This window comes from Cottoperca gobio, chromosome 1, assembly GCF_900634415.1.
Source record: "Cottoperca gobio chromosome 1, fCotGob3.1, whole genome shotgun sequence".
In the NCBI taxonomy this organism is placed as follows: Eukaryota; Metazoa; Chordata; class Actinopteri; order Perciformes; family Bovichtidae; genus Cottoperca; species Cottoperca gobio.
Genome location: NC_041355.1, coordinates 16658455 through 16800582, shown reverse-complemented (window position 1 = coordinate 16800582; position 142128 = coordinate 16658455). Strand labels below are relative to the sequence as shown.

Sequence of the window (142128 nt, the reverse complement as noted above, 5' to 3'; positions counted from 1 at the left end):
TTGCAAAAAATGGCTTGTCACTCAAATAAGAATAGCTGGTCCACCTTAAAGCTACTCAGTATGTGGCAAGTCTTGAGGAGATGTATCATTTATTCACTGACAAACAAACTGTACACACACACTGCACTGCTACGTTCACAGCTATAACGTTACTGCTCACTTCATACAGGCAACACATGCTCACTCGCTCTTGATACAAACACAACCTACAAACAATTATTCCATAAAGGAGTTTGTTACTTGTATGACACACTTTCGTTTAAAACATTTTTATTTTTTTAAATCGACGATGCTTTCCGGGATTGTAATACACTGGCGGAAACCCTGCACTGAAAAGAAGTACCAGAGTCTGAGCAGGACTCTCAACTTAAGCTGTCAGAGTTAAAAACAATCCACAAAGAAGAACAGACTGGATGCTTTCACTGATTTTCTTGACCAAAATAAACCAAGTGGTAATATCTGAGGGTGTCCTTGTCTTAATTATTTCCTAACCTAATTGATCTTAAACATTCACTATGAGAGAGGGTTGAGAGAGATGGGAGGGATGTTTTAGAGCGCCTCACATGGTTTAAGTTTTAGATTTAGAGAGGTAGCTGGCTCAACATAGGAAGTGCAACAATAAAAAGGAACCTGACAAATGCAGAGTTGTCATTCATTTGAAGAAAATTACGAAGAAGTGAAATCAGGGTGAGATAAGAAAAGCAAAGGAAAGAAACAGACACGTATGTTTCTTTCAAGCAGCTTGAAGATGATTTTTCTAATGTTGGTCTTTCTTGTGGGAGGTAAGTTTAAGGAGATTCATTCTTTTGTCGCTCTGTCTCTCTTCCTCCGTCTGAATGTTCAGCGTCTTTGGGTTTGTGATTGTTCTCAGGTTAGTGTTTTGTTTAGTTTTTTTAATTCATCTTCCTGTTTTTGTTAGAGGACTTTGCACTTTATCCTGTCTCCCAGTATTTCCTTACTGTTGAGCCTACACTGTTAATTTTATTGACATTTACAACAATCTTTTGACATTTGTCGGTGCTGCTGAACGCTGTCAAAAAATTGGAATTAGCACTGTTAGAGCAGCCTTTACTAACCCCAAGGGACTCGTAAAATGAATGGCAGAATAAAATAAATAAATACAAAATGTACTAAAAATCTCTAATATATGTTTTTTAAATGTATTATACTGCATAGTTTTACCTGTTTAGGTCTCTAAAAAATGTTCAAATGAAACAATCATAATGGAATTAACTGCTTACAACTCATTGACAAATGCTACCTGTGTCAGAAACCTTAAAAGTTATTCATATACAGTGAAACTAGTTAGAACAGCTGCTTGCAAACCAAATGAAGAACTGACCTTTGTTGCTGTTGTGTGTTTTTTGCAGGGTTACGGAAGACTGAAGCTATATCAATAACAGGAGAATTGGGAAAGGATGTCACAATACAATGCTCTCACTCCAACGCATTCTACAAAGTCAAATATTTCTGCAACGAAGCGTGTAACGATGAAGGTATCTTAGTAAGTAGCGTGAAAGTAGATTCAAATAAGAAATACAGTATCAAAAATGAAGGAAACACATTCCACGTGACCATCTCTCATCTGACGGGGGAGGACTCAGGAACTTACTGGTGTGGAATAGAAAGAATTGGTTTCGACACATACAGCAAAGTAGTCCTCACAGTCACAGTCATAGACGGTAAGTTGATTCAGCACTGTATATGAATAACTGTTATGATACCATTATTATTCATCACTTAAAAGATAAAGGAAGAGTTTTGGCCCATTTCCTTTTCATTACAATATTTCACACTTCCTGTCTCAAACTGATCTTCTATTTTCTCTCTTCTCTTTTTCTCACCATAAGTACAGAAAATAAATGAGTTACTGGTAACTAACACAGTCAAGAGAATGTGTCACAGAGACAAGGAACACAATTAAATTAATTATTTGGTATTTCTTCCAGAAAAAACAAAGACCCCCAAAGACGATTTTTCAGAGATGTTGTTGTACATCGGAGTAGGACTCGGGGGGGTTGTGCTGAGTCTGACGACGGCCCTTCTACTATTCTTCAGACTTCGAAACAGAGACATCCACGCATCTTCTGGTATAAAACTTAACAGACTCATATAACAACATTTTGAAATTGTCTGTCTGTCCTGGGAGAGGTCTCCCACCTCGATTGCTCTTCCTGGGGTTTCTTCCAGAAATGGGCCTCAATTTACTGTATTTTTTAATAATTTTCCATAATGCTGCATTTATTGCAGCACAAGGACTGATTGCTTTTCGGTAGGTCAAAGTATAAAATGTGTTTTTCACGTGGATCTAAAACTTTGTTAATGTATCATCACTTCCCGTACAGGTGAGGACCATAACACGGTTTATGCAACACATTCCAGTCAGAAACAAGATCGAAACCCTGTCACTACTTCCTCTTCAACAGCCAATGAGGATCAAGAAACAAAGTCCAACGTCAGCACTTCATCCGAGTCTCAGAAACAACCAGACGGCCTCTTCTACTCCACTGTTAGCTTCAGCAAACACCCAGACTGCAGCACTACTCATCACAGAGCAACAGATGAATCAACAGTAATTTACAATGTCTGAACTCAGCGCTGAGCATCTTCACTGTTAAGTGCTACAACAGTTACAGTACCCACCATTCACACATTTCTGTAGGTCCACAGGTTGTTGTGAAATAATTATTACCATTCATGCAGGACAGATACTATTATAGGAAATATGTAGACAAGTCTTCTAAAATAATGTATTAAAAGTATATATAATATTTCAGTAGATTTAAGATTTAAAGCTAATAAAAATTACATTGTAAAATCAATAAAAACAATTAATTCTCCAAGTCATTTTGTATTTTCTGTAATTGTGTCAGTTTGTGGTTGACAAAAGATAAGTTTAACATGCACCACCCACAATGAGTACACACACACACACGCACACGCACAAGCACACACACACGCACACGCGCACACGCACACGCACACGCACACACGCGCACACACACACACACACACACACACACATACTGAAACTGCAAAGATGATGTGAGAAGAGGCTATGGTGGACTCCCCCCACACCTACAGCTCTAACTTAACATACCCACGCTTTATAATAAACTGCAATACTTCCTGGTTCATTGTATGGCTCCAGTAGTGTTTTTTGAAAAGAATGAAGGCCATAGATCAAATGTAGACTTAAGGAAGTGGTCTAAGAGTTGTTGAGGGGCAGAGAAACCAGTAGACGCTAAGGATTGCAATGAGGAAAATACTTCTTCTCAGCGTCGGGCTGCTCTTTGGTGAGTATAACCAAAGAAAATCCAGGTGCAGGTTTAAAAGGATCTCCCTAAGTGTTGATATGTTTTATGATTTTGCTTAGAACATGTTTTTAGATATAATTATTGGTTGAATGTCAATGAAGATGTTAAAGCGTGACGTCATTTGAAAGACAAAGCAACACCTTTCGGCACATTTGCCTGACAATGTTTGCCTCATAACAAATGATTTGTCTCCTGTGTTTATTTCTCTTTTGAAGCAATCAGATGCCAACATTCAAAGATACGTCAATCAGCCCAGGAGGCAGGACTGGTTAACATCTTCTGCCGATATGACCGCGGGAATAAAGAATTTCCTTAACACTTGTCTAAGGGCGATTATGGTAAAAGGACGACTGTCAGTAAAGGTTCTGATAAAATGTGCAAAAGGAGGACACCAAAAGTGAAATATTATCTCTGTGATGATACCAAAAATAGGATTCTGCAAGTCACCACCCTGACCCTGAATGATGCCGGGACATATTGGTGTGAAATAGATACGTACTTATTTGATCCTAAAACAGAAATCAAGCTCAAAATCTATAAAGGTATGTAAAAGTCAGCTACTGTCTTTCTATCTCTAGCTATTTTCTATTATTCTATCTTATTACAGCACTCCCTGAACGTCTGTCGTCTTTCTTTGACAGCTCCTCCACCTCTCAAACCTCCACTGGTCACATCAAATCCTTCTATTTCAACCAAACGTCAAGCCCTCACCAGGAACCAGCAACAATCAGAAAGAACTAGTTTTTTAAATCTGTGTGTAAAACATTGTGTTCAGGAATGTCCCTCTTTTAGAGAATGCTTTATATACTCTATTTAGGTAAACAAATATATTCTGTCTGTTTTCTTGTGGCTTCTTTTACTCAGTGACAGCTAGGGCCAGTAGTACAACACGGTGGTTCACACCACCTGCAGGTGAGCATACAGTATTTGTTTTGAGCATGTGATGTGTTAAATGTGGTATTTCCCTTTGCTTCAGTGTTACCACCAGCACAGTACTTGGTTGTTGCTGCGCTGTCGCTGAGTCTGTTGTGTTTCTGTACTTTAGAATGAGAAAACAAAGACAACATACAGCAGGAGGTAAGTGACCTCGATTGAACAGGAAAATCTCTGCTACATTATTATTTACCCAATAATTCTCTGACTGTAAATCAAGGGAATTGGACGCAAATGATCTGATGATGAAATCTATCAGGAGAACGTCTGCAGCTTCAGCAGCCCCTCCACCGAGGCTGGGTACCAACACAACAGTGAGGACGTCCATATTCTCTACTCCACAGTCTGCTTAAACACAGAGGCAGCCACCCAGCCCAGGACACAGATCAGATCAGCTGCTGGACCCTCTGAGGCGTACGCCACCGTCAGACACCCACACACATAGTTCCTGCTGGTGTGATTGTTGTTTTACATCCTTGTGTTTGTTTAATATCTTGTCAGTCATTCTATCTATGCATTTTGATGGTGGGCTTGGAAAATATGTTCACAGTGTGTTCTTTTATTCATTCACTGTATTATTGTATCACTTGTTTTCATGTGTGGGATTAAAAAATATATTTAAATGCTTGAAGCATTTAGAATTGTTCCTCCATGTGCCACACTCTTCAACCTTTACCAAGCTTTACGCCCTGTTTAAAAAGTCTTATAAAAAGTCTTATTCATCCTCTAGCTTGTGTCCAGTCATAATAAATAATTATATCTATTTTATTGACCCTCCGTCCATATGAAATGAGTCGAATCAAAATATTTAGGCAAAATATACTCAATATATCTTTTTCACGTCTACTATGATGGATCTTTCAACTGTGTGAAATATGTCACTTTTGCTGAGCAGCGGCCACTGTGGCTACAAGTGGCATAGGATGATGGTAAATGATATATTTCACAGTGATATCTATCTAAAGTTTGAAACATTAACAACCATATAACCTAATGGTCAGACCAGACAAAGTAGGGCTGTAGCAGCTGAACCTGAGAGAGTACGGAATTGAACAAATGTATTGCTACCTTTTTTATTGCTTGCTAATTTTACTTATTTGTATGAAGAATAACTTGTTTAAAAAAATGTATAAGCATACACAATATTTTATCTGTTTTATGTTATCAGATTGAGCCTCATTATAAAAACAGCATTGCAACAGTATAAGTTGAAACAATATTTATTAAACATTAAAATAATTGCAAAAGTGTGAGATACGTCTTTTTGAGAGACAAATGCAGAATATGGGTGTATGTAATTAACAAGCCTAATCATTTAATGGAAATATTAACCTATTTTCATTCATCTAATATTCACATAGAATATTAATTAGGCTACTATATGATTAGAGGTGGTAGGCTACTAAAAATTGTGTGATCATGTTTGCTAGCATGTTGAGGCGGCCAGCATGCTAATGGTGAATGAAAAGATATAAAATAATTTACCTTCTGGTCAATATAAAGATCATCTGTTGCATCTGGTTCATCCAGCAAACTCATCAAAACCTCCTCTGCTGTAAAATATATATATTTTGATGTTTAACCATACTTTCCTCCCAGCCATTTTGACTCAAGTGTTGTTAGCATGCTCTACCCATGATGCTCTGTTCAGGGCTAAAAGCGTGTAAGCTCAAAACCCCACTTTCAGTTTTCATTAAATTACAACCTATGGGTCAACATTGTGTCCCTTTGGCACTGAAAATGTCTCACTGAGAGCTTTCATTTAATATAATATTTAATATAGGACTCATATTCGGCCACTCACTAAATAATGAATAAATAAACAAATAATAAATATAAATATATCCGCTAATCCGCTTATAAATCACAGAAAAAAAGACGCTCCTTACAGGTCCAGAACTTGCCTGAGAATCAGCACATTTGAACGTTTTCTTTAGTATCAAAGTAATCCAGTGATAGTTATTTTACATTATACATCGCAAACAGGAACCGATTATAGCTTATTAGGCATACATTTAATGGTGCCAAATTGACAAAATGTAAACAATTATAGGCAAAAGAACGGAGCTCATGTGATATTTGATTTAATGGTCAACTTGATATCAACTACTATCATAAAACTTTACATGTTTTATGATTTTATTGACTTTACTAAAGTTATTAACCATCAGTTTAATGTTATCATGTGCCTTTTTATACGCATTGATTTCCACTGTGGTGGACGTTAAAACATCCCGTGTGTTCCACAATGAAGAACTCTGAAATGTACTTTTGATATAATGAACGTAGTATGTGCCACTGTTATACCGTATTAATCAATATTTAGACGGTGACAGAGTTTCTTCCTTCACTTCTTGTTTTGTCCGACTGTCTTGTTGCTCCGTCATATATAACTCTGTCACCTAGCAACTATTATGTCATAACTTGACATATGAGAACAAAGTCAATATTTAAAACAGTGCATGTTAAAGACTCTTAAATATGTGACGTCCATTACAATGGTGCCTGATTAAATACGTTTTTACAATAATATACTGTATCGCCAATTGCATTACTGAAAATGAAGCTAAAAGCAAACAGTCAGCATAAAGACGGGAGGCTCACTATAGAAAAACACTATTTGGAAATAGGATGCTATTTCAAGAAATATCAAAGTGAATTTGTGTGTTTTGATTCTTCCTAATTGTTCTGCCCTTACAGCGCATATCCCTATGCGTAGCTAGACAGTTAGCTAACATTCAAAAGTCCTCCAATAAAGATGCAAGGTTTGCAATCTCACCAGTAGGTAGAGCACTAGAATACCTGTAGTCTGGATATAAATAGCTGGTATTATAATTATGTTTTGATCCAAAGATTAAAGGGACATTGTGCACATTGTTCTGTGAACAACCCTATTTGTTTTTACGTCTGAACAGATGAAGAGATCGTGAGATGCAGCAGTTATTACTGTAAATATGAGTCAGCACTCTCCATCTCCATCTATCTACCTTTCTCTCTCTGTTCCATTCAATCTGCATATACAAAATACATCCTCATTTTAAAATGCAAATGTTTCAATTATGTGCTAGAAAGGAGAAGCTGACTCCGTCATTTGCATAGAGACTGTAGTGAACTGATGTCATGACAAACGACAGGAAGTAAATGTACTCAATGTAGCTTTAATATTTGATGAAGTCGGTTTTAAACTATAGTAAGCTGGAAAAGCAGGACTGAGATAATGAGAATATCACTGACAGTCATCGTTTACTTCATGTCAGGCATTATATACTTCTCTTTGTGTTTTTCTTTGATGAGTGTGAAACATGTTTGTTAAAATCTTGTTGACTGTGTTATGATGAAATAACTTTTTCTTCTTGCAATTTTTACAGGAACTGAAGGAGGACCTTTCAACATAAAGGGTACAATGTTGATGATTATGTTGAGTAAAGCCAATGAATGAATTATTATGAATTATAATGAATCTACAAAACATATGATCAGCTTTTAAAATATGACGCATAATTATATAGCAAACTATCCAGCTGTATTGTAGTTAAATACTTTTACTACGTGTGAGGGGGTGCTACACTATATGTTTGCACTATTTTATTCAAAAGTTAAAACAGTTTTTTACATAAAAGATTTCTGTGTTAATATAATCAAAAAATAGAAAATTATTTTCATATATGTTTTCAGAATTTGATGACATTGACGACAATATACCACTGGAAATATGTGCCAGTGTTGGAGAGACTGTCAACTTCGAGTGTAACTATTCAGACATCACTCAGAGAACTGATAAGAAAATCCTGTGCAAAGAGCAGGATTATCCCACCTGTAAAGATCTGATACGTTCAAACGAGGAGAAGGAAGTGGCTGAAGGCAGGTTTCATATAAAAGATAAAGAAGAAGAGAAGATCATCGATGTGACAATCGACAAGCTGACCACTGACGACTTTGAAAAGTATTTCTGTGTCAATCAAAAACGTGGTGAACCTTTCAATACCGTCTGCTGTGTATGTGAGTACCCTGAGCACTTTTATCTTTTACTTTAATACAAGTATAACTTATGCACTCTGTACCTGAGAGCCAAATGCAGTATAATAATTTTATCAAAACATGTATGTGCTGCTGTCGATGAAAAGATGTAGAGAAACTTTGCATTACAATTCACCTATAGAAGAAAAGTCTGTTCATAGTTGTTGTGTCTCACACTGCTGCATAACTGAGCTGAAAAAAAGAGAAAGTGAGCAAGAGAGAGCAATCCATGGCTGCAATTAGAAAGAAATATACATATTTCCAACGATGTACTATAACTAAGTACATTTACTCAAGTTCTACACTTAAGTACAATTTTGAGATACTTGCATTTTATTAGATTAGATAGATAGAATAGATACAGTTAACTTTCAAATTAAGATTTAGTTTCATGAAAATCTTAAAGATTGTGACTTTAAACTGCTGCTTACATGTTAATGCATCAGTAATAAATATAAAATAATGTCATTTTTTAATGATTAACATTGTTTTGCTTCCAATACTTTGATTGTGTGTATGTGTTTGGTCAAAACCAAACATTCCGACTGTCTTCTTCCGATGGCACAAAAATCACCTACAACCAAAGATTTGAACAACAAGATTTGTCCCACCATGAACCGAGGTGATCGTTTGCTACTGATAACAAACAAACATTTCCTTTATACACAAATCGTGAGCACAGTAAATATCTGCTGACAGCATGTTTTCTTTAACAACTTCTACTGTTGTCTTTTAGTCATATTTCCCATTGTGGTAGTGAGTCTGGCATTACTGGCACTTGGGATTGTACTTGTACTGTGCAGACACAAACTCCCCAGGACACAAGGTGAGGGACGGACATTTTGCTAAAAATGTGTAGTTTTAGAAACATTCTTCTTGTCTTAAATTCTCTTTTTATTCGCCAAAGGATTGTTGGTAGTCTATTAAAATAATGTTAATATATTTGCTTATAAAAACAGATTGTGTGATTTTACTGTTGAATGACTGAATTAAAGAGGCAAACATAAATCAAAAGCTTAACGTGAATATGATTTTGACTGGGATGAGTATTTGAATGCAAACAAATACAAATATCTTGTTATCTCCATCTATTAAAATCTTTTATCAGCGTGTTGTGCTGCAGAGGGATCGTCAGAGCAGAGGACAAATGCCGAGCATAAAACAGAGGTGTGTGTGTGTTTTTGTGTTTAGGAGTTTGCATATGAGTGTGACAGCTGCATCTATCACCCCTTGTCTTTATGCATCCATGCACTGTTCCCATTCTTCCTCTGCAGGGAAATCAGGGAGATCACCACTATGAGGAGATAGAGATGCGGAACCAGCAGGCAAGCTCAGGAGACACACTGCCAACCGTCGATGCCACCGTCAACCCTCCTGCAAACCAGCTCGACTATGCCACCGTCAACCCTCCTGCAAACCAGCTCGACTATGCCACCGTCAATTTCCAGACAGATTCTGTCATTGTCTCTACAGACGGGAATCGTGACACAAACAAAAACGACTCCTCAAACTGTGACTACTCCTCTATAAGTAGAGCTCAGGGTGTCACCGATCCTCCTCCAGAAGCAGAGCAGAATATCTACTCCAAAGTCAAAAAGCAGACAGTTGATGTTAAAGAAATAGTTCACCCCAAAATCTAAAAATACCTCTTACCTGAAGTGCTTTTTCTCTCCATCTAGATTGTTTATCTATCGATGACTGCCTTCTCTCCAATATAATGGAACTAGATGGCACTCGGCTTGTGGTGCTCAAAGCGCCCAAAAGATACATTTGAAAAAATCTACAGCAACGTCTCTTTTCAGAAATCATGACCTGGTTACCAAAGATAACAGAGTTTAATGTAGGAACTATTTTCTTTCTACCGAACTACACCCTGCAAGCGTGTCACCGCGCAGAAGGAAGCATTCATCCACTCATGGGTGAGAGCTCTGCTGAGCTCACCTGAGCTAGCTAACATTACAACTTAGCCGAGGAAAACGCCATTAATGTTTACATCTCGCTCTGTCACAAGCACAAGCCTCTCGTCAATAAGTGGATGCACGCTTCCTTCTGCGGTAGAAAGAAAATGGTTCCTTTTATGAAACTGCTCCCAAAAAGGTCTGTGGATTATCTTGAGTAACCGGGTCATGATTTCTGGAAATAGACATTGTTGTTGAATTTTTCAAATGTCTTTTTTTGACACTTTGATCACCAAAAGCCGAGTGACATCTAATTGCATTATATTCAAGGGAAGGCAGACATCTCTACGGCCGATATCTACAACACGTGGCAACTCACCAGAAACAAAATCTAGATCGATAAAGAGCACTACAGGTAAGAGGGAACATTTTTGGGGCTTTGGGGGTGAACAGTCCCTTTAACTGTGCTGTTAAACTGCCTTCACATGATGGGAAATGTTCTCGTCGCTCACTAGATTGGAAAAGCGCTATATAAATGCAGTGTATTTACCATTTACCATTACTGCGAGGTCCTAGAAACGTAATGTTGGCAGCATTTTTGACTGGTGGACGGTATAACTTGGCACAATGTTGAGTTCAGCAGTTAGCTAATTAGCATCTATTATGGATGTGTAGTCATTTATGTGACATATACAGGTGAATATTTATGTTAATGTACTCTGAATATGATGATTAAAATCTTGTTTGAGAATACTGCTGTCTGGCTTGGTCAGTCATTCTCAATAAATCTTACATTTCGCTCAATTATATTTAAATGCTGTTATTTTAAAACCAATTATTGTGGTTGCTACTGTTTTCAACTTTACTATAATAATAATAATAATAATAATAATAATAATAATAATAATAATAATAATAATAATAATAATAATAATAATAATAATAATAATAATAATAATAATAATATAATAATAATAAAGTCTAGCAAAATGCTTTGTTAAAAAGATGCGTTTTTAGGCCTGTTTTAAAATCATCCACAGTCTGTGGCGTCCTCAGATGTTCAGGGAGAGCATTCCACAGTCTGGGAGCAGCGGAGCAGAAGGCGCGATCTCCCATGGTTTTGAGCTTAGTCCTGGGGGGAAGGAGGAGGTTAGCCTTTACAGAACGGGGGTTTCTTGTGGAGGTTTGTGGGGTGAGCAGTTCTCTGAGGTAGGAGGGAGCATTTCCGTGAATGCACTGATGGGTGTAAAGGGAGATTTTATAATCAATCCTGAGTGAGATCGGGAGCCAGTGCAGTGATTTGAGGATGGGTGTGATATGTTTGTACTTTCACACTCTCATCAGGATCCTAGCAGCGCTGTTCTGGATGTATTGCAGCTTCTGGATGTTTTTGCTAGGAATCACGATGAGAAGTGCATTGCAGTAGTCAAGTCTGGAGGATACAAAGGTGTGTGGAAGGAGTTTGGCAATATTTTTCAGGTGGTAGAAGGAGTTCTTGCATGTTTGCTTGATGTGGGCCTCAAAGGTCAGGTGAAGATCCATTTTAACACCCAGATTGGTGACTGTTGATGAGAGTGGAATGTTCTGACTGGAGAAGGTGATGCAGGTTATGGATGACTGGACCTGATGTGGGGTGCCAATTAGAAGGGCTTCAGTTTTAAATCAAATCAAATCAAATTTATTTGTATAGCCCAATATCACAAATTATACATTTGTCTCAGTGTGCTTTACAGACTGTACAGGTTACGACACCCTCTGTCCTTAGACCCTCGCATCGCACAAGGAAACACTTCCTAAAAGAAACCCCACAATTAAAGGGGAAAAAAGGAAGAAACCTCAGGGAGAGCAACTGAGGAGGCATCCCTCTCCCAGGACGGACAGATGTGCAATAGATGTCGTGTGTACAGGATAAACAACATAGTACAAATACAACATTTGACAGAAATTATGTTGTGTTGAAAAAAGAGAAAGTATGGATGAATACAGGTCAAAAAGGCTTCCCGGTGTCCAGCAGGACCAGGGCAGCAGGCGCAGCCACGATTCATGATCCTGATGTAAACTTTATCAGAGGCAACCTGCCACATGGGAGACACAGAAACTCCGGGGATGATGCCCCGGATGATGAGTTAGTAACCTACATTGACATAAATGCATACAGATAGAGAGGGAGAAGAAGAGAGGGAGGGGAGGAGAGAGGAAGAGAAGGAGGAGAGCAGGGAGGTGTCCCCCGGCAGTCTAACCCTATAGCAGCATAACTAGGGGCTGATCCAAGGCAAACCTGAGCCAGCCCTAACTATAAGCTTTATCAAAAAGGAAAGTCTTTAGCCTGCTCTTAAATGGGAAGAGGGTGTCTGCCTCCCGAACACAAACTGGAAGCTGGTTCCACTGGAGAGGAGCTTGATAGCTGAAGGCTCTGGCTCCCATTGTACTCTTAGAGACTCTAGGAACTACAAGTAACCCTGCATTCTGGGAGCGCAATGCTCTAATTGGTTTATAAGGTACTATGAGATCTTTAAGATATGCTGGAGCCTGACCATTTATTGCTTTGTAAGTCAGGAGAAGGATTTTGAATTCTATTCTGTATTTTACCGGGAGCCAGTGCAGAGCAGCTAATACAGGAGTAATATGATCCCGTTTCCTTTTCCTTTTTAGTGCTGTTTAATTGGAGGAGGTTATGCTTCATACACACCTTTATCTCCTCCAGGCAGGAGGTTCATGTGGATGATGGCAGAGGTGCAGAGGGGGTTGGGTTAGTTCTGATGTAGAGTAGTGTGTCATCAGCATACCAATGGAAAGATATTCCATGCCGGTACTATGAACAATCTTAATTAAGTGTACTTATCTTGCAATGCTCACTTTCACTCATTGCACCACTTTCAGTACATCCTAATGTTTTCTATTCAAACTAATGAGCGATGAACAGTGAGTATACAGGACATTTGTATAAAACTAGTGCAGTGGCCATGCAGGGGTCGAATGCTCGGCACATTCAACCCTGAACATCACACCTACAATAACATACTTGTGTCACACACCTAAGTCACAGCTATTTGCGTTCGGAAACACTGGTGAAATACACTTAATGGAGGTATTCATTTCCAAATAGTTGTATTAACCGCTTGCTTTGCAAAACTGGGGTTATAAAGTAAAGCATGGATTTAATTAATGGAGGTATTTTCCTGGCGGTAACGTTATAAGTGATATAAGTTATACAGGGAACTCCAGAGAAGTGAAGAAAAGTTTGGTTGTAACGTTAGTAAATCCAGCACACATATAATGTAAGTAAATCCCACATCCAGCATCATCATAACTGTCAACATTGGAATTTCAAAATAAGGGAAATGTTTTGCCGGACTCCGCCCATACTTTAACAGCTCTCAGCCACCAATGTAAACATAAACACATAAGGGACGGGTATATACATTCAGGAAATACATGTTTATTTAAAGTATGTATTACTTGTACAGACATGTTTATAAGATTTATGTATTTTATTTATCAGTTATTATCATCAATTTATTTGATGATGGATGAGTTGTGTGGCTTTTGTTTCCCCCACGAATACTTCCTTGCGATGTTAGTCTGGAAACATGTCCGCTACACTGCGACTGAAATCAACGCAGAAGTTGAAGGCTACATTATTTTTGGCGCAAAGCATCGACATCTTTCCCTCAGCTTTGGTCACTTGGTTTGCCTCCGAAACAGTTCTTGTCACAAATGAAGTCATTGACAGTGTATGTGTTTGTGCCTCGTGCTTGTGCTTGGACGATTCTTGCTGGCGAACATCGCTTATTCCGCCGTGTGCAAAGCTAACATCTGAATGGCACACTTTACAAAAAGCACGAGTTTGCCCGACTCTGCTTTTAATAAATAATGGAAGGTCTCCTCTCATTGGTACTTACTTAAAGTTTTAACTTGTTTGGCAGGTACAACTGTGACTCCATCTATCTCCTGTTCACTGTGACTCTCATCAGATGTTTTCTTCTTCTGTGTTATTGTTCCTGTTTTCTTCTGTGTTTACTCGCGGATAACGTTTTTCAGCTAAAGTTAAACATAATACAGCCACCTGCTCTACCGGAGGTCACTTTACACTTTTTTTAATTAGGCCTAAAACGGGAGGGTTGACAGGTATGAGCAGCATAAAGGTCTGAACTGCAGACGACACCCTCGACTCAGTCTGCAGAGCCCTGAAGCCCCCCCCTTCTGCTGCACCCAGTGTCGTGGAGAAATACACTTTTTTGGGGTCTTTCAAGAAGACAGGTACATTAACAGAATGTAAACTGCCCATGTCAGGGGTACATATACAAAGTAAAAAAAAAAAGAAGAAAAATAAAAACATTTAAAAAAGAGTGATGCAAATTCAAAATAATGTATTATTGGTCCATAAGAAATTTGTCCAAACTATTTAAATTGCCTTCTTATTCTTAAGGCTTCTTATCGTGACGCCATATTGGTGATGCAAAATGTTGGTTTGGAGTCTCCTCTTGGGAATGTGGAATCTTCCTCAAAATACATTTACTGTACAAGAAAGAAAACACGTTTTTCTTCTCATTACCTTCAAAACATGTAAAAATGTTCTTATCCCAAAATGTAATTGTTTGCCCAATTTTTTTTATCTTAAATTGCCTAATGTTGAACATCCGTCCAACATATTGTGGTATATATACAGTGATACAACAAATCATAGATCGTTTCTTCTTCTAGTTCAAAGAAAGTACAAGAATATTTAATATCAACACTTTCTTGGGTCCCCAGTTACACCAAGTGACATGCACACACACTCCCGCAGACAGACAGACAGACAGACAGACAGATTCCTTGCTTTCTAGTTTGATACAGTACATCTATGAGAACATTGTCTTCTTTGCCTGGTTTTGTTTAGCAGCGTCCTCTTTTGGACGAGCAGGTGATCAGCAGGTGGCTTGTGTGACGACTCTCCAGCCACCGCGCTCACAAATGTGTTCAACCTCCATCTGATACAGAGAAAAACACTGTTTGTCTTTTTATACGCTGTTTGTGAGGCTAATACTATTATACTACTTGTATAACGGAGACTTAAGCTTCATACTAAATTCTAAATACATTGTTACACAAAACGAGGCCTGTTGCTTGTGTCCCCCATTACTTACTTTGAAAGTGAATTTGAAAGTAATGTTTTAAATGTATTTTTGATGATGCACATTTAAGTGAGTTCATCAAAACCAGAAAGGCTAAAATAAATAAACCAACACAACACTAAACCAATCATTTGCAATATATATATATATATATATATATATATATATATATATATATATATATATATATATATATTGCAAATGAACCATTCAAGTATTTTATTATTTGTATTATGACTACAAACAGACTTTTCATTCCTCCTGTTTCAAAGTGCAAGTCAAAAAAACTGTATTGTTAAATACATTATGACATATTTCTTTACATTGACGGACGTCCTAGCTGACCAATGACAGAGGAGAGTGAGGCTGGAGGCGGAGCCACAATCTCCGGCGGAGGCTGGGTGTCGCCTGACCGGATGATGACAGAAGTTTTCGGTTTAATGTGTCTACTTTTATCATGCAATCATCCAGCTAATAACCTTCCCAGTGCTCTGTCCGCAGTCGGGACTATTGACTCGAACCTGCCTTGTGTTTTAATGAAATAAACTCACAGAGACTTTGACAGACTGCGGTGTCATCTGGGAACTTTTGGTTTGCTGGAAGAGCGACCCTTTGGATCTTATTTGACCGGGGAGCAGAGCAGGATAGAGCCCACTGGGCTGACCGAAGTGCCGCCATGGGAAACCGGGGGATGGAAGACCTAATTCCCCTCATCAACAAGCTCCAGGACGCCTTCAGCTCCATCGGCCAGACCTGCAACTTGGATCTGCCGCAGATAGCGGTCGTCGGCGGCCAGAGCGCAGGGAAGAGCTCCGTGTTGGAGAATTTTGTCGGAAGGTTGTACTATTTATATGTAGTCTTTGATTAATCTGACATTGTGAATGTGATTTTTAACTTTTAGTTTTTATAGTTTGTGACTGCTGCTGTTATTTTACGCCGAGCTTTTGCATAAAAGTCGCCAACTAAGCACTTGGTTACGCGCTCTGTTGGTGCCTCCCAGTTTTTCCGAACGGATTCTTTCCATTTTGGTGCTGAGCTATTCACAGTCCATAATTACGCATTTTACGCAAAATAAAACAGCTGTTGGAGACAAAAACCGAGGGGAAATTACTTTAAAGGGGGGTTTTAAAAGTGATTTCAGTTAAGAGCTCCACATCCTAAATCTATAAAAATGTAACTTCCTCAGCAGGAATATTAGCCCTGATCTGCTGCTTCATATCAGGCCTATTCTGTCAAACATTTACAAATGTTATTTTTCCTTGAGACTGCTTGCTTGGGTTGGAAATACATCTTTATTATAGGCCTCACATTACATAGGTCAGGTAAATGTTTTACTTTCAAGGCACAAAAGGATTGTTGGCTGGTTACATTGGTCTATTGTATTGAATAAGACAGTGCAAATATACAGACAGTGTAAATAAAAATGTCTCACAGCATGCACTGCTTAATTTCTTTGTGAGGTTGATGAAAAAGTACAAAGGTATTTGAATGAGCAGTTGTGAACCCCCTTTGATGACAATTAGCAGCAAACCAAATGTTCCATTAATGCCATATGTTAAAATCATTGCTCAGTTTTTAACCATGTAGAAAACAATCACTTTGCCAGTTTGTTTTGTAGTTAAAAATACATAAAACAAGCCTTGGGAGAAAATCTATTCATCAGGAAAGGGAAGGGGAAGAAGACATGTTGCTGCCGTAGAGGCCTAATCTACTGAAGATATCCGTAGCAGCTTTGTGTTTTTATCTCCAAGTGAAGGTGCCCAGACGAGGGAATACTTTACTGTTCTACAAGTCAGAATGATTTCACTTGTTGTCCAAGAGATAGGGAATGTTGATTAGGCAGCCACATCTCCTTTTTTTCCTGTTGCCTTTTGTCTCTGAGTCCCAAGCAATGGCTTGGGGAGACAGTAGGGGCATTGATGTGCCTGTGTTGGGGTCATCAGTGATGTCACCAGCTGCACTGTCATATGTATATGACACACTGGGTACCAGATACCCACAGAAGGCTACTTAGCTGTTTTCGTGTTTGTTAATTAGCTATACTGACATGCAGTAGTGTAACATTGGCTCGTGAGATCAGTTTTATTTATTCATTTTTAGTTAGTTGGAGTTGGCCTCAGTCATTCAGAGCTACTCCTAAAGGTTATTTTGATGATTATCAATTATTATTTCCACTTGAACGTATAAAGCAGTGGTTCCCAAACTGGAGTAGGAACCCTTCCAATGGGTCACAAGATGATTCACGAGAAAAACCTTAGGCATCATTCACCAATAACTTCTATAACTAAGTTTGATCTCCAATTTGTTCTTGAGGAAGCTGCAAAGTAAAATGTACGTCGGATTCATGACGTGTTCTTAAACCGCAGAATTGTTCGTACCCGTGTTCTTATAATGATGATTGTCCTCGTATATTGAACTTGTGCCAGTTGATCCTAATTAGCATAAGCAAGGACCCTGCCAATCGCCATAAAAGGGCATGAGACTGCATGGCCGTGTGCACACACAGAAATTGAAAAGAATAGTTGAGAGAATTAAGTCAAGAAACGAACGTCTGAAGAGGGTGGAGCACCGGGCTCTAAATTAAAAAAGCTAAAACTTCAATAGTTCTGAAGTGGACGCCAAACAAGCTTCTGTTAAACTTAGTAGCACCAGTAGTGGATTTAAAATAACACAAAGGAAGATGCGTGGGATGCTATTACTCGTTCAGTGTTGAAGTGATCGTGTAGTGTTTATTTATAAAAATAAAATCTTAAAGCCCTGTAGAATACTGAAAACAATTAATAAAAAAATCTAATATTATGAATGATAAAAATACTATTGCAATATAAATCTTATCATTTAAAAAAAAAAACAATTATGCACAAACATAAGTGTGCTCTTGAGTGTGTGTAGATTCTATTCTTACCTAAGAACTAATCCCAAATAAGAAAACATTGGTGAATTTCACAATCTTCGTGAAAATTGCAAAAGTCATATCCTTAACATATCCAAAACAGTTGGTGAATGAGGCCCATTGTTTTTTTTTTGTTTTTTTTTGTCAATTATTGGATGTTTTTACCTTCAGGCCTCTAACAATTATTCAAGCACAACAATCTGAGTTGTTTCGAGGGGGAAATCATTCTTTAGTGCTCATGTGTAAGCTGTGACAAAGGCCAGAAGCCAGAGAAGTTTGTAAAAGGGTTGCAACTGAGGATTATTTTCATTATTTATTAACCCATCATTTTATGTATGTATTATCTTTTTATATATTGACTTAATTCAAATGTCTTCACCTTCGCTTCAAATGTCTTGTTTTGTCCAACCAAAGGTCGAAAATGTCCCACAGTCCGGTGTGCAAGGAAAGAAAACAGGAACGTACCAAATTGTCACAGACAAGAAGCTGGAATCAGAAAATATTTCGCTTTTTAGAGTTTTAGAAGAAGTGATCAATACTCAGAGTTGTTGCAGATGAATTTTCTGTCAATCGATTAATCTACCAATTGTTTCAGCTGCAGTTGGGAACCACTGATTAATACCAATAACAAGAAGAGTCCAAATCCTCACATCTAAGGAGCAAACAGCAGCAAATGTTTGGTTGGGAAGTTTTCTGGATAAATGTCTTTTTTTTTGTTGATTAACTGTGTTGGTGGTCATCGTATTATTCATGTCGTACTGTCGTAAGTGACAGGAAGAGATGAGGAAAGAGGATGGGAATCACTGTTGTGTAACATCCTGACTGCTCTGTCAGCAGTGGACAACAGGCACACTGTGTGTGTGTGTGTGTGTGTGTGTGTGTGTGTGTGTGTGTGTGTGTGTGTGTGTGTGTGTGTGTGTGTGTGTTACCTTCCGCTTAAATTCAACTCAGTCTTGCTGCTGACCTGGCAGACAGAAGGACAGACAGACACGTTGTCATGGCCTGGAGAGATGTGTAGTCAGTGACCTGGAAATGATCACAATTCTATTGAACAGGAGTTTCCATTCGGATGAGCGTGAATGCAATGAGAAGTGGAAACAGAGAGACATGCTTCTTTCTTCTCACTATTTATAATGAATGGGGTTGTAACTCAATCTTTGCCTTGCATCAATAATGCACACATGTACATGCGTAGACACTGGGGATACATTTTAGAGCTTGTACGCTATTTATTTTAGTAGAAGCTGACACATATTCAGTACTTAGATATGAGAATGTTTGAAGACATAATGCTTGTGGGCTTTTTCACCCCTAGTTGGTATTTACTTACTGAGGAAAAAGCATCATTGTGGAATAATGAGTGCACTCGATTCCTCTTGTTCTTATTTCAACATTTTGATTTGACATGTTGTTGTGACACATGTCCGACAGCCAAGCAGAAATTAACCAGTCAATGTCCTCGTCCCTAAGTGTGTATTATACTTTATGATAGGAAATATTCTCTGCGCTCACCGAGAGGTCGGGTGCAGAGCCTTACGATGAAGGCAGCTAGTCAGTTTTGTTTCTATGGTTACTTCCCCTGCTTCATACAACTGTCATCTCATTGGTTGAGCTTTGAAAGGTCAGCGGCAATCAAGGTCAAAGTTGAAATAATTTCAACTTTTGAGAGCAGCACCGCCGATCAAGTGACAGCAACTTATCTCTCTCTCTCTCTCTCTCTCTCTCTCTCTCTCTCTCTCTCTCTCTCTCTCTCGCTCTCTCTCAGGGACTTCTTGCCCAGAGGATCTGGCATCGTCACCCGTCGTCCTCTCATCCTCCAGCTGGTTAACTGTAAAGCAGGCAAGTGCATGAGTCTAACAGTCGGGAAATGGTTTGCTCTCTTAAATCCAGGCTTCCCAAGACATAGTCTGATGTGTGTAGCCAAAATTAGGCATCAATTTATTCCATGTGCAAAAGGTAATAAAATGTGGGAAAATGGAAGTGAATCGTCAGCACAATTTACACACAAATGTAGTTGTATAACCATCCAAATGTACACATGAGCTATTTGTGCAACTGGTTCACACAAGCGTTCTTAAAAGATTTACAATAAAATCAATATCATCAACAACTTATTAACATGTTTTCTGAAACTAATTAGATTTCAGTCCCTCAAAGTTCCTGCACCATCTTTGTGCCTTCTCTCTCTGTCGCCCATCTTATCGTATTTGTTTTTATATTCTATCATCTCCTATCAACCCATGTCTCCTGTCTAAATCTTTCATTTCCTCTGTGTAGAGTATGCAGAGTTCCTGCACTGTAAGGGTCGTAAGTTTGTGGACTTTGAAGAGGTCCGTCTGGAGATTGAAGCAGAGACTGACAGGATCACCGGATCCAACAAAGGAATCTCCACCATCCCCATCAACCTCCGTGTCTACTCCCCTAACGGTAACACACACACACACACACACACACACACACACACACACAAATACAAATGCAGCCTTCTAGGTGCACGCTTCCAACATCTGTCTGATTCCTTCAACATCAACATCTCTCAGTGCTGAACCTGACCCTAATTGACCTGCCGGGGATGACCAAAGTTGCCGTGGGAGACCAGCCTCACGACATCGAGCACCAGATCATGGAAATGCTGATGCAGTTCATCACCAAGGAGAGCTGTCTGATCCTGGCCGTTACTCCGGCCAACACTGACCTGGCCAACTCTGACGCGCTCAAGATTTCCAAGGAAGTGGACCCTCAGGGTAAGGGGTCCTTGAGGAGAGTGCGTGTTCGTGTGTACGATCATATTAATCTGTATGTCTTTTGGTACCTTTTCTCTGGATATTTCTTGTCTCTAATTTGGTACAAAGCTAATTGCTTTTTGCTATATCTTGCAGCCATAATCACTCTTCTTCTTTCTATTAATCTTTGCCTCAGTGCAGGAGCCGGCTCGTCAGAATAATTAACAGTTACATTATTAAAAGACTTCCTGAAAGCATAGATGTATTACATGAGATTAGTGCAAATATAATTAAAATGAATCATCCCCACCTTTGGTCTTCTTTTATTCAATCCAGAAGCTGTTATTAAAGGTAAAGGCTTGTAATTGTAGAATGAATAATAATTACAGTTTCCCCTTAACTTTTCATCTAATGCCATCATCAGATAAAATAATAATAATATTGCTAAGCAAATGTTAGCATGTTAACACGCTGGAATAAGATGTTGAACAAGATGGTAAACTTCTCCCTTGCTAAACATCGACATGTTAGCATTGTCATTGTGAGCAGTTAGCTCTGTTATGCTAAAGTACAGCTTCACAGAGAGGCTAGCACTGCTGTAGACATTCATAACTTTGAGGCACTGTGTGCTGTAAGTACTAAGTTTGTATTAGACTGCAAATTACTGTTAACACACTGTTCCACTGCGGGTTACTAGAATATAACGGCCTTAATAATTGTATTTAATTATCTGTGTAAATCCTAAAATCACTGTTTCTATGTGACGATGAGAACATCATTCACTATAAGCGACGACGTCTTTGTCTTTAGGTCTACGGACCATTGGTGTGATCACCAAGCTGGACCTGATGGATGAAGGGACGGACGCAAGAGACATCCTGGAAAACAAACTACTGCCGCTCCGCAGGGGTGAGACCACGCACACGCACATTTTAAATGCTTTTATTTTAATCCACCAAACACATTACAAATTCTTTGTCACTTATGAGTACGAATTGTACGAATTACAGGGACCTGCCAATCACAGCCCACTAACCCTAACCCTATGAACATGGCAAATGTCACGACCTCTAACCCAAAGTTATATTCTAACACACTGATCATTACTAACCGGTACAATCACTTTATCAGACCCACACATACAGTACAGTACAGAGCAGTCAGTGACTTTTGTAATGTATTTTTCTGTAATTCTACACATTGGCTTTGAAATTAAATTGATCAGCTTTAATTTGATTGTGTTTACACCCACATCAGATGAACAGCTCTTCTCATACCCAGCTCTACAATTTTAGAAGTCGTTATAATTTAATATTTCTTTGAAAATCCTGTGCAATCAATGTTGGTTTACAACCCACGGAGAACAGCAGACACTTGTTCTTTCTTTAGGTTACATTGGGGTGGTGAACCGCAGTCAAAAGGACATTGATGGAAAGAAAGACATCCGTGCTGCTTTGGCTGCTGAGAGGAAGTTCTTCCTGTCCCACCCCGGGTACAGACACATTGCAGAACGCATGGGCACACCACACCTGCAGAAGACCCTCAATCAGGTGAGACACACACTTCCGCATACATACACACACATACAGACATGCACTGTACGTCCTTTTGAGTTTTGTAAGTGACATCTTACCCAAAAAAGCACACATGGTAAGACATAAACACACAGATCTCCTCAACACTAAACATCTTCCTTAAGTCATAATACAAATAGCTACAGTGACTTATTGTATAATAAAATGTATTCTTTTTGTCTCTACAGCAACTTACCAACCACATCCGTGACACGTTGCCAGGGTTACGCAGTAAGCTGCAAAGCCAGCTGTTGTCACTGGAGAAAGAGGTGGAGGAGTACAAGAACTTCCGCCCTGACGACCCCACGCGCAAGACCAAGGCCTTGCTCCAGTCAGTACATGCACGGACACACAAACACATTATTCCAAGAAGTTGAGACATTTCATGTATACGACGTACAATCTGTAGGATGGTGCAGCAGTTTGGCGTGGACTTTGAGAAGTGCATCGAGGGATCTGGGGATCAGGTGGACACCTCCAACTTGTCCGGTGGAGCAAAGATTAACCGCATCTTCCACGAGCGCTTTCCCTTCGAGCTGGTGAAGGTAACCGGTGATGTGGATTTTCATCATGATTATTATCATTGTGTTTTATAGCTCTTTATAGATTCATTAGTCTGTTTTTGCTTTTATGCTTTTTGATTGTATGACAGTTGTTCTTTTGATTGTCAGCAGATTTTATATTTGTGATTTCATTTAGCAAGGGATTGCTCTCTTTTATTGCCCCGTTAATAGAAAAACAACTGTCGTAAGGATGTTTAGTTTCTAAGGGTGGCTCAAGCAGTCATTGATGTGGTCTCTGACTGTTTTGTATTTACACTACTGATGTGGCAATCTTTATAAATGCTGGTCTCATACTGTAGCTATGTTGCCTAAGCTCTCTTGTAAATCCAACGCTAAGAAACGGCACACAAACCCACAGACTGCCCCTCGTGTCTGGCTTCATGTGTATCTGTTTGTCTTAGATGGAGTTTGATGAGAAGGAGCTGCGGAAAGAGATCAGTTACGCCATCAAGAATATCCACGGAGTCAGGCAAGCCGGCAAACAGCACAATCATGTCTCACACATTTGCCTTCTTTATGTCTGCTCACATGTCTGCCAGCTTTCTCCTTCCTTGTTTGTGTCCATTAGCTTTATAAAGACGTACTTCTTTCTGTCTAAAGGTTTCTTGATTTTTATGTCTCCATTAAGTGGGCAGTTTCTTCTGTCTGTCTTTGTTTTCTTATTTCTGTGAACCTTTTTATTTAGTCTCCCTGGCTTCTCGCCTTATAGCCGTCTTTCACTTCACTTGATTTCTTCCACTACTCCTCGTTTGGTCCTCCTCAGTGTCTGTCTACTCGTGTCTTCCTCCATCTCAGTGCCTGTCTCACACTCTTCCTGTGTGTCTATCCACCCCCCTCTCCTGCTCCACGTCTCCATGTCCGTCTTGTCTGTATGTCCTTCAGGACAGGCCTGTTCACCCCAGACCTGGCGTTTGAGGCCATAGTGAAAAAGCAGATCATTAAGCTGAAAGAGCCCTGTCTGAAATGCATCGACCTGGTCATCCAGGAGCTCATCAACACAGTCAGACAGTGCACTAATAAGGTATCACTGCATGGTCTCCTGCCTGGCTGCCACACCCGTATATACGCCCCACAGAGAGACCAGCCAACTTCAGAACTGTCAGCTGCTATTTTGATGCCAAACTGATTAAAAAAGCAGCTGTTTTATTTAATTGTTTTAACTCTGTGCTTTTGGACATAATTTTGGCATCTTGGAATAAAAGATAAAGTGGAAGAACTCAAAGAAAGGGTTCAGCTTTTACAGTCCTGCTTTGAAGTTCACTTGCATGAACATCAGTAGGTATATTTGAATGTCCTGGCTGTACTTCAGTGCACTGGAGTGGTGTCTCTAAAAGGCTGTGTGGTTACAGACGGGCTGTTACATGTTCCTGAAAAGGTTCATTACAAAACAAGCTGCAGGCTTGGTTTCAGGCTACAGCTGAAAGATGTAAGACTCTGCAGCCATGCTAGTGGCTCTGTGAGGCTGTACTCAGGGACAGTGGTGCTTTGAGCTAAATGCTAACGTCAACATGCTAATCTTAGTTTAGCATGTTAGCATGCTAATATTACTAATAATAAAGTAATGTGTTTTGGCCAGATAGAAAAGAAAAAGGGAAACATGAACATCTGTACAAAATATCTTGGCAATTCATCTAATAATTGTTGAGATATTTTGGACCAACTGACATTGCCATCCATAGAGCCATGCTACTAGCATGGCTAAAAAGCTGTAGCCTAGGCTGACTCTTAACATACACATGAATGGGAAGCTGGAATTCCCATTAACATTTTTGAGAACCTGCAGCTTGTTTCTGTTCTGCCCGTGAAGTAGAACTAACTAAAATACCTGTGTTTTCCTCATATTCCTCAATCTTCAAAATTCCTTTCCTTTCTTTGAAACTCTTTCTTTCTTCCTCAAACTATTCCATCCAACTTTGGATTCCATTTTTATTCTGCCACTGTTCCCTTTTTCCTCATCATGGCCCATGCTACACTGCCTCCTCCCCTCACCTGACATTAAACTTCCAACTCCCATGATGCCTCACCACCACAGGACAGGCCTGTTCACCCCAGACTTGGCGTTTGAGGCCATAGTGAAAAAGCAGGTCATTAAGCTGAAAGACCCCTGTCTGAAATGTGTCGACCTCGTCGTCACCGAGCTTGCCGCCCTGATCAGGAAGTGCACGGAAAAGGTAAACAGGAGCAGTGGAGAGACAGATTTAAAAGAGATGAATACAGAGAGAGAGAGAGAGAGAGCAATCAAAGAGAGAGAGAGAGAGAGCAATCAAAGAGAGAGAGAGAGAGAGAGAGAGAGAGAGAGAGAGAGAGAGAGAGAGAGAGAGAGAGAGAGAGAGAGAGAGAGAGAGAGAGAGAGAGAGAGAGAGAGAGAGAGAGAGAGAGAGAGAGGGCAAACACTGATAGAGAGCAATCAAAGAAAGGAATCAAAAATGTAATCAACTAACTTGTCACTGTCTATTATTGTTGATCGTTCCCCCTCACCGCTGCTTGAAGGCTTCACCTCCCACCCGCATACCTTGTGGTTTCCTCTTTAATGACGAATCTAAAAGAGCCCTTTCCCGTACTGATCATGGCCCCCTACCAGCCCTCTTACCCCATCACCACTGTGATTGGTGATTTACATAACAACCCCTCACCCTGCTTCACCTATCAAATTAGATCCCCGCTCTCACACTAAGAAATTGTGGCTGCTTGGAATTGGTGGCTGTTTCTACCCTGTCTTGTCGGGAGATTGTAATGTATTTCTCCTGTGAAACCCCCTTTTCCTGCACCATTGACACCAATAATGTATCCCCCAGACTCCACCATACCCTACCCAATCTTCATCTCTTTCTGGACTTTAACCTTTTCCTACTTCCTCCCTGATTTGTTGAGACTCGCTATCATCTTGAGATTATATTATGCTAATAAGGGGCGAATAATAGTTTCATTTAAGAATCGAGATTCTGAATCTATTCACAAACATCTATTCTGATGGACAGTAACCCTACTCACCAAGTCAAAGTTGTGTCATACATTATACAAACTTTACTTTGCTTTCATGCCATAATTCGCCACACCTCCTTTATTAGCGCACAGCAGACTGGAGTAGATCCTGAAATTAGCAGCACTATTGAATCGAGAATCAAATGTGAGATACCGAAAGATTTGCATCCCTATTGCTAATGCTTACGGTTTTCTTACACTTGTAAAAGCTTAATTGCTGTCGTAACATCTAAAGCTGACAACAAATCTCAAGCTGATGCGGAGCTCTTTAGTGCATGCCTGCTCAGTCTTTGTGTCAAATGCCCTGCCTCATACTGTATATTTACCGTCAGTGGTTATTGGGTGTAGCTGCTTATGGGGTTACATAGTGTCGCCGTGTTGTGTAAGCCTGCACAGGTGTGTGTCCTGTAATCACGGTGCCTGCAGCAGTGCGTGTGTTTTCTGTGTGTGGGTCTACAGCTGGGATCGTACCCTCGACTGAGAGAAGAGACAGAGAGAATCGTCACCACCTATGTCAGAGAGAGAGACAGCAAGACCAAAGACCAGGTGTGTGTGTGCGTGTGTGTGTGTGCGTGTGTGTGAGAGAAAAAAAGATGCAGCTCATTTGTACAGTTTCTCTTCTCTGTGTACATAACACGTGTAATGTTTTGCCTCCCAGGTGCTGCTGTTGATTGACATTGAGCTCTCCTACATCAACACTAATCATGAGGACTTCATTGGATTTGCCAAGTAAGATACTCTAAATACTTATTAATGAGTTTCATTAGGACCAGACATGAAGGTCTCTAGGTCTGAAACCATAAGTTGATTAATCGATTGATCGGTGATCGACAGAAAATGAATCTGTAGCTTTTCTGTTAAACTTTAAATTCTCTATCTTTTTAAGCAAAGACGTGATGCTCTTCTTTGCCATACTGTATATGATACTAAATATTTGGACTGTTGGCTGAATAAAACAAGAAATTTCAATATGTCAACTTGGGCACTGGGACATAATAATGGATATTTTTCAATATTTTCAAATATTTTGTAGACAAACCTATTAATCGAAAAAGTAACCAGCAGATTAATTGATAAATCAATCAATTAGGAAAATAATCATTAGGAGCTACCTTATTCTCTTTTAAATCCAGCCAGTCAATGCGTAGGGATTGTTCAATCAAATGTGAAGACCATTATGCTTTCCATCTGAAATGTTCAAATGATTTGTAGTGTTGAGAAGAAATTAAGTATTTATAGAGAGGAAAAAAAGACCAATGCTAGATGTTCTATGTTAATACTAATTGAGAGTTAAACATACATATCTTCATATATCAGAAATATTTTATATGCTTTTGTTATTGAATCTTTCTCCTGCAGTGCCCAGCAAAGAACTGCTGCAAACATCACCAAGAAGAGAGTCATGCCCAATCAGGTAACTCCGCTGTATAAACAGAAGCACCACACAAAGCCCTCACTGCAGCATCACAGCAGCTGCTTTCTCCTGCTGTTCTTTTATTTCTTGTGCTCTCTGTCGTTGTCTCAGCCCGTCTGCCCTGTCATTGTTGCCCTCTGTTGATTCACATTTACACACTCCTGTCTGTGCCCCTGTTGTCTTTTCTCTTTATTTCCCTTTCCTCTTTGTCCTCTTCTGTTCCTCCTCTTCATGGCACAGGGAGAGATTCTTGTAAGTACCGTACCCTCTGGCTGCACCTCCACTTGTCACTTCCTCTTTGGGTGGGTGGGGGAGTCGAGCAACCAGATTTATGCTCCTCGATGAAGAAGAGGGAAGTGAAAGAGTTACACTCATAGATGTATCATCATAAGAACCGGACACCATGTTAACAAGTTGGCGGCTGGTCTTTCCATTTGTTTCCAAGGTTCTCACCCAGTGAACGAGCCAAAAGATGTTTCTTCTCATCTTGTTTGGATTCAGTGTTGTTTTGATCATATGTGGGATGTGATGGAACATAAGTAGCATGTTTTGTTTATTCCACAGCTAGTGTGAACAAATAAACTGTAAGTAAGTGCAATTATTATTTATATGAAATGCGTGCTTAGGCATTAGAGGGACCTACTTAAAATTAGGGGTGTAACGATATAGATCGATGTATCTAGGACAGTGGTTCCCAAACTTTCTGTGGCCAAGGCACACCAAAGACCGAGCCAAAATCTCAAGGCACAACTGAGTTCATATCGTGGCAAAACTTGTGATTTACACCACTTCTTAAAAGTAGATTGTCTGATATAAATGTAAAACAAATCTCCGTCCTCTTTGGCCCTGAGCTCCTCTCTGCCTAAACGGCTCTGATTATAATGGTGGTCTATGGAGAAAATTATTTTTTAGGCCGCAGATAAACTTTCAATTGCAGCACCACAGCTTGCAACTGAGACAAATTGTGCCCGGCTGACTCCGACTCCACAATACATTCGTGGTTACACCACCCAGACCAGGGTGTTGCGTATGTCCACTCATTGTCCCTGTGTGTCCCCTTTGTCTTCTTGTCCGTCAGTCTGACAGAGAGAGGGAAACAGAGCAGGTGACTTTTCATTTGATCCTGTCATCCTTTATTCTCAGTCGCTACGTTTGTTGTGTATTTTCCGTTCTTACAGTACAACTTGATCTGACTGCACTGTGCTCTTTTTTATTTTTTATTTATGAAGAATACTGTTGCACTTGCATGTCTTTTGTGCTGTATTTTGATGCCAATTCTCTGTCCATGTCTATGTTTTTCTTTTTCATTTGTTTTTAGTATTCTGTTTAGCTTTCTGTAGATACATATTACCCCTCTTGTGGGCTGTGTAGTTTAGTCAACTGTTGGGCTCTCGTGTGCAGGTGATCCGCAGAGGCTGGCTCACTATCAACATCAGTATCATGAAGGGGGGATCTAAGGACTACTGGTTTGTCCTGACTGCTGAGTCTTTCTCCTGGTACAAAGATGAGGAGGTAAGGCTGCTTACGGGACAGTAAATGTTTGCTCGCCTCATTTCCATGGGATAGAGAGGAAGTAGGGTTAATGTCCAGCATCTCCTAAAGTAATTTCTGAGTTATTTGCCACTGGATAGTAAATCTTACTTGTTGTACCTCTTTAAAGAAATCACTTGAAGTTGCTCTGATGAGTTGATGGTTTTTTTTTATAGTCTGCCTTCTTTTATATTTGTCATACCATGTGTTTTATCAGGAGAAAGAAAAGAAGTACATGCTGCCTCTCGACAACCTGAAGCTGAGAGATGTGGAGAAGAGCTTCATGTCCAGCAAACATGTCTTTGCCATCTTCAATACGGAACAGAGGTGCGGATGCTGTGATCCTCTAAAACAATCATGTTTCCGGCGTTCATCCGTTCTAATCTTTGGTTAATGTGCACGTGTGTGTGTGTGTGTGTGTCTTACAGGAATGTGTATAAAGACCTGCGTCAGATTGAGCTGGCATGTGACACTCAGGAGGATGTGGACAGCTGGAAGGCTTCGTTCCTCAGAGCTGGTGTTTACCCGGAGAAAGACCAGGTACACTAGAGTGTATTTACAAAGCATTGCAGCATTTCTTTAAATGTGGCCTCAGGATATTTAAAGATGCAGTGTTGAATACACAAAGTTAAAAAGGTTGCACACACACAAATCTTCAGAACAATGTAGACTAATCTCAATTTTACTGGCCGTGTCAAACAAACATGCTAATGTTTCGGCCTGCGGTGTTCATTATTTAAAGATACACTGCACATTGGGACAAATGTTTACCAGAGAGTTTTGTCGGCAGTTGGCTTATATTTGGGTAAAATTAGTGTGTGAACAAAGTTTTAAAAAGCACACGTTCTTTGTTTTCTGCCATATGTGCAACTGCTCATTTGATTCACTGCCCTGCATCCCTGCTGCCCTCTGGGGATTCAATATCTAGGCCATCACAGCTAACCCATGTTTACCTTCCACGCCAGTATATTCAGGTCATTCACTAAAGAGAGCTTATCCAACCAGATATCTTATTCATGATCAAAATACTGGAGTAGTGTGTATGAAAAAGAAGATGTGCATTAAACTGTGTTTGCATTACTGTGGTCCAGAACTGAAAGATGTGCCATCTGTTAGTTAAAAAGGTTAAATTAAAAAACAGTTTAAATCTTTACATCTTTCTCTATAACAGTAAAAAGTCAATTAATCTAACAATAACATTTAAAAAAAGACATCTTTAGCCATTATTTATTTGATTTAATTTAAGAGTTTAATACTCAAACCCTCAGATAATCTGCCAAATCAGCACAGTGAGTGTGTGCTTTGATCAGATTTGATTGACAGCTGTCATCAGATTCCGAGTGAAATGTTGCTTCATCCTGATTGGTGCTCAGAGGTGTGTGACATCACATTTTTCACATGGGAAATAACCAAAATGATGTCCAACAATAGTGTGTTTGTGTAGGAAGCCATCCCTCAGAGTAGTAGAAGCAATCTGAGGGAGAAAATACATTTTCAGGGCCTTTAATGCATCACACTAACAAACAAGACATCTCCTCCTCTGTCTCGGTCCCTTCCAGCCTGCGAGCGAAGATGTGATGAATCCGAGCGACACCGTGTCCATGGACCCGCAGCTGGAGCGGCAGGTTGAGACCATCCGCAACCTCGTGGACTCGTACATCGGCATCGTCAACAAGTCCATCAGAGACCTCATGCCCAAGACCATCATGCACCTCATGATCAACAGTGTACGTGTTCAGCTTTATCTGTGCCTTCTCCCTTTAGTCATACTCGAGATCGAGAGAGGGATGAGAAATTAGTTGTAAAGTCATTTTTCAGTCTCGCTGTATTAACTTCCTCTTTTTGTTTCCCTTCTCCAGGCGAAGGACTTCATCCACTCCGAGCTGCTGGCCTACCTGTACTCGGCCGGGGACCAGGGCAGCTTGATGGAGGAGTCACCAGAGCAGGCTCAGAGGAGAGATGAGATGCTGAGGATGTACCACGCTTTGAAAGAGGCCCTCGTCCTCATCGGAGACATCAGCACTACCACTATTTCTACCCCAGTACCTCCACCAGTAGACGACAACTGGATTCCCAAGGACCCAAGGTAACAAACATGAATACATACAAATATGTCTGCCGGTATTAGCTTATTGCAGGTGAATCATTATTAGTGTAAGTATCAAGAAATGTCAGTGCCGACATGCAAAAACTAGGTTTGAGGTATTTTAGAAACAGTGTCACCATTACATAGTTTGGCCACCAGAGGCCACTGACACGTAGATGTTTCTACTGTCCTGAATACATTCCTGCTCATAATTCATAAAATGCAAACGAATTTGAGGGATCAAGATTGCTGTTTATGATATGTGTTAATGTAAAAAACAAACTAACTGGAAACAAAATCAGAATCTAAAATGGTCTAAAAAATCTAGAATGATCAAAATATGCATAAAACCTCTTTGTGAATTAACTGTGGTTTTAACATATGACATCAACATTTAATATAAAAACATGCACAGTGATCATTTTCTCTCATGTTAACAGCCTGAAGGTTTAATCAGGGGCGTCTTATTTTGAAATATAACTCTTCTCTCAATATCATTCTTTCTCTCTGTCTCAGTCCTCCACCGGCGTCCCGCCCTGCCTCAGCAACAGCGCCCCCTCCCAGCCGACCCCCAGCAGTGAGGGGGCCCACCCCGGGTCCTCCGCCCCCTCTCAACCCCTCACCAGCATTCGGAGCTCCGCCGGTGCCGTCTCGCCCACCGGGCCAAACGGCCTACGCAGGCGACTCTGGTGTTGTGCCTCTAGTACCTTCAAGGCCGGCCCGCGTGCCTCCTGCGCTGCCGCCCGGGATTCCCAGGTAAAATCGTACACACACACACACACACACACACACACACACACACACACCCACCATGTGACTTTGATGTGACTGCAGGTGAAGGGTTGTTCTGTATGTTCTGGCTTTTGGTGTTTTGGGAATCTTTGGTGCATGATTATCTGATGATATTTTTCCTTGCATGTTTCCTCCTCCCCCTCCCCAACACCTCTCCTCCTCTCTCTTCCTACAGCAGAAGACCCCCAGGTGCTCCCATCCGACCCACTGTCATACGTCCTTCAGAGCCCTCCCTGCTTGACTAGAAACACACACGCATATTCTTTTTGTTTACACTTTTCTATTTCTGTAGAGCAGAGAAAGTAATCTTTTTTTTGTTCATGTATATTCCTATAACTACAAACTGTTGTCCTACTGTAATTGGTAATCTGATGCTGTTTCAGTCTGTGCATGTCAGAAGCATTATGTATGTACTTTTGACTAAATGTGTAGGTAGCTTCTTTTTTTTTTTTTTTTTTTTTTTTTTTACAAAGAATGACATTTTCTGCATTTAGTATTATGAAAAGGGATACATTTGATGATTTGATTGACTTAAAGGTTACGAATCAGCAAGTCATCTTGAATTCTTTGCTTGTTTCATTTGAAATGAAATGTGTCTTAAAAACTATATATATACGATTCATAACTTTTATATAATGGTAAGAAACTCTTGTAGAAGTTATGTTTTTGTGAGTTGTATTCTTGCTAACGTTTTGTCAGTAATCTTACACACTAAGCACCTCATTAAGTAAGCAGCACTTTTCGATAAAGTCTTTTTTCTCTTGTTTTCAAAGCCTTCAAATGAGCTTATTAAAATCAGACTGACCAATGGAATTTATATTTTGGCTAATTACTTTTTTAATAATATTTCTCAAGTATAATAAAGTGAAGTTTGGTGTTTCTCTTTTGTGGACCAATTAGAAATGAGATGACCTCCCACCGCTGCTCATTCTTATTTTAATCCAAGTGCCTTGTGCAAAGAATATTCTGTACTTATTGTCACCTTAAAAAGCCATAATGAAAAAAAGCATCATGCAAGAGAAAGGGCCTCTCTTTCAGAAGGTGTATAAAGTGACTGAATAAAGGAATAGAAAAAGAAGGTGTGGTGGCTTGTGCTTGTTCTTATTGTTAGACATTCTTTGCTTCATATCTCCTCTCAAATTCTCATGCACCACCGAGCCAAGTCTGTTTTGTTGTCGTCTGATCTGCTGTTTCCACGCACATGACAGTAGAAAGGTAGTACATGTGCTTCCTGTCACTGTGTGACACTGTCAGCGTACGCTACACTGAGTGTTACACAACACAGTGCAGGCGGAGACCTTTTGACTTGCATGACGGTCTAATGGAGACAGCCATGCAGAACCAGAACGTTTCACTTTTCTGTGCAGCCCGCCATGTCTTCGCTTCCTGTGGGTTGCCATGGTGACTGTGGTTGCCAGTAGCAACACACAGTAAAGACAGTTACTCATTGATTTTTGGGCAGGAACGAATAAAGGTATGCAATCCTACTGCTGTTTTCTCGAGCTCTTTTCCTTCTCCATTGTGTCTGTGAGCTGCTACTGATCCTCTCGTGATCAGAAACTGATCATAAAAATCTCATCATGGTCTTCTCACGCAGGAGACCTCCGCACGTCCCTTCTCGTCCCAACCACTGGTGAAGGAGACTCGGACGTCAAGCACTGCGACTTGGACTCTGTAGCCACACAGCGGGCTCATTTACGAGCTGGAAGAGTCTGACTTTAGAAGATGTCCTAACTAGATACTTGGTTTTTCTATTGGATATATGAGGAAGGGGAAGATGCAGAATGAACTCATTACCTCTGTACATACAGGCGTGTTATTAAGCTTTCACTGTGTTTCTAGTATTTAATATAGTGTTCATTGTTGATCATTGTTTTTAAGTACTACTGAAATGATCTGTCTCATATTTCCTCACTTGTCAAATCTGAGGGTGGATGAGTCAACAAGGAAACGGAAGAACAATCTCTGTGTGCCAAATTAAAACATCAAGAAACTGCATCTTGAAACAAAACTGGCAAAAGTCTCTTTTATTATTCCTTCGTAGACTAAAGGTTAAAGTAATTTACTCTCCTGCTACATTTTTGTGTGTCTGTATAATGTAGTCTGTATTCTCTGAACTATACATTTTAATTTCCCTCATAAGCTCCTCTCTGGCAGCCACATGAGTCTTTACACTGAATGATTAAAGCAACAATGCCTCAATGTAGTAACTTGGCAATTTGGTTACTTAAAAAAATGTTTTTCAGATATTACTCACCGACAAGTGCAGTTAATTAACCTTTATAGCATCGTTAACTTAATGTCAGATAATGTCAACGTTTCTGTACGTTTTTAAGGTCAGACGTTAGGGGGCGCTACATCAGCAGAAATAAAGTGCGTCTGTAAGAAGCTCTGGGGAAAATACTGTACACTGACGAGCAGGGTCTTTATAAAAAAACTGTTCAAACTGCAAATGCTGTCATTAGATCATGAAATGTGTCAGTGTTAACAGCACTGTTGTTTTCATGATTTACATGAACAATATTGAAGTCATCACAGAACACATTTAAAAACATTACACGTTTTTTATTCGTCAAAGACAACTCACATCAAACCAAGTATTTCTTGTGTAAAAAAATGCATTTATTTATATCAATGATCCCCATGTAAACCTGATTTTTACTTATTCTAGAGAATATTTGATAAAAGCCTGTTCTTGTAAAAAGAAAAACACACACACACACACACACACACACACACACACACACACAGTGGCTGCCGGAGCAGAATGAAAACGTCTCATTCAGTTGACACAAATTTGATCATCAAGAAGACCGAACAGAAGCCAGAGACACGCAAACGCAAATATAACAATCAGGATGTTCACACCGAGTTATCCTGATGCATTTCTGAACTGACGTACACATACGTACTACATATTTGTCTGGAAGAGTACTGACACATTGTACATTATTGGCAATTACACTTCAAAAATCACCCCTCATTCTTATTTGTCAACACGTCAGCATGGACTTGACATGTGAAAATAAATCAGTAATGTCTCAAAAGAACTAACCATCAACCTGGTCAGACGGACAGATCACTAATTGAATGCAAAGATCGTAAACGGTCAGGAAGAACAAATACGGCAACAACACTATTGCACATTGTTATCCCTTGTAAACCAGCAGACTAGGAGCTCTGCGGATCAGCTTTTGAGTTGTGTTGGACCTTTACCCTTTAATAAGGAGGATTTCACCTTTAACGAAATATTCCACAAACCTCAGAAACGTAGGACAACTATTGTCCCGTCTATGTAGGCAGTACCTTTCAAAATGCATGCCCTCATTAATTTGTGGTAAGATTTGACATTAAAGGCACTAAATAACATTTAAATAACCAACTTCCTCATCTGCTTAGCCTTACCTAATGGTGTTTCATTATTGCTCACAAACTGATATAAAACAAGATTTTAGAAGTAAAAAAGATTCACTAAAACTGATGTTGAAAGCTGGTGTTGATGTAGCCCAAATAAAAGATAATGGAGCATAGTCTGAATGGGTAACCAGCTGAACATCTTGTATTGGATTGTTCTCCTTCGTAGGCAAAATAATCCCTCTATGTGCAGACCCTCCGCTTATCCTCGAACAGTTTACGGACAGTGTAGACCTGTGAGTGGAGAGAGAAATGTTGGGTACACGATTCAAACTCTGGGATTCAAATATGAAGTGCTGTGTTTGGTCAACCAACAACATTATCTGTATCAGTATTGAGATAGAATACAGATACAGATATATATATAGTATATACAGATATATAGTATATATAGTATATACAGATATATAGTATATACAGATATATATAGTATATACAGATATATATAGTATATACAGATATATAGTATATACAGATATATAGTATATACAGATATATATAGTATATACAGATATATATAGTATATATAGTATATACAGATATATATAGTATATACAGATATATATAGTATATACAGATATACATATAGTATATACAGATATATAGTATATACAGATATATAGTATATACAGATATATAGTATATACAGATATATATATAGTATATACAGATATATAGTATATACAGATATATATAATATATACAGATATATATAGTATATACAGATATACAGTATATCTCAAAAGTGAGTACACCCTTTAGATTTTTGCAAATATTCTGTTATATCCTTTCAGGGGATAACATTATCCTACTGAAACTTTGATATAACTTAATGTAGTCAGTGTGCTGCTTGAATAACAGTATAGATTTATTGTCCTTTGAAAATTACTCAGTACACAGCTGTTAATGTCTAAACAGCTGGCAACAAAAGTGAGTACACCCCATAGTGAACATGTCCTAATTGTGCCCAATGATGTTGTTTTCCCGCCCTGGTGTCATGTGACTCGTTAGTGTTACAAGGATTCAGGTGTAAATGATAAGCAGGGCTGTTAAATTTGGTGTTTTGGGCACAATTCTCTCTGAATGCTGGACAACATGGCACCTCATGGCAAGGAACTCTCTGAGCGGCTGAAAAAAAGGATTATTGCGCTTCACAAAGATGGCCTTGGCTATAAGAAGATTGCCAACACCATGAAAATGAGTTGCAGCACAGTGGCTAAGATCATACAGCGGTTTTCCAGGACAGGTTCCACTCGGAACAGGCCTCGCCAGGGTCGACCAAAGAAGTTGAGTCCACGTGCTCAGCGTCATATCCAGAGGTTGGTTTCCAAAAATAGACGTGCGAGTGCTTCCAGCATTGCTGCAGAGGTTGCAGAAGTGGGATGTCAGCCTGTCAGTGCCCAGACCATACGCCGCACACTGCATCAAATCGGTTTGTATGGCCGTCGCCCCAGACAGAAGCCCCTTCTGAAACCGATGCATAAGAAAGCCCGCAAACAGTTTGCTGAAGACAATGAATCCAAGAACATGAGTTACTGGAACCATGTCCTGTGGTCTGATGAGACCAAAATAAACCTGTTTGGGTCAGATGGTGTCCGGCGTGTGTGGCGGCACCCTGGTGAGGAGTACCAAGACAAATGTGTTTTGCCTACAGTCAAGCATGGTGGTGGCAGCATCATGGTCTGCATGAGTGCTGCCGGCACTGGGGAGCTGCATTTCATTGAGGGACACATGAATTCCAATATATACTGTGACATCCTGCAGCAGAGCATGATCCCCTCTCTTCGGAAACTGGGCCGTAGGGCAGTTTTCCAACATGATAATGATCCTAAACACACCTCCAAGATGACAACGGCCTTGCTGAAGAAGCTGAAGGTTAAGGTGATGGACTGGCCAAGTATGTCTCCAGACCTAAACCCAATTGAGCACATGTGGGGCATCCTCAAGAGGAAGGTGGAGGAGTGCAAGGTGTCCAACATCCGTGCGCTCCGTGATGTCGTCGTGGAGGAGTGGAAGAAGATTCCAGAAGCAACCTGTGCAGCTCTGGTGAATTCCATGCCCAGGAGGGTTAAAGCAGTGCTAGATAACAATGGTGGTCACACAAAATATTGACACTTTGGGCACAATTTAGACATGTTCACTATGGGGTGTACTCACTTTTGTTGCCAGCTGTTTAGACATTAACAGCTGTGTACTGAGTAATTTTCAAAGGACAATAAATCTATACTGTTATTCAAGCAGCACACTGACTACTTTAAGTTATATCAAAGTTTCAGTAGGATAATGTTATCCCCTGAAAGGATATAACAGAATATTTGCAAAAATCTAAAGGGTGTACTCACTTTTGAGATATACTGTACATATAGTATATACAGATATATAGTATATATAGTATATACAGATATATAGTATATACAGATATATATATATATAGTATATACAGATATATAGTATATATAGATATATAGTATATACAGATATATAGTATATACAGATATATAGTATATATATAGTATATACAGATATATATATAGTATATACAGATATACAGTATATACAGATATATAGTATATACAGATATATATAGTATATACAGATATATATATATAGTATATACAGATATATAGTATATAGATATATATATATAGTATATATAGTATATACAGATATATATATATATATATATAGTATATACAGATATATAGTATATATAGTATATACAGATATATAGTATATAGATATATATAGTATATAGATATATATAGTATATATAGTATATACAGATATATATATATAGTATATACAGATATACAGTATATATAGTATATACAGATATATAGTATATACAGATATATATAGTATATACAGATATATAGTATATATAGTATATACAGATATATAGTATATATAGTATACACAGATATATAGTATATAGATATATATAGTATATATAGTATATACAGATATATATATATATATAGTATATACAGATATATAGTATATATAGTATATACAGATATATAGTATATAGATATATATAGTATATAGATATATATAGTATATAGATATATATAGTATATAGATATATATAGTATATACAGATATACATATAGTATATACAGATATACATATAGTATATATAGTATATATAGTATATACAGATATATAGTATATAGATATATAGTATATATAGTATATACAGATATATATAGTATATACAGATATACATATAGTATATACAGATATACATATAGTATATACAGATATATAGTATATACAGATATATAGTATATACAGATATATATAGTATATACAGATATATATAGTATATACAGATATATAGTATATACAGATATATAGTATATATAGTATATACAGATATATAGTATATACAGATATATATAGTATATACAGATATATATATATATAGTATATACAGATATATAGTATATAGATATATATAGTATATACAGATATATATATATAGTATATACACAGATATATAGTATATATAGTATATACAGATATATAGTATATAGATATATATAGTATATAGATATATATAGTATATATAGTATATACAGATATATATATATAGTATATACAGATATACAGTATATAGTATATACAGATATATAGTATATACAGATATATACAGTATATATAGTATATATATATATATATAGTATATACAGATATATAGTATATATAGTATATACAGATATATAGTATATAGATATATATAGTATATATATATATATATATATATATATAGTATATAGATATATATAGTATATATATATATATATATATATATATATATAGTATATACAGATATATAGTATATATAGTATATACAGATATATAGTATATAGATATATATAGTATATATAGTATATACAGATATATATAGTATATACAGATATACATATAGTATATACAGATATACATATAGTATATACAGATATATAGTATATATAGTATATACAGATATATATAGTATATACAGATATATATATAGTATATACAGATATATAGTATATACAGATATAAAGTATATACAGATATATAGTATATACAGATATATATAGTATATACAGATATATATAGTATATACAGATATATATATATAGTATATACAGATATATATATAGTATATACAGATATATATAGTATATACAGATATATATAGTATATACAGATATATATATAGTATATACAGATATATATAGTATATACAGATATATACTTTTCATCTCTCTTTAAAACTAAACTAAGTTTTGTGAACTGTCTGAACCCAACCACCATCAGCCGTCTAACTGGGAGACATTGAACAACATTAAGTAACATTGTTACATCTTAAACAGATAAATATTGACTGAAATACAAGATAAAACGCTTTTCTTATAATATTTCAACTGTGTTTTTACATTTTTGTTTTTAAACACATACAGATAAAAACTACAGATTCTTAGCTTCATGTTGTTGTTCGCTGCCTGCTGTGCGCTGACTCGGCGGGTTCGGGCTGGGGGCGACTACACAATATAGCCATCACTTTTCAATAATTTGTAGTAACTGAAACGACTAAATTAAGTTCTTATGTAAGTTAACAGAGTGGTGGCACCGTTGGTGGACACAGTCATGTCAATCACAGCTTTTTTCTAGGAGGGGGGGGAGGAACGAGCAACTTCGGGTAGAAGACAATAATTACTTGTGCTTTCCCGAGTAAAGTATTCGGATTTGGGTACATCTCTAGTGGCGTGTCAGTGGTCCATTTACCTGGGTAAGGGCCACACACAGCATCACCAGCACACTGGCACAGGACCAGAACGAGACCTTCCACAGGTTGTCTTCCTGAAGGTTTCGGTCCCGTGCCTCGAAAGCCCGCAACACCGTCTGCATCTGCCGGCTGCGCTCCAAGCGTCTGTGCAGAGAATCCATGGACTCCTGAGGAAAATGTGACGTAAGCTTTAGGGCTGCAATGAGGAAGAAGTGGAAGTAGGAGACTGAGAAGATGGTCTGAAAAATACACAGAATTTTAAATCATTGTCGACACTTCCTCTTTTGAGGGTTGTGGTACCAGTAGCTGACTGCTACAACTCGCCTCAACAGAATTTAGCAGACGTGTTAGTTTTGGTTTTGAGTTAAATGTCAACCTGTCAGCTGACAAATCCCAATCTTGGGTCATGCAAATACCACTGTGACGCAGAGAATCTTTCCAGCTGTGTTATCCGTAAGAAGTCGTACTAGTTAAAAGGTTAAGGCTGATGTTGTGCTATATTTTCCATATTGTCAGCAGATCCCCAGAAACTCTCCCCCCCCCCCCCCCACTACTTTCCCTTTCGACCAGCATGTCTGGAGGACTCAGCCACACGTTCAAGTTGTTCCTACTAAAGACAAAAGTCTTTATATAGTTTTAAAAAAGCTAAATAATTTCACAAAACAACTGGTCACTGAAGTTATTAGCGAACATTAATAAAACAGGACTAAATGGTGCATTTGTTGAGGACTATGAACATGTCACCCAGTGCTAAATTGTGGCTCCCTTAAGTGCTTTTTTTTTGGGAAACAATGGAGCTTTAGGGCACAGAGGAATAACCTCATCAGGTTTAGGCTACACACACTATACGTGTTAGTAGGATCAGTGGATTGTTGGTTTTGGTGTTTTCATGGGATTTGGTGACAATAAGAACATTTATAATAATACTAGCCGTATTCTTTGAACATCTATATTTAATAGTATTTGGTCCAAATGCATGTACTACAGGAGCAAGGGGACAGATCTAAACCTAAAGAAAGTTGTCTCCACACTCTCCATGCTTAATTTAAATGTGAAAGGGCATTTCACAAACCCGTTACAAGTATCTTTCCTCTTATTCCCCGGATGTTGTGTAGACATTTGTTGAGCATATAAATGCCAACAGCAGGGTTTTTTTCAGGTCAGCTGTAGAGTGAACTAGATTTCCTTTTGTGAATTAATCTCTAAAGCTCAAACAAACATCTCACCCGGATGTCCTCCAGCTTGTACTCCAGAACACTTCCGTCAGGCTCCTCTAATCCCGGCCACTCTTCATCTCCACCCACATCTCCTCCATGGCCATCGATGATGATCTCAAAGAACACCATCTTCTCTGTGAAGTGACTGAAGCTGTTGTCAAAGCAGATTTCGTAGTCTCCCTCCACTGTTTGCTCCACCCTGGAATAACAACAAATAAAGTGAAGGATAAACAGACACATCCAACACCGCTGGCTCTGTAATAATGAAACATGACCAAGGATTCAGGCCAATGTGAGGGAGCACTAACACGTGGACTCCGTCGGAGCGTCGATACTCGTCGATGAGCCGGATGCCTTCTGGAGAGATGATGGTGAAGTCTACATCCATACCAGCACCCGCTATCACCTGCATGTGCACACACAAATACATACACCCACTGAGCAACAAAGCTTCATATACAGACAGGAAATTCTGTATGTGAAGAGAGACAGAGGAAATGACATGCAGCACAGGTCCCAGGATGGTGCCAGGCACGCTGCGGAAACGTGGTGTCCGTCTGAACCACTAGGTCACCAGGATGGCCCAAGACAAACATTTCCAAGAGAGTTTACGTGTGCTTTTAAAGAGAGAGCGTATTGTCCTCTCTTAGATTGAGACTCTCCCACTAAACAAACACACTGCTGACTCATGGATCTTTACATTGTAAAGAGGTGTTGCTGTGTAAATAAGTGTTTTAAGTGACTTATATGGTGTTGGACAGAAGTAGACGATTAGTTGACTCATCATGTTGATCGACAGGAAAATAATCGACAACTATTTTGATTTGCTTTACTTTTTGTTTTTAAATCATTTTAAACTGAATGTCTCTGTTTTGGACTGACAGAAAAAGGACATTTAAAGACATCAGCTTGGACTGGGATGGACATTTTACACTAGTTTCTGGTATTTTATAGACCAAATGATTTATCGATTGAAGCTTAAAAACAATCGGCAGATTATTCAATAGCAAACATAATTGTTAGTAGCGGCCCTAGACAGAAGTAGAGCTGAAACAATTAGAAAACCAATTTTCAGTATTTCCAGCACCTCTAATGTGATTATTTACTCATTTTCTTCAACCTCTGTAAATTGAACATAAATATATATTTTTTGACATAGGAAGACGTCAGTTTGGGCTCTAGGACACTGTGATAGACATTAATGTTTTAATGATGAAAGGAGAGAATATCTCTGCAGATTAATTAATGGCCAATGTAAATAATTGTTAGCTGCAGCAGTAGACTTGAGTAGGGCTGCACGTACAATTACTTTCATTGTTGATTAATCTGTCAATAGCTTTCTGGATCAATTAATTAATTAGTTGTCTATAAAATGTCAGTAAATGGTGAAAAATGTTGATCAGTGTTTCCCACAGCCTTAGATTACATCCTCCAATGTCTTGTCTTGTCCACAACTCAAAGATTCAGAGATGAGTGGGCATTCTGTAAATCAATACTATGTACCGACTTGAACATCCTGTTTGTTGATCTTCGGATAGATACAACTAGTGCCTGATTAAATGTCAGACAGGAGACATTTAATGTTGTTGTTTTTTTTGTCGTTTCTGAGCCCCTGTTCCCCCAGCACTGGCCTGCTAGCTGTTCTCTGGGTCAGGATCAACCTGCTGGATGATCAGAGGCTACCAGGATCTGAAACGTCCACACATACGTGTACATCATTTACATAGTGACTCAGTCAAACTTACTATGACCAATGTGTGGAGGCTATTAATAACTTACTTCCTTTTCAGCATTTTGTTATCACTCATCTTTCTAAGTGAATCACTTCATAGTCTCTTTCGGGAAGTACTTCTATTATTGCAATATTGCACAACAAGGTGCTGGACAAATAAAGTTTGATTTGACGTTATGGATTTACTTTTTATTCTTTATTTTTTTTTACCGTTTCTGGAAAATGTGTAAGCTACTGTACAGGGGTTGTTAGTATATGCACGTTAACTCCCACAGTATGAAGTTAATGGAGGAATATAAACTGCCAGTAGCTTACAGCTCAAGTTTAATGCGTATAGAAAATATGCAAATACACTACCAGCATGTCAGCTAGCTAAGAGAGTAAGAGACTGTTAGCCCTACACATCGTGTTCCTGTATCGCTGCTATAAGCCATTAACAGAGAGCACGTACATGTGAACACACTGAGTGAGTATGTGTATGTCTGCTGACCACACACACACACACACACACACACACACACACACACACACACACACAGTTACCTGATATTCGACCTCCATCGTCCCATTCTTTATTGCTGTTTGAAAGAAACACTCGGATCTTCCGGCTTGCAGCAGAAACGTGAACTCGCTGTCTAGGTTTTGTCCGAAACAGCTCACAGCCCCTGCACACCACCCAAACACTACTGCAAGGACGAGCAGCCGTCCTCCCCTGCCCTCTTTCGTCCGGAGAAGGTCCATGGTGAAGATATTCCCAAACACAGGGCTATCTAAGTTCAGCCATCTCCTTCGCAGCTCTCTTCCGCAGCAGAACTTTGCGATGTCATGATTGGGTGTAGACCCCTGAACAAGGAAGATGCTGCCGGCCAATCAGAGGACGAAGAGTTGCAATCTTCCTCCAATCACTGCAGGCCTGAGGTCTTCACTCAGCTCCCGTATGACCCACTCCTGTTAGTCAACTTTGTCCTGAAGAGCTGTGTGCGCGGTACCTTTTTACCTTCAGGGTTAAAATGTTATGTTATGCAGCACAAACAAATACTGAGAAGGTGCATCCTCTTAAAGATTTTAGTTTTCATATGTTCCTTTATTGCAAGACAAAAGACCTCCAGAACAGGTCAGTAGGGTCAGGCTTTTATTGTTACCTTTGTAACTATTAGTATGAGCATTATCTCCGGACCACTACGGCCATGTTTCTAATACTGTTACTTTGTTAATTATAATTTGTGTATTTTGTGACTGACATTGATCCAGCTTCGGGTTGCCAAATATATACTTATAGTGGGGAAGCTGGCCCATTGTGGGCTTGATCACTTCCTAAACTTCTCCCAGACCCAGGAGAACCAGAACATCCTTTCCCGACCCAGGCCTACCTTTCCCTTACTTGATGAGCTTGACAGTTCCTTCTTGATGTACTTACTAGACACACACTTTGGGAGGATGCAAACACTCATTAGAGTTCATTCATTCAACACTTTCTATTGTTGTGTGCTGTGTCAGAAACATGCCGTAGCTACTGTCGCACTCCATTTAGTTCAGATCCATCAGATAATTTTCACACATCACAGCAGGGTAGACGTAGCTGCAAGTAATAACTCAACGTTGTGTAGGTTTGCCAGCTGGTAAGCATTCACAGTGACAGTAAATATTGTCAATGGTTGCTAATAAGCTCACATCAAACAAACCTATTCCTGAATCATTTTCATATCTGCAGCTGTGAAAGTGAGAGTTTGTACAGTTTATGAATATTTACAACATAGCTTTCAACTCCAGTTGTTGCCTGATGGTAAATTGGGTTAACCTGCATGTATCATACAGTAAGCCCAAATGAGAAATTATATTATTTAGATTCCCTATTTAGAACCATATTTTTCACCGGGCCTTTTTCACAGCAGACATTCTGGCTTCATTGTAGGAAAAGCAAAAATGTTCGTCATAACAGTAATGATGGCTCCGTTCTGTTCAAGTGCGCCAGTAAGCCATGACAGTGAAGCAGCTAAATGGATCTCATAATTATATTTATAATTTACCCATGTGATTTTCCAACTGTGACGTGTCAATCTGTCCTCTAACAAAAGGGCTTACAGTTTACTCTGGAATGAGCAGTACATTTTGATTTTGGACACTTTATTATAATTATGAATTATTATCATTTTGAGCCATCACTGGCAGGTGAAGTGTCACACGGTAATTTTGACATATATTACATGTGAGCCGAGCATTTTTTATTAAATTCTTGGTATTTTTTGCGGTCCAAATTAAACACTGCATGCTGGTTCACTTTTAAGACTTACTGTTCTGTTCCTAAGGGTGCAAGTCCTCTTTCCCATGGTGCCTAGCAGCTTCATCACTGCAGATTCAGACCAGGCATAAGGAATGCCAAGAACCAAAGAAAATGGCTGAATCCCTGAGCCGCTCACATACTGAAATACAGGACTGTCTCAGAAAATTAGAATATTGTGATAAAGTTCTTTATTTTCTGTAATGCAATTAAAAAAACAAAAATGTCATGCATTCTGGATTCATTACAAATCAACTGAAATATTGCAAGCCTTTTATTATTTTAATATTGCTGATTATGGCTTACAGCTTAAGAAAACTCAAAAATCCTATCTCAAAAAATTAGAATAGTTCCTCAGACCAAGTAAAAAAAAAGATTTATAACAGCAAAACAAAATCAAACATTTGAAAATGTCCATTAATGCACTCAGTACTTGGTTGGGAATCCTTTTGCACGGATTACTGCATCAATGCGGCGTGGCATGGAGGCAATCAGCCTGTGGCATTGCTGAGGTGTTATGGATGCCCAGGATGCTTCAATAGCGGCCTTTAGCTCATTAGCATTGTTGGGTCTGGTGTCTTTCAGCTTCTTCTTCACAATACCCCACATATTCTCTATGGGGTTCAGGTCAGGGGAATTGGCAGGCCAATCGAGGACAGTAATGCCATGGTCAGTACACCAGTTACTGGTGGTTTTGGCACTGTGGGCAGGTGCCAGATCATGCTGGAAAATGAATTCCTCATCTCCATAGAGCTTTTCAGCAGACGGAAGCATGTAGTGCTCTAAAATCTCTTGGTACACAGCTGCATTTACTCTGGGCTTGATGAAACACAGTGGACCAACACCAGCAGCTGACATGGCTCCCCAAACCATCGCTGACTGTGGGAACTTCACACTGGATTTCAAGCAACTTGGATTTTGCTCCTCTCCAGCCTTTCTCCAGACTCTGGCGCCTTGACTTCCAAATGAAATACAAAACTTGCTTTCGTCTGAAAAGAGGACTTTGGACCACTCTGCAACTGTCCAGTGCTTCTTTTCCATAGCCCAAGTCAGACGCTTCTTCCGTTGTCTTGAGTTCAGAAGTGACTTGACCATGGGAATACGGCTATTGTAGCCCATTTCCCGGACACGTCTGTGAACAGTGGCTTTTGATACCTGGACTCCAGCTTCAGTCCACTGTCTTTGAAGCTCCCCCAAATTCTGGAAGCGACTCTTCTTCACAATGCTGTTAAGGCTGCGGTCATCTCTCTTGGTTGTGCAGCGTTTCCTGCCACATTTCCCCCTTCCAACAGACTTTTTGTGGATGTGCTTTGAAACTGCACTCTGTGAACAGCTTGCTCTTTGAGACATTTCTTTTTGTGTCTTACCCTCCTGATGGAGGGTGTCAATGATGGTCCTCTGGACAGCAGTCAGATCAGCAGTCTTCCCCATACTTGTGATTTAGTTTACTGAACCAAGCTGAGTGTTTTTCAAGGCTCAGGAAACCCTTGCAGGTGTTTCGAGTTAATTAGACGATTCAAGTGATTCGTTGAACACCCTACTAGTATACTTTTTCATGATATTCTAATATTTAGAGATAGGATATTTGAGTTTTCTTAAGCTGTATGCCATAATCAGCAATATTAAAATAATAAAAGGCTTGCAATATTTCAGTTGATTTGTAATGAATCCAGAATGTATGACATTTTTGTTTTTTTAATTGCATTACAGAAAATAAAGAACTTTATCACAATATTCTAATTTTCTGAGACAGTCCTGTAGAATGTAGTTTGTGACACACACTCCTTTTACCATGGACCTCCTTTCAGTTGCTGTCTGTGTTTCTTTTGTACTAATGTTAAACACCCACAACTGGGAAATAGGAAGAAAATAAAAAATGCTGCACATTTTGTGAAGGACCAGTGGACGTGTGTGAAATGGGTAATAGATGATTATTTAACATGTGATAGGAAAGTGAGATGAAATGAAAAAGAAAAGAGTCAGTAAAAGTTTTCATTTTCCACAAATATCAGTTTTATTTACTATTTAAAGTTTTATTTTTGTAATCAGTTCGAGAAAGTTACTTGTGGGGTTCCACAGGTTCATTTCTTTGTCTCTCAATAACTGCAACAACAAAAACGGGTCACCACGGCTGGAGACTTCCGCCTGTCCTCCCTGACGCTTTATCTTCACTGAGCACAGTGTGTGCGTGTGTGTGTGTGTGTGTGTGTGTGTGTGTGTGTGTGTGTGTGTGTGTGTGTGTGTGTGTGTGTGTGTGTGTGTGTGTGTGTGCATGCGTGTGTGTAAGTCAAAGTGGATGTAGTATAGTTTCAACATGTGCAGCCTGTCATGTCAAACGGACTCCTTCCACAACAAACAAAAAAAAGACAGATCGAGTTTCACACTGAACAAAGTGTGAATTATCCCTTTTCATAATTCCAATGTCATTACATTTGACACGCCATTTAACAGCAGAGAAATAGAATATATACATTTTCCCATACAGCACATATGAAAAAGATATGTTTGTTAAAGAGAGGGAAATGAAAGTATGTATCACTTGTTTAGAGATATGTGAAGAAAATTAATAAGAGGAAGAACAAAAAGAAAGGAAAATGTCTTTAACAGATTTGCCCACACACTTCTGCTCAGTTGTCCACATACATATGAAGGGTAGGATTACATTGGTGGGATGTTGCAAGCATAACAAATCAGGCAAAAGCACTGTTTTTACCGAAAAACAGAAAACTAGCATTGGTAAATCACCAATGATGAGGGGTATGAGTACAAGAATATGAAGTGAAGCAACTCTTGAACAAAACAGTGACCGTAAACATAAAAAACAAAGTGTTGCCACACGAGGCCTTGCACTTGAGCTGCAGTTTGCTCATACACTCTCAGAAATAAGGGTTCTAAAAGGGTTCTTCCTGAAGGGATGAGGTTCTACCAAGAACTGCTTCTGAATAACCCCCTTTCCAAGGGTTCTCTGTAAGACCAAGGGTTTCATTAAGAACCATTTTCATCCAAAGAAGCATTTTTAGAAGAAAGAGTTTTTCAATGATTGTTGAAAGCATGGGTGTTCTCCCAGTAGTGTTGTGGGTTACACGAAACCGCATCAACCCGACCCTTAGTCAGCTGCTTGAAGCTTGAGACCATAGAATATGGTCCCCAAGGCTGCAGGGTGACATGGGGACATAAAATCTACGTTAGGTGTGCCAAATTCATGGCTCAGCTGGACAAAGTGATTTTGCAAGTTTCTAAGAAACTTGGCACAAATAGCTACAGATACTGAGAGAAATAAACCAAACGTGTTTAAGTCAACACAAGAAAAGGAAGTGTCAGCTGAGGAACAATAACTTTATTCGTAGGGAGTGCCCCACGCACACACTTGCACACTACTCTCTCTCTCTCTCTCTCTCTCTCTCTCTCTCTCTCTCTCTCTCTGTCTCTCTTGTCATCTTCATTTCCTCCTTACAAAAGCAATATTAGTGATAGTTGACAGCAGGCGTGGAAACATAAGAGTTGAGGGAGCACGGAGATCTGTACTTGCGGTGCAGTCAGAGGATTTTCCTTCTCTTCAGAAGGTGAGACATCTAGATAAGCCATGATCTAATATAGATGTATTGTTTGAGAACATTGTTGGCCTTTAACATCCCTAAGGAGTTTCAGAGGAGTGTGTGAAAGTCATCCTGTGCGGCTGCATGGTTGACTGAGCTGCAGTGGAACATCTGGTGCACATTTAAGTCCAAGGTAATCTCCATTTAACATACCTTAACAAACTGTAAGAATAGGATATCACTTTTTGATTTATTGATGTGTTGAAAGTGTCTCTGAAAGTGTGCTTGCAGAAGTCAGGGTATGTAGAAATCACTTTGTTTCCTGAGGCCATGTCTGTATGTCTCATGAGTGTTTCGGTCTTTTATTTCAGGCCCTTTGACCTTTATTCCTCACATCCCATCTTGAGTGTGATCTGGAGGGATGGAAGAGGACGATGTGGGTTCATACCCCCAGGTGTTTGTGGTGGACAGCCAAGCCAACCATGTATCCATGTCCAGCGGGAAGAAACTGAGATGGGTGAGAGCAGGCCAAAAGTTTCTTCACCTGCTGGTGGGACTCGCCCTGTTGGGACTTGTTGTCGAGGGATGTTTCATCTACAGTCTGTACAAACAAACGGAGGTGAGACTGATGCCTGCAACTCCGAGTCTCGAGAATTTCCCTTTTTTCCTCTACGTCATAACCAGAGCCACACACTAGCGGACAGCTGAACACATTTGTACGTGGGTTGACATTATTTTGCTCTTTAAGTTACGGGTCCATAATGACAAATGTGCCAAATAGACCCGTTCTCTAGTTCTACTTCCCTTTCTTTTCTCTCTCAAGTGCAAACCCACAATATAACTTCATTTTTTACGACCGTTTCATAACGATGTTTATTACACACCTGCCTCTATTATGCTGTGCACTTTGCATGTTATGTAATATGCACTGCAGTTGAAAATCAAACTTTAGAGACTGTACAGCATCCAATCAAAAGCATCTTCCCTATTCCAGCCATTGTATTTTTTATTATCTACTGCAATATTTAAAATACATCAGTGTTTTTTTATGGGGGTTTTTTGTGTGTCAAAATACAATATGTCTTTTTTGTCTGTAAATTTCTTTTGGTTTCCATGAGGCATGACACTTCCTGTTCTTACCTCCTCTTAAACTTTTGACATCATGCTCACCCTCTTTTTTTCCTCTCTCTCTGCAGGAACTTTCCCTCTGTAAGTCTCACCCTCTCTGCCAGAACCTGTCTAATTCCCAAACCTCTAGCCAGCAGGTAAGTGTGTGTGCTGAGTCACGGGTTGCACTGCCTGACATGTGTTGGAGTTTACAGCTTTAACGCCTTTTTCTGTTTCAGGGTGGCAACATAATGAGTCAAGTGGGAGCTAAAGGTAATGAGTTACTCTCTGTTATCATAACTGATGATGACTGTGATGCGCCATAAATATGTGATGTATTCATTAATGTTGCTTCTGCACAGAAACGTTTTTGAAAACATGCACATTCAAAACCTCACGTGTGATTTCAGGTACATTAATCGATTGGTTGTTCTGATTTTGCTTTTTCGAACAGAGTCCAATGAGATTCCCACGGTGCGACCAAATCTGGAACATGTCCAACAGAGACCCTTTGCTCAACTGATAGGTTAGAGCCCTCTGAACACTCAGACCTAAAGATTGTATAAGGTCATTTTGTCATGGTCATTTTGGGGGTGAAGTATTCCTTTAATGCTTGATTTGAACTATTCTGTCGTCTTTCTTATCCCAGGCTCCGACACTTTAAAAGGGGAGGGCAGTTTGGTGCTGTGGGAAAATAGCGAAACCGTAACCTACAACATGGGCTACAAAAACGGCCGGTTGTTGGTCGAGGAGGACGGTTACTACTACCTCTACTCCAAAGTGACATTAAATGCTGCACAGGAGTGTTCGCTTATCCAGCACAAGGTCATGAGAAACACCAGTGCCTATGACGCTCCTATAGAACTTATGAAATCAAAAAGGTTAGTCAGTGTACCGCTCCTTACTTCCTTCCTCTGATGCTGCACATGTGCTTATAAGTGACTGCTTGGGTGCAACCGGTTTGTAGCTTCGCTTCTGTGTATTTGAGGCCAGACACAGCAGGCAAAAACATCGTTTCTTCATGCACTGGTCAGTTTTGAGATTTGGGGCTATTTTGCTTCACATATAAAATGTCTTCTTTCAGACTGAGGGAAAGAAAACAACCAAATAAATAAAAATAAATAAATAAATGTCTTATTGTTAGTTAACAGCAGGGGAAGTTTCATGGTGATATCTATTAGTTAAAGATGTTTACCCTACTCACCTGTAGTGTCTTGCAAAATGCATGAACATTTACAATACATCTATAATAATTACATAGCAATAATTCTCTAAATGATATTTTTCTCTCATACTCTGAGAGTAGCACTAACATACACCAAACTTTCCAATTTCATTCCTAATTATATTCTGAAGGTTTTTACAGAGGGGTTTGTTCACATATCCTTCATAGTCTGATTTATAGAACATTTTATTCTTAAAAACATGCCGATAGATTTTATTCTGGCTGTTGACAATGTTTTCTGGTGTATGGACTGATACAAAGGTTTTTAAAAACCTTTCACTCTAATATGTCAACATTTTGAACCTGGCTTTATCTAATGTTCAGATTTCTGTTTCAGAAATGTTTGTAAATGAGCACATATTTAATAAGATAATGCCTCATTTTCATATCTAAACATAACATTTCAGAAAACTTGTAATGCAAGAAATAATTGTCTTAATGTAAGTAACTGTGGAAGGTTCATGGTGATATCTATTAGTTCAAATTGTTACCCTATTCACCTGTAGTGTCTCCCATGAGAGGCCAGTTGAAATCACCATGTCGTGGTGAGTTTGCTTTCTAACATCTCGGACATGTTTCCTCTAGTAACCGATGCTTCCGGAAATCTACGAGGGCAAATCATTCAAATGAGGAGGTTCTGTGGAACAGCTTTCTGGCTGGGATCTTCCACCTGCAGAGCACAGACAAAGTTTTTGTCACATTGGAAAATAAAGATAAGATGCGTCCAGGACCTACTGACAATCTTATGGGAGCATTTATGATATTTCCAGGCAATATTAATAAATAATACCCTCTGTCCCACGTCATGATCAGAATATATGTCTCTGTGTGTTCATTTACACCATTTGTTGTGCTGGCTAATATATATATGTATATATCATCTAAATTATACCGTACTCAATTAATGTATTTGAATCCTTTATGAAAAAGCAACAAATGGTTGTGATATCATGAAAAAGTATCTGATATTCAGGTTGTATAATCATACTTGATCATTTGTTGCATTTTTTGTTGTGTGAATAAAATATTGTTTCTTATCAAACAACAATGTGAATGTATCACTTCCTGATTATACTCTATCTTAGTAACAAAATCAATGGAAAAAAACGTTTTTAATAGATATGTGTGCAGTATAGTAAGAACAGATTTTATTTTCTGCTCACATACTATACAGTGCAAACGTAATAGCTTTAGGCAACTGAGACAAACCACAAGACTCAGTTGCAGATTTACAGATAACACAACATTCAGCAACGCCTGTATGTGTGAAAAGCAGGTTGAGGTTGGTGTAGCTGACTCAGCTTTCCTCACAGTGTTCAGAGGAAAGTTTTGCAGAAGTTGCAGCAGAGTCTGTCAAATGGAAGGGAAAGAAAGTATATGGAGATACAGAAAAGTTAAGTAAAGGAGAGTTCGGCAACCAACGAGGGAAATCTGCCAGGGAATTAGGGCGGAAAAAGAAGTGCAAAAAGCAAAGTGTAACAAAGGCATGAGAATAATGTGAAGACACAGGAAACCATTTTAACAAACAGGTTGTATGTGAGTGGTCTGACCTCAGAAGCATTGGAGATATTTGGGTCATTTCCTGTCTGAGTGAATCAAACGCATACACCGATATAAAATTATGCAACCTGAGCACAAAAGCTTTGCACATAAAAAAACTCCCCATGTTGTTGTTGTTCATTCCTTGCCGTGTTGGAAGGTATCAAGTGTATGTTCTTAAGCGCTGCACTCAAGTACAACTTTTGAGACATTTGTGATTTACTTGTTTCTGTCTTGTGCCACTCTATACTTCTGCTCCACTACATTTCAGTGGAAAACATTGTGCTTTGTACTCAATTGGATTCATTTGATTAGATTCAACCATAGTTTTTACTTATGTTGAAGATCAAGATTTTGCATAAATTACATATACTCCTTTTATAAAATATGATGAATTGTTTGAGATTAAACTACAGTAGTTTCAATGCTCTGTAGGGTTCATGTGTGCATGGTTTAGTCATACAAATGGTTTCCCACCACTCCACTGATCAACAGGTGGTGGTAATGCACCAAGAAATGCAAGAATACACCAAAAAAGTCCAGCACGGATTTTACATGGATGTAAACAATACAGGATTGAAAATACTTTAAAAAATCAGCTTTGCAAATGTTTCATGCACTTTAAACCTTTGTAAAGATATCTTTAAAGATGCATTGTGGAGTTTTTTTGTAAGCATACAAAAAGCATCGCGATGCCTTTGAGGTCAAACACATGTGTCGAATGCATTTGCCTACTCATTAAACAAAATTGCAAAGTCGTTTTTATTTTCACTGTTTACATCCATGTTTACTTGCCTGTAGTCTTCGGTGCGTTGCTGCGTTGCTGCGTTGCTGCATTTCTTGGTGTGTTACCACAACCTGTAGATCAGTTGAATGGTGGGAAACCATTGTTAAATGCTTGTGCACGATACAAACAAAACAGGGACCCACTTATTATGAAAACGCTCCTCAGTACTACTAGAGATAAAAAAACACTTACTCCACATGGAACATTTTGACCTGCAAGAACTTATAACTTATAACAAATAATTGTTTTTGGGCCACTTGAAACTGACATATCGTCACCTTTGAAGTCAATATGGCAAACTTGTTACCAAACAGTTGCTTTTTTACTCATCCTGCAGTTATGTAGCAAAACTCATTTATTTGAAGTTGTGTTTCCGTGCACCTGATAAATGTATTACTCACTCTCTTTTAGCTCGACCTTGCTTTCTACCACCTCGTGAAAGACATATGTGGCTCTTTAGCTGCTAAATGCTCCGCTGTGTTCACCTGTTTCTTGCTAACTGTGTCTGGCTACTGTTTGGTGCTGGACACATAGTGTACAGTGGAGCTTTATTACTGAAAACAGCTTCCTGCTCTGGCCAGAAATGACAGTGTGAGAAGCCTGACAGTGAACCAGAAAAGTAAAGATACGGGCCGGACAGCTAAACAATAAAATGAAAGTCAGCCTAAAGCTTGAAAGCCGAAGTGAGCTGCGAATATGAGTGATAATTCTGTAGGTCAATGGGGAGATTAATTTTTTTCTGTTACTGTTGGGTGCTATGGCTATCCTCGGGCCATTTTGAGCAACTGAAGTGCAGCTTTGACTTGTACTTAGTTAAGTTTGTGTGTTTCTCAGTTCAATATTTTTGTTGAGTGAGTCAATATTTTTGTTTTCCATTTAAGAAAATAAATGGAGGAGAAAAAGCAGTTGAAGTTCAAATTAAAAAAAAGCACACAGTTCTCACACATAGGCACTCTTTAGAAGCTATATATTAATTATACCAGCAAAAACTAAATTAAAATCAAATCAAGCATTTCCTTTTACACTTCAACATTGGAGCATGCCTTCTGCTCACAAAATGAAAGTCGTAACTCGTATACCATATTAGCAGCGAACGTTAGTTTTCACTTGGTTTGTATCACACAGGTGGTTTAATTTAGGTTTGTTTGCTGGGTCACATAGTTTTTTTTTTCTCCAAACCACACTGTTTGGTAAATAAACAGGAAGTGATGTACATCCAGTTCCCGGCATGTGCTGCGTAACAGCAGGGAACTTTCCTTTACCGATGAACTTTTCATATATTCCACTTGAAACAATGTTCCAATCACTTTCACTCGTCAAGTTTAATATGGATTACAATAAAATACATTCGACAATGTGTAGTTTGTCCATAGGACTTACATATTTTGCAAAAACAAAACATTTTCTCAATTCACGAGTCCACATACTAAAGAGATTTTAGTCTTTTCTGGTCATGTTTTCAGTACAGAACGATACTTTTCATGGTACCTTGTGTCTGTAAAAGTTATTTCAAGTGCAGACTGTTACTTATCATTTTCCACAAGGGATCAAATGACTCCACTGTAACTACACTAGATCTAAATGAGGTCCCTGAGGAGCTTGTTGGGGTTTTGCAGCAGAATTATAATCGCACATTTTTGTAAGCCTCAACTTTATGCCCCCAGTAATTTATCAAATGAAAACAGAGCTATAAAGTAATTTAGCCCAATGTAGGCTGAATACACCTGTAATGTATTGTACATCAACACCTATGTAGTGATATCTACATCAAAATAAAAGTATACAAAGAAGTATAAATATAAGTCAATAATATAAGTACATAAATAGTTCCATATTATAAAATACATATACATATTTATACAGAATTAGGAGAGCATCTTTCCCACATGCTGTGTGCATCATAAATGCAACTTCTCCTCAGAATCCAACTTAAAGTCCTGCCAAGCTTCAATCACCTTAATTTGCAAGAAATCTGGTTATAGCTTTGAAACTGGCACCAGCGCCTGTCCATTTTCACCTGTGTTATTCTTTAGTTACGACCTCAAGGTCACACAAGGGAAGGCAGCAGTGGCACTGCAGTGTCCACATTAGTCCACGAGGAACATCCCGAATCTTGAGCCAATCAGCTCCAGTTTCCAGTTCTTCAGTCCATCCTTCGGCACGGTCATCTGAGTGGCCAGTGTCTGCCCTTCCATCCGGCTCACTGTCCAGCATTTCTTGCTCACAGGTGTTGTATCTGCCATAGCCGGAAGCTCCACCTCGCAGTTGAGCTTATCGCCCACATGCACGCTGAGGAGTCCCGCGTTGCAGTTGTAGGTGCAGGTGAGGTTGAGATCGATGTATATGAAGTAGGTCCCCACCCGTTTGGCCTTCAGCGTTTGCTGCACTGCGTCAAACAAGAAGTTGCTTCCCAAAGACTTCCCAGCACCGTAGGAGACTGGAGTCCACTGCATGGTGGAGGTCTGCAAGTCGCCTACAGGAGGAGACACATCTCATTTAGATGATGTTTCACAGTGCAACAACAGGCTTGATAGTTACATTAATGTGTGGTGTTGTTTAGCCCTAAGTCTGATATGATTTGACCAACAATTTTTTTTTATTTTAGTGATGCAAATGAAAGATCTTTAAAGATTGGAAATCACACTGTTATGGAGATATGGAGAGGGAAAAATATTCTACATTGTGGCTTTAAAAAGGAAGACATTTCTGCTAGACATACTTGTGTCAATCTGTCCCTTATTATGTATGTTACGTGGCTGCTTTAAATAAAAGTAGACTTACTTGAGATGGCTTCCAGATAGGCAAAGTTCTGCATCTGTTGACAAAATCCAAGATATAAAGTTGATTAAAATGTGCAATGGACATGAGTCAAACTTTTTTTTAAGGAGGAAAAAACAGGTAAGTGTTTAAATGTTAACAATAGGAGTAATTTGTTTACCTTGTATGCTGGGTCAGGTGTGTCTTCTGTCAGCCTTGATTCCTTAAACTCAAAAGACGGACGCGGGGACTCCAGTTTGGACCGCAGCTCCATCACAACCATCACTCCGCCTGCTGCCAAAGCGGTCACCGCCACAAGCAGAAAAATGATCGACATGACGAGAAAAACATTAAGGCAGCTTCCACGGCGGCGGCCGCTCTTCTGGAAAGACTCAACGTCCATCTCTTTATTTTGGTGTTCCATTAATCGGCTGTAAAATGCCTGAGCTTCAGGCAGACCGCACTCCGTCCAGTTTATTTAGCGAAAAAAAGACTTTGGAAGTTGTGCAGCTACAGGTGTTCGGTTGTTTTGCTCCACAAAGATAGTCCTCTTGATAGCACAAAGTCCAGTCCGTGTCTTAATGTGAGATGTGAACGTCTGTGAGCACCATGATGGCTTTTTATACTACAGTAAGGCTAATGTGCACACAGTTTCGGACACGGAGGAAAACGCGGAAGTCATGGATTTCCCTTTTGCCTCCTCATACTCACGCCCCCTCCTTCGCTGCGTGTAAGCAGGGTGAGAAAACGAGACTTTCCAATTCCGCGGCTCTCCCTGCGATTGCGCAAGTGTGCCCAAATAGCAGCGTGTGCTGTGGAAAACGAAAGGGAGCCTCACTAGGCTATACATTCCGACACAGTCAAACACAGGCTTACCTTTCCCTCTCCACTTTCAACCTCGCAGGACTGGCAAAAGTGGCACAATGGAGATAATGAAAACATAATGTAAATTTGGACTTGATTGCCTTATGGAAAAGTATTTTAGGGCAAGGGACTGTAGAATAGAAACGTTGTGAGTGCGCGCGTGCGTGCGTGAGATGTAATGAGATAGGGTTGGGCTTTTCTCGAGATTATGTATTTCATCATCAGGCTAAAACACATCACAGGCGTAACAGGTTTGTATGCCTGACGTAATTCTGGCACCTCTAGCGTGCTACCTAATATTAAATCAGAATGTTGTGCAAAAACATCCGGGAATCCCCCCCATTGTGTGTAGCATGTGGGGGTGTGTGTACATGACGGAGGAGCTGGATAGGCAGGTATCCCAATACATTCGAAAACAAATATGTTCCACTGCTCACACCTGTGCGAGCCAACAGCCAATCAGACAGCAATCTTATAATGGTACAGTATAAAGCCTCGACGACGATAGATGCACGTGTGAGAGAGGGGGGAGACAATAAGCAGCTGCTCAAGACTGAAAAGGAAAGGAGAAGTGTTTTCTCTATGTAAATGTTCATATAAGAGAGTCCTTTTAATTAATCAGTTATTGTTTTCTAGAAATTCTCCAGTGCATTTTTATCATTTCCAGAATAAGTGAATGCTCATTGTGAAAACAAAAAGCAGTAGTTACAGTTATGGGCCTGAACATGTGACATAGATGTATAATTACATCACCATGCACTCTTTGTACAGTCCTGGAAGTTGCACTGGGACATTTCAAAGTAAATAATTGGTGCAGGCAACATAAAGTGTGTGATTGCTGATCAGATTTAAGCTGTAAATGCAAAGATGACTAAATATATCCTGATCCTATACATTTCTTCCAGGTGAGCTGATGCACCAACTGTACATTTGGGCTTTGGTTATTTTTACTGTACGATAGAGTAAGTCACATGTTGATGACCAGTGTTACAGTGCAACTGTCTGCAATTACACGCGAGGACTTTCCCTCCTGCATCATTTTACACTGAGATTTATGGTAATCACACTCAAATGCTCCACGTCCACGCTGATCAAAACACGATCAGCTGATCGGATCCGCACAAAGTTTGCAAAGAGAGAAATGTTAAGGGAATGTTTGCGGCTGTTACTGAAAGGGAAGTGCACGGTTATATTAAGAAAGACATACGATGGGAAGTGACTGGTTCAGAGATGTATTTAGGCTATGAGTTGACAGTCATGCTGAGAAAGCACTAATCATCAGACAGACTATATGCAAAACAGTTGTCAATTAAAAACATCAACAGGTTTTCTATGGAATTTCACAAAACAGTAAATGCAAGAGAGTCAAATTGTCACAAAACGTTGGGAAATAAAATGATACACATTGTCATTCTGCAGCTGATTGAATAGTCTCAATTCTGTTTACATAATAGACTCTTTAATGTGAACCCCCCTCCACTATTTGTCATTGGTGCATAGTATATTGTGTTAATATTGATTTCAGAAACCAGTGCTGCAATGCTGCTGTAAAGCGGGAAATAATTGTGCAACATGCACTGATTGCAATATTCTTGTCTGTGGATCAAGGCCTCTTTAAATTCCAAAAGTCCTCTCCAACTAAATAACATATTTTAAAAATGGCCCTGTATCCCAGAGGGAAAGTAGTATTTCTCTAAATGAAAACAACAATGTGTCAGAAGTATCCATGCATAGTTATCACTCACAGGGGATACCTTTTGAAATGGACGAGTTTGTCTTCATCTCTTTTTAAAAGCATGATTTGTTTAAAATGTTCTGAAGAATTCTTTGCACTAACAAATGAGAATGCGTTGAGAAAGGTTTGCTTGCGCAAAAACAAAAAATGTGCTTTGTTCAAAAGTAACGTAAGATTAGAAAACAAACCTGATTCTATAATGACCCAAAAAGTAAGAAATTCTTGACATAGTTTCTTCTTGTCCAAGTTTTTTGTTTCTGTTCATGCTCAGTATTTTTGTATTGTCGACTCTGTAATAGAGCAGGAGATACTCTTTTGATGGGCCATTTTTCCCGACCTACCCTAATAATCCACTCTGACCTCATACCAATCCTCCATTACATTGCCTAGAATCACATACAGTATATGTTGAAGCCCTTACTTTTCAACACAAAGTGATACCCTTTTGTCAATGCTATTTATATGTTTATTTGTGTAATATCTTGTGTAATATATGTCATACTTATATTCTTTTTGTTCTTGCTATATTGTAATGATTATTTGGCTGAAAGTAAACTAAAAGGAGAAAAGCTGATAAGTTCATTATCACCATCTATATATATATTCTGTCAAGCAATGGTACCTGGAGCTACTGGTACTGATATTGTATTGTATTAGTATTTATAGTTTATGTTAGCCTGATTCAACTCCACTGGGCATCCTGCCCTGACACTCTCCATTAAACTGCACGTCATCCTCTGATAAAACTTTCCGTTCATGTGCACTGGGGGTCTCTCTACATTTCTGAGGTTTCTTCCATGTCTTCCTCTTCCATGGTGAGGTTTTTTTAGGGGAGTTTTCTTACATCTCCTTAGAGAATGTTTGTGATATTGCAATACTCATACATTTGATTTCCTCCATCAAATGTAGTGGTCCCCTACAGTATGACATAATCTAACCTTATGATGTGCAAAGAAAGTGCTTCAGTAATTAAAATGTCATGAGGAATGAAAAGATGTGGGGACTGTTTCTGTGTCGGAGTGACGGGCCGAGAAGGGGAAGTTAGCATGAAACAGAGAAAATGAGAAATGTAGCATTTAGCATTGCAAGTATGACAGAAGGTCAGATGCTCCAGCAAAGCAAAACTCCATTTATTCAGTTCCCTAATGAAACTAACCACACTTGTCCAAACTTAAGCACACCATCAGGCACAACCACACACACACACACACACACACACACACACACACACACACACACACACACACACACACACACACACACATACACACACAGACAGGTAAATTCCTCAAAAATTTCCAGGTTTTTTTTATCTTTCCCAAAATCAGCAGCACATCTGATTGTCAGTCACTTTATAACGCTAAATATAGTGCTGTGTGTGTGTTTGCCAGTCCTAAGTACGGGTTTCAATTTGCGTATCCTATCTTTTTTATTTGTCTTAATTATTATTATTATTATTATTATTAATAATTTATTTTGTCTTACTTTTTTAATGGTTTTATTTCACATGTATTGTGATTCTAACTGGTCTAATCTTGCACCAAGAAATGTTAACTAACTTATGAGAAGAGCACAATAAGTAACATAAGATTTAAAAAAAAAGAATCTTGTAATTCTTAATAAGGGGGGTACGGAGGAAATGCTCCTCCGTACCTCAAGGAACTCCTCCCCCAACAAACCTCCACACTCAACCTCCGCTCCTCTAAAAAAACTTTGCTCCACCCCCCCAGGACCAAGCTCTGCACCATGGGCGATCGGGCCTTCTGCTCAGCCGCTCCTCACCTGTGGAATTCCCTCCCAGAACACCTGAGGGCTCCACAGGCCACCTAAAAACCTTTCTCTTCAAAAAAGCATTTCCGTAAAATCTTATGTCTGTTGTTGTTGTTGTTTTTGTTGTTGTCCTGCATTTTAGCGCCTTGAGATTGCTTTTAGCTTTGAAAGGCACTTTATAAATCAATTTTATTATTATTATTATTATTATTATTATTATTATTATTATTATTATTAATAATTTCTAATATTTTATCTTTGTGTTGCATTGTGCAGCACATTGTGCTGAAGTGTTAATGACGACATGATGACAGTGTTAAAGCAACAGTTCCCCCAGGCCTCTTCTTCAGAGGAAGTGACAAACAGCATTACTCAGCGAGCTGCTGTAATGTGTGATTTCTTTATGGAAAGTGATGAAATACCTGAGAGAAGGCTTATAACTATAACTATATAACTATAATTATGAATCTATAAACTTGCACATACGTATGCAGTTTTCATATCCATAGTGGATTTTCTGTGGTTAGGATTATGTACGGGCCTTTCTGACAAAAATAAAAAAACACCATCATGATGTGCTTGGCTTTCTCACAGGGAAGTCCTGCCTCTGTTTTCACTTCAGAATTACAAAAGCACAAGTATCTCTGGGCCCTTAGGTACTAATAGCTCTCTGTCCAAAGGGGGGAGGTTTCTCTCACGCTCTCTCTCTCTCTCTCTCTCTCTCTCTCTCTCTCTCTAACACGCTCTCTCTCTCTGAGTGCATGCTGGGATTTTGTGTGCGAGTGAGACGCTGAGTGTGTGCTTTTCGTTTCTTCTTTTTGATTATTTTGTTTAATAATGGGTGTTAATTTAACTTAAGTTACTGGTGATAGTTTGGTATAGTTAACTTTCGGTACGTTTGGGTGTGGTGGTTGAGGTGTGTGGGGATTTCCCTTGCCGGTGTGAACCGAGTCGTTGAGACAGGTATCATGGTGAACGATTTGTTTGTGCAGGTAATGCCTCTCACGCAACCCGCAACCAAAGTTGTTATTTCAAACGTCCCTCCATTCATAACTGATGAGTTTCTCAGCAGAGAGCTGTCCAGACACGGGAAAGTTGTTTCCCCGGTGAAAAAGATCCTGTCTGGATGTAAGTCTCAGTTACTTAAACATGTAGTGTCTCACCGTAGACAGCTGTATATGATTCTTAATAACCGTGATGTGGAGCTCAACCTGATTATGATTACTTGATTTTTGTCACCTCATCGGGTATGAAATGTTTTGGGTGCGGGGAGGAGGGACACACCGCAAGGACCTGTCCGAGGCGCGGGGACCCAGCTCCGTCTGGTCCAGGAGGGGTGGCGGCTGCTGCGGTGGAGGGCTCTCAGCCTACGGTAGCTGTGGCTCTGGTGGGGAGATCTCCGCCGGCCGCTCCAGCTGTGCCCGATCTGGCACACGAGGTGTGTGGTGTTATTTTAAGTGGTGTGTGGAAAAATAATGGGGAAAAAAATGACCAAGGTGGAGTAGGATGAAGTGAGGTTGAAAAAAACAAGAAGGGAGAAGAGGACCAGGTACAGGAGGCAGGTGATTTGGGAGGAGAGAAGAAAAAGGAGGCAAGTGATTTGGGAGAGCAGGTGAAAGAGGCAAGTGATTTGGGAGGAGAACAGGTGAAGGAGGCAGGAGAGGTGCGCGTAGAGGAGGCAGGGGGTGTGGGAGGAGAGCCAGCAGAGGTGATACGAGAGGTGCAGGAAAACATGGCAGGAAAAGAAAGGAATACATGGAGTGAGCAGGTAGAGGAAGCGGGAAGATGGAGGTGGAGGAGGAAGAGGCAGCAGTAGCACAAAAACCTGCTGCCAAACGTAAGAAAAGGTCAAAGAAAGCATCCAGTGATGCTAAAAACAGTAAAATTGTGGAAGAGGGACAGACTGTAAGAAGGCAGGGACAGGCGGACGAGAGTCTCAGTGAAGATGAGTGTGTGTCTGACAACAGTGATATCCCTGGTTTTAATTTAAGTAACAATCAGAAGGAAAAAATGTATACGGCTGAAAGTTTAAAAGTTTTTCTCCAACAAACTAAAAACCAACATGGTGTAAAGGTGGAGGATTATTTTCCAGATTTGGTAAATTTTAATACCTCAGCCATACTCCATATGAGTCAAAGAGAGGAGTGTGGCCTCACTGAACAGGAGTATTATAGTTTAAAGAAACTAGTGGTAAAAGTAAAAAGATAAATACATGTTGATGATGCGTGTCTTAATTAATATGTTTTTTGCTTTTAACATCTCAGTAGTGATGGATACTTTCAGAGTGGGTGTTTAAAATGTTAATGGAGCCAGAGTTTTAAAAAAAAGAGGGCAAATCTATGAAACTGCAAAGATCAAACATGTTGATGTATTCTTTTTACAAGAAATGCACAGTGATAGTTTTAATGAGATAGACTGGAGGAGAGAGTGGGAAGGAGAAGTCATTTTAAGCCACAACACTTCTCTTAGTGGAGGAGTGGGATTCCTTTTCTCAAAGTCTTTTACTCCAGTCTCACTGGAGGTCGAGCATTTTATTGAGGGTAGGTTGCTTTTAGTTAAAGTAAGGTTTCACCTTTTTACAGCTGTTTTTATAAATGTATACGTGCCAACAATCGGTGCAGAGAGGAAGCTGTTTTTACAAAAAGTTAATGATGTATTAAATGGCTGTGCCTCGGAGGATTTCATATTCTTGGGAGGGGATTTTAACTGCACAGAAAATGCATCTTTAGATCGCAACCACGCAGAGCGTCCATCCAGCGTCCCAGAATGCTCTGAGGCAGCTGGTCCACTCCCATGGCCTGGTGGATGTTTGGAGAAGAATGCATGCAGATGATCGACAATATACATGGTCTCACCATCGAGATAATAGGATTTCCTCAGCCAGGTTAGATCATATTTATTGTTTTAAACATCATTTTAATATTTATAAACTGTGCAGCATCATTCCGGCTGGTTTTACAGATCATGCTTTGCTTTTATGTAATGTTTTTATAAGAAACATAAAGCCAAAAAGTGCACATTGGCATTTTAACTCAGTTTTTACTTTTGATAAACATTTTAGACAGGTCCTTATTTATTTTTGGAGTGTTTTTAGGCAGAGGAAGGGTGATTTTAGCAGTCTTAGGCAGTGGTGGGACCATGGTAAAACTGAAATTAAAATGCTTTGTCAGCAGCACACCCTCAATGTCACACAAGACATCACCAGATCTATGAAAGACCTGGAGGGTGATATAGTGGAACTAGAAAAAATCAGTGAGTCCACGAGGGATCAAGGATATATTGAAATCCTCAAAATTAAGAAAATGGCTTTCGCTAACCTGCTAGATGTTAAAGTACAGGGTGCACTGGTCCGGTCCCAGTTTCAAAACGTCACCGAGATGGATGCTCCCTCTAGCTTCTTCTTCGGTCTGGAGAAAAAGAACGGACAGAAGAGGGTAATCCACTCTCTTCTCTCAGACACAGGGCAAGAAATAACTGAACCAAGCCAGATAAGAAGGCGAGCCGTGAGTTTTTATTCTTCCCTCTACTCCAGTGAGTATGAGGGAGATGAAACACTCCTCGGAAGGTTCTGTGATTCACTACCACAGGTCTCAGAGGAGACCAACTCACAGTTAGAGGGGCGTTTGACTATGCGAGAGCTGCAGGTAACTTTACAACTTGCTTCCGGCATCGACGGTCTCACAGTCGAGTTTTTTAAAGCCTTCTGGGACATTTTATCAAATGATCTTTTAGATGTTTTTAATGAAAGCTTGGCCTCTGATTCCATGCCGATGTCTTGCCGCAGAGCAGTAATAACACTTCTGCCTAAGAAGGGAAACCTACAGGACATTGGTCATTGGCGTCCTGTGTCTTTGCTGTGTGTGGATTATAAGCTTCTGTCCAAGGCCCTGGCCACCAGGCTGGGGGGGGGGGGGCTATGGAGCAGGTCATATACCGGGACCAGACCTACTGTGTGCCCGGCAGGTCAATGGTAGACAATGTCCACCTAGTTTGAGATGTTTTGGAGGTCGCCAGCTCATTGGGCATTAATATTGGTCTGATTTCTCTGGATCAGGAAAAGGCTTTTGACCGGGTTGAACACAATTTTCTTTGGAAAGTGATGGAGAGTTCAGCCCTGGATTCATAGCTAAGATCAAAGTGTTGTACAGTGAAGTTGAGAGTGTGCTGAAGTTCAATGGTAGTCTGTGTGCTCCTTTTAGAGTGTGTAGAGGGGTCCGGCAGGGCTGTGCTCTGTCAGGAAGGCTCTATGCGCTCTCCCTTGAACCTCTCCTCAGGAAAATACGCTGCAACCTACAAGGTCTTTTTTTACCTGGTTGTAGTAGCAGCATTATTTTATCAACTTATGCGGATTATGTCATTGTTGTCATTGGAAGCCAGAAAGAGGCAGATATTTTAACCAATATTCTAAAAGATTTTAGCACAGCATCGGCAGCAAGGATGAATTGGAAGAAAAGTGAAGCCCTCGCTGTCGGGGAGTGGTGTGGCGGTCTCCCAGTTCTTCCCCAGAGCCTCACCTGGAAAAGAGATGGAATAAAATATATAGGTGTGTTTTTAGGAAAGGAAAGTATAGTCCAGAAGAACTGGGAGAACGTCACTGAAAAGATTGAGGGAAGGATTTCCAAATGGAAATGGCTCAGATGTCTTTTAGAGGCAGGGTTTTGGTTTTAAACAACCTTGTGGGGTCCCAACTGTGGCACCGTCTGACCTGTGTGGACCCTCCCTCAGGCCTTTTAGCTAAAATACAGAAAAAATGGTAGATTTGTTTTGGGATGGTCTACACTTGGTGCCACAAGGGGTGCTGTATTTATCCAGAGAGGAGGGGGGACAGGGCCTAGTCCACCTGGCCAGCCGAACAGCCACCTTTAGACTCCAATTTTTACAGAAATATCTTACCGGTCCGGCTGATTTGGTTTGGAGAGAAGTGGCCAGCTGTATCCTCAGATGCGTGAGTAACCTGGGGCTGGATACTGCTCTGTTTTTAACTGATTCAAAATTGTTAAGGGTAAGTGAGCTGCCTCCATTTTATCAGAGTGTTTTTAAGTGTTGGGCCCTTTTTGACCATAAAAGGTACCCTAAATCGGACTCTCTGCACTGGTTATTGATGGAGCCTCTAATTCACAGGGCCAGGCTGGACGTCAGCAGCACACCCGGCCTGATGGTGGCGCTGTGCAGCTCTAGGACATTGTGCTTACAACAGCTGGTGGATGCAGTGGGACCGGCGCTGAATGATGCCCGAGCCCTGAGCTCTCTGCTGGGTCTAACCTCTAGCCGGGTGGCTCAGAGGATCCTGCAGCTCTGGAGCCAGAGACTCTCTGGAGAGGAAAGGAGCCTCCTCATCGAATACAGTCAGGGAAAGACCGTTCCAGACCCAGCGGACCCGTTTCCAGAAATCTACCTCAGCCCAGGGCTGGGAGAACTGACTGGCCCCCTGCTCAAGGTCACTAACCCAGCAAAACTGTCACTGCACAGAGCAGACAAAACAACTTTCTATGCGAACTGTGTGAAAAGCATCAATAAAAAAGGCCTGTGCAGCAGACCCTCCAATGTGTGGAGCAATAGACTAGGTGGAGAAAGCGGACCGGGTCCACAGTGGATGATTTTATGCAAACCCCCCCTCAAAAAGCGAACTGCCGACCTTCAGTGGAGGATTTTACATGGTGCTATCGCTTCCAACGCTTTCATCTCTGTTATTAATCATGCTGTTTTAAATAATTGTCCATTTTGTAATTTACGTGAGACTGTCTTCCACGTTTTCACTGTAGTGAAGTGTAAGAGACTCACCGGTTTCTTCTCTCTTTTAACATTGGTTTTTAGTCTCTTTGATGTTATTTTTACTGAGTGTTTTTTATCATGAGAGCTGCCTACACAAGAGAAAAAAAAGGCTGCTCCTAAACTTCCTCTCAGGAGAAGCCAAAATGGCCATCTACATAAGTAGAAAGAACAGAGTGGAAAACAGAGAAGGACAGGAGGCGAAAGCAGTGTGGCTGTGCAACATCAGAGCAAGACTCTGGCTCGAGTTCAGGTTTTATAAACATATAGGAGACATAGACACTTTTAAACAAAGTTGGTGTTTTAAAAATATTATCTGTTCCGTCAGCGATGACGAATTACACTTTGCACAAGCTTTTATTGGATAGTTTTTAAAATTATTTTTCTGTTAGCCCTTTTAAACACAAGCCTATGCAAACCCCTTTTCTGGTGCGTGGCATGGTTCGGGGGTGGCCCGTGTTGGCCTGTGGTGTTGTTTCCTGCACGGCTGGGTTTTCTTTGCTATGTTTCTGGGGATCGATTTATTTGATCATTTGGTGTTCCGGCTGTTCTTTGAATGTTTTTGGTTTTTGGTTACTGCGGGTCATTGTTTTCATTTTTCCCCTTCTTGATCTGTGAGCTGGAATGGTTTTTGTGTTGCTGCATCGGATTAGCACACATGGGTCGGGGGTGGCTCGTGAGGGCCGGGTGTGATGGAGGTGGAGAGAGGACATGCTATGATAGTGATGTTGTTAGGGATAGTTGTTTTGGCGGTGATTTGGATCGGGCGGTGCATTTGACGTTTGGAATCTTTGCTTATGTAAATGTATGTTACTAACTCACCATCCGGGGATATCATCCCCGGAGTGTCTGTCTCTCATGTGGCAGGTTGCCACTGATAAAGTTTACGTCAGGATCATGAATCGTGACAGCGCCTGCTGACCTGGTACTGCTGGACACCGGGAAGCCTTATTGACATTTTCCTGGATTCATCCAAACTTTCTATTTCCTTTTTTTTTCCAACACAACATAATTTCTGTCAAATGTTGTATTTGTACTATGTTGTTTATCCTGTACACACGACATCTATTGCACGTCTGTCCGTCCTGGGAGAGGGATCCCTCCTCAGTTGCTCTCCCTGAGGTTTCTTCCATTTTTTCCCCTTTAATTTTGGGGTTTCTTTTAGGAAGTTTTTCCTTGTGCGATGCGAGGGTCTAAGGACAGAGGATGTTGTAACCTGTACAGTCTGTAAAGCACACTGAGACAAATGTATAATTTGTGATATTGGGCTATACAAATAAATTGATTTGATTTGATTTGATTTGTCGCTGTGTCACACTCGCACATAGTATGCATCATTCGGCCGGTGATGGGTGGTGTGTGTGGGTGGGGCGGGGTGACTAGTGGAGATTTCAGATGTTGGATGTATTGCTTGGTCCAGATCGCTGCTGGGATGATTGTTTTTGATGGTGTCGTTGTTGTGGTGTGTCTTTTTTTTTCCGTTTTTGTTGCACTGGGTGTACATGGGTCGTTTTTGGGCCGTGTGTGTGGACCTGGTGTGGTGGTGCGGGAACTGTTCTGGTCCATGGATTGAGGGTGGGGGAAGGGGGTTAGTGATTTGTGGTGATTGAGAACGGGATATTTGAAGAATGTTTGGAATGAGTTGATTTCCGGGTGTGTGGTAGGGAAACACTCACATGAGGTGGCTTTGTGGGTCAATGCGAGTCATTTTTGACCCATGTTGTGCCTTAGAAGGGTAGTGATACTAAATGATTGTTTACGATTGATTTGTGATGATAAAGGGTTAAGTGTATATATTTTGTATTCGTTGTTTTAAACACTTTATTTTAAAAGAGTTTGTACAAATGAAAAATATGTAAATAAGAACAAATCTCTCTCTCTCACCCTCTCTCTCTCTCTCTCTGTGTCTCTCTCTTTGTTTCTCTCTTTGTCTCTCTTGCTCACTCTCATTTTTTCTACGTACAGAAACTTAACAAACATGGCTGACCATCAGCAGAAAAGACAAATGAAACCTTCCCAAGCATTGCTTTTGCTTCCCCCTACAGCAGACTGTTAAATTACAAAAAAACATTTTTTACTGTGAGGAAGCTATTGAGGGTCACTTTGTTGAAGGAAACCGCTCCCCTCCAGAGGAAAAAAAAGAAAAGGAAAAAAAGAAATTGGGAGAATTATCTGACACGGTCACGGTAATACAAAGTCTATAGATTAATTTGTGTATAGATTCCTGCTAGTACTTTCTTGCTTAGTTTTCTTTTTCACATATAGGACATTGTCCATTGTTGGCAACATGCCGATCCTTACCCCAAGTTCATCATAGCTCCCTGATAGCTAGGTCAGTAGGTGGCGATACAGTATACATAATAACACAGAACAGTGCTGCTCTGTTTCCTGTCCTCTGCTTTGTTTTCTTCCTGCTCTGGTTTGTTTCATTCATAAACTAATGTTTAATTCACAATATAATTTCAGTGTGATGCTCTACTTTGTTTAAACAAACCAGCAACCACTCTGCTGGTTTGTTTAAGAGGTTAATGCACCCAGTACAGAAAATAACACATTTTATACTAATGAAAGAAAAAAAACAAGACATAACATGTTAACTAGTGAGTCAGGCTAACTGTTTCCCCTTGTTTCCAGTCTTAAAGCTAACCAGCTGCTGTCTTTACCGTAGACTTTATATAAAAGTGGACGTATTCACCGTTACATCACCCATTGGTCTGTGGACCAATTTGATGCCTTGAGGTTATCTTTTTGCTCGTCTCCATCTTGACTTTTTGGCCCTCGTCATCTTGACTTTTTCATGAACTGAAAATACACACTGTGAAAGTGTTAAAGTTCTAAGACGAAAACACAGACAACACCCAGACTGGACAACACAGTGGAAGCAATCTGTCAATCACAAGGGTTAGCCACGCTGTGTTATCGTCTATATTACTCTCGATGGGACCATCATTTACTAAATTTGCTGTATTGAAGAAATTTGAAACTAGTTTGAGACCATAAACTCATTAGGAACATGTTGAGTGAGGTAATAAATAAAGTGAGAAGTAGGGTCATATTCTCATTGACTTCTATACAAACAGACTTATTTTTGCAAGCAGTGGAGTCGCCCCCTGCTGGACATTAGAGAGAATGCAGGTTTAAGTCACTTCAACATTGGCTTCAATTTGGCTTTAACTTCCACAAATGTCAAACTATTCCTTTAATCATTTTGTGAAGAATCCCTTTGATTAATTGGACTTAAGATCTTCTTTCTGGAAAACGGCTGAAGAAGATCTGGACTAAAATCTATTTAAAAAAATTGTTTTAACAATGTATTAAGCATTTATATTATATTACTACATGGCTGCTGTCTAATCCTTGAGTTAATAAAAGAGTTTAAAGAGTTTAAACTACACTTTAATTGCTTTAATGTAAGTCTAAGTAAAAAGTGAGTGAAAAATTGAGGTGAAAGGTGACTCATAGTTATGGAGAAATATATATTAGGGTCAACCACTGTCACCGTGACACACACCTGATGCATTTGATGCTCTTCCTCTCATAAACATCGTGAAAGGTATAGTCATAGCCTAATTATGAGAGAGAGAGAGAGAGAGAGAGAGAGAGAGAGAGAGAGAGAGAGAGAGAGAGAGAGAGAGAGAGAGAGAGAGAGAGAGAGAGAGAGATGATCGCTGGGTTATTGCACAAGTTTTCCGCTCCACACTGGTACATATCTTCCAGGTGACGGATGCCCTGCAACGAGTCAGGGCGAGCCCTGCAGACTCTGTGATGAAATAAAAAATGCGTAAAAAATATCATTTATTTTGACGTAGAGGAGACACGTGCTGCGGGGAGCATCATAAATACTGTGTCAACTTGTGGACTTATTTACAGTCTCTCCGCAGCTCTGCACATGAGTAGTTCAAGGGCGCTCCTAAGTTTCTGATGTCAACAAGTTTCTTACTCCGAGCCTCCACCCGCCGCAGCCAATCGTCATGTTGGATACATTTGGGCCGCAGCGCGCCGGTGTGTCCGTCTCCAGCGCGGATTTCCAGCTCAAACTGACGGACAACAAGAGCAGCCTGGCCGCAGCAGGGATGGGAATGGAGAACGACGCGGGGAAGAAACTCATAGAGATAACTGGTCCGGCTTTATCTAAAAGAAAACTTCTTGTGGGCTTAGACCTCCTCTGCCTCTTCCTGGGTAAAATATACATGCAAAATGTTCTACTTAAGATCAGTTATTTCGCTTGTTGAATGCATTGCTCTGTAGCTTACTATGTTGGTGAACAAAGTGGACCGGGAGTGAACTTGATATCACAAAAGCACCTGAGCAATATCATTCATCCCAACTAAATATTGCCAATTCTACATATCTGTAAGTTATTTATTGTTTAGCGTGAGGTGCTGATACAACTTGTGGTCACTGTTGAGACCATGTGATGGCTGTTTGCATTGGACTAGTTTTTTTTCTATCCAGGAATAAGATAAGAGAACTTAAATAACTTAATCAGATAGCTTTGAAGTTAGTGTTTATTTCTTCTGTCAGAAATAATTTTGACTGATTATGATTATGAATGGCTATACTGATATAAGGTCTCTTTTACTTTTAGAGCTGAATTGAATAGTGTGAGGATTTACTGCTCTATTGTCTCATGTGATGATAAATGTCGTCTGTGATCATCATGGGCGTTATGAACTTTTCATTATGCTTACATGTTATTAATCAACAATGAAAGTTATCATTAGTTGCATATTTCTTCACACAATAGCCATTAATTTTTAACTTTAAGGAACCGCAGGTGATTTCTCTTCCTATTTAGGTTAACACTGCTGAGGGTGAACTTCAACATGTTGAGTTCTGTTCCGCTTTGTTTCCATCCCTTTTTATTTAGTCAACAACGACAGTCAGTTGCTACATGCGGCATGATGATCAGGGATGTTAAGAAAAAAAGAAAGAAAAAAAGAAAGTTTTGTAAAAGCTCCATCTACATGTATCCCTGGCTCTGTGATTTCTATTCGTGCACGCTCTTGAGCGCTCAGTGCCAGCTGCTTCGTGCATTGCCCAGGGAATTCTACAGTTTCCATGACAACCTCCAGTTCTCAGGGTAGAGGCGGGCCAGAGGGAATTGTATTTGGTATAAATAAATAAATGCACCATCCCCTGTGTGTGTGTGTGTGTGTGTGTGTGTGTGTGTGTGTGTGTGTGTGTGTGTGTGTATGTGTGTGTATGTGTGTGTGTGTGTGTGTGTGTGTGTGTGTGTGTGTGTGCGCATGACTGTAAGTGTTGCTCCCTCCCATGGTCCCTATACGTGACAGGAGGAGGTTATATAATGTGGGCTAATTGGAAAAAGCTGGACGGAGAGGTAGTCTGTATTACAACAACAGATTGGACATGTACAGAAGGGAGCGAGTCTCTCTCTTTCTCTCTCTCTCTCTCTCTCTCTCTCTCTCTCTCTCTCTCTCTCTCTCTCTCTCTCTCTCCCCTTCCTCTACTGTGTGTGTGCAGGCATGCAAGACAGGGAGGGAGAGAGAGAGAGAGAGGGGGGAGGTGGGGGTGGGGGGAAGGACACCCGGAGACAAACAGAGACAGTGTGAGGCTGGTTCTGGCTCTGGTCTGCTGCAGCATTTGCTTTGTTTTGTAGGGAAGAGTTGAACTGAAGTCACAAACAACCCCCCTTTCTCTTCTCATCAACAGAAACACACACACACACACACACACACACACACACACACACACACACACACACACACACACACACACACACACACACACACACACACACACACATGCAATTCAAGCTGGGTCTCTGCCTGCTTTCCAGAGAAAGTCAGGGTTCCCACCCATATTTTCCTGTAAAACTACTCCTCTCGTTTGACCCTCCCTAAGTCTTCCCATGTCATATTCCCTGTAGTTATTATTGCCATGAATTTCTGTTACCTCCCTTTTTTAATTTATATTTTAGACATTATTACTTTCATCTGTGATTACGGATTAAGATTTAATGTGTGTCTCTTGGTGTGCAACAGGGTCTAGGGCGTTGTAGCTGCACTGGTGTATCCATCATACATCAATGTTTTTGGGGTACTGATAACAATCTGTCAGAGTATCAATAATCATCACATAATGAAAGCTGGCATAAACAAAATTTGCATCTTTGCATATTTGATCCGATATAGATCATGCTGCTGTTGGTTTAAGGTGATATTTCTTGTATGGCTGAATTTTAAGTTTGTCTTTTTTTCTTAAGCAAGTCTAAAATCCATGTTATCCAGCTCTGTGAGGCTGTATTCTAAATGCTAACATAGCTCATAGTGACAGTGTTAACATGTTGGTGTTTAGCAGGTAATCAACCATTGTCACATCTTAATTTAGAGTGTTGCTAGTTGGCCCAAGACACAAGGTAAAGCTGTGGCTGATAGGAACTATTGGCAATACGTATAATCAAAGTCAGCAGGATTAATTATCTGAGGACCGTGAATTTGGTGGCAATCCAACCAGTAGTTGCTGAGATATTTCAAATTTCATGGCAACACCGCCATCCCCAGAGCCACGCTGCTAGCATGGCTAAAATGCATATTGTAGAACAAAACCCCTGGTGTTATTTTGAGTGGTATTAGTACTGGACCCTAGTGCACGCATGTATGGATAACATATAGATGTATGAATGTCATATGGCTAACAGTTGGAAAGACAGACATGCATTTTAAGGTTCTTCTTAAATCGCCCATTCTCATCTTCTAGTTTCTAGCTTTTCTCGGTCCCACGCATCATCTCCACTTTCCCATCACAAAGAGGAATGTCTCTACTCCCTCTGGGGATTGTTGGGATATCAAATCATCACCCTTCTCCTTCTGTGCAGCTTCCATCCCTTTCTTTGCATGTGAGCTGAAGGCATTGAGACCTTACAGAAGGGGCTTCATGTGCGGGGACCCCAGCATCACCTATCCTTATCTGCACCGAGAGGCCATACCGGACGAATTACTCATCGCCGGTGGCATCATCATCACAGGCCTCACTGTGAGTACTCATCATCCTGATCCTCCCTGTCATGGCGGGCAGTCCATTATTTATTTTACACAATGAGGAGAATGTAATATGACAGTTCTGGCGACGTGTCCACTTCCAGATCGCCCTCGGGGAGTGTTACCGGGTTCGTTTCAGAGGCGTCAGCTCCAAAGCCTTTGTGAGGAACCTGTATGTGTCCTCTCTGTACAAGGAGCTTGGCTGCTTCCTGTTTGGCTGCTTTGTCGGCCAGTCACTGACCAACATGGCCAAGCTGAGTGTCGGGCGGCTGCGACCGCACTTCCTGTCTGTGTGCGGTGTCACCTACGCGTCGCTTAACTGCACACCTGGAACATACGTTGCAACAGTGAACTGCCGCCAGTCTGACCACCGGTTGGAGGAGGAGGCCAGGTGTGTATGTGTGTGTTTGTGTTTGTGAACATTTGTTATGTATTATGCTTTTGTTCTGTTATTCTAAATACTTCACCATTTTTTTAGGAAGTCCTTCTTCTCCGGCCACGCTTCCTTTGCGATGTACACAATGCTCTATTTAGCAGTGAGTATTTCTATCTATCTATCTATCTATTGCTCTCTCGTTTTCAGACACACACACACACACGCACGCACGCACACACACACACACACACTGGCAAACACAATTTGCTGTCTCTCCAATTTCCAATTACCATCTCTCTATAAAATGCAGAGAGAGAATGAATGAAACAGGGAGCCATCATCAGTCCAGTTAGCAGCAGAAAGCGAGGGAATATAAGAGGAGAGGGAGAAAGAAAAAAGGACTGAAAGGAGAAATGGGCCAAACAGAGACAGCTTTGTTCTGCTGTGGGAGGAGTGTGACCTCGCCTCACCGCCTCACTGCTCTCCTCTATTGTGTGAGTGTGTGTGTGCAAGCTTCTGCATTTAGATGTGTTTATGGCAGCCTATGTGTGTCCTTGTGCAAGTGCCTGCATATGTATATGTATGCACACAGCATATTAATGTGTGTGCCATCTTGTGTGTGTGGGCAATCTTGGCTTGCTTGTTAAAAGGGTAAAAAAGGAAGATGAAAAACAAGGCAGATCCAATGCACTAACAAGACTGTTAATCTCTGTTTTCACCTGAACTTTCGTGTCTCTCATGAATCTGGAGGGAAACTGTGTCTATAATGATATTTTAATACATTAAGCCTCTCATCCTTTCTCAGATTATAGAGCCAGTATTTAAATAATGACCAGTCCAACTACAATAAATTAGTGTTTGACAGTATTTTGGTTAAAAAGAGAGCCTCGATGCCATGGTTGGATCACTAATCGTGCAAAGCGTGCAACTGCCTAGATCCCCAGGGCCTTCACCGTATGGTAATTAGGTTTGTGATATTTTAATGAAGTGCAGATGTTTTTGGTATACAGTATGCACTACTAAAACACAATAAACCAAAAATAATCATTTATTTTAGAGGCATTTCTTCTTCATATTTGTTTAAAAGTCTCTTTACATCCCAACAACAAACAATAAATCAAATGGTCTGACAAAAAAAAGAAAATAATTCCTGTATCTGTAATGACTGTAATAAGCCCATTCAATCATTTCATAAGGCCTGCATGAAATTATTGGAAATGAATACTTGCCTGTATACCTGCGCGCAATCTCATGGAGGTAGCTGAATAAGGTTAACGATGACAACGATGCTTTGCTCCTCTTCCCAACGCCCCCTCATAGACTCATCCTCCAGCAGTAGTCAGCCAGTGCACCCTCATGTGTTTGGGGGGGGGGGGGCTGTTGTGATTTTGGTTGGATGCTTTTAAAATCTAGCTAACTCTTGCTGGTTTCTCCAAAGTTACCTACCACAGCTACATCAGCAACATTACTACCCTACCTGTCTTTGTGCTCCGTCTTGGAGAGGGGCATTGACTTAAAATCAATTAATAAGGTATTTATTGTTTCACTTTGACTTGTATTGTATTGTATTAAATCAAGTTACCTCAAACTACTACGTCCATCCATCCATCCAGTTCTAGCTTATTAACATATGCATAACGTACAGAGAGTGGTGAGTATGGCAACAGTCTGTACTGGAATTGGTACAATATGCAATATATATAATAAAATGTACTTACAATGGGGGAAATTTAGAATAAAGCCCAATCTCTACTGCAAGTGTGTTTCAAACAAATACACGTTTCTTTCTCTAATTTAAGATTTCAGCTACTCTTTAGAGGATCAATATTAAATTGTACTTATATAGATCATTTCCCTACATGTGCAAAAACCCGTTAATAAATTAGAAGGGCACAGACCTCCGCCAAGGCCAAATGCCCAATCGCACAATGTTAATGAAAGTCAAAGATTGTTTGTGTATCGGCCCCCGTGATTTACGCTTCAAAGGTTAGTGGAAAACCAGGCTCGTAGTTTGTCTGTAACCTGCTGACAGACAGACTTAAGTCAATGGCAAACATCTTGAGCATTATTTACAATAACAGATAACGACCTTATTGTTCTATGCACGAAATAACATGTCGTTCATTTTTGTCACGCAGTTTTACTTGCAGGCACGGTTGACATGGCGTGGGGCTCGGCTGTTGAGGCCGGCGCTGCAGTTCTTCCTGGTTCTGCTGGCGGTCTACACAGGTCTGACGCGCATCTCAGACTACCGGCACCACCCGACTGACGTGCTAACAGGCTACATACAGGGAGCCCTCACTGCTTATTGGGTGGTCAGTATACCTTGCCTGCTTGTTTTGGTGCTTGTCCACATATCAGCGTCTTTTAAAATCTCAAGGTTTGGTGTGTTTGTGTGTTTCCCAGGCCTTCCACATCTCGTCCATGTTTAAAAGCTCAAGTTCAGATCTGTCTCCGACTGAGACCCTGGACAGCCCGTTGTCGCCCCTCCACACTGTCTGCTAAACCTCACATCCACCAATCCCTGCGTGTGCCAACATCCACCTGCTGCCTGTAGTGTAGCTTTTCCAGACAAGAAATTTGAAGAATGTGAGACCATTTCCTGTGAAGTCAAACCACATACCTCAGTATTGGGACAGAGAGTGAGAGAGAGAGGGAGATACTGTATGTGGCTCAAAAGTCTAAACATGTGAACTGGGAGAAAGGAAGAGGGAGGGTGCTGAAAGCAATGCCGACTGCTCAGCTGGAGTGTTGTGTAAGCAGCCAGAGCACTTGTCCTTTTGTCCTTGTGACTGACTTTAGCTTCACATGTGCACTTACCTGAGAGACGAGACGACTGAATGCTGAACACACAGCAACCACTGCCACTCTATACGCCACCTGTAAATATATACAGATTTTGTACAACTCGAATGATACTGTAAAAGCACTTTTTGATTTCCATGTTAGTATTACTAATAACCACTTTGTATTGATTTGGTACATAGGATATAATATATTTTATACAAACATGTTATATATGTTGTGCTGTAGCTGTTTTTTTTTTTTACATAAACCCAGTGAATGTAATGGTGTTGAAGGAAAGCACAAATAGCGAGAAAGCAACTCATTTTCCTAATGTGTTGTACCTATTAGATGTGGTAGGATGTTTGTCTGTGTTCAATAACGAAAGAGCGACTTTGAGAACGTCTACACAATAGATATAATCCATGTTTGAAAAGTATGGACGCTACAGCTCTCAGCCTTTTTTATAATGCTAATGTATGTTGCTAGACTACTTACCACTTCAAGAGCACACAGATCATTAAATAAAAATGTGATTTTTTAAATATCATTGTCTCGATATTATTTCTAAAACACTGCATACACATTGTTTTCACATTTTTAGATGTTATTGCATAATCTTTTAAAAGATTATCTAGGAATTGAGTTATTTGGCCACTAAAGGCAAAACAAGAAGCTTCTAAAGCAACATTAACATAAAACAAGAAAGATATTTGGCTCATTAGCTGCTTAATGCTCCACTATGTTCACAAGCTAGCTGCTAACTTTATATTTTATCTGCCATTTGATGTTAGGCACGTAGCGTGCGCTCTGATTGTTAGAGCTAATTTGAAAAGTAAATAGCCTCAAGAAAGTAAACTTTTTCAAGATATATAAAGGTAAAAGTCCTTATTGAGCAGCCTAATGCCCCCCGTCCGAGTTACACAATGATATACAATATTATTGGATTATTAGTACTGATGCATAAGAAGTATTTTGATGTTGTAGCAGGTTGAGGTGGAGCTAATTGTATATACTTTATATAATGTTAGGATTATTTAGTATGTAACAATGCTTCAAATGTTCAAAATATTTTGAAATCATATGTTTAGTATATCAAATTTTAATCTACAAAGTAACTATAGCTGTCGGATAAATATACTGGAGGAAAAATGGAAGTACTCAAGTAAGGTCATGGGCGGATCAAGAGACACTGGGCCCCTGGGCACAGACATGCAAACGACCCCTCCACCTTTCCTACAAAGCAGCAAGACACACAGACGGAGAGATGTTAAGCCTCTTTTTGTTGTTGTTTTTTGTCTCTTTGTGGTCATTTTGCGTCTCTTTGCTGTTGTTTTGGGTCTCTTTGTAGTCATCATGCATCTATGTGGTTTTGTGTCTCTTTGCAGCTGTTTAGTATCTATTTGTAGTATAGTGTAGTAGTTGTTTATGTCTCTATGTAGTCGTTTTATGTTTATTTGTGGTCATTTTGAGTCTCTTCCTAGTCAGTACATTTATGAGTTGAAGGCCGGGGGGGTGGGGGGCTGCTCAGTAAACCATCCATTAGTGAAGTAAAAGTACTTTATGTACAGTACAGTATCTGAGTAAACATATTTAGTTACATTCAACCACTGTCTGTTACAGTATTTTTAATCTTTTTATTTGTCTGATTCAGTCTTTCTCTTCAATATATGCATCAACAGTCTCTCATCCCCCCACTTTTCCACCGTGGATATTGTCCTCCTTGTTGAGAAACCCTCCCTCTCTCTGTACATCCATACAAAGAGAAAGACAGTAACATTTATTTCACATGTTTACTTGAACTTCAATAGCAATACAAGACAATCAGAACACTTGAGGTCGATATGTACAAGGATCTCAGGGGGTTGCAGAAAAGTTCTGAGGTTTCATATGATCTCTGGCTCTGGAGTCAAGAGTTCTGTTGCTATGACAAACTCCATGGCAACGAGTTCCATCACCGACAGTTTGTGGCAGGTAGAGGGAGGGGCGGCGGGGGGCGGAGGGGCGGCGGGGGGCGGAGGTTTTGGTCTTGATGTGAAATGGGATTGGTCAAGAGTTCAAAATCAGTAGGAGGGGATTTGTGTAAGAGGCGCCCCAGTTGATATTGATAAAATGCTTCACTGTGATACATTAATTATACAAGAATGATGTATATACACACACTCACACACATTCATCCTTACACACACGCATGCTCATCAAGCTACACACGCACTCTCGCACACTCACTCATACACACTTCAGCACTTTCCTCCTACAGTATGTAGCCTTGTAAAGCCACTATAAAGTCATGCACATGTTCTTTGAAAGGATTTTTTGGCAATACACAAGTGCTTCTTTGACACACTGTTTGCTTGCTACAGGAAAGGGCGACACCCAGACTACGAACCAATAGAAACTTAGACGATGGGCCAATAAGGATAAGCACCAATGAGACGGGAAGACACAGCAGGGTTTCAGGATAAGAGAGGATGAGGAGAGGAAGTGGAGGAGGAAGAGTTTTAAATGGATCACAGTCATAGAAAAGTAACAAAACATGAAAAGGGGTAAGTCTCGTGGTGATCGGGAGATAGAAGCAGGGAGGAGCCATCACTGTCATCATCATTACCTTCAGCACCCATCATCGCTATCCTCTTTAATATCATAATTATCGAAATTTCCATCAGTTTGATCATCATTATTTGGTATTATCCCCATCTTCTGCATCATCCCTGGTTTCTATGCCCCGATCACCACCGCCCTAGTCACAGGCTGGTCACCCGCTGCATCTGTCCGTCGTCTCCCTCCGAGGTGGGCTCTGCTGTGTACACTGCTTCTCCATTGGATGCCAGCGGCGGCTGGTAGAAGGTCTGCAGGTGATTGGGCCGGGGGCCAAGCGGGGGTCGTCCAAGGCTGTAGGGTAGTTCCAGGGCGGGCCGCTGGGGCTGGCCAGTGGGGCTGACCTCTTCTGGACCTTCAGGGCTGCTGTCGGGGTACGAGAGGGTCGGAGGGGAGGTGCGGGTGTAGAAGCGAGGAGGGGAGCTGCTTCGGCTGTACACCTGGGGGGAGTGGCGGGAGTAGAGATTGTTTGGAGGCGAGTTATTGTCTCGAGGAACGAAGATATTTGTCGGGGGAGAGCTTCGGGGGAAGATACCCAGTGGAGGCGAGCGTCGCTCTCCGGGGTAGAGCGGGGAGGGGTTTGAATCTCGGGCGTAGATAGGAGAGGAGTCAGGGTCAAGGTCAAGGTCAGGAGTCAAAGGCAGAGAAAAACTGTCAGAATCCTCTCGTTCGCCGTGGTATCGAAGAGATCCTCTGTCTTTCCCTCTTTTCTTCCCGTCGAGACCGCCATCTTTGCTGTCGAATAGGAAAGATTCCTCCCTGTCTATATCCATCCCTCCTCTCCACACATCCAGCACTCGGTCCTTCTGCTTCTCATTCTCTCGTTCAATCCCTGCTCTCCATCCATCTCTGTCCTTCAAAAACAAGGATTCATCCTTCTCTCTGTCGATCCCGCCCCTCCATCCGTCAATCGTAAAATCTTTCTTCTGAGTTATAAAAGTCTCTTCCTGGTCTGTCTCTGATCCTCCCCGCCACACCTCCATCCTTCCCCCTCTCTTCTCCAGCATATCCTCCCTCCCTCTCTCCGCCCCAGCTCTCCACTCGTCCATCTCTCCGTCTCTCGTCTGGGCGGAATAAGACTCGTCCCTCCCTCTCTCAGTTCCTCCCCTCCATTCGTCCATCATTTCTTCTCTTTTTAAGAGAAATGTCTCGTCCTTCTCTCTGTCCTGGCAACCTCTCCATGTCTCCACGCCGGCCTCCCTTTGCTTCATCAGCAATGGCTCCTCCAGAGCCTTGTACAAGGGCTCAGACTCCTGTGGGGGAGGGGGAGGAGGAGGAGGGAGGGGCCTGTCCCGGTAACGCTCCCTGTCTCTCTCCCTGTCTCTCTCCCTGTCTCTCTCCCTGTCTCTTTCTGTCCCTCCGTTTGGCTCCACTGTCCCGCGGTGGCGTGACAGAGTACCAGGTGTGCGGCTGAGGGTGGAGTAAGGCCGTGCCTGAACATCAGGGGGGCGCGCTTGCTGCCTGTCCTGGAGCCCGCGGCGACTCAGAGTTCCTTGCAACGACCTGTCCCCGTCTTTAAGCAGCTCACGGGACTCATGGTCTCCAGGAACTCGTGAGTGGGACCAGCCATCTTGTAAGCGCGGCGTTGTGGCAAGATCTTGTCCACGTGTTGTGGAATGTGTCTCAGCGTCTTGTGTGTGGTGCCGCGTATGCGCCCAGCCCTCTTGCGCATTGGGGCGTGTGTTTGGCTGCATGGTGGAAGCCCATCCGTCTTGGCTTGGCTGTGCGTGTCGAGTCAAAGTGGCAGTGTGCGTGAGAGCCGCCCTGTCAAGGTGGTGAGGCCTCGCCAGGCTTCCGTAGCGCTCAGGAGGAACAGGCATGGCGGCCGAGGGTCTGAGGTTGCTCTGCACCAGCTCTGAGATGATCATCTTTTCCAGCGCCGCGGCATCAGACAGGTTATGACGCATTCCAGTGCCGCTGCCCAGATCTGCGGCCCCGTGGGGGGTGAGGAGGGCGGGGGAGATGTCATCACCTCCTATCCCAACTCCTCCTTCCCGCAGAAGGTCAGTGCTGCCCACCACTCCAGCTCGGGACCCGGGTGTGGTTCCCAGCCCGTGCAGCGTGAAGCTGTTGGGGGTGTAGCCGCCATTGAGACAGACACTGTCCAACCCACAGGACTCCTGGCTCTGGGACACACCACCCTCTGTTGGAAGAAACAGGAAGATGAAATTACCAAACATGGATACCATCAAAGATTTACATCCAGAGATGTACATGAGTGAACGTATGAATGAATGAGCAGAGTTTAGGGGTCATGTGCCTATTGAGATTTGGATATTAACAATATTCTTTGATGAAATGTTCGGTTATGCAGCCACATGAGAGAGATGTATGTTATGTATTCATGGTGTATGAATTATCACTGTGTGCAAATGTTGCACAGATAGTCTTTTAATTGCACAAGGAAGTGGCGCTCAATGATTCGAGTGAGCACAATAAAGAAGAGCTCATACTCTGCTTGTTTCTGAAGGTTCCTACTGGTCCACGTTATGACAAAGAGACAGAGAGGGAAAGTGTCAAAAAACATTTAAAAGACAAACATTTCAAGGTCAAAGAAACGGAACACCACACAAGTATAAAACTAAAACATTTCAGCTTTTAATTCCAAACATTCAGACTGTACAGAAAAATAAAAATGACAAACTGTACTGGGCAAAAGTCTGAGGCCACTCAGGGAAATTCAGGAGCTTAAGTGGAGCCATTAGTGTCTCATCACAGATATATAGTTATCGGCATTTATAAGTAATGTATGCTACTATCGGCAAGGAACAGGAAATTCCTGTAAAGTAATGTATAAGCTAATTTAGAAAACTGTCACCATTACAGTTTATTTATGAGAGAGCACTTACAAGTTTTGTAAGTGCTCTGCTCTGTACATATCATGGTCACAAATCTTGAATAACAAAAAATTCTAATTGATGTAATAAACGTAAATTTGCAGATATATCATTTCAGAATAATTTAGTTTTTGGATATTCTACGATATTGATATCTGTATTGTCCGCATTTTTAAATGTGGCGTAAGAGTTTTGCAGGGTAAAAGGACAGTAAAAGATACCAACATAAAGAGAGACAGTGAGTAAGCTGTGTAGAAAACGTAGACTCAAAATCAGGAAGAATCACAACGTTGCGATGAAACATACCTGTGGAGGTGAAGGGTTGGTTGTATCCCTGCGCCAGCATCGTGTCATAAGGAGAAGCTCCAGCATGAGTCTGCAACACTGGATTTGTAAGGAAGTGGTTACCCAAAGCAGCTGAGGAGAGAGGGTGACAAATAAATATAACATTCTTGAACAACAGAGGAAAACGAAAGCCCTCAGAGGTCAGTGAGAAAATAATTAGTCTGATTTCAATTGTTTCTTCTCCTGTGTATATGACTTAAATCAGATGGATCTTTTTCCATCTGTTTGACAGTCAACATTTCTTTAAAGGAATTGAAGGATTATCCTGATCTGTATTTGTTCATTTGTTCAAGTCATAAACATAAAAAAATCACCAGATTGTTTGATTCTCACTTGATTCTCTGGGCTTCCATAGAAAAGGCAACGCTGACATTTAAAAGAAAAAAAACCTTTACCCCGGTTGAGAGTCGGTGTATTGTTAACGTCTGCAGCGATGAAAGACGATTCAGTCTGTCTGCGAACAGTGTCGTTCCACATCCTCCTGATACGACTCTGGAACAGAAATATTCCACACAAGGTCAAACTGACTCAGACGCAGCGAGACAAAGAGAGACAAAGAGACAAAGAGCTAGAGACTCAGAGGAACAGTGTGTTGTAATGTACCTGTCTGTTAGCTGTAGCTCTCCGACTCTGGCTGCTGGTGTAGCGGCTATTGGACCGCAGGGCAGCTCCCTTCACCGAGTCCGGAGAGCTAGAAGAAGAAGTGGCGCAGCACTGCGAGAGGCGCAGACATCGGCCATAGTCCTTCTGACCCTACACGGAATTCAAATGTGTTACTGTTTGGTCACAAATGATGATGTAACAGAGTCCTGCAGTTACACAATGACAGAAACAGACCTTCCTGGCAAGGGTGCAGTGCAGTATGGTGATGAGGAGGCCCTGGGCGGTGTTGAGGGAGGAGAAGAGGTAAGCCAGGATGAGAGACGGAGCACACAGGAACATCAGGCCTGAGGACCAGGTGACGCTCTGCAGGAAGAGCAGCGTCAGGGAGCCCACCGCCCACGCCCTGAAAATCACATTTTATTTCAACAAGAGTTCACTCTCCTAAATCTGTTAGAATGCTTTTCTAATTCGATTGTTCAGGTCATCGAGTTTTAAATAGCAGAGAGAAGGTTTAACCGTTCTTCTACTTTACAGGGCAGCTCAACCAGGGGCACACAGAGAGCTTGTGTGTGTGTGACTAATATCAATGTCAACCAAGTCCAAGAACAGCTTGCACACATCCACATATATCAGAATGCCAATGTTGTTGTACAACCACTATTGTTTAGCTCTCCTTTTTTGCTTTGTTCAATGCAATGTTCCCTCTCTATCTTTCGTTTATGCAGCGTAGCTACGGTTTGACCTTCACTTTCTCATAATGCACAGATAACAAACTGTCTCCAGCTAAATATACATACATTTTCAAACTCATTTTTATAGTTTTGTTTCAATTTTTACATCTGGTTTAATCAGGTTTTGGGCCACTGAACAGTATTGTAAAACAATATATATATATAAAAGATGAACATTATAATAATATTACAGAATAAATGCAACAGGAAGGTAAGGAGTTTGTTGTTATCAACCTGTTTCACTTGTGACTGTGTGAATGAAACACAATGAGCGCTACACATAATCACCGGCAGCAGATCAGCATCAGACACTGTAAATTACCTCAGGTTGTCATGGCGACTGGAGTCTGGCTTCAGAGCAGCAGTGCTGTGCATCTTAAGTAAGGTCATCACCAGGACAACCAGGTTCAACTGAGGCCAAAGATGACAAACAACAAACATCGTTTCACATGTATTCATGTGTAATGAATCTACATGATGTCGTTACACATTGATGACTCTCACCGTGATGACGACACCAACTGGTCCAAGGAAACTCCAGATGAAGTTATTGTCTGTTCGTAGCCAGCATCTGCACGCACGCACGCACACACACGCACACACACACACACACACACACACACACACACACACACACACACACACACACACACACAAATCACAGTAAACTATCAACCTCCAAAACAACCAAGTCATTCTGTGAGCTGACTCGGGATATACAGGTGTAGGAAAGTAACGGTCCCCATCCAAAATGTGCTCACATACAAACACACAAGTTGATCAACGTACGCAGTTTTTGAGCCGTAGCCTCGGAAGTCTATCGCTGCGGACACGGCCACCACCAGCCCAGGAATAGAGTAGCCACACAGGTAGAAATACTTTCTCCTGGAGTTACGTCCTTCGAATACCTCCCGCTGCAGCAAGTACAGCTCCACCCCCTCCAGACACAACCAGCAAAACACTGAGAGCAGCGAGAAGTGCAGCAGGCCAGCAATGATGGAGCACACAACCTGCACATTTAGATGGAGAAGAAGGAATGTTTTAAAAAATGCTACCTTAAGGGGAGACACTCAGACACTCCAGGTTATTAGGGTAAACATTTTATCTAATAAAATGCTTTTAAATTCAACAGTAATGTCCGAGCACTCACCGTGTATTGCGTCTTGTTGGCACCAACAAGGAAGAGCAGTTCAGTGATGAGCAGGTTGGCCCACAGGTTGCAGTGGATGGTGCTGTGGTCTGTGTGCCAGGGTGCCCCCTGGCAGCACAAGGTGGTAAGACAGGTGGCCAAACACACCAGCGCTACAGAGATGCCAACCCAGGAAACCACATAGACGAGAAGCTCTTCCACACCGACCCCGAACTGGGAAAGAGACGCAGAGAGATTATTAAAGTGATCCTAAAGAGTACACGTGTAGGAACAGCTGCAGATGCAGGTTTGTGATAGATATATTTTGCTCGTGTGTCTTTGCCTCTGGTTGCGTGTCCCTGTGTGTTACATAACATATATTCAAATGAATAACATCACACCCAACAAAGAGAACATCTTGCACAGAAACACTTAATTCAATTTCATGGCAGGACATAATAGCCCGCAGCATTTATCACTCTCTCTCTCTCTCTCTCTCTCGCTCTTACAGCTACGACCCATAATTATCACCCCCTCTGTGTTTGATTTTTCAACAACATTTTGGAAAGAACGGTGAGGGTGAAGTCCAACTGTGCTACAGCAAATGGGTGCATAAAGGTGAAGCCTTTGTTGGCTGAGGATGGAGCTGGATTTATGATTTGAAAGTTTTGCATATGCTCAACTGAAAATAAGTAGTAGTGGCAGTAATAATGTGTAACACGTGCCATTCATACATATGCACAAATGCTAAATGCAGGGAGGGGGTGGAACTTGTGCATGTCTGTTTTAAGTGCTATGTGAATATTAATTAAATATTTGTAAAATGAAACATACAGACGTCTCATAGGTTGTATCGGGTGAGTGAGTGACATTTTGCTACACTATCATTGTCCCTCTGTACTGTATGAGCGAAGCTGCATGCAATTCAAAGAAAAAACACACTGTAGCTTAAATGTGCTTTCAGTCTGTGGTGAAGGTGAATTAAACACTGTTACGTGTTGTTTTTAGTGGTGTGCGTTACTTACAGCAGGTTGCTGATACGTCATGAGGACGGCATAGCTGGACAGGTGGTTGCAGGCGCAGGTAGTGTGTGTGTTGTTGGTGTGCAACAGGCGGCAGCCCTGCGTAGACCACCTGCCACTCCCAGAAACACCTGTTCCGTTCCAGAAAGAGCAATTGGGGCCGAAGTGGTTCTCCAGCTGTGGAGACAAACACACACCAAACACAAAGGATACTTAGAGACCAGATTCTGCACAAAAGGTCAACGCTCATTCTCAGCATTGTTTTGAAGTAAGCTGATTTCCAAACAGACCTGCAGGTGCCTGAGGGTGAAGATCACAGGCTCGGAGAGGTACACTCTGTTGGATCCTCTGTGCACAGAGGCAGAGATGACATGGGAGTTGACTACCAGGCTCCTACGCATGGCCTCCGATCCCTGGCCCAGCCCCAATCCGAGCCGCAGAGTGGAGTTCTGGGTGGTCAGGAAGGAGCCCAGGTTCTTATACAGTGAGAGGACCAGCTTCACCTGGCCTGCAGAGGAGAGGCGGACATAGTGAAGAGCACATTCAACAAGAGACAGTTAGACTTCTTACAGTTTATGATGTTTGGGTTTTTGGTATGTGAAGAAAAACTAGTATTTCTTCCACAGCCTGTTACTTGTCCCACCTATAGCATACTTGCCAACCAAAATCTGGGACTGGGACTTTTAAAGAATTAAAATAACAAAATAATAAGTATACTGCAACAGTATTTTTATGTTATATACTTTCCATTTTAATTATCAGTAAAGAATACAGAATAATTCACCCCTCTGGCATGAATTTGATGGTATAATCGTCATATATCAGATATTCATCAATTGTATTCAATGTTTGCCCCTGCGCCTGTCTGTACACGCCACTGGAAACTGGGAGAGGGCAAAGCAAAACGAGAGTCTCCCAAGAAAATCGGGTGGTTTGGCAAGTGTGCTATCTGGCTTAACAACCTAGGCCTATGTACTTTATAATGCTGATCTGTCACTGTATGAAATGTTGATTAGGTGTGTGTCACATACCATTGTTGCTGTACTGTTGCAGAGCCAGTGATGATATCTGCAAGATGCTGTCGCTGTCGTAGGAGTGAGGGAAAGTCAGGTCTTGTATGTCTGCCTCTGTGTTTAGTACATACACCTCCAGATCTGTGCACACACAGGAACAGACACAACAGCTTAGACACGCTGGCAATCTCCACAACAACATGTAGAGCAAAAGAAAGAGCGAGAGAGAGCACGTACCAACATTTGCTGCCCTGTCACTGAAGCGGCCTTCATAGAGATTGTTAGCCAATAGAAATGCTCCTTTCTCTACTGCGTCTAACAGCAGTGATGCTGAGCGTGACTGGTCGACGTTGCCCATGTCCGCCCAGGACACCAGAGCCTCAGGACCCAACAGGTTATCAACTGTCTGAACGACCGCCTGACAGAGACAAAGACAGAAAGTGTTTAATTCTTTCTACTGATTATCTATTTATCTGTCTGTCTGTCTGTCCGTCTGTCTTCTGTCTGTCTGTCTGTCTGTCTGTCCGTCCGTCTGTCTGTCTGTCCGTCTGTCTGTCTTTCTGTCTTTCTGTCTGTCTGTCTGTCTGTCCGTCCGTCTGTCTGTCTGTCCGTCTGTCTGTCTGTCTGTCTTACCTGAACATAAGCTCGGCATGTGCGCTCCCTCTTCTGCAGCTGAAAAGAAAAAAAACATCTATTGTTAGATTCATCATCACTGACATTTCTGCTCTCTTTTCCAGGAAAGGTCAAGTACACTTCTGCACCAACAGGAACAATTTACCTTGTTGTAATTGCGTGCCGCTGACTCTTTATTAGCCGGTCTCAAGGCCTGGAGCTGGGAGTCCAGGATATCCAATAGTTGTTCAATTAGCCTGACGGACATGCTGACATCACCGGCGTAGATCCGCCCCCGGGTCAGGTTGACCAACTCCCCAGCGATGTTTGCCGCATTCTCTCCACTCTTAATCTGGAGTGAGGCGGGGGTGTTTGTAATGTCAAACATTTTGACATTTGAGAGAGAACTGGCTTTAGTGCGTTGACTCAGCATGTGTGTGTGTGTATGTGTTTGTGTGTTTGTTCGTGTATGACTAACCTTCTGTGCAATTTGGCTGACCCAGGGAGAGGTGCAGTTGGAAAGGTCAGGTCCTCTGGAGCTCCAGCCCACTGGAGACTGCATGCACTGATAGGAAGCAATACCTGCAGAGACAGACAGGATGAAACAGACTGTCCAAAGAGAAAGAACAGCTCATGTTTTACACGACCTGAGGTGCTTTGCCACTCCTGTTTCTCCTTGCACATGAAAGATACATGTCCATGCATCTTTCACCCTTGCATGCAGCCCAAAAAGCCTTACAATATTTACACTACTAGTAGCAGATAAAATAATCAAATGTGTTGTCTAAGAACTGTCACTTGAATAAATATGAATGTCTTCAATAACTAATGAAAGACACGGCTGTCAATGAAATTAGTTTATTTGAATTTATCCATGATATAAACTGAAAAAACATTCCTAAAAACATGAGCTGCATATACCTCTGACAAAGTTCAGCAATGGATGCTAAGGGTTTAGTTTGTATTAATGTAAGTTGTTTACAGAAGTATAATAAGGGGAAGAAACCCACATATAACATATACTTTTATGAAGTTATGGCTGATGTGTTAGCAATTTCAAAACAGTTGTTTGCACACCATAGCGTCTCAGTGACAGGTGTGTAGGATCAAAAACTATTGGAGACTTGGAGAGAAAATTAAAGTGAAGTGTGAACAAAAAAGCTTCCTATTTACACATCCAGCAAGAAGCAACATTAGCATCGTGTTTAAGTCCACACGATTTATCCTTTTCTCTCTGTTTTGGTATTCATAATAAAGTAAATAAATAATAATAAATAAATACATTTGATTAAATTTATTCATAAGACAACCCCCGTGTCCAGCTATAAACATGGTTTTATATTAGATTATTCCCCGGTGAAATCCTCACCTTTGTGCTATAACCATGTCCAAGGTAATATGCAACACAGGCTTATCTACATAATCTGCATAACAGCTTTGGGTCAGAGGGAGCGCTGGGCTGAGGAAGACAGCTGCATAGCGAGAGGAAGAGTTGACAAACCCAGCTTCTCTTGACACTATAACCTCTTTCTTCCTCTCTCTCTCATCTGAGGTTCAAAGAGGGGACATCCGACTACATTTCAAAGGGAAACAAGATACAGACACACACACACTCTACACACAGACTGGCATGCTCACATCTGAACACCACACCTACCCAGTGACCCTTTGGGGCAGGGCCTCTCCACCGTCTCTCCCTTCAGCGTGGGCGGCCACTGCACCCCTCGTGCAACCCGGCCCTCGCACCCCCCCACCTGACCGGGGCCCCCGGGAGCCATGGGGACACGCAGAGGTGGACGTGGGGTCAGAGGGACCATGGCTGTGATCGGCCGCTGGTCAAAGGGTCCTCGGTTGATGACCCCAATTGGGTGAGAGGCCGACGGTCGCACTGGGGTCAATGCGACAGTTGCCGTGTAGGAGCGGACGGTCGTCATCAGAGAGGAGAGCGGACCTGGAGGGACGCAAACACTGTTGATTCTACATCACTATGTCCACAAATACACAAGTGCACTTGTTCCACAAACCTTTAGTGGGCGGTGGCGGTGTAAACTGCAGCGGGTATCTCAGCACGTAGTAGTTATTCCACACATATAGCTGGTTGTCTCTGGGGTTGTAGTCTATGGAGGAGATGTACTGGTAAGGGTTGGGGAATGGTATTTGAACGGGCAGCTCTTGTCCACGGCTGGTGTCGTAGGCATAAACCACCATGTCGCTGCCGACTCGGCCGTCTGCTTGCCCCTCGTCATCCTGGAAGACGGAGCGTACGGCGTAGAGCACGCCACAGGCCATGAAGGCGTTGCTCGCACCACGCTTGTCGAAGCCGGTGGCCCACGTACCCTCGAAGCGCAGGGTGTACGGGTTCACCTGTAAATAAATAAAAGACATGGGAAGATGAGAGAACCCTGCTCTCTTTTCTCTTTACAATCATCGATCTGTTTTCCTTCTTCCTGTTGTACCTGGCTGACCACGATGCGTCCATTATTGGCTTCAGTAGAGTAGATCACCCAAAGGCCGTTCTCGTCCACCGCCAGATCAATGTCTGACTTCCCTCCCCAGCGGTAAGGCGAGGTGTCGTGGTAGTTGGCATTGACCACCACTGCCTCGCCGCTCTTGATACGTGTCCGCAGGTCATATTTGACCAGGTTGCGCGTTCGCTCCTTGTTGTAAAACACGGCGCCGTCATACACCACAAAGCCTGTACCGTCGACGCGGCTAGGCAACCTAAGATAGAAAATTATGAAATACATGCGAATTTACATTATTAATATTAGGATGTAATTAATAACTAATTAGGAAAAGAAAGATAAAGGCCCTAAAACCTTTTCTCAATCAGCTTCTTATCATCCTACAGGTCGTACATCAACACGCAGTTTTCTGTTAATTTAAAACAGTTTTTCAGGGGCTTTAATCTCTATTTTGGAAAGTAAATGTAGCTTTATTCCCATTTTGATTGTATTACACTGAATGTAAAATTAGCGCAGAATAATAATAATTTTAATTTTATATTAAACCTTTAAGGTTTTCTTTAGATGAATTGATTAATCGTTATTTACATTTCCAAAATGCCAATAATAAGGGTCCAGAGCCTAAGTTCACATCTTCAGCATTACATAGTACACAGTACACACGACTCACTTATAGGTGGTGGTGACTCTGTTCTGGCGGTAGTCGTCCCAGGAGGCGTACTCGTACAGCACTTCTGTCCTATATGGCGTCCACGGCATGACGTACAGCCTGTCGCCAGCCTGCAGCGGGTCCTTACACCACGCCCCCGACTGATGCTCCGCCTCCAGGAGAGAGGAGGCCGGCTGGATGCTGAGCAGCGAGCCGGGACACACGAAAACTGGAAGAGGGGAGTTAGGAAGGGAAGACAGCAGGATGTGTGAAAAAAGAGGAAGAGGGAAGTGGAAGAAGGGAAGAAAGGGAGAGAAAAGAGTGGGAAGATAGCGGAGGCAGGTGCGGGGAGAAAATGGTTTGATGCATGAAAAATGGATCGAATTAGATGCAGTTGATGCAGCAAGAAGAAGAAAAAAGAATGAAGAGAAAAAGAGAGAGGTATTTAAAACACCTGTGCTGATCTCTAGAGGCAGGCAACAGAAGAGACGTAAACGTGTTGAAAATCACACACTGTTAGCGTGTGTGTGTGGTGAGTAATACAACAGGGACACTGCAATGAAAGGTGTGTGAGTGTGTTTATGTGCTTTGTGCATGTGTGTGTGTGTGTGTGTGTGTGTGTGTGTGTGTGTGGGTTAGTGCAAAAAGAGTGAAAAAGAGTGTGAGGTAGAATCAGGGACGCAGAAGGCGGTGCTAAATTTTGCCTTGAAGTGAATGAGAGGGCAGGTTAGTTTACGCCGAGCACAACGATTGGTCCACCCACATGTCAATAACTGTATGAACACATATGCATACTGTACAGTCTCACACTGGCATGCAAATAGGCATGCACACACACTCACACACAGAAGCAGTGCTTGGTAAGCACACATCCAGAAGGATATACAATCACACACATTTTGTCTTATTTTTCCTATGAAGATAAATAAGGGGCTCTTCCTATAGGGAAGAAAAGGGAAAATAAGCATGAAGAGGATGATCAGACAAGTAGGAAGGAATGATTGGAAGGAACGATTGGTATGAAAGAAAGAAAGAAAGAAAGAAAGAAAGAAAGAAAGAAAGAAAGGCAGGAAGGAAGGTGTTGTGTGTGAAAAGCAAATAGAGCAAAAGAGAGAAAAGGTAAGAAGAAGATTATGTTTATTTTTGTGTAAGCAGTTGTGTTTATGTTTGTGTGTGCAAAGAGAGGCCGAGGGAGGGAAATAAGAGACAGAGAGATCGACCAGGAGCAAGAGAGGCAGAAGAGGGGAAGAAACTAGAGAGAGAAAGACACAGAGAGAAGAGAGACTAGGTGCAGAACCTGGATAAAATTGGATAAAAGGACGGGTTTCAACAACAAGAGATGGATAAAATGGGGGGCAAAACATAGGAAATGAAAAAGGGGGCAACATCCAGCATGACTACGAAACAACGTCCTAGGGTAGGAGGAAGAGAGAGATGGTAAGAGAGAGGAAGAGAGGAGAGAAAAGAGGGGGGTCGGGGGTAAGGAGAGATCAAGATGCTACAATGTTTTGTCTTTACCTTTTTGGTCCACTTCTACTCAAGCATAGGAAAAAAAGAGGGAGAGAAAGAAAGAGAAGTCAGAGGGTGAAAGAAGGGAAGTAAAGAAAAGCAAGAAAGCAAGCAAGAGAGAAAGAAAGAAAGAAAAAAAGAAAGAAAGAAAGAATTGCACAGATAAAGACTTTGGAACTCATTCTCACCACAAACTTTATAGTTCACATAAAAGAAAGAAGAAGCACAAAAGAGACCCAAGCATAACTCCCCTCCTCTCCTCTCCTCTCCTCTCCTCTCCCTCCCCGCCCCCCATCCTCCCCCTTTCCCCTCCCTCCACCTCCCCCGATCTCTCGTCCCCTCAATCAGGCTCCTGTGGAGAAAAGAGAGCAACTCCTGTGGCGTGAATCTGAAAAAGAAAACACACGCCGCATGCACGCAAGTGCATACGAGCACTCTCGCACACACATACAGAAGACATACGGTATGCAAACGTCCTACAGTTTCCCTCTCTGCACTTTCTCCATCCAACTTTCGATTTGTAAAATCACACACACAAACACACACTCCCTGAGAAAAAAAAAACGTTTCTATCCATCAATCTCGCGGGGATACAGTCGACATCAGAGGTAATAAGAACAACACAATGCAGCTAAATGCAATGCACAAAAATAGGTTAAATCTCACATGCACATAGTTGTGTTTAATCATGTTTGTGCATTTATGCATGTGTGTGTTTATGTGTGTTTATATAAATGAATACTCACTGTAAGGGACACACTCGTACTGGATCTCCAGGTACTTGTATGTTCCAGGACAGGGGTCTGGGAAGACGTCGACCCCTGCGACCACCACACACTGAGTCCTGTTGTTACACCTGGAGGAAGAGTGAAAGGGGTGACACAAAGAGAAAACAAAGAAGGGAGGGAGAGTGATTAACAGACAGGAAAGGGGAATCAAAGGACACTCCATTTGTCTTCTCTCTCTCTCTCTCTCTCTCTCTCTCTCTCTCTCTCTCTCTCTCTCTCTCTCTCTCTCTCTCTCTCTCTCTCTCTCTCTCTCTCTCTCTCTCTCTCTCGCTGAATATTGATCAATTCTTCTAGGAAAACACTGCTGAGTACACAGCTAATGGTGCATCCAGGCACTCAGACTCAGCCGGAGAGATTACTGCACTCGCACGTACACACGGCTCACAAAACGAGTATTGGCTTTGTCTAACGTTTCTTCTGACATGAATCCACACGTATGTCGAAGAGCAGCGCACACATACTGTATGTACGAAACAGTAGATGCGCTCATTGATTGGTTTAACTGCTTCCAAAATGTTTGCACATACTCAAATGGCACAATAGTGACATTCTAATTTGCATCTTTGCTGTATGATTTAAGCTCTGACACAAGATGTGTAATCCCAGCACATACACACCTCTGGGCCATAATCTTGAGCGCGTCAGGGAGGTAACACTGTGTGTTCTCCATCTGGAAGGGGTCTGCGTCACAGATCTTGTCATCGGTGCGTCCATAGTTGGCGGTCTCCACCATAACCACGTCACTTCCTGGACATCGCAGCTCTATAGGGTAACCCTCGCACGCCAGCTCCCTGCGCAGCAGCCCAAACGGCATGGCGGCCCGGGACATAGCTGCTCATGAGGGGTGGAGGTGGGCAAGACGGGGTGAGGGGTAAGATGAGGCAGAGTGTAAAGGGTGGAGGTAGGAAGAAAAGAAGAAAGGTTTTATTGTAAAGTACAATTAGCATTGACTTTGTTCTCAGACTGCAGTGATCTGCAATGCAGTTGACAGAAATCCTTGTGAAATTCTGTCTTAGACAGGAAACAAGGGAATAATGTGACTTAGTATTGCGCTTCCATATAGTTGTAGGACTCACAAGAGACACATTTTTACAAGACTAAGGCCTCGATCAAACAAAGCACATTTTAGCAGCCTGCAGCGGCATTTTTAAATAGTTTTCAATGAGAGTGAGGCGTTTTGCTTGCTGCTTTTGCGTTGCTGAGCGCTTCAAGTTTTTCAGCTCTATGTGCCTCACGTTTTTGCAGGAGCGCCTTAAAAGCCCCAAGTTGAAAAGACTTTAACTAAGAGCTGAAGAAATGTCCGAAGTCATCAGAGTTTTTCCCATCGTCTATATTGAGAGGCCTTCTGTAGGCTATGTTCCTGGGTACCCGGAGCTTTATGACTTTACTGAGCGTAGATACCGTGATCTGAACCAAATACAGCAGCCTGGAGGTAAATTAGTGCGGTAGAATTATCAAGATTTTGGGTAGGTTGTTTTCATTAATTTAAACTATACTATTAACTATTGGGTAGTGTACAGTTCATGGTTTTTGTTAAGCTAACATTAGCACTCAAATGTTAATAATAACACATCCAGAGGTTATTGAGACATTTCACTGAAAACCACAAAAGTGAAGCTCATGTCACTTGATCACCAAAGTCAGTAGGATTCATCCTCTGGGGATCATGAAGGGCTGCCCAATATTTAAAGGCAGTCTATCCATTAGTTGTTGAGTAACAGTCACTAGCATGGCTAAACAAATGGTCAGAGTCTGAGATATCTTGACTTTTAGTCCCTGTCTTTTATAAATGTGTAGCTTGAATGCCTGAATTGAGATAACCCTGATGATATCATCTTTCATCATTTTTTTCAGACTTTAGAAAGATCCAGAAGCACAGAAAACAACAGTTTTCACATGCTAAGTAGTACTCCCAATGGTGATTACACAAATATGCATTTGTAGAATGGATGAGTTCCCTTTAAATACTGTTCCGGGTACATTTTGAACATTGATTTAGCACTCGACCCCTGCTTTATATTACAGGAGCAATCCCTGATGAAGAAAAAGTGGTGGCAAAATAAGCTAATTTTATCTTGGTTCAAACCACTGCTGGCCACCCTGCATCGGTGGCAAGGTCAATGAAAGTGGATGATGAATGATTGATGAATGAAAGAAATAGAGCAAAACCTCATGAAAAACATATTTTTAAACCTGTGGGCCAATGTAATTACTTATTGTGTGAAGCTGTACTGATTTAATCATGAATTTGGTTAAAACTATCATCTGCTCTCCAGTTTATTTCTGGAGATTCATCTCTATGTGGATGCACATGATGCCATGATTTATATATTCTTATGTTTGTTAGCCAAACTGTGAATAGTTTGTTTTCTCCCCGACAAAGCAGCTGTGTTTAATTAAAATGTACACAACTATAAATAAACACTTTGTTCCAAAAATGATCCATGGATTTAATTAGCAATGAGCAGGTATGTTGATACACACTCATATAGTTTCCCAATTAAAACAAGTATCATTTAAACACCATACTCTGGTTACCTGACTCTAAACATGCCGATACCTGCACTTGATGTAAGCAAAACACATGTTTCTTTAAAATGAAGACGTGTGGAATGATTCCCAGATGCAAACAGAGTGTGTTCTCCGCGGTGACACCTGCATGTGATGTGATGCGCGGGCACATCACAATGTATGGTGTCGTAACGTCAGTGGGAGAATAAAGCTTATACTACTGCCTGTCACATCCTGGTAAACACAAATTGACAGGAATAAGATTTTAGTATTATTTGTATTCATTCTTTTGAAGGTTGGATTTCACTCTGTCACATTTTTCTGTGTGTGCGTAAACTCACCTGCCTGCCATATTAATCCGTGTAAACCAGGGTTATTGGAGAAAATCACATTACTATTATCTTAATCCGGTTGTTCACATTATTCTAAGTATCATGTGCACATGAAAAGGTGTTTGCTGCTTCAGGATTAAACCCACATTTAAAGCGAACACATATGTGTGATCAGTATGCTGCTGGTGTTCTGTCACTGTCCGTGGTGCTGAATGACTGATTGTTTATTAACTAGGAGCTACCGGCGTCTGCTGAAGAAATTCACTTTGGCAAGCTGCACACTTCAAATGTTCTGGTGAGCTTTTCTTTATGTAGGTCACAAGATGACTTTGCCTTTTGTTTTTTACAGGCAGTGGGCTGAGTTCCACTTTTCGACTTTGCCAAACAATGACTTATACTAGAGTCACGCATCTACGTAGCACTGGCATCATCCATGTCATTCCTTTTCAAATTTGTTTTGTGATTCATCCTGTTGATTGCTGTGTGAGAATCGACACCTCAACATGATACTACCCTCAGCGCCGTGAAGATTACCTTGGCCGGAGGGGGCGACGTGAGCCAGAGTGAGCACACACACCCCCAGGAACCACAGGGACACAGCCATGCTGGGCAGGAAGAGTTAGGACGTCACACCACCAGCCGCGTAAGGAGAGCCTGGGGAGGAAACAGTACAAGTGTGAGATTGATTGATCAGTTTCTGTGTGTGTGTGTGTGTGTGTGTGTGTGTGTGTGTGTGTGTGTGTGTGTGTGTGTGTGTGTGTGTGTGTGTGTGTGTGTGCGTGTGTGTGTGTGTGCGTGCGTGTGTGTGTGTGCGTGTGTGTGTGTTTGTGTGTGTTAGATGGTCTAAAACACACACTGACAGTGAAAGAGTGCATGTGACAAAACAGAGCTAGGGTGGGAGGGGGACAGAATAATACAGAGACAAACAGAGAGGAGAGAGAAATAGATAAGAATTGAGCATTCGGTGCAGCGAAAAGTCCTCAATCTGCTGTTACCATGGTGATAGCACGGTGCAGTCTGAGGGAGCGAGAGATGGATGTGCTGGGTGTGTGTATCGGTGCGGGTATGTGAGTGGAAGCACACGCATGTGAGTACGTGTTTTAAGTCCGTAATTAGGTAGGAGCAACAGTGGCCACTGACCCATAAAATAGTCTTAATCTTTCTATCCTCACACACACACACACAGACAGACAGACAGAAGAGAGGGCTTGGCTTGGCTTGGCTTAGGCCACTTTTCAGTAATCCTAAATAAATGATGTTGAGGAGACGATCTCTTCCCCAGCAGGGGTAACGAGGTAAACAGCTGACTGAGGGCGCAGGTGATCAGAGGTTGATGCTGTGCGGTGGAGTTTTACGAGGGAACATACGGGATGCAGGCGGACGAGACACAAGAGAACAACAGTAATATGACTCCTTAATATAGACTGAACTGTTGGCCCTGGACAGAAGGGAGGATGGAGGCTGAATCGCATCATGCACAACATTACATTTATTATTTTTTTCCTGCGTAGCATTTCAATCTGCTGCTGCAGAGTGTGCACGGTCTCCAGTGTTTGCCTGTGCATGTGTGTGTTTGTCTGTTCGCGCGCGTGTGTGTGTGTGTGTGTGTGTGCGTGTGTGTGTGTGTGTGTGTGTGTGTGTGTGTGTGCGTGTGATCAGATACATATGTGTGCTTGCCTGTGTTTGTGACTTGCTTTTCTCTCCGTCTTCTTGTTAGGTAATGATGGCAGACAGATTTAGGTCACTCCTCAACAAATGTCCAACATGCATTCAAAGACTTGTACAGGGCACACACACACAATTACACACGTACACATACACACACGCACACACACACAATTACACACATACACACACACGCACATGCACACGCACACACACACACATCCACACACACACGCACACACACACACACACACACACACAGACACACACACACACACACACACACACACACACACACACACACACACACACACACACACACACACACACAGAGACACACATACGAAAGAGAAGAGAGACCTCTGCCTTCTTTAGGTCCACTGAACCAACAACACTGTAATAAACGCCTCAGGACCAACGTGATACACACACACACACACACACACACACACACACACACACACACACACACACACACACTCACACACACACACACACTCACACACACACACACTAAACATAAACATAAAAGACTCTCTAGAATGAGAACCTCTCTGGTTTTCATCACATACACACACGCACAAGCTACGTCTCATCTCATCTAAAACCCTTATGGCAGCATGTTCTTTTGCTTGCAACCCCCCCGCTCTCCTGCTCTCTCTCTCTCTCACACACACACACACACACACACACACACACACACACACACACACACACACACACACACACACACACCCTTAAGTGTTGATGCAGAGTAAGTAGAGCAAGGACACTGATGGGCCTTGACAAAGCCACACACCCAGTCCCCCTGTTCGCAGCACCATGCTCCCTGCCTGCAACCAAAATCGGGCCCCGGGCCACCGGCCGGCCTACTTGGAGGAGCAGCAGTCTCTAAGTGAGAGCGTGTGAGTAGTACTCACAACCAGCAGCACATACAGTACACACAGAGAAACTGCATTTATGTGCATGTACCTAACAGTGTTTACAGAACATTTATTAGCAACTATATTGAAAATAAATCCCTCTCCTTTCTAGCCCCGTTAGATAGCTTTAAGGTTGTCAAAAGCACCTTATTCCCATCCGTCTGTAACAGCTTGTTACAACTCTTCATGAAGTGAAATATTCAGACACAAGACTCCATCTTTTTTTATGGCTCCATCATTTAATCAACATGAATATTCCGCATAGCTTGTGCATAAATTTACACAAATGTGTCAGAAGTTCAGCCTGTTGTATTTGGTATCTTTGGAATCTTTGGGACGTCTGCTAGAATTTAAAATCAAGTAAGTTGGGTTTGATCTGTGTTCGGCTTCAGGGTGTTAAATTCATCAAGCAAAAATGGCAAATTTGCTGCTTCCAGCTTCTCAAATGTGAGAATTTGCTGCTTGTTTCTGTTTTAAATCAATGTCAATTTATTATCTTTGGGTTTTGGACGAGGGCTGGGCAATATATGAATTTTATATCGATATCGTAACAAGACACCAGATATTGTCTCAGATTGTGGATATCATAATATGGCATAATTGTTGTCATTTCCTGGTTTTAAGACTGCATTACAGTAAAGTGATGTAATATTACTTATGATTATTTATCAGAAATCTCATTGTGTGAATATTTTATGAAAGCCTTGATAGTTAACATTAATCTTTACATGCAGCCCTTAGTGGCAGAGATGTCAAACAGAGACAGAAACAAAGAGTCTGGTAAATGAATCCTGTGTGGTTTGACTCCAAACTTTAAATAAGAAATAAGAAAGAACATTGACTGATTTACTGTTGTGGGAAGCAAACAATACCTGAAAGCCATTTAAATCAGACTGATGTGAAATTATGCCACAGAGATTTACACTGTTGAAGGCAGACGCCATAAAATCAACAGAGAGAGAGAGAGAGAGAGAGAGATAGAGAGAGATAGCATAGAGAGAGGAGAGGAGATAGAGAGGAGACAGAGAGAGAGAGAAGAGCAGAGAGAGGGGACGAGAGAGAGAGAGAAAGAGAGAGAGAGACGAAGAGAGAAGCGAGAGAGTAACCTCCCCCCTTTTGGGACAGAGAGCTTCAGTGCTGAGGGCAGGATCACTATGAAGCACCAAAGTGACAAAACAGCCTTGTAGTGTTATGTTCCTAATGAAGAATGTGTGTGCGTGTGTGTGTGTGTGTGTGTGTGAGAGAGAGAGAGAGAGAGAGAGAGAGAGAGAGAGAGAGAGGAGAGAGAGAGAGAGAGAGATGAGGGACAGACGGAGAGATTACACTTCCGACAGCACAGTGAAGGCAAAAGCTTTTTTGGCTGAAATACTTTTTTAATAACAACTATGTCAAAAATGTTCTTGTCGCCGTCAATAATATTTTAAGGCTTAAGAGAGGATTTTAAAACACACTACAGTGCCCTCTGTGACTGCGAGCCTGTTTCAGACCATTGACCTCTACAGCTCCCAGAGGGCTGAGGCCTACTCACCGCAGTCAAAGCCACTTACAGGGTTTTAGAGCCTGTATGTTTGTCTGGTCGATGCATGACTCTGGGGAATGGAGGTGTCGCCCTGTGTCAATCATTCTCTTGTTGCAGGCAAAAAACACAAGCGATGCTCAGAGCCAAGTTACGAGCATTACGCGGTACCTGCACTGCACGTTGGACACCCCCGAGAGCGTTAGGGTTTATACTGCATTAAAAGGAATGGGAGTACATTTCTTGCAGATGTAGCCAGATCATGTTTTCAAAGTAATTTTCAAAGTCATCCACTGTTTTTTTAACCACCAGGTTTCACATAATATCTGTGTAATGCTAACAAATTTAAACATAGATAATGACATTTAAAATATGGATGGCCAATCAGGCCAAAAACCGTCCTTTGCTTCCCATAAAATTCTACATGTGTGTATCTACATCAGTTTCATGGGGGAATTGAGTCTCTTTTAAAGACAGCAGGAAGGTTGATTAAACATTAATAAGTTTCCTCACATATTTATCAAGATCGTAATCTTGCCCTGAGCACCCCCTCTCTGACTTAAAAGCACGCCGTGTATTATTGCCCTATAAGCACTTTCTGGGTATATGAGACTTTCAGGACCCTCTGGTCATTTATCACTGTTTTGTTTTTACCTCATCACCATACAGCATGACGCAGAACAGTCAACTCAACGCAGGGAAAACAACCCGCAAGACTACAGAGTGATCCTGACGGATAGGTTCAGAGTTTCTGTTTAAGATTCTCAGCGGTAGGAACCAACCTTAACCTGATAAGGCACATTAATTACATTTAACTGGGACTTTGTCCATGTGAGGTGTCCATGTTTGTTGGTTGGTTTTTCAGGCACTCCTTATCATTCAGTGCCAAGTCTGATATATCAGAGCTTTCTGAAAAAATAAATGTTCTCAGTGGTAATTACAATTTGGGTGTTGACTAGGAATGCAACAATTAGTGAATTGTCAGAAAATCTGCAACTACTTTGATAATCAATAACAAAATGACAAACAACGTTTGCTGGCTTGAGCTTCTAAAATGTGAGGATTTGACTTTGTTGTACATGATAGTAAAATGAATATCTTTGGGTTTCGGTTTATTGGTAAGTGTAAACAATAAATCTAAAGACGTCAAAACATCAAAACAAATGTTCAATTCATTGACTTTACCACATGTAATGCAACTTCATACCTGCTTCACAATCAAAGTATTAAAGTATGATGGAAAGCCAGTAGAGGCGATTGTTAATACTCTCAAATGTATTAAATGAACACGTCCTGACCCGAATAAGGGGCAGAACATGGATTGATGTACTAACCAATGAAAAATGTTCAGCTTTAGCCAAGATTTACACTTCAGTGCAGGAGCTTCCTGTAGCTGGCCGTAGTGACAGTGTTTGCTTCAGTTCATGGTGCTGAATGAACGTCTCTTACACGCTCGTGCTGGTGTACCGATGCAGAGGCTCGTTAACTAGACCCAGTCACCAGAAACCTTTTCTTACAGTCGGAGTTGTACCAATTAAGTGACTTTCTTCCAAAAAAGCTTTGTCTTTTTATGACAAAATGACCTCTTTGTGTTGACTGCTGAAGCCTCAGTAATAGCTTCATCTGAACTTTAAAATGCATTTTTTTCCCAGAAGGAGGACTGTAGATTCTGTTTTCCATCTCTTAAATTGGAGTCACGCTACAATAGGATCTTGTCAGTATGGACAGAAATAGAGTTGGTAAGAGATTTTGCCTCACTAAGTATATCTCTCCTCTAAGTGTATTTGGCTATTGTGGGCAACACTTGCAAATCAAAGAGCAGAACTGCTTTTAGGAAATATTGGATTAACTGAAAAAAGATATTCCTGTCTGTTTATTTCATCCATAAGATGATTTTACAGATGCACTATATTGCATTCTATATTAATAGCATAATGTAAAATAATATCTTATGTGATTTCTCCATGTGGCCCACCTCCACACAGGAGGCACAATAACAATAACAATTTTAATGTGCGTATGGGCATGTAAATATGGTGATACTGTAAGACACGTTTAAATAAATGTGATTCATCCTTTAAAAATAGCACACTGTGTTACTGTGATTAACCCCCACATATTGCTCATAGTTTTCACAATAAAACAGCAGGGAAATGCTAAAGTAAAGGTCAAAAAGATGTTGTAGTTCCTGGAAAATGTTAATTCCAATATGTAAAGTGACCGGGAACCAAATGTCTTGGGGTTGATTAAATATTCATAATGGATTGCTAATGTTAAACACATGACACATGTTTGTAGTTACGCATGAACAGTTTAATGCTGCACGAATGTCATGGAGAGTTCGAGAATTTAGCATAAAAGGGTAGTGTACGTGAGCTTTTTCTGATCTTATTGTAAGTATAATATAAGAATGTGTCAGAGCATTCAGAAAAGTACAAACGTGTACAGTATTTCGAGCAGTTACGACCTTGAGCATCGTCTGTTGTACTGCATGTCCTGTCCTGCCTCTAAATGTGATTTGTTTGTCAGCATAACCTGTTACTATAATATGAGCTGTTTCAACAAGACAAAGTCCTGGATAAAGAACAGGATTATGATCTTGAAGGGTGACTGAAATTCATGGTTACAAAAACTGCTTCGGCTTTCTCTGAAATCATTGACGGAGGAGGTGTGATCCAGCAGCTTTCGTTTGCAGGACGGCAGCAGAGGCTAGAGCATGTCATTACGTTTAGGCTAAAGGACCGTATATACCGTGAGATGACAGGAATGTGTCTCCCTAAGGATTATCCCATAATCCCTTGAATATATGCAGTAGTTTTAAACCACCATAGTTGACCAAAAGCAGATATTGCTGTCTGGTTATTTTATGACGTATATGGTTTACTTCTGTACCTGATGAAGAGCCAATTTGGGTGCCAAACGCTGTACTGAATTTTTTTTAAGAGTGTGTTTTGCTCACTGATTGCCTGGTTATTTTATCCAAACAGTTCCTCAATTTCAGAAAATGTACTGTCGCATGATATGTACCAATATCATATAATTCTAAACATTTAGTAATATAATGTTTTAAAAATATGAATATTTGTGCTCTTAGAGATATTTTGCAGACAAGATTTTGAGAAAGAAAAAGAAAATATGCACATGATGGTTCATTTTCTACGACAGTCTGATGAACTCAGATTATTGTATCTGAACTGCAATGCTGCCACCAGTCCCAGGAAAACACAAATATAAGATCTACAGCAGAATTACAGCAATTAGTCGATTTTAGGAAAATCAATTTGCACCCATTTTGATTAGTGATTATTACTCATTTCAATCATTTTCAAAGCAAAAATGCCAAAATTCAACTGATTCAATGCTTTTCTTTGACATATGATTTTTCTTGTCCCATATCGTGAATGTTTTTTATTAAACAAAACATACAACTTGACGTCACCTTGAGCTCTGGGAAACATTTGTTCAAATTTTATTCATTCATTGACGGTTAATCAGCCAATACATTTTTGCGCATTTAATAATTTAATTATTAGCTACAGCCTTACAATATTGTATTAAGTGAAATCCAGCTGATGTCTGATCTCATAGCACGATATTAATATTACACTGATAAATCCGCCCCCAGCTCTGCACAGACCTGCGTACACGCACAGGCAGAGAGACTGAATCAGGGTGTCTAACTGATGCAATGACACACGATAGGAACCTGAGTGAGGTGGTCCAGCAGAAAAGACACAAATAAAGAGCGTTTTACAAGTCAAATCCATGCGACTTGTGTGTGTGTGCATTTGTGCGTGTCTGAGTGGTTTAAGCAAATCAATTTGCTTTTTTTTTTCCTCAGTGGTTGATGTAAATGATCCCTACATGGAAAGAAACCTTGCTGCCTCTGTACACACACACACGCACAAACGCACACACACACACACACACACACACACACACACACCACACAAAAAGGTGAGTCACCTTGTTAAAATGTGAGTTCTTTAACATTTCTACATATAAATCAGTTCAGATCAATCATCCTACACAAGCGATACCTTCACACACACTCAAGGTTACAAATCAGATATTCATTCTGACAGAAGAGCCACTGAGACTTCTTTCTCCTCTCATCCCTCTTCCTCCGTCCTTCCCTAAGTGTTCCTCCTTGTCTCCTTTTCTCCTATGCCTCTCTCTCTGTTTTCTCTTCCTCACGGTCGCTCCTGCCTGCCTCCCTGGCCTCCTCCACTGACCCAGTCCTCTCATCCCCTCTGAAATATTGATAATGGACTCTTACTCGGCCTGCGCTCTCTTCCTTCTCTGTCTCTTTTCTCCCTGTGTTCCCATCTGTGGTGAATCAGCAAACCAAGGCAGCAAAAAATTCAAACCAAAACCTTGCAATTATTCCCCTTTGTGTGTGTGTGTGTGTGTGTGTGTGTGTGTGTGTGTGTGTGTGTGTGTGTGTGTGTGTGTGTGTGTTTACACTACTTTTCAATGCACCAGTACCAGACCCTGCAATGAGGGAGTGTGATGTGTGTGCGAGTGTAATGAACATAATTCAGCCCACTCGTGACTGACCCCTCAGTGTGGGACACCCTGAGTCATTACACTATTTTCTCCCTGCACTCCTGCAGGACCAAGAGGAGGCTAATCACGTGACCATGAATATTTCACAACACCCATGCCTCACACTCCTATACTACTGACCCAGCTTTAATGGCAGCAAGCAGTATGAGGGCCTGCATCAGATCCCTGTCTGTCCCTCAGTGAGCAAATGGCCCCTGACAGCAGCAGCAAAGGAGCGGGGCACCTCTGCTGTCTTCTCAGGAATTGATCATGTATGTGCTCGTGTGCGTGTAGAGAGAGAGAGAGAGAGAGAGAGAGAGAGAGAGAGAGAGAGAGAGAGAGAGAGAGAGAGAGTGATATGAGGGGCGGGGTGCATCCTCATAGCCTATATCCATATCTTACCGTCAATCCTCCGGTTTCCCTCCTCCTCCTCCTCCTCCTCCTCGCTCACTGCGTCTCCCGCATCCCGTCTCTCCGCGCCCTCGTGCACCCACTGTACTCTCCTCCCTTTCTCCCGCTCCGCTCTGCCCGATGCATGAAAAACACAAAAAATGCAATGGGGAAAATGGTGCTGGGCTATACGGCAGTCATTAGCGCGATGTGTCCGACAACAACTGGGCGTCCTCCGCCTGCGATCAGTGTCCTGTGTGGGGCTCCGCTCGGCTGGACCTCACACCCTCCCTCCGTCCTGTCGAGGCTCGATGTCTTCCCCGCTGTGCTGTGTGACTGTGCGTCACGTTGGTATCATAATTCCCACGGGTTTCATGCTCAGAGACGGTGCGGGCTGCAGGCCTTATAGCTCCGATTGGATGAGGGAAGTAGTAAGAAATACGCGATCACACGCGAAAACAATAATTAGGCGCAAATGAATGCACAGAGCCGAGCTGCTCTGTCTCCCTCCGTCGATTTCTAAAGCACTTCAAGTCCAGTCGTCGTATGTCATTGTTGATAATATTACATCCTTGCATTTATTGGGAAATAACGTCGACGCGATGACAGCCGCTTTGCATATCCTTGAAGAATCGTGATGAGGCGCAGCAGCACACGAGGACGGAAATGTTGGAAATATCAGGCTTTAGAAAAAAAAACTAAAAAACAAAGGCAGGAATCGTAATAAAAAATGATGGCGTGATAAAAAGCATAAAGACAACAGCTGGATAGGAGAGATCAGGTTTTCAGCTCCTGGCCTCGCCTTGCATCCGTCCTTCTCTCTTCTTCTTCTCCTGACGCTCTCTCTCTCTGTCTATCTCTCTCTCTCTCTCTCTCTCTCTCTCTCTCTCTCTCTCTCTCTCTCCATCCGCTGGTCCGCTTGTTGCGCGTTCTGCACTCGAGAGCGCGCAACGCGTGTGTGTGCCTTTGTGTGCGCACGTGTGTTAATGTGTGCGCGAGTGTACGTGTGCAGAGACAGAGAGAGGCAGGGAGAGAGGAGGCATCTTCTCCGACTATATTACCAAGGTTTGTATGAGTGAGCAACAATAAGCTGCTGTGTAGGCAAAAGGAGAGGAATATGGACCATGTGGCCGCTGTGTCCTTTGTACAGGTCTGATCAGCTCGGATATGTAGCATTTACATCCCTCCTGTGACAACAACATGCAGCAAGGGGGACTATTGTGTGCAGTTTGTGTGCATCCAGCAAGCACCAGCATTTATTCTTATAGGAAGAGCATTGCATTGCTCAGACAGAAAATGTGTCCTATATACAATACATAATCATGTCTATAATCAAGCAGTAATGACACCTGATGACATTCTGGTTTCATCATCTGTCTCTGCAGAAGCACGTTTACCCCAGCTGCTCCTGCCATTACTGCCATTATACGCTTACAATGAAAAAAAAAAGCACTCCATTGCTTTTTGTATTTGCATTTCAGGAGTAATGGCAGTATATAGTGAAGGCTCGGGTCACTCAGAGGATCCAGATCCTGCCTGATCAGATAAAAGCATCATTTTTGCAGTTTACATGAGCGAGGAAGTGTGCAAATACTAAACACAGTCCTTATCATGAAGGAGGATGAGTCATGTCAAAGGTAATCACTGATTATGTAGAAAAGCCAGTTGCTCCATAATTTCACTTGACTGCCTTTGAATGGCTCTGATTGCTCCTCGTGCAGCCCGTAAAGTGGAGCTAGACTTCATAAACATTCAAAGCACAACAGTTACTAACAAAATTATTTTTAATGGCGCTGAATAATTCATTGATTTCAGATTATGCTTGGTGTGTTTTGATTGGATGGTACAAATTATCATGTATCAAGAAAGAAAATGTGAAGCACATTTTCTTTCTTTTACAGAGCTGTGTCGTTGAAAATGGGGGAATGGTTAGAATATTCTCCTGGGGGTAATAAAAGCAAGCCATAATGGTAAGACTTGGCTCAGACCTAACCTTGGCTTGACTGTATACTTGGCAGCTTTCAAAGACATTAAAGACAATTCTATGCTGAGATCAGCATTGGTTAGCAGTATTCAGTGTTTGACATTACTTTTTATTGATTGTTGACCTAGATATGTTTGCAGTAAAACCACAAGCGTTGCTTGACACTGATATAAAAAAAGAAAACCTAGGGCTGCAATTATTTTCAATATGGATTTATCTGCCAATTTCTTTTTTTAAGATTAAACAATTAATCCTTCGGTCTATAAAATGGAAGAAAATAATGCAAAATTGTCAGTGCAAACCCCAAAGATATTCAGTTTAATATAATATAAAACAGAGAGAAGTATTCATATTTGAGAGGCTGAAAACAGCATTTTCTTTAACAATTAATTGATTATTAAAGTAGTCGGCGATTAATTTTCAGTCGGCTAATCGTTGCAGCTCCAAAATATAGTCACGGTAACGTCAGTTTCTTGTTTTACCTCTTTAATAAGATAATAAACGTCAATATTGTCTTACATTGAGCTGTGAAAAGGGTTTTGTTAAATTAAACAGAACTGTGTCATGTTGGCAGCATCAGTGGAAACCTTATGACAAAGCTTTGTGTTGCTAATCATGGCAACCTTTGGGGAAACCAACAATCTTGTCCTCTTGTTCTTGGTCTCCATTACCATGATGACCCTGCTCCATCCTTGCAATCCGCATCTTCCTCTCCCCCTCCACCCCACCTTCTGCGCTTTCTCTTCTTCTTTTTCTTCTTCTCATCTTCCACCTTGTACTTCAGTCTCCTCACTGGGTCACTCAAGCTGTGCATGGACTTCCCCTCAAAGTCCTCGTTGATCATGAAGTTCCTGTCGAGGATCTCTGCTGCCTCCTGCCAGTTGCGATAGCAGTCTGGGCCGAGGCAGAGTATCTCCTCCACTGCGTTAGGGATGAGGATGGAGCCGTCGGGGCGCAGCACCACCACAGTGGGCAGCTCCTCCACTTTAAACATGACCTCCAGCTCCCTGTGGACACACACACACATTGGCATACAGCTAATGGATTTATACAGCAAGGTATATTTACATTACAATCATCCCCCAGGATGTTGTGTACACAACTAAGTGGTCAAACCCACACACCTCCTGTAGGGGTCCTCATAGGCCAGGAACAGGCACTTCTTGGGCAGCTCTTTCAGGAATCTTTCTTGCTCTTGCTCTGACTGGTCCAAACTGACAGATGAAAAAAAAGGAAGATCTTGTTGCTGGAAGATATGGGATGGGCAGATAGACTCCAAGTCTGGAAAACTTATCCAAATGTTTGTGTTCTCACAAAAATAAGAAGGCAATAACTGAGAAAGAGAAGGACTATGCAAATCATATTTTTCTTATCATTTCCAAGAGATGCAATGGGATTAATATATGTATGAGGTATGATTTATTTTCCAACTGCCGCTCAGTAACATGACGTTAGCGTTTGTTGATTCAAGCAATGTATTTATTCTGGGCACACTTTTTAAATAACATACTTTTTTAGTCTTTGGGCTTGGGGGAAGTCCAAGTGAAGTAGCAAGTCCTTTTGTATTTTGACAGTTCGACTCTTATTTGTGACTCGAGTCCAAGTCATGTGACTTGAGTCCACACTTGTGGTAAGGGGTGTGGTTGAGCAGCATTAAGTTTAGGTTTTGGGGTTTGGGAATAAATGTGGTCCAATGCAAGTTTTAACAACACCTTAATGTGTGTCTGTGTGTCCGTTGTACCTAATGTACAGGAGAACAAGCTGAGCAGCGCGGTCCACATAGAATTCATCTGTCAACCGTTTGAAGAAGTCGGTGAGCGTGGGAGCAAACTGCTGGCAGCTCTCACATGCAGCAGATGCAAAGAAGAGCATCAGGATGCGGTTCTGCAGGCTCATGACGATCTCTCGTTCTGTGTCCAGCTCATCCTGGTCCGTGTTGTTCTTCACCAGGACTCGGTCAGCGAACAGGTCCACCATGATGAAGTGTCAAAGGAAGGAGGAGGACTGAGGTTTAGGAAGGGACAGAGACTGGTGGAACACACTATTTATTTGCATCGGTTCAACAAGGGAATCATCAGAAAGGCACAACATGAGGAAGGGAAATAAAGAGAAACAGACACGTGTGAGAGTTTTTTAACACATTTAAGACTAACAACCCCAACACACATGATAATATTTGAAAAGTTTTGCCATTTGCAAAGGTTTATCTTGCATACTGATAAATTAGACTGTATGTTTCCACTCCAGTCAGTATAACAAATCTCCCGTTAATCATATGAGCCCATCTTGCTTGCTGTTAAATTGGATAATCCTCACAGTTGCTTACCTCTCACAAATATTATCTCCCCTTGAGGTCGCAAATCCAAAACGAAAACAGCTATCAAAATATAGTTTATTTTTTTTTCTTTCCAACTCCTCCTGGGTCGTACGTGAATCAGTTCCCAGTCTGTCAGTTTGTATCACGTTCACTCATTGACTGTGTCTCCTTCACCTTGACGGCAGTAGCTGCTCACTGCCTCTCCCTTTGTGTCTCCGCGCTGCACCTCCCCTCCTCTGTCTGGGAGGGAGGGATTGAAAGACAAGGTGACAGAGGGACAAGAGATACGAAGTGCTCACTGGGATTGTATGTGTGTGAAGGCAGAGACTGATCCGGAAAGCATAGAAATTACAGAATGAGAGATATGCTTGAAAAAAATAAAAAGACCATAATGAAGTAAGACCCAGTGAGACCTTTATTATCCAGTAACTAATGGAGGAGCAGAACCACGGGGAATATCTGGTTAGTGCGGTTGGTGATAGTTTGATTCACTCCACAGGGAATAGCACGATATGGCCATGAAGCCACAACAGAGACACAGTTTGTGTTATCAGAATAAAGACTTTATTGTTTTTGGAGTTACAATACAACTTATATTTCATAACATATATATAATATATAATAACAAAATAAAAATGTGCTTATTAGACACGCCATAATTAGCATGGCAAATATAATGACAAAACATAAGTAACATACACACAGTGTTTGACAAAATATTGATTTCAATTTTAAAACACCAGCAGGCGCCAGCGCCTAAATTTAGTTTAAAGCTGCAGTAATGTGTTTTTCTTTGGCCGCATAAAAACTTAAAAAATGAGAGTAACCATCCAAGTACTCATAGTGCACTGCAGTTTGCAATGTTTCTCAGTGTGAATGCACTTATGCACACAAAATAGCAAGTGCGGAAGTACGTAAATTGAGACACAACAATTATCGCGAACATTTGTTTTTTTACACGTCCAGCAGACACGGAGCAACATTATATACTGTACTGTAATATGACAGTGCTGTAGTATGACAGTGCTGTAGTATGAGTACTGTAGTATGAGTACTGTAGTATGACAGTGCTGTAGTATGAGTACTGTAGTATGAGTACTGTAGTATGAGTACTGTAGTATGACAGTGCTGTAGTATGAGTACTGTAGTATGAGTACTGTAGTATGACAGTGCTGTAGTATGAGTACTGTAGTATGAGTACTGTAGTATGAGTACTGTAGTATGACAGTACTGTAGTATGAGTACTGTAGTATGAGTACTGTAGTATGACAGTGCTGTAGTATGAGTACTGTAGTATGACAGTACTGTAGTATGACAGTACTGTAGTATGACAGTGCTGTAGTATGAGTACTGTAGTATGACAGTGCTGTAGTATTACAGTGCTGTAGTATGAGTACTGTAGTATGACAGTACTGTAGTATGAGTACTGTAGTATGACAGTACTGTAGTATGAGTACTGTAGTATGACAGTGCTGTAGTATTACAGTGCTGTAGTATGAGTACTGTAGTATGACAGTGTTGTAGTACGAGTACTGTAGTATGACAGTGCTGTAGTATGACAGTGCTGTAGTATTACAGTGCTGTAGTATGAGTACTGTAGTATGAGTACTGTAGTATGACAGTGCTGTAGTATGACAGTGCTGTAGTATGGCATTACTGTAGTATGTCAGTACTGTAGTATGACAGTGCTGTAGTATGACAGTGCTGTAGTATGAGTACTGTAGTATGACAGTGCTGTAGTATGACAGTACTGTAATATGACAGTGCTGTAGTATGAGTACTGTAGTATGAGTGCTGTAGTATGACATTACTATAGTATGACAGTGCTGTGGTATGACAGTGCTGTAGTATGAGTACTGTAGTATGACAGTGCTGTAGTATGACAGTGCTGTAGTATGAGTACTGTAGTATGACAGTGCTGTAGTATGACAGTGCTGTAGTATGAGTACTGTAGTATGACATTGTTGTAATATGACAGTGCTGTAGTATGAGTACTGTAGTATGACAGTGTTGTAATATGACAGTGCTGTAGTATGACAGTACTGTAGTATGACAGTGCTGTAGTATGAGTACTGTAGTATGACATTGTTGTAATATGACAGTGCTGTAGTATGAGTACTGTAGTATGACAGTGTTGTAGTATGACAGTGCTGTAGTATGACAGTACTGTAGTATGACAGTGCTGTAGTATGACAGTACTGTAGTATGACAGTGTTGTAGTATGACAGTACTGTAGTATGACAGTGTTGTAATATGACAGTGCTGTAGTATGAGTACTGTAGTATGAGTACTGTAGTATGACAGTGTTGTAGTATGACAGTGCTGTAGTATGACAGTACTGTAGTATGACAGTGCTGTAGTATGACAGTACTGTAGTATGACAGTGTTGTAGTATGACAGTACTGTAGTATGACAGTGTTGTAATATGACAGTGCTGTAGTATGAGTACTGTAGTATGAGTACTGTAGTATGACAGTGTTGTAGTATGACAGTGCTGTAGTATGACAGTACTGTAGTATGACAGTGCTGTAGTATGACAGTACTGTAGTATGACAGTGTTGTAGTATGACAGTACTGTAGTATGACAGTGTTGTAATATGACAGTGCTGTAGTATGAGTACTGTAGTATGACAGTACTGTAGTATGACAGTGCTGTAATATGACAGTGCTGTAGTATGACAGTACTGTAGTATGACAGTGCTGTGTACTACTGTATACTGTATACTGTCATACTGTATATGTATGTTTCTGTGTTTGAAAACAGTGAGATTAGCTCTGATCACTAACCCTTGAGAACTAACCCTTCTTATACTTAGTAAACTTTCGTTGTTAAGACTGGACGGGATCATAGTTTGAAAATAATGTTATTGAATACAGACTCCAATAGAATATTTAAACGTTAGCAGTAACAGTAATTCATTTTTAACATAGAGCAACTCAATCTTCTTTCATTCCTTCCAGAGTTCTGTGCAGAGAGGCACAGTTATAAATGCTTCTACATGCCAATACCTCATGCAACACAACAGTGTGCCTTTTTTAAATTTCTACTGCACGGGCCATTGCAGGCAGAGTGTTTCTTAATGAGCCTGTAAAGAGGCTGCAGTATCAGTAACAAAGGATTAAGTATTTACGAGTCTTGCAGACGTAAGACAACCAACACACAAGACTCTGCCTTTTACATTGTATTCTGTATTATATTTTCTTTGATCCTTTCTCTTCATCTTCTCCACCATGTTCCTTTGTCTCCATCCTTTCTATTTCTATCCGACACTCCGTCTTTCTCTTCCTCCGCTTCATTTCCATCTTTGCCCTTCCCCCATAACGTCCACCATTTATTTTTCCTCTTGTCGTCCTCTGTCTTGTACTTGAGTCTCCTCAAAGGGTCAGTGGCACTGCGCATATTTAGGTTGTCGAAATCCTCATTGAGCATGAAGCTCCTCTCAACGAGCTCCGCCGCTTCCTGCCAGTCTCGGAAACAGTCGCAGCCGAAACTACAGATGTCCTGCACAGCATTTGGAGACAGGACGGAGCCGTCAGGACGAAGGACCACAACTGTTGGTACGTCCTTCACCTTAAACATGGCCTGTAGCTCTCTGACAAACAGGAAAATACACACAGGTACAGCAACGCACGCTACTCCTGTACGATCATTTATATAGAAATGTTCTAATTTGTCTTTGGAAACATACATTCAAACAGGTTGAACATACAAATACAAAAACATTAAAACTACGCAGACTCTCTTCTTCTCTCCACCTACTTCCTGTATGGATCCTCAAAGGCCAAGAACAGAACCTTTTTGTGCAGCTCTTTGAGGAATCTCTCCTGCTGCACCTCCGATTTGTCCAAGCTAGAGAGAGGAGATAGAAATGGAAATTGTATGAATGATTTGAAGTGTGAATGTGTGTGCATCAAAGAGATAAAGAGAAGGAAAGATAGAGACCTGATGTAGACAAGTGTGAGCAGTTTAGGGTATTCGATGTACGCTGGATCTTTTAGTCTCTTGAAAAAGTCATTCAGAACAGGCAGGAACTCCTGGCATTTGTCGCACTCGCCAGATGCAAAGAACAGCATCAGGATGCGGTTTTCCAGGATCCCGATGATCTCTCGCTCCGTGTTGAGTTCATCCTGGTCCCAGTTGTTCTCTACCAGAACTCGGTTTAGGAAGAGGTCCACCATGATGAAAGAAAGGGTGAAGGCCCTCTGTGGAGAAGGGTTGGTGAAATACAGATTTGTATATTTGTGCTACAATTTACACGCGTACACATCATGCTTAGTGTAGTTCATTGCCTGCATCCAAAATATGAAGCTAGTCCTATGATTCTGGATATCATTAATCGATCATCTGAGATTTTCAGTGCCGCCTCAGGAATTTAACTGGACAGTATGAATGATTTCCCAGAATGACAGAATCAACCTCCCACAGAGAAGGAGTGTAAAGCACGCAGCTGTGACATACATAATATGTATATTATATATTATATACTATATATTATATATTATATATTATATATTGGGAAAGAGAAGTAGCAATAGCACTGTAGCTAAACGTGAATGGATTTCTTTTCCTAAATTGTGAAAACACATTGTGTCTGTATTGCAGTATGTTCTATTAGTCCATGAAAACTTTGTTTAAAAAACTTAAATATTCATGGCTAAATAAGACAAGTTCTGAAAAAAAACAGCTGTAACTTATTAAGAGTTTTACAATAGAAGAACTTTGCTTCATCAGAACTTTTACAGAAGCCCTGAGAGGCAAGCGAGAAAAGAAAATGATGATTCACTGTCTAAGTCTGATCTAAACAGTTTTCTCTGCTGTGTTTATGACTTATGAAGAGGTAAAAAAAAAAGAAAGAAAATTATGACAGGATCATTTTTCTAAAAGCAGGTGGAAAAAACGTTTGGCAGGTGAAAAACAAGTGTTTGTTGTAGCAATAGTCATTTCGGCCACCAGAGGCTGAAGGGCACCATTGCCCCATGTTCTAAATATGACTAACCCTGATAAAAAACAAACAAATCATTTTTACAGATGGGGAAAATGATTGTTTCATGCATGAAAGGAAAAATATTTAAGAGAACTTAGAAATAACTTATAACCTTGAGTCATAAGCACAGGAGAGAAAACTATTTAGATCAGATTTAGAAAATGGATCACCAGAAAATAAAATTCTCCTTTGCCTCTCAGGGCTTCCGTACACTTTTGTTTACACGAAACATCATTTTCAGCGAAGCAGCGGAAGCTATCAAAAGCTGTCCGACCACAACAAAAGAAGCTGTTATAATCAGCGCTGTTAGCAAATAGTGATTTATATACAAAACACGACAATACATGAATGAAGGTATCTGTGCCTGCTCTATCTGTGATTACACCACATCAGTGTAAAGTAGAGAGTCTAGAAAATAATGAGTACCAGATATTGCTCTTTGTTGTTGATCTTTTTTTTAATGGAGGGAAAACATGTATTGAATTGTGCACATTATCTTAAATGGTCTGGATGTGTTATTATGCTGACAATATGTCTTCAAAGGGACCAAGTAGTCAACACGTTTTCAGATCTACACTGAAATCTGGACACCTTGTCAACAGACTGTGCAGACTGTTATTACCATTTGAAATGTTTTATTTATCCTATTGTTTGTTATAATATATGTACCCAGGACTCCCGTACTCAGTACTGATACTGATTAAATAAAGTCAATTTGATTAGTTGACTTGTCTGTAGCAATAAAAACACTAAACCAAGTGAAAAAAGGCCCAAAAATGTAACAACCTCTATATTTTAAAATTGAAAAACATTTTGTGTGAATGTCCCCTTTAAGTGACGCTGCTCATTAACCGACTGATGTAAATGTTTGTGTTGCAACCTACTGAAGGACACACAGTCTATAAGCTAAAATAGTTTTTGTTGACAAAAGTAATTTACAACACCCCAGCTGATCCGGATGAATCAGCCTTTTACGGGATGGTGTTTTCCAAAAGCAGACTTATGGCTGAGAACAAAAAACCACATAAGAAATACATTTCATATATAGAAATAAAGTTCAGGCCTAATATCTCAGAAAGGTGCTTTATCTGCCCCGGCCAGCCTGTATTTCACTGTCGCAGCAGTCGCTGCAGGCTGAGACTTGACAGCGATAACCTCACAAATTAGATTTGGCTCTCTGGCTCTGAGCTGTGCCAGGTCCATTTGAGACTACAACTCTAGACTGAGACTTCCGAGGCTGATGTAGAAGAAATATGTTTGAAATTGAGCAGCATTGCACCTTACCTGGAAATAAAAAGGAGGATTTACTGGAAGACTCTGAAAGGTCAGAGCTTAAATACCAAATACATTTGGAAAAATTATTTCACAATAATCCCGTTCACTTTTTGAAGCTGATCGATCGCACCTGATTTATACTAGCAACACTGCCTTGTTTTGTTAGTTGCAAATGTAATAAGCCATCAATCTTTATACATGCTGTGGCAGCTGCATGTAACTCAAGTAATTTACCTCACCTTGAAACTCCTCGACTCCTTCAAGGAAAGAAATATATCCAGTTCCTCCTTTCTTTCAAGCCATTCTTTGGTTAGTTTTCTCCTGAAGTTTGTTATGATAGAGACACCTTTCACTGCCTCTTCAACCCTCTCTTTGTAATGTCTTCACCCTGCACTCTGTGGGAGATTACAGAGAGCTGGTGAGGCAATTCAAGGGCAGAGGTTGCTGCTTGTGTGTGTGTGTGTGTGTGTGTGTGTGTGTGTGTGTGTGTGTGTGTGTGTGTGTGTGTGTGTGTGTGTGTGTGTGTGTGTGTGTGTTTGTGCACTGAGTGCACCCTTAAACTCCAGCTCAACAGTAGCAATCTTATTACTTAAAGAGAAGAAGGGAGGGTGGCAAGGAAGGATGAAGATACAGACAAATTGGATTGCAGAGGGAAGACTGACGTGCAGGTTAAATGGTGGAAAGAAAAACAGACGGGAAACAAATAAAAAGACTTGTTATGTTTTATGTTAGCACCAAGTGAATCCTCCTAACCTGCATTTCCTTAAGTCTCACTAATTACTGACGTTACTCATTTACCCCTCAGAGCATTCTAATGATGCTTTTGCTCACTGTTGTCACGGTGATTTGACAGCCAGGACACGGAGCTTCAAGGAAATAAACTGAGAAAGTCGATGGTTTGAGTCGAGCCGGGTTGGAGTAAACGCCAGCAGGTCCAACTGGAGAAGAGTGACTATTGATCAGCAGAGGCAGCTGCAGAAAATACCTGGGTTAATCTCAGAGAGGGCTGAGGTAAATATAGAGGTGGGGGGAGAGAGAGAGATCTAATAGGATTAGTCCGAGTCACAGACCAGTGCTACTGCACATGGATTCACACACACACACACACACACACATGATAAACTTAAACATACTGTGGACATATATATATATATATATATATATATATATATATATATATATATATATATACAACAGCCATGTTCAGCCATGACATTTATTGGCATGTTCTCCTCAGGATGAAACATAACAATGAATAAAAACTAAGATGGTGAACATGGTTAATATTACCAGCTGTGAGCATGTTAGTATGTTCTGTGAGCATGTTAGTATGTTCTGTGAGCATGTTAGTATGTTCTGTGAGCATGTTAGTATGTTCTGTGAGCATGTTAGTATGTTCTGTGAGCATGTTAGTATGTTCTGTGAGCATGTTAGTATGTTCTTCTGTTAGTATGTTCTGTGAACATGTTAGTATGTTCTGTGAGCATGTTAGTATGTTCTTCTGTTAGTATGTTCTGTGAGCATGTTAGTATGTTCTGTGAGCATGTTAGTATGTTCTTCTGTTAGTATGTTCTGTGAGCATGTTAGTATGTTCTTCTGTTAGTATGTTCTGTGAACATGTTAGTATGTTCTGTGAGCATGTTAGTATGTTCTTCTGTTAGTATGTTCTGTGAGCATGTTAGTATGTTCTTCTGTTAGTATGTTCTGTGAACATGTTAGTATGTTCTTCTGTTAGTATGTTCTGTGAGCATGTTAGTATGTTCTTCTGTTAGTATGTTCTTGAACATGTTAGTATGTTCTGTGAGCATGTTAGTATGTTCTTCTGTTAGTATGTTCTGTGAACATGTTAGTATGTTCTTCTGTTAGTATGTTCTGTGAGCATGTTAGTATGTTCTTCTGTTAGTATGTTCTGTGAACATGTTAGTATGTTCTGTGAGCATGTTAGTATGTTCTTCTGTTAGTATGTTCTGTGAACATGTTAGTATGTTCTGTGAGCATGTTAGTATGTTCTTCTGTTAGTATGTTCTGTGAGCATGTTAGGGTTAGGATTTAACGAACCATTTACATTTGGCTCCCCTACCTATGTCACATTACCGCCCCTGCATCTGAGTATCGTACCTTTGCAATTCTTCTTGTAAGCCAATCAGAGCAGACTGGTTTTTCGAAGGGAGGGGGGGTGCTTAAAGGAGACAGCCGCAAGAACAGAGCGTTTTAAACAGAGGGTGAATACAGTTAAATTCAGACAGTATGAGAAAAATAAAGCTTTTTTTTAATATTAAAGCATGTAAACACGGTCTAGTAGAAACCCAATATAGTAGTATGAATGTGAACATTAAAATAATATGTCCCCTTTAAAGCACAGCCGTGCCAATGTACAACCAAACATGTATCTTTAAATTTATATTAATCCTGAGCAATAAAGTGGTTAAGAAAACCGATATATACATATATTCATATATGTAAATATCATACTGTGTGAATAATATTTACATACATATATACATATATATATATATATATATATATATATATATATATATATATATATATATATATATATATATTTATTATACACAGTCCATTCTGTATAGAGAATAAACATAAAACAGACACAAAACATGTTTTTAATAGTCGTCTTAAGTATAATTTCTGTAACTCGTGCAATATTTTTTTCATAAAAGATCAAATCTGTGTTGGATTCAGTCAGTACAGCAGGGTCACACTTCACAGGCTTAACAGTAAATAAGGATAATTAGTGCAAACACAGTGAAGGAGGAGGAGTAATGGCTGCCTGCTGCACCCCAAACTGACCATTATGTACTGGCAGGGCAGGCAAATACCAGCAGGCACTAATTAAAAGGACATCTGAACTGGCTAGCAGGACGTTCATTTCTGTGCTGAAATAAAGCTTCTGTGTGCCAAAAATTTGATTGTTTAACCACTGGCTAGAAATGAACCCACAATTTCTACAATGTCAGTACTACAGTGAACTTTTAACTACGCTTTGAGGGACTGATGCTGGAGTACATTCCCTTATAGTCCGAGTTAAGTTCAGTGGAGAACACAACCAATCATTATAAAAAGTTTTTATTCGTTCTTTGGTTAAAAAAAGACAAACTTTGCAACTACAGATGAGTGAACAAAACATGGAAAGCTACTAAAAATCTATATTCATTTGTTCTTCTGATCGTCAGCAAAGGAAATGTAACAAAAGCTGCGAGTTTGGGTTCAAACTGCAACATGTACTGAGGGTGAAACACTGAAACAATAAAACAAAACACAGCTGCTATCAAAGAAAGGTTTGATAGCAGTTCAAAGAAAACACTGAGACAATCATGAGTAACAACCTTATAACACTTACTTAAATAACACATTGTTTAAACTTAAAAGCACAGAGTTAAGAAGAAGAAGAAGAAGAAGAAGAGGAAGAAGAAGAAGAAGAAGAAGAAGAAGAAGAAGAAGAAGAAGAAGAAGAAGAAGAAGAAGAAGAAGAAGAAGAAGAAGAAGAAGAAGAAGAAGAAGAAGAAGAAGAACTGAGAGTTTAACAGAAGGCAACATTTTAGTGAATCTGTTTTCTGCCTCGAGAGCTTACAGTAAAAAGAGATGTAACATAATCGTTTTATATTTTTGAGGCTCCTATTTCAAACCCAAAGCATTCTGCAGCTTTCACATGTAATTAGGTGATTGAAGTTGAAATGTGACAAGAAGTCATTTGGAGACATTTCAAATTGGGCTTAATACTGTATTTTCTTCCAATTCGTTTTATGTATTTTCTTTTCTCAGGAGGACTTTATATATGGTGGGACAAGTCTGGGCGAAATCTTATTTAAAACATGAAACTATTACTGGACCAGGCTGTGGTTAAAGGATATGCGTTGGAGAGAGAAATGTACGAGGAAAAGCATTTGTCCCTCCCCAACCCTGAGTCCAACTACTTACTATAACTTACAATTACCTTTCCTCCCTCCTCTCTTGTTCTGTTATATTCTCTCCATGTCATCCATTTCCCCCACTATCACAGCTTTGTTCTTTCTCCCTCATCCTTATCTCTGTTTGTCAGAGCTCTCTCTGTCTCTCCTCCTCTCTTCTTCATCACAGCTCGTCCCGTGCGCTCCAGTTCTCCAGCTCAGACTGCAGTACGTCAGAGTTCTGGGCCTCGAAGCTCAGCTCCCCCTGCTCCTCAGTTTTCCTCGACTTGCCTCGGTCCCAGTCTGTTTTGAGGGTCTCGTTGTCCCAGACCACCGATGTTTCCGTGTCACTGATGTAGCCCTGGTCTCCTGTGTAATGGGTTGGATACACCAGAAGCGGCTCGGCAGAAAACGCACGCAGGTCCCGACTCTCAAAGTGCGCCATGTACTCTGAGCTGATGAGTGAGAGGAGCGGAGACGTGATGAGATCAACAAGAGCGATACAGACAGAATCAAAAAACAAGAGACAGATACAAGAACAGAAAGAAGATGAAGGGACGGATGGGTTGTACTCACACTGGATGTTTGTCGTACATGACAGGGAGGAACTCATCAACAGGAAGCAACTTGGTCAGAGGTTCGGCCCTGAGGAGCTTCTGAGCTCCTTGTAATGACAACAGGTAGCCGAGTGTCCAGTAGGAGTAGTCTGCCTCCACCAGGTTGTAGATATTTGGTACAGACTTCTCTTGATGGTCCACCTGCATCCGCTTCCGCCCGATGTAACTGGATTTCGGATTTAGGATAAGAGGGACAATAAATATCACAAGAACTAAAGTGAGAGCCCAGTTACACCAGCATTTATAACAGACAGAAATCTATTCATTTAAACATAATTGATGCAGTCGATGGATGAGCAAAGCTCTGCACTGTGCCATAGTTGCAGAATTTATCCAAAATGAACAGCTGAATGTAATAAAACTAGAGATGCACGGATCATGATTTTTCCAGCCGAAACCCATTGCCGATTGTTGAGGAGCCTCGATCGCTTTTACATTTGAACACATCATGATAAGTAATTTACCTTCACCCAATACAATTATGTACTGAATAGAGCTTGAACGCATCATAATGCAACGTCCTCCGTTGATGTAAGCTCTAAGCTCCGTTATATACCAAGCCATGTGACTGTGCTGCCCACTGGCAGCTAGCAGCATGTTGCACCTCAGCAACCACATGTGCAGCTGGTGCCAGTGAACGAGGAGACGGGACTTCTCTGCATGAGCGCGGTTGTTGCTCTCAGCCGCATGCATGAGAGTGTTTAACAACAGGTGTATAGCACTAGTTTGTACTTCTACTAAAGTCGCTTATTTTTGTACAAATGATTCAACTTTCATGCGCATACACACGTTTGTCGTTGTGTATGCAGAAAATAAACGGTCCAAGTTTGCTATTCTATGACTCTGTGTAAATGTGTAAATGTGAAAATGCTGGAGCAGCTCTGTAGTCTGATTGCATAAGATTCATAATTCCCACAAGTGTTTTCCGCATGTAATTAAGCAAGATGTGCCAGAGATATCATGAGTAACAGATGGACAGATTTCACTGAAGGGGCATGATAATCCTCTCCGTTTACTACATCGTGTCCTGCATCACTCACATGAGATCCCAGTCCAGCTTGTGTGTCGTCAGCTCCTGCAGCAGCGCCTGGAGACGCTGCTTGAAAAACACCTCGAAGCGGAGGTCGTCCTCAATGACCAGGGAGGTCTGCAGACCACGGTCTACTATCTACACACACACACACACACACACACACACACACACACACACACACGCACGCACACACACACATGAATTTTAGTGCATTGCATTGCTGCTGAGATGATGGAGAGATGGCATAAGCGTTAGCGTGATGGAAAGTCCTTTGTTCAAAACACACACTCGAACATTAAAAGTGTAATATGTAAACAATGTTGCATTAAAATGTCTAAAGATGACTAGACTATGTTGTTGAGTTGTGTACTTACAATATCCCAAATGTTTCAAACAATTTTGAAACCTAGAGAAATGCATAATTTTATTTTATTTGGTCTCCTGTAATGGCCACGAATCCCCTTTGTGTATAATGCACAGTACTTACAGCAAGTAAAATGTATGTTCTGATATGATGTTGAACTAAACTGTGGCCATGAAGACAGATAACCAACCTTGTTCCATAAAAAGCAGTACACATATTGAAACATAAATAAAACAAGCTCATTATTCTTAGCGAGCTGCCTCTCCTCACACAAACTGAGTTACTGTGTTTTCTGTAGTAAACGTTATCTACCATGCACAGGTAGACCCCGAGGGCTGAGGGCTGTCTTACCTCCTTCCAGACGTTGTAATGAGAGAGAAAACAACCCAGTTCACCCTTGGTGAGAGGCCGACCATGATAAGGGTCTTTGTAACCTGGCAGCATCTTAATCCTCATAGACTGAATATCAGTCTTGTTCAGAGCTCTGACGGAGAAGAGGAGGGACAAACAAAGAGATTAGAGATCAACATTAAATTATAGGGATGTGATGTGTGTGTTAAAATGGGTTCAATAGACAATGCAAATAGAATATAAAAGGCATTGCCCTTTTTCTATTCCTTCTCACCATTCTAAATGAAGCAACAACAAAAAAACAAGACATTAGCTACGTGACTGGACAACCGACACATAGATTACGAGTTATACTTTACTCACAGGTGAGCTAAAACGATGCGGTTCAGAGAATATTCAATTGACAACATGCTGCCGCTACTTTACATCTGGTTGTTTGTCTCAGCTCAGCCTTCCTACATCACTCTACACCGCATGTTGCAGAGGCACAAATCAAGAAGACACAGGCAGTGGGGGAGGGAGGAGATGAGAAACGTACTTGCCATCCACAGCAGCAACAACCTTACAGCTGAGCTCCTGCTCATACAGGGTTCTTAGCATTCGCTCGCGACGGTCAGATCTCCGCACCAGATTTATCATAAACACCTGGGTGCACACACAGGTAGAGCCTCACACACATGATGAGGTTATCATGTGTGTTTCTATGTGTGTATGCGATTGAGTGTGTGTACCTCATCAAAGCCCATCTTGTTAGGCTCCTTGGGAGGAAGAGACAGGAAGCTGGAGGGCTCCAATGGAGGATTTTTCACTTTCAAAGAAAAAAAAAGGGGGGAAGGTTACAAAGAGAATGTGTAATGTGGTGGAACTGGGGTTCCCAAGATGTGGTGCAGGGATGCTCAGCGGTCCTCAGGAGATATCCCAAAAGAAGCATTGATTTTACAGGTTAGAAGAGGCGTACATGTGTAAAGATGGTGTTTCCTCACATACTGCGCATACAGCAATGCTGCACAAAGACAATAGTAGAATAAAATATATTTAACAACCTTTTTCTCTGCAGAAACAATGCAGCAAAAGTCTAATTAAGTTTGCAGTTTTTATGCAGATGCAGACAGTATATTGCGTTGCTATGGTAGAAGTTTGTAACTCTATAACTCAATATAAAAGGGGTAGAGTAAAAAATATACATTTCAGCTGCGGCACAATTTGGGAAAATCTAATAAATGCAAAACCTGCAGACTCGCATAACATGACATTGCAAGTTAAATATAGAATTAGAGTAGCAACAGATCAGTACAAACTTCCATTGTACAAAGGAATAAATCAGGTTTGTGTCACCACATGCAAACTCGCACCCTTTTGCTAAAGCTGAACACAAGACATCATTCTGCTGCTCCTTGACCTCTCGACTCACCCATGACCTCGAGCTGAGTGTGCACGAAGCTCTCCGCCTCATCCTGCAGGGTGCCGTTGGAACGCATAGGCACTGGGAAATACCCATAAGTCTCTTTGTTGCACACGTACATCTGCACATCTGAGAAGAGAAAACCTGCTTAGAAATAGGACTGAACGATTTGGAAAATATAAAATAGTGAATATTTTGACTGATATCATTCACGATATTGGAGGGAATCGGAATATTTGCACAATCTTTTCTCTTCTTCATTGAAAAATATTTTTGAAATGATCATGGTGTGTTTTTTTGCAATGATCTGTAGCAAACAACAATTGTTTCTTAAGTCTGTAGAATACGATTTGTTGGCCGGAACATCTCTGCAGCACCACAAAAAATTATATTCTAACGTATGTTGCCTTTGACAAATATTGCGCCTCCTGCGATTTGCACTAATATACGATTTTGATAAAATTACGATTTACAAACATATACTGTACAAAACATTCCTAGAAAGACATTAAGCAGCCCTCCAGGTAACAGGTCTACCTCTGTTTGTCTCACCTGCCATACGAGCCGAGTAGGCAAAGACGATGACATCATCGAGGGCCCAGCTGTACTCCGGGTGTGGTGGATAAAACGCCAGCTGACGGGAGGCCTCTTTCTGCAGGTCAATCAAGTAGGTGGAGTGGACCATCGGTACGGCGAAACAGCCACGACGCTCCTGCTTACGGATAGGCATGTAGGCCGGTGTACGCTTGTAGTAGCCCTGCAGTGAGTGCACACAAACACTGTACGGTTACACAGTACTTTCTTCTGTCCAACTTATTTTCTAAGGAAATAAAAGCCGGGGGGAAAACTAATCTGTCAGGGGGAACTTGATCTGAGATATTTGGCTGAGACTTGATTGAGAAAATTGGCTGCCGACGAGTCTATGTGAGAGTAAAAAAAAAGAAAAGAAAAGAAAGATACTTTACAGGAAGAAGACAAATCTCAAACTCCATACTCTACTACTTAATTGCAATACAAAGCTACTCAGACTGAGTTATAGGAAGAGACACTGACAGACATGATGCTTGTTGCCTTTTGGCTACAGGCCAATTAACTGTCATTGAAGAAAATGTTCAATCTGAGAGGCAGGTTGGAGTTGGTTTATTTTGTGCTGGAGGATAGACAATGTCCATATGTCTACTCTGATTTGAAAAGAAGCAAAGATGAGTACTTCAAGGCATTCTGTCTCAACAGATTACAGACGCAACTTTATCCGAGACATGCACACACAGTAAGTATTGACCGATACATCCGATGTGAGTGTTTGATGAGTCAAAATCATGCTGGCATAACTGCAATGACACCAGAGTGTCTGCAACATTTCTCCCACAGATACACAATGTTTATTATAATAAGATAAGAGGCACAAACAGCAGCAGCGTCTGCAGTAACAGACTGAGGAGGTGGAGCACATTAAACATACTGAGTTGTGTGGGGTGTCTGAGTACCAGCCGTAGAGCCATCAGAGCAGTACGGTTTCAGTTCACCTGTCAGACAAATCATTTACTATAATTTACAAAGTATATTTACCAGAGCATTCAGCTCCTGCCTGATAATCTGAGGGGGAACACTTGAATACAATAAGAAGAATAAAACGTCTCTACTAGGCCTTTAAATTGATTCATTTATAGTGTTTCTTAAGTGACTTATTTGCACAAATTTGATTTCCTCATGCATGCAAAAATAATAAAGTGTAAAATTCCCTCTTGATCATATTTATGTGTTATAAAGTTGGCAGGAGATGAAATATTTATCCTGGACCGGTATCAGATGCACACTGGATGTGAAGGAACAGAGAGGTAAACTTAAAGCAGCGCTGCAGGTGGTTAACAGCATACAAACCAAACCTCCGTACCTGTGACGTCATGCCGCACCAGAAGTTAGAGTATGCGGCTCTGGACTCCAGCATGGGAGCAACTATAGTCTTGTTCTCACTCATCAGTTTCCACAACGTGCCCGTATCGGTGAGCAGGTTGTCACAGTCAGCTACCTGCAGACGGGAGAGAAGGGCACCATATCCACAAGAATCACACACAAACACGCACAGGCGAGCACGGACAAAGTGTCACCCGCTGTCACTAAATGAGGGATTGATCCTCAGAAGCAGCTCCTCTCTAACAACCCATTTAAACTCACAGCCCAGAATTTTTAACTCGTCTCCCGAAGAGCAGGAAATAAAGACTGCTCCCAGTCAACCTGCATTTTCTTCAGCCATTATATTTCTCCACATAATGCCAATTTAATTCTGAATTACAACATTTGAAACTGTACTTTTTGTAATTGTTTACGGTATACATATATATATATATCAGCTAATATTAGCTTATCCATCAGTACTACAATCAATATCAGCCACAAAGTCCCGTTTTGCGCAGACATTTTACATCCTGGCTGTGGAAACAAATCCTATCAATGGGAACAGTGGCGATCTCTGAATCAGTGCACGTTATATAGCAATGCAGGTTACCATAGCAACAACACTTGGGCTTCATTCTCCCTCAACAGTTAACTCTCGGGGGTTAAACTGACCCTCCACCTCTCTACTTCACGTAGTAGCTCCACCTTCTCCATTACTTCACTACATCAGCACAGCTCATTGTGTTGGACTACTTACTGAAATGGCACATTTAAAACACAAAGAAACACAGAGTGTCACAGAGATCATCTCTGGGAGATAATACTTTAAGACGCAATAGAAATCTGTATTTGTGAGTACTCATTGAAAAGGTCTATAAGTCATGTTGTCTCTTTAATGCAGCTCTTTTTCTTTTTATATGTAAAAGATTGAGCTTTGCTTTCGCTTCCACATTATTAATGTTTACCCTTTCAACAGGTGTAGACAATGGATGCACAGGTAGAGAGGAGAGTGCCATGAGTCAGCTTCCTTTCTTCACACACCTGACCCAGAGTCAGAGACATCCCTGACAGTAGCTACATAATAAGAGGAGGCGTATGAAGCTGCTGAGCGGATGATAACATACCAGCAGGTAGTCGGCCCAGATCTCACGGGCGGTCTCCAGAGCCGCCTGACGGAGCTTCATTACATGTTCATAACGGAGATTATTCCAGTGCTTAGGCCCCACCTCGTCTTCAAAGGCACTGAGAGACATGCACAGACCCATTAAGTAATGTATGTCACACTCTCTCACACACACACACACACACACACACACACACACACACACACACACACACACAGTACCTGGGTTCATCTTCAGGTCTCCACTCCACATAGTGATAGTCATTCTGCACCTTCACAAGCCAGTCTCTCAGGATGGCTGTGGTGTTGTCTATGTTGTGATCTGTCGCCACCCTTTGGGGGAGAGAGAGAGAGAGAGAGAGAGAGAGAGAGAGAGAGAGAGAGAGAGAGAGAGAGAGAGAATATCTTAAGAGCAGAATCACATTTTTCTGTAAAACTTTCTTTCTTTGCATTATAACTGTTTACAATGCTGCAGTGGTTCACAGATCTTTTCACACGTCTGTATCGCAGTAGATCTTTACTACTTTACTACAACATGAATGTGTATCTCATGCCAATGGAGTCTCTTTAACTGTGAGTGGGAGCACCTTGATTAGCAGTACCACCAGCTGAGTAAGATATTCTCTTCAGTGGTCCAGTGGTACTTTGCCTTCGGCGTAGATGTATGGATAAAATATTGAGTCACTGTGTGGAATTTTATATTCCAATGATGATATAGTAAAGTAAATGTTATTCATATAGTCAAATATCACACATTTGCCTTAAGGGGTTTTGCAGGAGTATTAGAGATATGATACGCAGGAACGGAATAGGTCGTGACAATATTAATCCGGTACCGATCCTCACAAAAACTGTTTGTGGGCCAAGGTCGTTAAAATTCAGTGATTCCACCTTTATTCAGTGGCATTGCACCACAGCAATCCCTGTGCACGGTAATGCCTTATTCATAAATGTTTGCCGGCAGTTATTATTCTGTCACTCAAACAGCAGTCTCACAACTGGAGCTCCATTCATTTATTGCTGTTAGCGGATGCCTTGACATTAATAATGTTTCCACTCATAGCAGGAAGTGATGTGTAGTTATATGATCATGTGACCTTACACATGGAAGAAAGATCCCAATCAGTTGCATGCATTGAGGTATGCAGATTTTAAATTGGGGAGAAAACACGCTGGTATCAGGATGGTACCCTGAGTAAAGGTGTTGGAATCTGTGTTCCCATCGGTACCACTGCTCAGACAAAATAAGAAATCTGTAGATGCTTTACGCTCTGGAAAATCGTAATGGGTGTTTCAATTCCCTCCGATATTGCAGACATAACAATTTATAATACATTATACATTGCTTAAAGTGGCAACAGACAAATGTTTTGCTTTAACTCATCATTATGAAGTTAGTGTTGATTGCATAATATAATGAATGTATAATAATGAAATCATCTGCATTTAGATTTACTTTTTATCAGCCTTGCTCTCATTAAGCATGTCTGTCTGTCAATCTGGTTCGATCTCCCTAGAAAATTAAGGAACCATTTACGGCACAAAGCCGAGGAAAACAAAATGCAGTGTGTCCTGTGAAGTGTCGCCAACTCATTTCCAAACGAGGTACACAGCACTAACTCCAAAAGTCGTACAAAGTCACCAGATGACATCATACACTCATTTGCATATTTGTGACATCATTGCGTTTTCGTTTGCATAAAGAGAAGAGAAAGACACTGAGCTGTTGGCAGAAGAGGAGTGGACTGTGATTACTCTGAGCAGCATTGGGAAGGAATTATAATATAATTTATATGAATATATTTCTTGCTTTTTCCCTGATGGCCTAAATAAGTTGCTAAATGTTTTGCTTTGAGGAAAACTGAAAAAGTGATCCGGTTGTCTTTATGACGGCGGTGCCAACAATATTACCACTTGTTATCGAATGTGTAAAGGCTGCTATTTTATCTGCTATTTTAATTCTGCTATATTATATTATTTTAATTCTGCAATTTTATCTGCTATTTTAATTCTGCTATTTTTATAATGGTGCTTCAGACTCATTTACATCTACACTGTGATTATTGTTCTGTAAATGCTCTTATTCTGTCATCTTGGACTAATTGTTATGTTTTTGCTGTGAAGCTCTTTGGGCTGCAATTCTTGTATGAAAGGTGCTATACAAATAAAGCTTTTTATTATTATTATTATTATTATTATTATTATTATTATTATTACTTGGAAACGCTGAAAGTTGGGGAGTTGAAATGTTGTCTATTGCCACTTTTTTTCAAAAACATAATCAAGAGATCAATAGTGAAACAAATGGTTTATTGCAGCCCTCTTTCAAAAACAATCCCTTGGACCCAGCACATGAATATATAACAGTGGGGACTATCCCTATTGGTTCCTTGGAAAACCTAATTTTCCATGTGAACATGATGATCAGAATGATGAGTCATTGTTCATTTGTCTAAAATTCATAATTATCACCCTATTGCCATAGTTTAATTATTATTAGAATACAGATTACTGCAGCTTTAAGGAACATGGACAGAGACAACATTTAAGCTACAGTATATCTCGATCGACAAAATTTCCAGAAGATATTGCATTAATATAATTTTGACTTATTATCCATCTCTACTTTCGTCCTCAGAGGCTCTTGCTGTCATCACTAATGTCAGGCGTGGACAAAGAAGAGCACAGACGGACAATAGGGGCTGTGAAGCGGTGCAGTGGTATTCGTCTGCTGTCTGTGTTAACATAACAAAGCAAGCGTGTTGGGAGGGATGAAGGCCGAGGACGAGGGAAAGAATGTATGAATGTGAGAGAAATGACTCCCAGCCCTGTCCTGTACTGAGTGACAGTCGGCGTGCTGCGAGTGTTAGTTTCCCATCTGTGTGCAGTGTTTTAACACAGCAGTGCCGACCCAGCACCTACATGTGACCTCACCAGTCCATCTTCTTCTTCCTCCTCTCTCTCTACCTTTACCTCTCAGACTGCTGTGAAGTTTTGAATGAGTAGAGATTGCAAATAAAAAAAGAAAAGGTTTATGGAGAGAATTTATTTGGAATCGCTTGCATGCCAGCAATAGAACCGTGTCTAAAGGATAAGAGAGAGCTGAGAAAGAGGCAGAGGGATAAAACCAATTGAAGATTTATGGATAATATCTATCATGCTTCTCCCTGCAGCGGCAAAATAGGCACACACACACACATGCAGACTGCCTAATGATATGTGTGTGTGTGCCTATTTTGCTGCTTGCCAAGCACTCCATCTTAACCTGTCAGGCTGATAACTTGCAGGTATCGACAGGTGGCCGGCTCGCAGCTTAGTTTATGTCTCTCATGCCGAATTTCAAAACCTTTTTCTGTTCTTCCACAGAGGGAAGAGATATGTTGTAGATTAAAGCAACCACACAGAATACTGAGCTCCGGCTGCCACATGGGCACAGTTAGACTCAGGCGCAGAGGCTGAATATGCTTGCTGGGATACAAGGAAGGTTTGTTTAAACAGACACACCGACACTTGAATCCCTCATTCTAGCTCCGACTGAAAAAGTTCAATTCAACATTCACTCTCAGACGAGAGACCCTGTTGGATCAAACAATTCAAAGGATCATGTTTAATTTGAATCCATCTAGTCACATTAAACACAGCTCTGCTTGAGGCTCTTGCTCTTGTTTGCCTTTAGGCCACTGGGTTTCCAAGAAATATAATCGAACCTGTAAGGTCTTACTGCTGATGAAAAGATTATCTTAATCTTCAAACTACTGGCACTGGATCAAAATGGCAAGAGGAAGTGAGCAGTAGAGACAAGAATAATCTGGAAGGCTGGGGGCTGGGCGACAGAAACGCAGAGGCAGATTGAGGAAGGTAAATCCTGCAGAGGCTTTTAATAGACAGCTTCACAGACACAGATTGTTGTAAGTGGTTTGTATAAGATTTTGACAGCTCATGTGCCAATTTTGAAGCCATGTTTACAACAATACTCGTCTTGTTTCAGTCGAGACTGCAACAATACTCGTCTTGTTTCAGTCGAGACTGCAACAATACTCGTCTTGTTTCAGTCGAGACTGCAAGACGAAGATGAGGAAGGAGACGAGGGAGAGGAAATAAAATAGGAGGGTGGGGAGGGGAGGGTTTGGGGGGCGATGAGAGAGACGATCTGTGACTGAGTGGAACTTTTTACGGGCACCAGTCTGCTGGAGCGACCCGACCTCCGAGCTCCGCTGCCGGGGATAGGTCCCTACAATACACCGGCGCGTGTACAGCCAGCCTGTTCTCTGCTTCCACTCATTTCACCGCCAATTAGACATACTGTAATGGTGGAGATAAACCGCTCGAGCGTTTCCCTATGTCTTGATAATAACACAGCGGCCCCACCTGGCCAAAACTCACAAGCGCACGCGCAAACGCACGCAGAGTTTTCCTCTATAATATCTACACTGAAGTTGACGTCTCTGGTGCTCCGTTACTCAGCTCACACTGACGTTAAATCACACTTTACCGCACTTTAATGCCAATGTTATATATATTTGTAATACTTTCAAAAGTTTTGAATTCAATATAATCTGACATTCCGTGAAACCGAAAGCTTAATTGTAAGGGTTTACAGTTATGACACTCACCACAGCGCAATGCGGTCCTTCGGGTAGTTGAGGCGCTCGATGGCTCCGAGGAACAGCGGCAGCGAGTGCGCCGAGTTGCGGCAGACCAACGCGACGACGACCCGGGGAGCGAGGAGCGGAGACTCGGGGCTCCAGCGCTCCTCGGGGAAATACCCCCAATTAGGGCCCGGCAGGAGAACGAACAGCAGGGCAGACAGCAGTGAGGTGACCCGGGGCATGGCAGGGGAGAGACACTGGCTGGTGACAGAGAAGGGCACGGAGGATGTGGAAGCTGAGGGTCCCGCTGTTGTGTTATGCCGACAGTGGATACATGGCGGTGGAGCAGGCTGAATTAAAGGGCAGGTCTGGACTGGTTTAAGGGGAACTCGGTGTTCTCAAAGGAAAGTTGTAGGTCCACAGATCTGTGCCTTGTGTAGCTTGTTCCAACAAATCCCTGTCCAGTTTGGGTTTAGGATTAATTGTATTTTATATAAATAATGTCCTTTACCTAAAGAGGCTTCCCTCTATAATATGAAGTCCTCCCCTTTAAGAACAAATCCAGCTGTAGAAAAGAGATAGAAAGCAACATGGGCGTGTCCGTGTCTTCAATATACTGCAGGCCTGTGTCACACAGGCTGGAGGATCATAAAGTAACTCAGAAACTGCTGATTCTGTCCCTATACTTTACGGCAGTGGTTTCCAATCTGTTTTTCAGAGGTACCCCTCAACATCAAGCATCACTGTCTAACTGGCATCCTTTATGACATCCATACATGTTCATCCAAATTATAATTTTTTTATTTTCAGATTGTTTCATATTCATAATTGTATAGGCCTGACAAGGTTCAAACATATTCAGTATATCGCAAGAAGGAAAGGACCATTTACATTAATAGAATTGCTTTGCCGCAAACTTGATTTCATAGAACCAACTTTATCTCATCTACCTGAACCTAAAGTGAAATCAAAAGCTAAAAAATATGTATAAAAACGCAAAACAACATTATAAATGCTGTTTGTGACAGTGATGTAGCTCAAACCAACACACGTGCATGAAACAAGGCTAGTGTACTGTATTCTCTCATGTGACACAATGGATTATTTTCATTATTGATTAATCTAAGGAACACTTTTTAAATCCTAACATGTTAATTTGTCTATGATGTAAAACAGAGAAACGTAACTAATCCTCACATTAATTAGCTAATGTTTGAAATGTTTTGCTTAATAGACATCTTACACTATTAATTGAATATCAAAATAGTAGTTGCTAGTAGTTTAAATGCTTGTTGATTATGCTAAACTAATTTCACTATGTAGCTCTCAATTTGTTCCCTTTCTGTTGAAGTTGTATTTTAGTTGTGTAAAATGCAAATAGACGTAAAAATTCAAAGGACATGATCTACTCTAGTAAACTTGTTGTACCGATGCTTCATGGTTCAGTGAGGTGGATGTATTCTCCTGCATCATGCAGTGAGGGCGTGTGGTTTTCAGAGTTTTCTGAGTTGGCCAAAGTGTCATCAGACACGGTGCATGGTGTGAGTGTTTCCGATTACTTGGAAACGCTGAAAGTTGGGGAGTTGAAATGTTGTCTATTGCCACTTTTTTCAAAAACATAATCAAGAGATCAATAGTGAAACAAATGGTTTATTGCAGCCCTCTTTCAAAAACAATCCCTTGGACCCAGCACATGAATATATAACAGTGGGGACTATCCCTATTGGTTCCTTGGAAAACCTAATTTTCCATGTGAACATGATGATCAGAATGATGAGTCATTGTTCATTTGTCTAAAATTCATAATTATCACCCTATTGCCATAGTTTAATTATTATTAAAATACAGATTACTGCAGCTTTAAGGAACATGGACAGAGACACAGTGAGGGCGTGTGGTTTTCAGAGTTTTCTGAGTTGGCCAAAGTGTCATCAGACACGGTGCATGGTGTGAGTGTTTCCGATCCTGAGGTGGAGCCTTCGGAGGTTTTGCAGAAGTTCTGCGGGCAGTCACCGGGAGGCAGCAGCTCGTGGTGCACCGGCTCAGAGAAACTAGAGCTGGGGCTGACAGGGATAGGCGTGAACTGCTGTGGCAGGGAGCACCTCATCACTGCAGGAACAGATTCAAATCTTGACACTACATTCTTGAAAATTTGGCAAACAAATGGTACAATTAAAGAGGCCCATTGTGGCAGGGGCTGAGCATTTCGTGCTTGTCACTAACCTCTCAACTGTTTTGATCCAGTAACTGAGCTCAACTCCAGCCCATCCAGGCACTTCCACATCCTGGCATCGCCTGGACCGAGGCCCCTCAGAGGCGTCAGCACCTACGGTAAACAACACCTTATGTACCATGCCATCAGAAAGCATTAAACCACTTGAATTGTTAAGCACAATGTCTTGTGATTGAGCCGTCGGTTGTATCAGTTGACATTGGAGAGTAGCTCTGTGCACACGCCAGCAAAGAAATGCTCAACGAATGATATTTTTCACACTGGTTTAATAAAAGATGGTTGATAAGGTATCCACATGTGTTTTCCTACATTACTCTTAATAATTATTAATATTTAAAAAGAAACATGACATGAGCTTCCATTAAAGATAAGATGGTTCATGCCCCGGGCCTCGGAAAACTCGTCACATTCCAGCTCATAATTACACAATTGCATAGCTGCCAGTCAAATAAAGAAAATAAAGTATAAAAAACACCTCTTCTGTCGCCTAAGGGAGGTTTTGATCAACGATCCTCCTTCCGCTGTTACTTTGTGCACAACAAACTAATCTTCAGCTGCCATCTGTAAGTGCAGAACTACGAGCCCAGTGGTGGAATATAACTAAGTACATTTAGTGCTGTGTTTAAGTACAATTTGAGATCCATGTTCTGCTACTTTATACTTCTACTCCACGACATCTCAGAGGAAACTATTGTATGTTTTACTCTTCTTCATTTATTTAGTTACTAGTTACTTTGCAGATCTAGATTAATGATACGAAATATAATCAACACATACATTATGATTATTTATTAAAGGTTACGATGTAGACTTTATTGATACCCGGAGTAATAACAAGTTACCTAGCAGTATATGAAATAATTAAATTAGGCCCACCTTTATCAGCTGCAACAAACACATTAATGCATCAATAACAATATAAGTTATAGGATTCTGAAATGGGCCATTCTGCGTAATGAGTACTTTTACTTTGTCACTTTAAATATATTTAGATCCTGACACTTCTGTGCTTTGACTTATTTTACTTCAATTTGAATGCTTAATTACTTTGTCTTGTAACAGAGTATTTTTACATTGTGGTATTGCTACGTTAACTTAAGTACAAGATCTGAGTACTTCTTCCACCACTAACAGAGCAACATCAAAATTAGCGTCTTAAAAAAAAAAAGGATATTTTTGCCTAATGCACCTCTCAGGAAGTATTCCCAGATACAAGCAAATCCATCACAGGTGGGCGTGGCCACTTCCTGCAGAGTACTTCCGAGCCTTGGGATGACCGTGTGGACGAGAGACAGTAACATCGGCTCACACATGTCCTCTTCACAGACACAAACACACACCTGTGATCGTGTGAGCGATGTTGTCCTGCAGCAGACCAGCCTGTTGCAGTCCTGCAGAGATCTGTTTCTCCATCAGAAGCATACAGTGACAACTCCTCCTTCAGGGCAGCTTTGACCTGATGCTTTGTTGTCGCGGAGACCTCAGACAGCAACTGACAGGCATAAATACACATATACTGGAGGTTAAGAGGAAAAACATGCAAGGTATTCGTTGTCCTTTTCACTCACTCTGATCCAGGCTGTCCTCCTCGTGCTGTGACGCACAATAGTCCTGGGAAACACTTGCTCCTTGAGGTAGGACAGCACTTCTTCCATCACCATGGTTACCAACACCTGAAGGGCAACGAGAGACCGCGTGCCTGAAGCGAGCAAAAGCCCAGACAGGAAGACACATTCAAAAGTGTGTTTGTTAGAATAAAGTAGAACAGCAGTAATGTATACGGACAGCCTAGAGACAGTTTAACGCACAATCTGTATTTTTCTGCCACTATCATTGATCATGGGAGTTGTTGCCTTCATCACCATCGCTGTCAATGCAGTTAGCTTCTCACAGTCAGCATTACGTCAGTGTTCATCGTTCAGGGGGTTTCCCCGGGAGTCAAATGATCTGCATTATTATTATTATTATTAACCTCCTCTCCAAAACAAACACAACCGGTGATTAAAACTGGTAAAAACACTTTGCTGCATGTCACATACCTGTATATAGTTTATTTATAAAAGCTTCTGGCAGACAACCACAACCGTGACGCATGGGGAGTCTGTGGACTTGATTAAAATTACAATTTGATTTGGAAATTTATTGGAAACATTTGGGACACAACTCAACAAAATATAAAACATAGGTATAGTCGGTTTAAGAGTATAAATGTTAGATATTATACCTTTTAATAGCAGCTGCAGTCTGAAAGCATACCTTTGATGTGTCGGCACATGTCATCCACTAACTCATGATGCTCTTTTATGGAGGTGCAGATATGACAGCCAGAAAGCACCAGCGCCGTCTTACACCCCCAACCACCTTCAAATACCTGCAGCATTCAAAGTCACATCCAACCACACACACACACACACACGCACACGCACACGCACACGCACACGCACACGCTTCTGTTCGTCTCTACAAATGTGCAGGTTCAAACATTAATATCTTTGATTTTCTCACAGAATGTTGAATTAGAGGACGGGGTTCGGTGGGTTCCTTGTGTTTGTTCCTCATGTGGGTCAGTAGATTTGAGCTGAGGTGACGTCGATAGAGAGGAGCCAACGTCTCCATGATGTCAGCAGTGTGCTCTGTTCATCCACAGGAGGAAATACACTAGATTTTAACAATTTAGTATCAGCATGCAATGTAAAGTTTAAATGTAACATTAAAGGAAAATGATGTCACAAAATGTCCATCCCAGTTTCTCAAATTCTAATGTGATGTCATTAAATGTCTTGTCAGTCCAAAACCCAAAGATATTCAGTTAATATGATAGAAAAACATATATTGAAACAGCATTTCTTTTTTTTTTAAACACCATTTTCTGCATGAAACATTACTTTAACGATTATCAAAATAGTTGCCGATCATATTTCGACTAATCGATGCAGCTCTACACAGAGTTGATATGGAAGCAACATTATTATTGTATTCATTTGTGGATTTATTCTGCGTGTGTCCGCATGCACTTGTGGGTGTTTGGTAAATAGTGACATTCTTTGCTATTGAACATGAAGGACAAAGAGTGAGGTTAAAGGTGGGCCGGCTGCAAAGAGAGGGATGACATTATTACATATTAAGAAATAATACATACATTTAATATTAAAGTTCCAAAACACATACTATTTCAAAGCCAACATCATTTTATTAACATCTCAACATCAGTCATTTGGAGGCTTATGTAAGATTACTCAAATAGTCAAGAAAGATACAATCTCTTTCGTCTTTATTAAACTGATCACTCTCCCTGCACCGCTTCCTTTACTCACACACATCATTTCATTGTGGTGGACTCAATACAATTGATTTATGTTGACAGTCAATACTTAAGACAAACCCCGCTGACGCCCTCATATTCTAGTTTATGTGCAGCGATGTTAAACAGTGGAATCTGTACGAGGAACTGTATTTAAGTGAAAGTGAGGACCTTTCTCAGAATTATAAAGAAATGATGATTGTAGTCGTTTGTGATTTGACGCTGACTTAAGGAAAATGGAGGGATGGTGAAAGTGTCACAAGCGACAATCTGCTGTTGTCATTGAGCAAACTGATGACAGAACTGTGCAGTTGAGATGAAAGACTGTGTGTCTTAGCAAACATCACAATTGTCATCACCGTCAGGATCATCGGCGCCGAGGAGGAGGACGGCAGACAGAGAGGATCATGGAACCGACAGTTTTACAAAAAACCATTACACACAATTTGAGCAAACACACATGCAGAGTAGCGTGATGTGTTTCGTCTCGTCTCAGCCGGTGTGTGAGAGCCTGCTGCTCAGGTGTGTGACCAAATCTGTCGCATAAATCCTTTCCGATGATGGAGGTTTGAAGGTGCACGTGCACACAATCATGCGTGTATAGTGACGCCCGTATAAACAGTGTGGACATGGATATGTCTGTACACGATAACAGCTAAACCTGCATGACAGTGAAAGACGCCCTTGAAGCCATGTTCACAGAAATCATGTGTGTTTGTGTTTTGTCTTTGATGAACACTTTATTGGTCCCACACAGTAAAAAACAAGGAATTTGTTCTGGCATTTTTAAGTTACTCAGTTTTTGTCAACTTTTTTGTCAACTTTTGAAATGATGAATATCTATGCTAACAGTAAAAGTACACTTTTTGCAACAAATGTGCAAAACTCCTGAAGTAAAACATTTAGTATATAACTTAAACATGAACCATTTTATAAATATTATAATGTTTTGGTATTTTTTGCAAAGACTTGTTAGCAATACCACCTTTTCTATTAATGAACATACTTATGGTGTTGTATCATCGTGAACAAATCGTTTTGCTGAATGAACTGAAGTCATTCAATCCTGAAACGTTTGTTTCTCAATTCAGTTGAGCTCTCAGTACGCTGTGGGCGGACGTGCAGGGACTCACTGAGTGAGAGAGTCAAGTCATTCATCTGCAAATGTTTATCCGACTAAATTCTCAGTTCACTCGTTAGCAGCCGAAGGTTCAGCCGTGTTTCAGTTCAGTAAAGTGGGACTACGTGCAGTCGGAGCTCCGACACTGAACAAATCTCTCTAAAATGTAATTACATTTCAACCTCCCCACAAACAAACAGGATACATGCTAATTGTGAACTTCCTGGGAGGAAGCCATCCAGAAAAGGTCTTAAAAAGAGCACTGCACCCCTGGGAGCCTGACATATATCTACCAAGTGCATGCTAACTTTAAAACAGGATATCAATGGTGCATGGTCACATACGTGAGCTCATGTCTGTCTGAGCATATACCACCTGACCTGCACATTGAGAATAAACAGATTACATGTCATTCATTTCACTTGGGAGCATGTGATTCACTGAAATAAGATTCACCCGTTAAAGCTGATCTGGTCGACATGTTCTCCTGAGAAGCTCAAATTGTTGAAGGCAAGTGAAACTGGATCCTGTTAATAGTGCAGGCCTGGCATACAGTGCACGGAGTGCTACTGTGTTTCCCAAAAGTGTACAATCATTTAATGCTACATGTGAAGTAAAAAAAAAAATCACACACTCGGCACATTACAAACATTCACACAAGTAAATTACAAAATGGCATCAGACCCACAATTACACTTTATTTTTCCATTCAATGAAAGAAGTGCAATACCTCTACCGGGAGGGGGGTAGTAATCAAAGTTGCAAGCAAAGGCACATGAATGAATTTGGCCTTGGGATGTGAATGTACTATAAATCATCGCAGGGTCATGGAAGTAAACCTGACACGCAGGGTGATGTATGGCTACATCTGGTGTAGGCACGTTGGCTAAGCTTCAACTTTGGGAAGGAGTGTGTAAAAAGATCTACTGTAAGTAACTTAAGCATATATCAAGACTCATATATGGCAACTGCACATACAACACTGATGCCAAAAACACACAGACGCACTGCTCCTCCCTCTTATCCTGCCCTCCCATGTCCCAACTCTGTTTCATGCGAACTAACAGCTTCAGTGTGACTCCAACCAAACTGGCTTCAAAGATGGAGACCACCAGCGGCCTCTCCATGAGCTGCCAATCCTTCCTCCCCGTCTCCCTTCACCGAGCAGAGGCAGAAGGCCTCGCCTCGACGCCCAGCTCAGTCGACTGTCCGGAGCGGTGTGAGGAACACGAAGAGAGCATGTCCATGTTCTGTTTGGATGACCTGGAGCCTTTGTGTGAACAATGTGCGGCTGTGAGACACACAGGACACAGAGTTTACCTCCTGACTGACGCTGCAGCCGACTGTAAGGTATGTATCAGGTATCAGGCTCTGCAACTACGAGAGTGTAACTGCATCAAAGACATCAACTCTGCAACTGATGTCATTATGAGAAACATTATCCTACAATAAAGCTGGGGGAGAAGTAAAATAATGTTTGGATATTTTCCATCTTCAGCTCACTGCTACTCTTTGTACTTTGCCCACATTTGAATGCAGCAATTGACATATTTTACTCTGCTTTGTTTCTATTTGTACTTAAAGGGCCGGTAATATTAGTGTAATACTTAAGGGGATCTATTAACAGAAATGGAATATAATATTCACAACTATGTTTTCAACAAGAGTCGCCGCCTGAATTCCGTTGCTCCTAAAGTAGCGACGTGGTAAGGATGTCCTCTGAGCGAGGCGAGGGTCCTGAAAGATACCACTCGTTACCGCAGTCTTGTAAAGGGACGGGTGAGCGGAGGGGATGGTTGCAGTCTGTGACCGCAAATCCTACACACTGTCCCTTTAAGTAATACATTGGTTCCTACACCTTTTGGCTTGTTTCCACTTAAAACAAAGCAGCTTCTTCACGTGACACGCTCTAACACGTACATTTGTCGTGAGCAGTTCAACCAAAATGATTTTCCTTCTTTAAATTATTTCATTGAAATATGTTTAGTGGCCTAAGCGCCTAAAACTATCCAGTATTTCACAAGGAAATATGAATTTCTATGGACAAATAAGAATGTGTTTGTGTAGAGGAATATGTTTTTGATCTCCTCCTATCACACTCATCATCTTGTGATCCAGAGGTTTATCTTGCGAGGGAGCCACTGAAGTAAAAGGCCTGAAATAGGCCTGCTTATTCCTCCACAGAAAGCAATAAAGCATCATGCCGAAGGATTAGATACAGAGCAGCTGGCAGGAATTCACTGTTGTCCTCGAGGACACTTCAGCACGGAAGATGATTGCCATCAAGAATGCTTGAATGCTGGTCTTCCAGGGAGAGTCACCCTGCTGCCACAAAGCCAAACAACTCAGTGGTATAAAGACGTCAAATAACAGCAGAGCTCTCGACGGCACAGGCCAAGATTTGAAACCTATTTTATGCCGAGATGAAGGAGACCCCCTCATGACTGTCTAGTACTTTTTCATTAAGATGCTTCCTGTGACCACAGCAACTGGATATTTCAACAAGGAGCCAGTCAGGCATTTTTTCATCTTCTGTAAATATTTATTTTCCTGCCCAAACAGATGCCGCCTGTTAATCCAAGATTAGTTTACACAGGCGGAATTTAGAGTGAGGTTTAGAGAGGCACCGAGCTGAAAGTTAAGCCGGTAATTACTGTAGCTATCACCGTGTCACAAATGCATGTTTATATCTCATTAGACATGCAATCTGACCGACACACACACCAAAATGCTGAACCTGAAACCTGAAGAGCTGGTGTGTTAAATAAGTTTAAATGTTACTGATTTTCTAATACTGATGCCTTAAAGCAAAGTCGCATTTTAATGTTTCAGTTGGTTGAAGTCGTAACTACTTGTGACACTGTTTGGTAGTTTGATCAATGGTGAGAAACTTCTTTCCTTTTTGTTTTTGATTTCATTATAGATTTTCCAAAACAGAAAATCATAACAAGGGGGGGGGTTACTTAATGCACGTGTTTCTGTTTAACACGGCGTGTAACCATAGGAACACATCATTGAAAACATGATCTTACAGCAGCACATGCTTTACTCCATAAAACGCATAAATATTCCAATTTTTCTTTTATGGACTCACAATATTCAACCACAGCGTCAAGATTGTTGACACCAGTTAATATTATGAGTCCAATAATGGCATTATTTGTATTACAAAGCAAGGAGGGCATGAGTAAATGAAATGTAAATGTGATCATATGTTTTATAAGTAAAATTCCACACAGGCTTTCCCTTGTGTTTCTTGATTAGGACTCTTCTCAGGCTAATGTAGTTTGGTGAAATGTATTCTTTTATAAACGCAGCATAAAATGTGTGCATAAAATCTGCAAACTGTAGCTGTCAAATAGCTGTTCTTTACTCAGGTAAACTACAAGTAATTGCGCTTAATAAGAGTACTTGAGAAAATGCACTTACGACTACTTGTCTTTGGCTACCCTGTGACAGCTGCAACAGATAGCAATGGAGCTAAAAGTAATTCTCCTTGTGGCCACTAGGAGGAGCTCAGAACATCACTAAATGGACTGAAGAACAAGAGGATTCACTTTGAGAAAGTCACACAGAGCTGTGGACATGCATCCAGACACAACCAGGTAGAACTGCAACTAAAAAAAAGCAGTCAGAACTAAAGTTCAGATGCATTGCTAACTTTGGGATTAGTTCTCTGCTCACATATTTCCTTGCTTTTTGTGCTTTTCCCAGGCTGAGTCCAAACTCACAGAGGAGCACATGAAAAAGGAATTTGAGAGTCTTCACCAGTTTTTGAGAGAGGAGGAAGCAGCCAGGCTGCTCGCGCTCTGGGGGGAACAGCAGGAGAAGAAGAAAGAGGCAGAAGAACAGATACACAAAATGAATCAAATGATAAAGTCTCTGGAAGATAAGATCCAACTGGTTGAAGAGGAACTAGATGTAGGAGGCGACGGGGTTGGATTTTTAAAGGTAACACCAATCTAATGTTGCATAATTAGGCAATGACTAGGAAAAGGTGTTTATATTTAAAATAGTAACCATGTATACTCTTTTTTTTTACAGCAATACCAAGACACAATGAATAGGTATGTGACATTTCTCTGTATTTTTACACACAAGCACATATGAATGCACAAGTATCACTGTGTGCATGTTCATGTTTATTCACTGCAGTACGTGGGGAGATGACAGGGAGCCGCAGAAGGTTTGCAGACCTCTAATAGACGTGGCCAAACACCTGGGCAACCTTCAGTATGCTGAGTGGGAGAAGATGAAACACATCGCCCCGTACAGTCAGTCTCTTTATATGAATGCATGCACACCCTGCTCCCTCCCTCAGTACCCTCTGACCCCCTTTGTATCTTCCAGCTCCAGTGACACTTGACCCCAGGACAGCCGGGCAGTCTCTGAAGGTGTCTCCTGGGTTAAACAGCGTCCATATCACCCCTGGACCCTCACAGGGACTGTCTGTCCCGGTCCCAGCTAACAAGGAAGGTTTCCACCCTTATTCCTGCATCCTGGCGAGAGAGGGCTTTGACTCAGGAGTGCACTGTTGGGATATTGAGGTATTCACAGACTGAGCCTGAGCAGGGAAACAATGTTAATTATTGTTTAATATTAGCTTAGAGAAGATCAGTGCACATGATTTATAGTCTGCCTTTTAATGTACTGGTCACTTTCTTTATTCAAGTTTAATACATTTTTAGTATTTTTGTTGTTGTTTTGTAATTATGTAGTAATTACATGTCACTGAGAGTAAAAGTAATTTTAAACATCTAATCTGTCACAGTAGGGATATACGATACATAACACAATATACCGATATTGACAATAACTGCGGTATTAAAAGAATGTTGATATTGATTTCATGATGATGTTGTGAAAATAATCCAGAGCCTCTTAAATCATTCTTTACGTTCTCGCTTAGTCTCCCTCCCCAAACACCCTCGACA

General features: G+C 41.0%; 12 protein-coding genes across 20 annotated transcripts in view; 6 read left to right on the top strand and 6 right to left on the bottom strand.

The window, feature by feature from the left end:
- Window positions 1–460, top strand: part of LOC115007581 (uncharacterized) — an 8530-nt gene extending 8070 nt beyond the window's left edge. The window contains exon 12 of the mRNA XM_029430519.1: window positions 1–460. This exon is cut by the window's left edge and continues 608 nt beyond it. The gene's annotated coding sequence lies outside the window, so the exon portion shown is untranslated.
- A 181-nt stretch (window positions 461–641) lies between these two features.
- On the top strand, window positions 642–2847 carry LOC115015483 (CMRF35-like molecule 1). The gene is made up of 4 exons (XM_029442833.1): window positions 642–782; window positions 1371–1682; window positions 1950–2090; window positions 2346–2847. Exons 1-4 carry the CDS (start codon window positions 725–727, stop codon window positions 2588–2590), a joined length of 756 nt encoding a protein of 251 aa, XP_029298693.1. The 5' UTR covers window positions 642–724; the 3' UTR covers window positions 2591–2847.
- A 12855-nt stretch (window positions 2848–15702) lies between these two features.
- On the top strand, window positions 15703–32299 carry dnm2b (dynamin 2b). 4 transcript variants are annotated; one of them, XM_029451858.1, is made up of 20 exons: window positions 15703–16119; window positions 19941–20014; window positions 20453–20602; window positions 20716–20919; window positions 21709–21807; window positions 22288–22448; window positions 22661–22803; window positions 22882–23017; window positions 23437–23504; window positions 25068–25206; window positions 26477–26563; window positions 26676–26746; window positions 27377–27431; window positions 28833–28943; window positions 29179–29288; window positions 29390–29501; window positions 30521–30688; window positions 30821–31047; window positions 31564–31803; window positions 32018–32299. In XM_029451858.1, exons 1-20 carry the CDS (start codon window positions 15959–15961, stop codon window positions 32082–32084), a joined length of 2583 nt encoding a protein of 860 aa, XP_029307718.1. In that variant the 5' UTR covers window positions 15703–15958; the 3' UTR covers window positions 32085–32299. The 4 variants fall into 4 exon arrangements, with proteins under 4 accessions (XP_029307718.1, XP_029307633.1, XP_029307546.1 ...); XM_029451773.1 differs by having other exon boundaries at window positions 32015–32299; XM_029451686.1 differs by lacking the exon at window positions 25068–25206 and adding an exon at window positions 23918–24056 and having other exon boundaries at window positions 32015–32299.
- Window positions 32300–34388: 2089 nt separating this feature from the next.
- tmed1b (transmembrane p24 trafficking protein 1b) lies at window positions 34389–43818 on the bottom strand. Its single transcript, XM_029434026.1, has 5 exons — window positions 43526–43818; window positions 41559–41656; window positions 41260–41449; window positions 40033–40200; window positions 34389–35487 (listed from the first exon to the last, which is right to left on the bottom strand). The coding sequence occupies exons 1-5, from the start codon at window positions 43721–43723 to the stop codon at window positions 35437–35439; spliced, it is 705 nt and encodes a 234-aa protein (XP_029289886.1). The 5' UTR covers window positions 43724–43818; the 3' UTR covers window positions 34389–35436.
- A 4910-nt stretch (window positions 43819–48728) lies between these two features.
- LOC115011837 (tumor necrosis factor ligand superfamily member 14-like) lies at window positions 48729–51943 on the top strand. Of its 2 annotated transcripts, XM_029437080.1 has the most exons (8): window positions 48768–48823; window positions 48909–48989; window positions 49168–49415; window positions 49993–50061; window positions 50143–50176; window positions 50358–50429; window positions 50553–50784; window positions 51714–51943. In XM_029437080.1, exons 3-8 carry the CDS (start codon window positions 49218–49220, stop codon window positions 51913–51915), a joined length of 807 nt encoding a protein of 268 aa, XP_029292940.1. In that variant the 5' UTR covers window positions 48768–48823; window positions 48909–48989; window positions 49168–49217; the 3' UTR covers window positions 51916–51943. The 2 variants fall into 2 exon arrangements, with proteins under 2 accessions (XP_029292947.1, XP_029292940.1); XM_029437087.1 differs by lacking the exon at window positions 48909–48989 and having other exon boundaries at window positions 48729–48823.
- A 2808-nt stretch (window positions 51944–54751) lies between these two features.
- On the bottom strand, window positions 54752–56899 carry LOC115012353 (uncharacterized). The gene is made up of 3 exons (XM_029437936.1): window positions 56393–56899; window positions 56236–56269; window positions 54752–55927 (listed from the first exon to the last, which is right to left on the bottom strand). Exons 1-3 carry the CDS (start codon window positions 56633–56635, stop codon window positions 55542–55544), a joined length of 663 nt encoding a protein of 220 aa, XP_029293796.1. The 5' UTR covers window positions 56636–56899; the 3' UTR covers window positions 54752–55541.
- Window positions 56900–70061: 13162 nt separating this feature from the next.
- Window positions 70062–77047, top strand: LOC115015751 (phospholipid phosphatase 3-like). Its single transcript, XM_029443291.1, has 6 exons — window positions 70062–70528; window positions 73188–73345; window positions 73455–73741; window positions 73829–73886; window positions 75865–76041; window positions 76133–77047. Exons 1-6 carry the CDS (start codon window positions 70321–70323, stop codon window positions 76229–76231), a joined length of 987 nt encoding a protein of 328 aa, XP_029299151.1. The 5' UTR covers window positions 70062–70320; the 3' UTR covers window positions 76232–77047.
- A 1009-nt stretch (window positions 77048–78056) lies between these two features.
- On the bottom strand, window positions 78057–105554 carry LOC115008257 (adhesion G protein-coupled receptor L1). 5 transcript variants are annotated; one of them, XM_029431741.1, is made up of 26 exons: window positions 104709–105553; window positions 96189–96308; window positions 93429–93642; window positions 92770–92879; window positions 92033–92047; window positions 90536–90743; window positions 89857–90121; window positions 89425–89764; window positions 89058–89351; window positions 87879–87982; window positions 87567–87752; window positions 87422–87460; window positions 87026–87206; window positions 86807–86929; window positions 86066–86283; window positions 85779–85952; window positions 84775–84987; window positions 84414–84634; window positions 84129–84195; window positions 83947–84035; window positions 83128–83296; window positions 82894–83043; window positions 82686–82782; window positions 82252–82362; window positions 81562–81585; window positions 78057–81251 (listed from the first exon to the last, which is right to left on the bottom strand). In XM_029431741.1, the coding sequence occupies exons 2-26, from the start codon at window positions 96256–96258 to the stop codon at window positions 79255–79257; spliced, it is 5679 nt and encodes a 1892-aa protein (XP_029287601.1). In that variant the 5' UTR covers window positions 96259–96308; window positions 104709–105553; the 3' UTR covers window positions 78057–79254. The 5 variants fall into 5 exon arrangements, with proteins under 5 accessions (XP_029287601.1, XP_029287610.1, XP_029287628.1 ...); XM_029431750.1 differs by having other exon boundaries at window positions 81562–81582; XM_029431768.1 differs by lacking the exon at window positions 81562–81585.
- Window positions 105555–107199: 1645 nt separating this feature from the next.
- Window positions 107200–109161, bottom strand: LOC115013088 (nucleoredoxin-like protein 1). Its single transcript, XM_029439079.1, has 4 exons — window positions 109007–109161; window positions 108422–108721; window positions 107805–107894; window positions 107200–107687 (listed from the first exon to the last, which is right to left on the bottom strand). Exons 2-4 carry the CDS (start codon window positions 108655–108657, stop codon window positions 107348–107350), a joined length of 666 nt encoding a protein of 221 aa, XP_029294939.1. The 5' UTR covers window positions 108658–108721; window positions 109007–109161; the 3' UTR covers window positions 107200–107347.
- A 3053-nt stretch (window positions 109162–112214) lies between these two features.
- Window positions 112215–113176, bottom strand: LOC115014342 (nucleoredoxin-like protein 1). The gene is made up of 3 exons (XM_029441118.1): window positions 112941–113176; window positions 112758–112847; window positions 112215–112590 (listed from the first exon to the last, which is right to left on the bottom strand). Exons 1-3 carry the CDS (start codon window positions 113174–113176, stop codon window positions 112215–112217), a joined length of 702 nt encoding a protein of 233 aa, XP_029296978.1.
- Window positions 113177–118328: 5152 nt separating this feature from the next.
- LOC115012648 (procollagen galactosyltransferase 1-like) lies at window positions 118329–131065 on the bottom strand. Its single transcript, XM_029438362.1, has 12 exons — window positions 130565–131065; window positions 126174–126284; window positions 125953–126070; window positions 124827–124961; window positions 123485–123689; window positions 122942–123061; window positions 122262–122338; window positions 122069–122175; window positions 121531–121663; window positions 120823–120950; window positions 119742–119948; window positions 118329–119620 (listed from the first exon to the last, which is right to left on the bottom strand). The coding sequence occupies exons 1-12, from the start codon at window positions 130780–130782 to the stop codon at window positions 119350–119352; spliced, it is 1830 nt and encodes a 609-aa protein (XP_029294222.1). The 5' UTR covers window positions 130783–131065; the 3' UTR covers window positions 118329–119349.
- Window positions 131066–138263: 7198 nt separating this feature from the next.
- The window catches only part of LOC115012833 (tripartite motif-containing protein 35-like), a 5447-nt gene continuing 1582 nt past the window's right edge, over window positions 138264–142128 (top strand). The window contains exons 1-6 of the mRNA XM_029438664.1: window positions 138264–138544; window positions 140704–140799; window positions 140909–141145; window positions 141239–141261; window positions 141350–141468; window positions 141545–141741. Of these exons, the coding sequence (XP_029294524.1) occupies window positions 138296–138544; window positions 140704–140799; window positions 140909–141145; window positions 141239–141261; window positions 141350–141468; window positions 141545–141741 (921 nt within the window). The 5' untranslated portion in view covers window positions 138264–138295. The remainder of the gene's footprint in view (window positions 138545–140703; window positions 140800–140908; window positions 141146–141238; window positions 141262–141349; window positions 141469–141544; window positions 141742–142128) is intronic.

Bases quoted from the DNA above. Each gene is read 5' to 3' on its own strand.
- dnm2b (XM_029451773.1), top strand. From the start codon at position 15,959: ATGGGAAACCGGGGGATGGAAGACCTAATTCCCCTCATCAACAAGCTC. The intron at 26,747-27,376 runs GTAAGATACTCT...TTTCTCCTGCAG, and splicing joins GACTTCATTGGATTTGCCAA to TGCCCAGCAAAGAACTGCTG. The intron at 30,689-30,820 runs GTACGTGTTCAG...TCCCTTCTCCAG, and splicing joins TGCACCTCATGATCAACAGT to GCGAAGGACTTCATCCACTC.
- LOC115008257 (XM_029431741.1), bottom strand. From the start codon at position 96,258: ATGGCTGTGTCCCTGTGGTTCCTGGGGGTGTGTGTGCTCACTCTGGCT. The intron at 83,297-83,946 runs GTAATTTACAGT...TGTGATTTTCAG, and splicing joins AGTCGCCATGACAACCTGAG to GGCGTGGGCGGTGGGCTCCC. The intron at 82,783-82,893 runs GTACATTACAAC...TTTCTGTTCCAG, and splicing joins GAGCTACAGCTAACAGACAG to AGTCGTATCAGGAGGATGTG.
- LOC115012353 (XM_029437936.1), bottom strand. From the start codon at position 56,635: ATGGAACACCAAAATAAAGAGATGGACGTTGAGTCTTTCCAGAAGAGC. The intron at 56,270-56,392 runs GTAAACAAATTA...TTTTGTCAACAG, and splicing joins CACCTGACCCAGCATACAAG to ATGCAGAACTTTGCCTATCT. The intron at 55,928-56,235 runs GTAAGTCTACTT...CTCCTCCTGTAG, and splicing joins CTATCTGGAAGCCATCTCAA to GCGACTTGCAGACCTCCACC.
- LOC115011837 (XM_029437087.1), top strand. From the start codon at position 49,218: ATGGAAGAGGACGATGTGGGTTCATACCCCCAGGTGTTTGTGGTGGAC. The intron at 50,430-50,552 runs GTTAGAGCCCTC...TTCTTATCCCAG, and splicing joins ACCCTTTGCTCAACTGATAG to GCTCCGACACTTTAAAAGGG. The intron at 50,785-51,713 runs GTTAGTCAGTGT...TGTTTCCTCTAG, and splicing joins GAACTTATGAAATCAAAAAG to TAACCGATGCTTCCGGAAAT.
- LOC115013088 (XM_029439079.1), bottom strand. From the start codon at position 108,657: ATGGTGGACCTGTTCGCTGACCGAGTCCTGGTGAAGAACAACACGGAC. The intron at 107,895-108,421 runs GTACAACGGACA...TTCATCTGTCAG, and splicing joins CTTGTTCTCCTGTACATTAG to TTTGGACCAGTCAGAGCAAG. The intron at 107,688-107,804 runs GTGTGTGGGTTT...GTGTGTCCACAG, and splicing joins TATGAGGACCCCTACAGGAG to GGAGCTGGAGGTCATGTTTA.
- LOC115014342 (XM_029441118.1), bottom strand. From the start codon at position 113,176: ATGGTGGACCTCTTCCTAAACCGAGTTCTGGTAGAGAACAACTGGGAC. The intron at 112,848-112,940 runs GTCTCTATCTTT...TCCTCTCTCTAG, and splicing joins CTCACACTTGTCTACATCAG to CTTGGACAAATCGGAGGTGC. The intron at 112,591-112,757 runs GTAGGTGGAGAG...CCTGTTTGTCAG, and splicing joins TTTGAGGATCCATACAGGAA to AGAGCTACAGGCCATGTTTA.
- LOC115015483 (XM_029442833.1), top strand. From the start codon at position 725: ATGTTTCTTTCAAGCAGCTTGAAGATGATTTTTCTAATGTTGGTCTTT. The intron at 1,683-1,949 runs GTAAGTTGATTC...TATTTCTTCCAG, and splicing joins CACAGTCACAGTCATAGACG to AAAAAACAAAGACCCCCAAA. The intron at 2,091-2,345 runs GTATAAAACTTA...CTTCCCGTACAG, and splicing joins AGACATCCACGCATCTTCTG to GTGAGGACCATAACACGGTT.
- LOC115012648 (XM_029438362.1), bottom strand. From the start codon at position 130,782: ATGCCCCGGGTCACCTCACTGCTGTCTGCCCTGCTGTTCGTTCTCCTG. The intron at 126,285-130,564 runs GTGAGTGTCATA...TCTCCCCCAAAG, and splicing joins AAGGACCGCATTGCGCTGTG to GGTGGCGACAGATCACAACA. The intron at 123,690-124,826 runs GTACGGAGGTTT...CACTCACTGCAG, and splicing joins GGTGCGGCATGACGTCACAG to GGCTACTACAAGCGTACACC.
- tmed1b (XM_029434026.1), bottom strand. From the start codon at position 43,723: ATGGACCTTCTCCGGACGAAAGAGGGCAGGGGAGGACGGCTGCTCGTC. The intron at 41,657-43,525 runs GTAACTGTGTGT...GTGCACATGCAG, and splicing joins CGATGGAGGTCGAATATCAG to GTGATAGCGGGTGCTGGTAT. The intron at 35,488-40,032 runs GTAAATGGACCA...CTCCACTCACAG, and splicing joins TGTGTGTGGCCCTTACCCAG to GTCTACACTGTCCGTAAACT.
- LOC115015751 (XM_029443291.1), top strand. From the start codon at position 70,321: ATGTTGGATACATTTGGGCCGCAGCGCGCCGGTGTGTCCGTCTCCAGC. The intron at 70,529-73,187 runs GTAAAATATACA...CCTTCTGTGCAG, and splicing joins CCTCCTCTGCCTCTTCCTGG to CTTCCATCCCTTTCTTTGCA. The intron at 73,887-75,864 runs GTGAGTATTTCT...TTTGTCACGCAG, and splicing joins ACACAATGCTCTATTTAGCA to TTTTACTTGCAGGCACGGTT.